The sequence below is a fragment of the Anolis carolinensis genome, chromosome 5, assembly GCF_035594765.1.
Source record: "Anolis carolinensis isolate JA03-04 chromosome 5, rAnoCar3.1.pri, whole genome shotgun sequence".
Classification (NCBI taxonomy): Eukaryota; Metazoa; Chordata; class Lepidosauria; order Squamata; family Dactyloidae; genus Anolis; species Anolis carolinensis.
The window spans coordinates 79243684-79385345 of NC_085845.1; the positions used below are offsets into that span (position 1 = coordinate 79243684).

The window sequence follows — 141662 nt, forward strand, 5'->3', positions numbered from 1 at the left end:
ACTTTGCTTATCAGTCCAGTTACAGATAGAATTTAAATTAGTTTATCTGTGTAATTAACACAGGGCATCATTTCTTATAATCGAAAGTATCTCTCTGTTCTGAGAGTCTAAAAGTCTCTGTAGTCTATTTCAACTAACTTCTAAACTATACTGTTTCTATTGAAGTCTCAAAGCATACATCTTATACTATCTTCCAAAAGCACTGTTTCTAAAATGGAGTCTGAGTCCTGAACAATCCCAGATCTGATCACATGGTCTGCAGCCCCTCCCACAACAAAGAGCTAATCAGAATGGTCCCCTATTTTTGCATAGTGCAGAAAGGAAGTAGGGGTTGAGACAGGTGGAAGGGGAACCAAGGCATACAGTTTGACATTCCTCAATTAAGTCCGTGCCATTGTAGCAGTCAGTACATTAGCAAAGTCCATAGTAATTTTTGTTGTCTTGTCACAGGCAAAAATGCAGAGGAGTCTGGAGTAGCATCCTTCATCCTCAAAAATTGAAAATAATATGGCTCGCCATGTGAAGGCTATTCTGAACACTTCCCCATCCACTGTACAGCCCTGAGTTGGCTCCAAATTATTTATTTCCCTATGCTTATAACCCTCTTCAAAGGACATTATTTTGGAGCAGTTGAAAACATCCAGGAAGCTGCAATGACAGCTTTGAATAAAATCTCAAAGATTTCCTTCACGACTATGAAGAGTGGCAGCAGTGCTGGAATCTCTGTATTCGATCATAAGGAGCCTTTTTTGAAGGAAATGTACTATAATTACATATATTGTCAAGAAAAATTAAATTGTTCTCATTACTTTTGGGAGACACCACATCGATATACATAAGCATGTATGAGGGAAAATGTTTTTAGTAGGAACGGAAAGCCATGTTATGTTTGCAATGTAATCTTCCAATTAAAGGCACATCTACTCAACGATTAAGGCAGAAGTACCATAGATCAGGTCCATGGAAGCCAAACATCACATAGAGCTAATCCAGGAAATGTAATGGGGGCAAAGACACCTTGAAGCAGCCCTAACCTGTGTTAACCAAAGTTGAAAGATCATCCAAGTTCTGGCACAGAATTCAGACTATCTGTCAACTTTGAGCACATGTAAACAGTTCTGTTATGGAATTGACCATAACTATTTTCGCTCCCATCCCATGTTTCCCAAGCTCGGGTGGACTGGGGACATGGAATGGCGCTTACCTTTCCCTCCCATTCTCTGTGTCATGATGGTTTCTGGCTCCACCTTAACTCCTACTGATCAGCCGTTGCTTGTAGCAACATTGGACAGAATAATGAAGCAAATGGGAAAGGGAGGGAGGGAGGAGGAGAGGGCAATTCCTTCTTTTTTCCCTCCCATTAAGACCACTACAACATGGAGAATGGGATGAAATGGGATGTTAAGGGTGGTTGTCCATGTTTGACACCACAAGGAAGTTCAGATTCCCTTCCATCTCTGCAGGAGGGTGGGGGGCTATCTACTCCATCTTGGGGCTGATCTGACTTACGCTATAAGGGGTCAGTGTAGAACCCCATGATGGGGTTTAAATCATGAGACTTTCTGCTTGGTACTGGACTACATTTTCCTGCATTCATAGAATCATAGACTCATAGAGTTGGAAGAGACCTCATGGGCCATCCAGTCCAACCCCCTGCCAAGAAGGAGGAAAATCACATTCAAAGCACCCCTGACAAATGGCCATTCAGCCTCTGCTTAAAAGCCTCCAAAGAAGGAGCCTCCACCACACTCTGAGGCAGAGAGTTTCACTGCCGAACAGCTCTCACAGTTAGGAAGTTCATCCTGATGTTCAGGTGGAATCTCCTTTCCTGAAGTTTGAAGTTTGACAAAATCCAGAGAGCTTGATGAATCCCATCTCTGCAGTAAAATCAGAGGCCCACTCACACAACAGATGTATCACACTGTTTTTCCATTTTTATTACAATTACAGTTCATAGAAACCTAAAATTGGCAGTTTTAATGAAAGCACCAGAAAACTCTAGTGCTTCACCACAGTAGGAACCCTAGTACCCTGTAGAATGGAACTTCGGCAGTTAAAATGGGACAATACCATTATATTTCTATAGTGTGGATGAGTCACTGGTTGGTGATGAGATTCAGAGCACATTAATAGGCAATTTACTGCAGCCAGAGGGCATTTTCTTCAAGCACCAAGAATGTGTTTTGGTTCACATCAACAGCTCAAGGTATGTGTGCCGTTCAGTACAGGGCTTTATTTTGAGAGTTTTAAACTTATTTATGCAATGCTTTTGACACGAAATGAATAGGTACAGGACTAGCAATATCATTGCTCAAAGCAAGGTGACTGTCCTCAGGTGGTGGATTCTAAAGGAGCGAAAAGGCACCTACTTGACTGCCTTGTTCATACAAACCCAAGCTACTGTCCTCAGCTGTGATGATAGATACTGCCCTATTGCTAGTACTGGTATATGAACTAGTTTTGAATCTGATTGTAGAGAGGTGAGGATGTTCTTATTCATCATTCTGGGCATGCAAAAAGTCTTGAAACTTGCCGTGTTTGTACTGGCAATTTTGCAAAGATGTTTTTGGCATCTGAAGGGGCAAATAAATGTATAATTTCAGACTGCTGTGGTTGCTCTGAACTAAATGGTCCTGTGGGTGTGCTTGAATCCACATTTTCATTCTGCTCAGCCATTTGGCAGATTGTTACAAGATGTAATATATCTCACATACACTTTTCATTGGAAAATAGCTATAAAATAGTTTTATCTTTATCTGTCTATTAGGCTATATCAATCCTTATGCTTGTCACAGAGCTACTGGGTGTAGTATACTGTCCAAGAGAACCAAAACAAATTTACAGTAAGGTCTTGGACCCAATCTATCAACTACTTTGGATACCACCTGAACAAATAATTTGCATTTCTGTCTGTTGGTTTGTTTTTGCTTTAGTATGGACATTGATGAGCAAGTTTTTACCAACTGTTACATATACACTTAAATATCTGAAATATTTTCATGCAAGTTCAAGACATGTTGGCCAACTTTAACTTGCTTTTTTAAAATAAATGGAACAATTAGGCATGGAACTTAGTTATGAAACAAATTTTAAGGATTATAGACACTAGTAGTCACATTTATCTTTCATTTCAATCATAAATGAAATCATCAACTTCATACTAGACCAGTGGTTCTCAACCTTCCTAATGCCGTGACGCCTTAATACAGTTCTTCATGTTGTGATGACCCCCAACCATAATATTATTTTTGTTGCTACATCATAACTAATTTTGCTACTGTTATGAATTGTAATGTAAATATCTGATATGCAGGATGTGTTTTCATTGTTACACATTGAACATAATTAAAGCATAGGGATTAATCACAAAAACAATATGTTTGGGGGAACATGGACAACGGATGATGGGATTTGCAGTACCTTCAACCACTTCAGCTCTGACTTCCACAGACCACTGAGACCCTCACAAATGACAGACCTGGACCAAACTTCTCACACAGAACTCCCATGACCAGCAGAAAATAGGGTTTGGGAGGACAGTGATTTAGCAGAAATGGAGTACAGTACACCTACATCCAGAGAGCATTGTGAACCAAACAATGATGGATCTGGGCCAAATTTAGCACAAATACTCGATACACCCAGATTTGAATACTTGTCACTTGGGAGTTGTAGTTACTTTAACCTATGATTAAAGAGCATTCTGAACTCCACCAACAATGGAATTTAACCAAAATCAATTCCACTGTTGGTGGAGAACACGGTAACAGAAATCCCATGACCAACAGAAAATATTGGAAGGGTTTGATAGGCATTGACCTTGAGTTTGGGAGTTGTAGTTCACTTACATCCAGAGAGCACCGTGAACCCAAACGACGACGGATCTGGACCAAACTTGGCATGAATACTCAGTATGCCCAAATGTGAACACTGGTGGAGTTTGGAGAAAATAGACATCGACATTTGGGAGTTGCAGTTGCTAGGATATATAGTTCACCTACAATCAAAGAGCTCCTCGAACCCCACAAACAATAGAATTAAGCAAATTGGGCTTTTGGTGGGAGAATTTGCCCTCTGTCTCCAAAAAGGAAGAGAAAGACAGCTGGAGAGATCTTCAGCCTTCTCTACCAAAGGAGTTCCTAAGACCACCAGGAATATGTGTTTCTGATGGTCTTTGGCGATCCCTCTGACACCCCCTCGTGAGACCCCCCCAGGGGTCCTGACACCCAATGTTGAGAATCGCTGCTCTAGACACCTCATGATACATTTTCTCACTCTATAAAGGTTGTCCTGACCTCAAATAGTACATGTACATTTGTGCATTTGCATACATATATTTTTATAACTTTCACAGTACCACTTGCATACTCATTTGAGTGCATAAAAATATGTTGTGTTTGTGAGTGATGACCAATTCCTGTTACAGTGCCAAGAGAGACAGATTTCTCAGACTCTGAGCTCTATTACTGTGGGCCTTCAATGCACTAACTCAGTTACTGAATAAAACTTGTTACAGTACAGTCATTGTATTCCCGGGACTGTCATCCAGAATTTCATTTATCCACATTCAACAAGATATGTCCTCTCTAGGCATTTTCTAGGTCCTCCATTATAGCTCTATTGTATTCTTTGGCCAGAAGTCCTTCAGTTCCAGAGTGCTCACTATTATTTGTGGTTTTGCATATCTACCTGAAGTTTAGAAACATATCGTCCTTGGATACGGGAGTCATACTGTATTTCACAAGCTACTTTGTATTATAAAGATGACATGGTTATCCAATCTCATTCCTTAACATGAACAAAAGAAGCAATTTTAGGCGACCTTCAAGAAAAAGTACAGAACCAGGTATTAATTAATGTGATAGTGAGAAACATGTTTTTCATGTTTGTGGATATGCCACTAATCTACCTTAATCTCTCAGAAAAGCTGTGAATTGAATTGTTCCATCTCCCAAAGAACTGATCTTTCTTTACTTGGTTTAAAGAAAGAATTCCATTATTAAAAGCCAAGCAGTTATCAAATCTAGGATTTGTTACTTGGATGAATAATAGCCTCAAAGACTTAGAAAGGCAAGGTGTGATGCCTGAAGCTACATGGAGAAAAAGAATAAGGACAACAATCACATGCCTTCCCATCTTGCAAATCCAGCCATTGCCACATGATAGTTGTCCATTATCCTCTAGGTGGTGCAATGGGTTAAAACCTTGTGCCAGCTGGACTTCTGACCTAAAGGTTGGGTTGCTGACCTGAAGGTTGCCTGTTTGAATCCGAGAGACTGTCAGCTCTAGCTTGTGGGGACATGAGAGAAGCCTGCCAGCAAGATGGTAACACATCCGGGCATCCCCTAGGCAACGTCTCTGTAGACAGCCAATTCTCTCACACCAGAAGTGACTTGTAGTATGTTCTCAAGTCACTTCTGACATGATTTAAAAAAATTACCCTCTAGCATTGTGGTGGTGTAGGGCTGGTCCTAGTCAATTCAACCAGGACAGAGCACAGTAGTGTCAGCTGTTGAACAACAGCAATCCTAAAGCTCAGGTGTGCTACAAGTTTCTCACATCCAAAAAAGTGGAACTAAAAGTGAAGGTAAACAGACGGGTAAAGTAGTAAGAATTTACCTTCCCCTCCAGATGCTTATTTTGCTGCTATTTTGCAGTCTCCAGGGAAACCCTACCCAGCAAGTGGAAAGGGAGACAAGAGAAGGGCCTAGTAGCCAAGGAAAGAGGTAAGGGTAGTACTTGCTTCCTGCAGTGACCCAAGGTGCATCTAAATATAGAAATAATTCAGTTTGACACCACTTTAACTGCCATGCCTTAATCCTATGGAATCATGGGAGTTGTAATTTTACAGGGTCCTTAGCTTTCTCTGACACCTCACTGAACTATAAATGTCAGACTTCCAAAGTATTGAGCCGCTGCAGTTAAAGTGGTGAAAACTGCATTAATAGCACAGTGTAGATGCACCCTCAAAGTGTTGAAAGATCTATTTCAGAGCAAAGAGTGATCACATCTATCAATGAGCCAATTTAATCTATTATTTATTTACAATTTATCAACATACTAAATATGATACTTGAGACCTATCCTACTATTAGACAAAAAAAAAGGACAGTGCCTCAAGCAGCAAAGACAGCCTCGTGCCCACTTCTCTTGAGCCCCCTGTGTTGGAAATACAACCTGACCTGATCTACAAGACTAACCTACCACAAGTACAGTGGTGAATATTCTCCCATTGTCAGTATACTGATAAGATACAATGCAAAACCCAATAGACTTCTATATGTAAAACCTGAAGAGCCACTTTTTAATTTGCACTTGGAAACAAAATGTCTTGAGCCAGCCCTGTAGCAGCAAAAGCTGGAAAACCCTCTCATTTTTCCTCTCCATTGGCAGCTGTTTCTCAAGACAGTAAGCCTAAGTGGGTCAGTCAGTATCATATGGGACCAAGACCTTTGCAGATATTGAATTGCAGCTAAACTATCAGTTGTAAAGCATCAACTTTCTCACTGCTAAGGTGTGAAATTGGCCTTTGCATTATTAAACATTAGCCGTAGGAAAAGTGGATGTTAGGTTTCCTCATATTCTCACAAATAACAAGCAGTAAATCCAGCTGGAACTGGTGGGAAAGCAACTATTATTGAAGGGTGGAGCCAGAGAGCACCACCCCAAACAGTGCTGTACAAGGCAAATTTAGACATGAACAGCTCTGTCATTTTTTGCTTTCTCACACATTTGTCTTTTTTGAAATAACCTGCCATAAACAAAATCCTTACAAAGGAAGTAAGAACCTGTACTATTACCACTGCTAATAGTGAGTCCCATCCCCAAGAAACCGTTGGAAAATTTATCCTTCCATGGAGGAATGTGGTAAATCCCCCCTCACCCCAATTTCTCATCCAAGAAACCGGGTGGAGAATTTCAAAGTTCTAACTGAAACTGTGCTTATTTATTTCTATTGTTGTAATGCTTAGCATAAAATGCAAAATTTGCAGTGCATGTATGAAAAAGAAATATATCCATATGTATACAACAGGAATGCCTTCAAACTTCCCATTGGGATCAAGCATATACAGCTTCACAGGCAAGTTGCATTTTAAACCCTAACTATAGGCAGCCCTCCACATTTGCTGGGGTTAGGGATGCAGGACTTTCACAAAAATGTAAAGAATATAAATTAAAAAAACTGCAAATATTTTAATCTGAGAAAATATCTCTAGGATCAGGGTTGTTGTATGTTTTCCAAGCTGTATGGCCATGTTCTAGAAGTATTCTCTCTCCTGACGTTTCGCCCACATCTGTGGCAGGCATCCTCACAACCTCTGAGGATGCCTGCCATAGATGTGGGCAAAACATCAGGAGAGAATACTTCTAGAACATGGCCATGCAGCCCGGAAGACATACAACAACCCTGTGACCCCGGCCATGAAAGCCTTCGACAACACATCTCTAGGATCCTCTAGCACAGTGGTTCCCAACCTTTTTTTGACCAGGGACCACTTTGACCAGGGACCACTCTCCAACATTAGTACCAAAAGAGTAACAAATCGGTTTTTGGACAACTTTAGATCTGGTTTGGTTATTTGGAGTGCTGATTCAGAAAATTGCATTGGATAGACCACATCAGAACTAGTTTCTTATACAGAACCTATGTCATCCAGTAGTCATCATCTGCTCACCCACAGAAAACCATATTTAATAATCTGAAGCTGATGTAGTCTATCCAATGCAATTTTCTGAATCAGCAGCCCAAACAACCCCAGGAACAGGCCTAAAAACTAAGACACCAAGAAAATTATTTTTGGTTGGGCTGTGTTATTATCCATAGTAGTAACAGTGAGGCTGCTGACTATATTTTAGTTCTTGTGGACCACTGGTGGTCCACAGACCACAGGTTGGGAACCACTGCTCTAGCACAACTGTATGTTCAATTCCTGCCAGACATTGATCATAGAGATTCACTGGAAGACCTAAGGAAATGTTATTGACACTGGAAGATCTGGGGATTACTAGAGATATCAAGTCAAATCTGCAAATAATCAAATCTGCAAAAATTAATGTGAAGGGTGAACTATAATTTCAGTGCTAAAGGAAGAAACAAGTAATTTCATCAGGAGCTGAACTTGAATTCTAGTACGAATATAATGGCTACATGAAAGACCTCATAAATGGTAACGTTTTCAAAGACTATCCACAATTCAGGATTTGTTCTGTGCAAAATTTGCAAATGTGTGTGCAGAAAAAAGCATTTTCTATATAAGCAAGATCATTTTATGTGCTGAAAATACTTGTTTCTTCCACAGAAAATGCTATTTTCTGCACACAAAAACTACATATAAATTTTCTGCAGATGAAATGCCCAACTACAATGCTTTTTGCAAATAAAATATCATTCTGTATATAGATATTACTTTCCATGCAGAAATATGCAGTTTCTGGGGCAGAAAATGGTATTTCTTGTATGAAACAACCATGTGTAATGTGTTGTCGAAGGCTTTCATGGCCGGGATCACAGGGTTGTGGTATGTTTTCCGGGCTGTATGGCCATGTTCCAGAAGTATTCTCTCCTGACGTTTCACCCACATCTATGGCAGGCATCCTCAGAGGTTGTGCAGTATATACCTTACAACCTCTGAGGATGCCTGCCATAGATGTGGGCAAAACGTCAGGAGAGAATACTTCTGGAACATGCCCATACAGCCCGGAAAACATACAACAACCCAAACATGTGTAAAATTTGCATAAAATAAACCGTGATCTGTGATTCTTCTTAGTCCAGAATTCTCCTCATCAGGGTGTCTTAACACTTATGACAAACTCTTTTTTTAAAAAAATCCAAATATTATTTCCAACTCTAAGAAGCTTTTTTATTTTTCAAATTCTACAAATCTTGTTGATCTGTTTCGTCTTCAGTTCTTCTCTTCACATCTTGATTAAGCAAAACTATTTAAATCCACCTCAGATTTCATTTCATGAAAGCAAAATATAGGTCAAGAAACTCCCTTGAAGAGTGGATAGCTCTCTGATCTAATCGAAATTGTTTTACCTTCCTCCAGAATTCCCACATGGTGTATCTAAGCCTAAGCCTGGACCTGCAAATGCAGTGTCAGCCTCTCCTTTGATAGCATTCCCCCTGCAATAGTGATGTTAATGGGACCAGAGTTCTGCATATTCAGTGACACTGGGGAGTCCATTTAAATCCCTGCAAATGTCCTTTGACTTCAATAGCTTCTGGATTTCAGACATTCATCCATAAATATTAATGCAAATGCATCTAGTAAGTAAGGGATTTGTATTGTCTGTGTGGATGTTTAAAATATGGTTATTAAAACTAAAAGCCCTTTCCTAATACTCCCTCATAAATTCATTCTCACTATCAGACAGAAGATACACTTCTCAAGATTATCTGAAATTGCTTGCTTTCAATAAGGCTGCAGAGAACCTTCAGGTATTTCATAAGTGCCTGAAATAGCATTTTTTTTGTGAAGAGGCTGTTGTAGGCAGAGCAGTTGATTCCTAGATGGGAAAATTGAGGGCAAACTGAAGTACATTTAATAGAGGAAATGAACTCCGAAAGCAATAACTGTTGGGTGGCCTTTTCAGTGGGAAACTTAGCACATCAGACCTCGAAAACATAGGGATGGTTCTCAGGGAGGTTTCAACTGTGAATATGGAGTCATGCATAAAGTGACCTCATGTATATACAGAGAGTAGGTTTTGGGGCCCAAACTATGCATTTTGATATGATGATAAAGTGAAATTGTTGTAGGTTGTTGTTCGATGCCTTTTTATATATTGTTATAACGTTGTTGTTTTATTCGGACTTATACTGTTGTTATGCATTTTAATGTATTACATTTTAAACTGTGTCATTTGGGCTTGGCCCCATGTAAGCCGCTCCGAGTCCCATGGGGGAGATGGAGACAAGATACAAAAATAAAGTGATGATGATGATGATGATGATTGACACAAAGACATAGTATGACACAGCAAACGAGATCTATATGCTGGATTTTGTATCACAAAACCACAAGTTGAACACTTCCCAAGTAGTGTTTTATTATTATTATTATTATTATTATTATTATTATTATTATTATTATTATTATTATTATTATATCCCTGAATAAGTCAAGGTTCATTGCACAAAGAGGGAAAGCACTAGTATAACCTCAGGGATCGGCTCCTCTTGGATGCCACTGTCATTTCCTCATCCAGACAATCAAAAAGCCAGAAGCAGTGGCATGCCGGAGATAGTAGAGGGCGTTGGTGCTTCTTTTTAAGTTCAACCAGGACTATTGCCTTTTATTTATTTATTTATTTGCGACATTTATATCCCGCCCTTCTCATCCTAAAGGGGACTCAGGGCGGTTTACAAGTATATATACATACAATATATTATATTATACGACTATATTGCAATATTATTAGTAATATTGCATGTAATATAAATATACAATTATAATAGTGTATTATAATTATTATTACAGTAGAGTCTCACTTATCCAACATAAACGGGCCGGCAGAATGTTGGATAAGCGAATATGTTGGATAATAAGGAGAGATTAAGGAGAAGCCTATTAAACATCAAATTAGGTTATGATTTTACAAATTAAGCACCAAAACATCATGTTATACAACAAATTTGACAGAAAAAGTAGTTCAATATGCAGGAATGCTATGTAGTAATTACTGTATTTATGAATTTAGCACCAAAATAGCACGATGCATTGAAAACATTGACCACAAAAATGTGTTGGATAATCCAGAGCGTTGGATATGTGAATGTTGGATAAGTGAGACTCTACTGTACATTGTATTACATCATACATCATATTTTGCCACTATACTCAGAGAAGAGGGTGGTTCCTTTTCTGATAAATTATTGGATTTATATTGACCTGTGGAAAAGTCAACCCCACTTTCGAGGGGCGATATTTTGACAAAAATTTCTAGACTTATACATGAGTATATAGGGTATGTAAACTAGGGAAACCGTCGTCTTCCAATAAGGCCTTTGCCATCTCAACTGAGCACTTTGCCTGGACCAAATATTGGCCTAAAGTTGCTGATTCCAGCAACTAGAGCATCTATCCACTTTAAATCTTGTTTCTGCCTACTGAAGAATTTTGCGGCTTGTAGTTTAGTGAGGCTCACGAAATTTCTGGCCTCTCCCTAAATTATAAACCACAGAATTCTGCAGGAGGCAGCAACTGGTGTCGCAGCGGGTTAAACCACTGAGCTATTGAACTTGCTGACCGAAAGGTTGGTGGTTCGAATCCAGGGAGTGGAGTGAGCTCTCACTATTAGCCCCAGCTTTTGCCAACCTAGCAGTTCGAAAACATGCAAATGTGAATAGTTCAATAGATACTTCTTCTGCGGAAGGTGACGGTGCTCCAGGCAGTCATGCTAGCCACATAACCTAGGAGGTTTCTACGGACAACACCGGCTCTTCAGCTTAAAAATGAAGATGGACACCAACCCCCAGAGTTGGTCGTGACTAGACTTACTGTCATGGGAAACCTTTACCTTTACCTTTAAATGCTCTAGTGCAGGCATGGGCTACTATGGCCCACGAGCCAGATGCTACCCCTTGGGCTCTCTCCTCTGGCCCACACCCTCCTCTCAGCAAGGGAACAGCCAGCAAAGGATGGATGGATGTGTTGGAGCTCACTCCTTTGCCATGTCCCTTGCCTCCTTTCCACTTTCTTTATGCACAGAGCTGTTCTGAGCTGCGTTTGTAACGATGAGGATAGAAACCAAGCTCCATGTGGTATCCTTTACAAGTGACTGAAGTGTCTTGATATCAACCAGACAGGCAGAATAATCATTAGCCCAGCCAACCGCAAAAAGGGGGAATGTAGCAACAGGGCTCCCGCACCCACCCCCACCCAGCTTGTGCCCTCCCTCCCCTCCCAGCCTGGCAAAAAAGTTTGCCCATCCCTGCTCTAGTGCGATGAAGTCCTATATGTTCAATGGTTGTTGTCCAGCCTCATTTTTATGTCTCAGTTTCCTTCTTCATATTCATGATAGGTTCTTTTGTCAAGAAGAATTTTAGAGTGCCTTTAAAAAGACTTGGACTTTACTATTATTCCAATCCCTTTCCAAAGAATTCAGGAAGGTATAAACAACACTCACCCCTGCATTCTATCCTCCCAACAAATGTGATTCTGCTATTGTAAGTTGTGCAGTAGATTTCATACCCGAGTACAATCCTCCTGGTCCAAGATTTTGCTCAAGTCATATTGCTAAATGAACTGAAGGAGAGGATTCCAAGCAACCAAAGCCAAGCATACTAGGGTGGAAGTAAAGCCCCATGATGCACTCATGCATAACCTCTAACACCTCTTTCCTTCTCTTTATTTGCTGCCAAAGGCTGCTGCCTCAGGTCAGTATCCTATGAATAGCTTGATGGAGCATAAAATGTCGGGGCTTCATTTCTGTGAATAAAAAACCATGCAACGGAACTAGGCCCCATGTATACTGACCATTGAAAGCAGTACAAAACTAGGTTCAAACTGCAGCAATCAGACAACAAACTTTCATGAAAGCATGTGACAGAAAGCCCTATAAGACTGTAGACAAGGAAGAAGCGGATACTAATTTAGAGCCTATGATGCCTTTATATGTACTATTCAAACAGAAGACTGTGGCCCCTTAAAGAAAAGATATTATCTAAGAAATGATTATGGAACACGAAGAGCTGGAATATATTACACTGTAGGCAACGAACACTTACAAATGTATGTATTTCAATAAATAAATAAATATTTAAAAAAAAGAAACTGCATTAAATGGTCAGCATTGATGGGGCCTTAGATTTGGGGCTGTAGAAAAGGCAAATCCTCCTGATGAGAGAATTTTGACATGAAAAGATTAGAATAGATTATATTAAAATGAAAATCTCTGGTCCCCAGAAGCTGAAACAAAGTTCTTAACTTTCCTCTGCTCTTATAAATCTCCTCTGAGGTTTTGAGGTATTTTTTTTTAAATTAGCCTGCTTGCATCCAAATGTCCTTTAATTTGATTCAGAAATCACACCCCTCTTTTCCCCTGACCATCTGCAGACATTTACAAAAGGTTCTCTAGCCTAAGTTTCTTCTTTTATCCAGTATATGACGTGACCATTTGGGCCACAGGCACTGTGTAAATGGAAGAATGATTTCATATGTTGGGAAAATATAATTTCTCTTTATTATTATTATTACTACTACTTCTACTACTGCTACTACTACTACCACCTTTGATTGTGTTTTTCTTGTAAGGCAGGGGATTGGACAGGATGTCCCATGTGGTCTCTTCCAACTCTTATCTATATATATAAAAGAGTGATGGCATCAGGGCAGCGGACAAAACAACAAAACTACAGGCCCCCCAACCTCGAAATTTGACAACTCAACCCATCATTCACGGCTCTAGGTTGATACAACAAAAAGAAAAGAAAAATAAAGTCCTAATTAGAGAGAGAGGAATAATTGCTTTTATCCAATTGCTGCCAGTTAGAAGGCTAAGCTCCTCCAACTTGGTCTCCTAGCAACCCAATAAAAAAATAATAAAAAACACTAAAAATTAATACAATAAAATACTATAATAACAGAAAATAACAAAAAATAATACAAGAAAATAATAAAATATAATAAATAAAAAGATAACTTACAATAAAATTAATTAAAAAATACAAATAACGTCACATAAAAATTACACAACAATTTTTAACCAATACCACCACCACTTTGCCACAGCAACGCGTGGCCGGGCACAGCTAGTGAATCTATATTTTTATATGTTATCTATTTTTGTATTCTTGTATGGCTCCTGAAAAGGGTCTTGGAGGGCATATGCAGACAAAAATGTACTGGGATTTTTATTAATAAATTGTTCACTCACAGAGTACCTTGAGACTCATTCTCTGTTTTCTGCCAGTTGTGACAATGCCATCTTATTTTTTTATTTACCTGCCCTTCTCACCCCAAAGCGGACTCAGAGTGGCTCACAACAATCTTGAGTCTTACTACCCTGGACTTCCAGATAAAGGCCTAGGTATCACTATAGCTAAGGGAACTGAGCAGTGTCCAAGCATTTATTAGTATATCCAGAATAGTAAGCTGGAGGTCTGGGAAGGTGAAAGACATTCCCTCTCCACCCTGCATACAACCCAGGCCCACCATTGACTGGCCAATGGGGGCGGGGAAAAGGATTTTAACAAAATGACATTGTCCAAGTAGATTCTACATTCATAGAATCCTAGAGTTAAGAGACCTTGTGGGCCATCCAGTCCAACCCCCCTGCCATTACATTATGACCTAAAAGGCCTAAGATACATTCAGAATTCAAGCATCAGTTCCCCATAATGGTATTGCTTGGTCTATCTACCAGAGATTCACATTTGCTATTGATAAAGGTAAAGGTTTCCCCTCACATTATGTCTAGTTGTATCCGACTCTGGAGATTGGTGCTTATTTCCATTTCTAAGCCAAAGAGCCAGCGTTGTCCATAGATACCTCCTAGGCCATGTGGCCAGCTTGACTGCATGGAGCACCGTTACATTCCTGCAGAAGCGTTACCTATTGGTCTACTCACATTTGCATGTTTTTTAACTGCTAGGTTGGCAGCAGCTAGGGCTAATAGCAAGAGCTGACTCTGGTCTCTGGATTCAAACCATCAACCTTTCGATCAGCTAGTTCAGCAGCTCAGCAATTTAACCCAGTGCGCCATTGGGGACTCCACGTTTATATAGTACATTTGCTATATAAATACAAAAATAATTATTCTCTTGTTTCATTCTCAAAGGAAGCAATTTTCTCCCTGCTGTGAGCTTTAAAAACTGCAAATCAGGGCTTATTTCATACAAAATTTACATCCCTTTCCTCTCTCCCCCCCCCCCCCCTCCATACAACACAGAATTTTCTGCAGAGGGAACAGAATTTTCTATGAAGAAAACAATATTTTTATGCAAAGCAAGCCCTGCACACCAAAAGTTTTTTGTTAGTCTAGAATTCCTCTCAGTCTAGAATATTTCTGGAACCTCAACACTTGAGAAAGAAGTTTTTCAACTATTTTTTTAATTGGATTGGCTTTTCATCCCTACGCCTCCCCAAAGTCCTGCTCTTTGGCCATGAATGCCTCCCATTCCTAGAATCTAAGGTCCATGGTTTAAAAATATTAATGTCTTTAACTCTTGTGATATAGTTAGATATTGGAGTCCTCTTATTCATTGCTGCTCAACATAAAGAAGTCATTTTTCTGGAGACTTACTGTTTGCAAAATAATATACCAGTATCTGTCTCTACGACATGCATGGTGGTACAGTAGAGTCTCACTTATCCAACGTTCTGGATTATCCAATGCATTTTTGTAGTCAATGTTTTCAACACATCGTGATATTTTGGTGCTACATTCGTAAATACAGTAATTACTACGTAGCATTACTGTATATTGAACTACCTTTTCTGTCAAATTTCTTGTATAACATGATGTTTTGGTGCTTAATTTGTAAAATCATAACTATTTTGATGTTTAATAGGGTTTTTATTAATCTCTCCTTATTATCCAACATATTCACTTATCCAACATTCTGTTGGATAAGTGAGACTCTACTGTAGCTTTTTTTTCCAGAATAGATTCATCTACCAAAGATTAGAAGCACACTCACTCCATCTGCTGGTGGCATTTGGGTAATGATTTCTCAATCTTTTCCAAACCATGTGCATAGAGATCACTAAACTAAATGAAATACAGTCCACTCTCAGTTAACTGGAACGAAAGCAACTGAACTTCTCAAACAACTAGCAAAAAAATTAAAGAAATAATAATTTTAATAATAATGAAAGCTTTTTAGTGATACAGTTAAACATTGAAACTGTGTTACACTAAGTTAAATTTTATTTGCTTTTAATAACTGTTGTTTCAATATTAATTTCAAGTCAATACAGAATATATGGCATAGTATAGTATGGCGTATAAGTTAGACCTATTTTTATAGTAACTCTCAAGCAACCCGAAGCTGCATTTATCCAGCATTCACCAATCCCTATAAGTGCCATTTATATGATAATCTGTTGTACTTTCTTAAATAAATTAATAAACATTAAATTACTACTAGGATGGTAAAAACATCAAATCATCCATGTGTCTGCTGGGCAACATCCTTGCAGATGGTCAATTCTCTCACACCAGAAGTGACTTACAGTTTTTCAAATCACTCCTGACATGAAAAAAAAAAATTAAATTGAGATTTTATTTCAAAATAAAACTGTTTTACATACCTGTAATATAAACCAACTAAAGTATGCTATGAACATATTATGAATTTATTTGTGATTTTATTTGTTATGCAACTATCTAACAATTAAATACTTGTAGACCTCCCCCCCCCAAAAAAAAAATAGTTTCATAGTATTAATTTTTGGGGGGGGGGGGGGAACCTATATCATCTGAAAAGAATATGATTGCATTCTTAATCATCATGACATTAGATGGTAAAATGAAAGCAGCATTTCTTAGAGCTGTTGGTATAGCCATTTACAAATCTTAGGTCAGTTTAAAAATGTCAATTCACCTTAGTGCTCCCAAAAACATTAACAGAGTGGAGGGAGGCTGTTTAAAAACCACATCAAGTGTTAAGGTACTGTATAACTTGGAAATGTTCGTTTTAGCACTACAAATCTCAGAATCCCTAAAACAGCAAGAACAGTAGTCATGCAGGCTGGAGGATTCTGAGATATGGAGTATCAAAATAACTTTGCTATATATTGCCTCTTGACAGAATATTCGAGTGACACTTTATTCCTCTATGGCCTTTCTTGTGAGATAAGATTTTCTCTGGAGAATCAGTTGAAGCTTCCTAGTCTACAAAAAAAATGAGGTTGCCACCTTCCCACTGGAATTCCTCTACTCAGGAGAGTCCCAAGCTCCTTAGAGATTTTCAAAACATGTTATTATCTTCATTTTAAAAAAATTCTAGTACATCTTTGAAGAAGGATCTAAAATATTTCATAACACCTCCTTTTGTTCCATGCTGAACCATTTTCAATTATTCCTGAATTGGTATGTTCTCTCATCTCATTCTGATTTAGAATCTCACTTGTCTCAGGATTTGTTCTTTCTTTGTTCTAACAAACTTTGAGTGACTTTGGGCCAAATGGTAAAGAAGAACACCAGCATTATTGTCACCATTGTTATCTTCTTCTAGAGAGAGTGATTATGAGATGATGATGATGATGATGATGATGATGATGATGATGATAATTAATCATCATCATCATCATCATCTTTACTTATAACCTGCTACCATCTCCCTGACGGGACTCAGGGTGGCTCACCAAAGCACTCCAGAGTCCCACACATAAAATAAACAATCCCTAAGCGTAAAACAATAACAACATAAAATTATAACTGCAAAGACAACAAACAGACATAACATCACATAATAATATTTTAAAATGTATAAAACACAGTACTGCCTGTGGATAAAACTGACTGTCTTCAATTAATGAGCTAAAATGTCAGCATGAACCATCAGTCGTCACATGCTACCATTGAAGTCTACTCATGGTCAAAGGCCCATTTAAAAAGCCATGTTTTTAGACTGGACTGAAAGGTTTGGAGAGTGAGAGCTAATCTAATCTCTCTAGGGAGGGCATTCCAGAGCCAGGGGAGTCACCACCAAGAAGGCACTCTCTTTCATCCCCACTAACCATACTTGGGGCAGTGGTGGGATCGAGAGAAGGGCCTCCCTAGCAGATCTCAGAACCTGTGCCGGTTCATAGAAGGAGATAGGCTGGACCCAAAGTGTATAGGGCTTTATAGGTGATGACTTGCACTTTGAGTTGGGACCGGAAACTTGTTGGCAACAAGTGGAGCTGTTTACTAAGGGTGTAGTCCAATCCCTAGAAGTAGCTCCAGTTAGCAACCTGGCTGCTGACCTTTGCACAAGTTGCAGTTTCCAGGCCGTCTGCAAAGGCAACCCCACGTAGAATGCATTGCGGTAATCCAACCTGGATGTAACCAGAGCCGGCCCTAGATAATTTTCAAGTGTAGGCGAACAGAATTTTGGTGCCCCCTCCCGAATTTTGCCATCCCCCCCCCCGAATTTTGCCACCCCCCCCCAAAAAACCAATAGCTCAAAAATAAAAGTATAGCAGAGTCTCACTTATCCAACGTTCTGGATTATCCAACACATTTTTGTAGTCAATGTTTTCAATATATTGTGATATTTTGGTGCTAAATTCGTAAATACAGTAATTACTACATAGCATTACTGCGTATTGAACTACTTTTTTCTGTCAAATTTGTTGTATAACATGATGTTTTGGTGCTTAATTTGTAAAATCATAACCTAAATTGATTTTTAATAGGCTTTTCCTTAATCCCTCCTTATTATCCAAGATATTCGCTTATCCAAGCTTCTGCCGGCCTGTTTATGTTGGATAAGTGAGACTCTACTGTATTGCTACATTCACACTTGCCTCAAACAGACAAGAGCTCTTTCTCCCACCCTGGACATTATTCCACAGATAAATAAACCCCACTTGCCTTTCTTCCTGAATCCTACAGACCAGAAGTAGGGAACTTTATTTTTTTATTTTATTTTATTTTTACATTTTCCCCCTTTTTATTTTTTCTCTTTTTCTTTTGTCTTTTGGCGTTGCCATGTTTCTTTTATCATATATATGTAAAACCTGAATAAATATTTTAAAAGAAGAAGAAGAAGAAGAAGAAGAAGAAGAAGAAGAAGTGGTTTGATAAAGCTATATGAAGTTATCTGAACCAACTCTGTACCCACATATTCAACCATCAATAGCTTGAAAATATTTTTTCAATCCAAAAGGACATCATTTCACTAACCCACTGGAGACATGATAGTTACCTTTATGCAGGATGACTTGAAAGAAAAAAAGAGGAGAGACTTGAGAGAGAAAAAAGGACCTGTCCTAACAGATGACCATCCAGCCTCTGCTTTAAAAAAGCACCAGATAAGCAGATAAGCAGACTCCCAGGCAAGGAGATACAATTAAAACCCTCCCGACAGATGGCCATCCAGCCTCTGCTTTAAAAAAACACGAGATAAGCAAACTTCCCCAGATTCCCAAGCAAGGAGATACAATTAGAACCCTCCCAATAGATGGCCATCCAGCCTCTGCTTTAAAAAAGCACCAGATAAGCAGATAAGCAGACTCCCAGGCAAGGAGATACAATTAGACCCCTCCCAATAGATGGCCATCCAGCCTCTGCTTTAAAAAAGCACCAGATAAACAGATAAGAATACTCCCAGGCAAGGAGATACAATTAGAATCCTCCCAATAGATGGCCATCCAGCCTCTGCTTTAAAAAAGCACCAGATAAGTAGATAAGCAGACTCCCAGGCAAGGAGATACAATTCCCTATAGATGGCCATCCAACTTCTTTCTCCCACTCTGGACCTTCTACAGATATATAAACCCCACTTACTTAGCTTCCAACAGACCTCAAAACCTCTGAGGATGCCTGCCACAGGCCCCTGAGGGCGAGCGAAGGGCCTGGAGGCCGGGAGAAGGCCCCGTTGGGTGGATCCAGGCCTCGGAGGCCGGGAGAAGGCCCAGGAGGGCGGATCCAGGCCTCAGAGTTTGGGGAGAGAGAGAGAGAGAGAGAGAGAGAGAGAGAGAGAGAGAAGCAGGGAGGGGGGAGAGAGGAGAGAGAAGGGAAGAAAAAGCCATGCCTGCCGCTGCCGAAAATGGAAGGCTTCAACTGAGGCCTATCGCATTAGCCGTCGACGGAGCCAGTGGTCCCCGCCGGGGGGGGGCACTCAATGGCGCCCCTGGGGACCATGCGCCCCAAGCGGGGGCTTCATTGGCCTCCATATTGAACCGGCACTGGATGTAACTAAGGCGTGGACCACCATGGCCCAGTCAGGCTTCTCGAGGTATGATTGCAGCTAGCACAGAAGTTTTAACTGTGTGAAGGCCTTCCTGGTCACCGCCAACACCTGAGCTTCAAGTATCAGTGGTAAGTCCAAGAGAACCCCCAGACTGCAGACCTGTGTCCTCAGGGGGAATGTAACCCCATCGAGCACAGCTTGCCACCCTATACCCCGATTGACCTCGTGACTGACCAGGAGGACCTCTGTCTTGTCTGGATTAAGCCTCAGATCAAGGCTTTCGAATGGAGATGATTTCAAATATTATAATATATATGATGGAAATGAATGATTGACATGACAAATGTAGTAGTAGTAGTAGTAGTAGTAGTAGTAGTAGAAATAATAACAACAACATCAACAATAAAATACATTATTTGTTATCCACCTCTCCTCACAGCTTGTTAGTCTTTTACCCTGCTTGTATGTCTCACTGGAGATTAATCCAGTGCATCTCAACCAGTTGTACATCTTCTCCAAACTTGAATTGAGGAGATTCAGGACCTGGCACAGTCCAAAACAAGCTCCCCATTTTATGCATAAGTGAGAAGGGTGGCATAGAAAGTATTTCCAGTTCAGTAATTTTGGTGAAGCTAATGGTGAAGCTCCCATGTATTTTATCTCATTGTCTCAAGTGATGCATCACTTTCACATTTTAGAATTATAAAACTTTTACACTGTGTTAACTGCTGTGGCTGCATGCTTTGAGATCCTGGGATTTGTAGTTTGGTGAGGCTCTAGATGCATCTTATTATTTCTAAAGCTCTGGATGCAACAATATCCAATATCCACTGACAATGAATGTCATGAAGCTAATGTAAATGGAGAGGCTACCAATTACAGTAAGACTCCCATAACCATAGAGGCCATTTCCACAGTTTCACCTATCCACATCCAGGGAAAATGGTCTCTAGACATTTTTGAGGGCCTCCAAATAATTCTATGGAGTGCTTAACCTCCCGTGTTCTGGACGCACCATCGTAGGATACTTTTGCCCCAGTTGGTCCATGGAACCCTGCCAGCAATCAGGGTTCATTGTGTGATGGATGGCATGGGGCTCCGTGGATCAACTGGGGTGAAAGCATCCTACAACGCTGCTGAAGACATGTGTGATGAAGTCCTTTACTTAAAGAGAGAGCTCGCTCTCTCCCACCCCACCCCCGCAGAGTTCTACAGGAGGGGAAAAACCCAAGTTAACAAGGTTGTACCTCCAAGACCAGAAGCCACTAATTCAAAATTAAGTATTTCATGCAGAACTCAGAACAATAAATTTTTCTGGACTTTTATCCAGGAAAACATGTCACTTCCTGCCCTCAAGTACATCAGCAGTTTTGTTTCCAAATATACAGAAAACTCCAGCAGGAATAACACCAGGGCAAGGAACAGTGCTGGAATATAAGCAGTTGTCCTGGAGTCCTATTTTCCTCTGAAATCTTGCAGACTCAGATTAATTTCTGCACAACCAGATGGTCTCACTGTGGCTACATATTGGCACGGGAGCAGCACAGCAAATGCCTCCTCTGCATGGACAGGGTGGAGATTAAAACTAATCTTTCCTTGCTTCCTGCTTGAAGTCTGTCTCTTAAGATTACTTGCTTGTTTAATTTTATTTGTGATACACTGATGAGATTGCACTGTCACACTGAGATCACTTGATTCCTTCCTTCCTTCTATACTGTGCTTTAATTAATGTCCGCATGTGTACATTGTGCTAACATATCATGAAAGTCAAATGTTGCCTTCTCACAAGGAATCCAGAGGAAACTATAATGCCTGTGCTCTTCTTAATTCTTGAACATATTCAGGGGTATATAGAATGGGCAATAGGGAGAGGGCTGATTAAGAGCATAGCAAAACTCAAGAGTTGGATTCGAAATTTTGGTGCCCTACTTCATAATCTGTTAACTTCAAAGCTGGTACTTTCACTCCTCACAATTCTTTACCTTTAAAATGAATGGGTGGAAGAGAGAAATTCATAGAAAGCAGCAGTAGGAAATATGTGGCTGCTGGATGCAACTCCCAACAGAACTAGCCTACAACGTCAATGGTGAGGAATACTGGGAGTTACAGTTCAATAGTATTTGGACTGTTGTACATTCTACAATTCTAGATGAAGAACACGTTCAAATAAAGAAAGGTTACTAAGTCCTAGTCTAGCTATTACAAAAGCATACAAAGAGATAACAGGAGCCATAAAGTTGCTCATCAACAGAATGCAGATGGGGAACTGAACAGGTTCACAGATCAACTAATCATTCTCTTTCACACTTTAGTGAGATTTTCTGTATTTCACCTTGATATAGTAAAGAAAGGGGTACAGGCTGAGTCTCCCTTATCTGAAAAGCTTGGAAACAAACGTGTTTGGGATCTGGGGGTTTTTCTTCAGATTTTGAAATATGTGTATTTGCATACAGGCAGTCCCTGAGTTACAAACATCTGACTTACAAAAATTACAAAGAATGGGGGCGAGACAATAGGAAGTGAGAGAAATCTGCTCCTCAGAAGGGAAATTCACTCCTGAAAGAGTTATCATGGGGAAAAGGTGTCCCCACTGAAGCTTTCTCACCAATTCTTGTTCCCCCAACAAACCAAATTTTTCAAAACCCAATTCTCACAGGGACAGAAAGTGAGGTGAAATCTTCTGAACAGGGGCACAGACAGCAAAACAAACACCACAATGGTGTTAACCCTTCCCTATGCTATCCAAAGTTCATATCCAAAGCATATATATCTGGAGTTACACTTTAAAAATGTACCTGTTCCGACTTACATACAAATTCAGCTTAAAACCAAAACTACAGAACCTATCTTGTTCGTAATTGCAGGTTGCCTATATATGTACATGAGATATCTTGGAGATGAGAAGCAAGTCTAAAAACACAAGTCTTGTATGTTGTATAACCACCTTATAGCCATATTTTGAAGGTAATTTTATACAATATTTTGTGCATGAAACAAAGTTTGTATACGTTGGCCCATCAGAAAGCTATCACAGTCACCCATGTGGATGATTTCTGATTTTGGATTTTGAAATTCTGGACAATTATCGATCTATAATTGCAGACAGGCTAGGTAAACATGGGCTAGACAGTTTTATTATTAGGTGGATTTGCAATTGATTGATTAAAGTCAAAGAGAACTCAACAATGGTTCCTCTTCACCCTGGAAACAAGTATCTAGAGGTACTGCTGCATTTTGTCTTCAGCCTAGTGTTGCTCAACCTATTTATAAATAGCTTGGATACTGGGATAGAAGGTAGGCTTATCACATTTGCAGATGATATCAAATTAGGAGGTGTTATGTCATATCCCAAGGAGAGAAATGGGATTCAAAATTATCTTAAAAGTTTAGGGAGCTGGGCTGAAACTAAGAAAATGAATTTCAACAGGGATAATTCCACATTTAGGCAGAAAAAAATGAAATGTAGAAACATAAAGGTAAAGGTTTTCCCCTGATATTAAGTCTAGTCGAGCCCGACTCTGGGGGTTAGTGCTCATCTCCATTTCTAAGCCGAAGAGCCGGCATTGTCCATAGACACCTCTAAGGTTATGTGGCAGCATTACTGCATGGAGCGCTGTTACCTTCCCACTGGAGTGGCACCTATTGATCTACTCACATTTGCATGATTTCGAACTACTAGGTTGGTAGAAGCTGGGGCTAACAGCAGGAGCTCACTCCGCTCCCAGGATTCAAACTGCTGACCTTTTGGTCAGCAAGTTCAACAGCTCAGCAGGTTAATCCTCTGCACCACCAGGGGCAGAAACACAAGTTAGGGGATATCTGGAAGTTGCTATGCATCATCTGATGGCATCCAGCAGGCTCCATCCTCCCAGTGTACTGCAAGAATCCTAGGTTACTAAAAATCAGTAATGTGATTAGGTTCTTATTCTTTTCCTCTCCACCTAGTGCAAAACCGATTAGGAAAAGACAGAGATAAAGGTAAAGGTCTACATTAGAAATTATTCCTGATAAATATGCATAGGGAGTTGTTCTGTGATGATGGTGGTGGTGGTGGTGGTGGTGGTGATGCTGTTTTTCATAGTCAATCAACAGAGCATTTATATAAATATCCAAGGTTATACATTCCTGTTCATATTGCTGTGCTCTAGAAGAAAAGGGCAATTAACGCGTGAACGATTTTCCATAATGGGAAACTTTTTAATTCAAATATTTGTTGTAACAGCCCCACTACAAAGCAAAAGCAACAAAAAGCAGAAACAAGGTAAAGCTAGTTGGCAATGTTGACTTTTTTGGACTATAACTCTCAGAATTCCTCAGTCAGCATAGCCAGTGGAGAGGACTGTAGTAATTGCAGTTCTAACAATAACTTTGCCAAGCCTTCCTGTTGATTAGACCATTCATTGTAAACCTATTTCCACTTCTGAACAACTGGGATGCAAGGGCTCATGAAATTTAGGATGCTGGCCTGGATTCCAAAACAGAGGCTACAGCGGTGGTATATTTCATTCTAATGTTCTTTTTTGTGCCAATACCTTACCCTGGTGAAGCTCCGAGAGTAAAGAACAGAACAACACCGTCATTTACATGGAAGTCATGCCCATATTTTGATGAAATACTCTGCTGACAGAGAAAAGTAAGTGAATTTTGGTCTAGCAAGCAAAAAGCCATTAAAAGTAAAATGCCTCCCCAAGACATCCCTAAAGACCAATATATTTCATACTTGATGGCTATACTTTCCTTATTATTATTTCAGTGGGGATTACAGTAGTAGAGGTTTTCATTTTTCAGTTCTTTATTCAATGCTTTAAATTGTCCTGCACATATAATGTTGGGTGAAAGGAAAGCAGAAAAATAAATGAAAATACAATGATTTCTTTGTTAAATATTTTAAATGTGTTAAATCTCCATCACATATAGAGATTGTCCAAGATACATGATTCCTAGTCTTAGTTTCACAAAGCGGATATTGAAAGCTTGGGACTGTGGCTTTCATCTATGCTAAATGGAGAGGAGTTTGTGGGACTCTTCAAATGTTGTTTGAAATCCTAGCCAGCACAGTTAGAGATATCAAACATGGCATTCCTATACCCATTGGTAATTAGTTTGAATGTTTCTCTGAGAATGTAAGCACAGATTGTATTCATGTCATTTCTTGTTGGCTGGATTTAGCCAAACCCTCTCTCTTTCTCAGTCAGTTAAACTGAGTTTTCTTAGCTGCCATGGGTGGATCTATACTGACCACTTATCACAGGGTCGATCCAGAGTGGCGATGCCAGATCAGCCCCAACACCGACAGCCGCTGCAGAGGCAGGATGGAACGCTGATCATTCAATGGCACCGAATCTGGTTCAGCTCCACTGGACAGCCACCCTTACCATTCCCTCACCCCCTGTTTTTCTTGCAAGAGTGACTCCAGCTGAGGCAACAGAGTAACATCAAAAGGAGTATATTGTCTAGATCAGGGGTCCTCAAACTTTTTAAGCAGAGGGCCGGTCCACAATCTTTCAGACTGTTGAGGGGCCGAATTATCATTTGAAAAAAAAAAAAAGAACAAATTCCTATGCACACTGCACATAAACAACAACAATAACAATAAAAGAACAATACAGTATTTAAAAATGAAAATAATTTTAACCAGCATAAACCTATCAGGATTTCAATAGGAAGTGTGGGCCTGCTTCTGGCCAATGAGACAGTCAGGTTAATTAGGATTGTTGTTGTTGTGTGTCTTCAAGTCATTTCAGACTTAGGGCGAGCCTAAGTCCAAATTTATTTATTTATTCATTTACTACATTTATTTACTACATTTATATCCCACCCTTCTCACCCCGAAGGGAACTCAGAGCAGCTGTATGTACATACAATATATTATATTATTAGCATAGCACAATATTAGCATTATATATATCTATATTGAACTATACAACTATACTGTAATATTATATGTAATATATAACATATAATTAATATTATTATATGGTATTATTATTAGTATTGTATAAAATGATAATATTATTATCAATATCATATGTATATACAATATATTATATTATTAAAACTGATATAAAAATATTATATTATAAATGAGGGCGGGGGCCAGGTAAATGACCTTGGAGGGCCGCATCCGGCCCCCGGGCCTTAGTTTGGGGACCCCTGGTCTAGGTCAAGGGAAGTAATGGTGCCCCTCTATTCTGCTTTGGTCAGATCTCACCTGGAACAATGTGTCCAATTCTAGGCACCACAATTGAGGAAATATATTGTCAATCTAGAATATGTCCAGAAGGGGACAACTAAAATTATCAAAGGTCTGGAGACCATACCCTATAAGGAGCGACTTAAAGAGCTGGGCATGTTTAGACTGCAGAATAGAAGAGTGAGAGAAGAAACTCTTCTCTAGGGGCCAGGCTGTGGCGCAGCTGGTTAGTAGCCACAGCAATTATTATTATTATTATTATTACTATTATTATTACTGCATTTCTATACCGCTTTTCTCACCCCTGGGGGGACTCAAAGCGATTTACAACATAATAAATGGCAACATTCAATGCCTTACAAATATATAAAAATATAAATATATAACATATCTAAATAAAATACATAAAACTGTAGATTAAATCCATTTAAAACTATAAAAACATCAAACAAAGACATAGACAGTAGAGTCTCACTTATCCAACATAAACGGGCCAGCAGAATGTTGGATAAGCGAAAACGTTGGATAATAAGGAGGGATTAAGGAAAAGCTTATTAAACATCAAATTACATTATGATTTTAAAATTAAGCAACAAAACATTATATTTTACAACAAATTGACAGAAAACTGTTGTGACTGCGCCTTCGGGGATTATGGTTGATGGGGATGGAATTCGAAGAGGAAGAAAAAACCCTTGTGATGAGGGTTCACTGGAGGAGTTGCGCAGGAAGCGACTTAGAGAGCTATATGGGGGATCTTCTGAGGAAGATTCAGATGGGGAGATGGATGCTGAGGAACAGGTGGTGGCTGGGGAAGCGGGCACTGAATGGGCACAGCCACCGGAGATGTCTGGGGATTTGGGGTCTATGGATACTTCTGAACCTGGGGTTTCTGCAGGAGCTGATCCCAATTGGGATGCTTGGAGAAGGGAGGATGGTTCTTTAAGTGTTCATGGGGCTAAGTGTGGGCAGGATGATTGGGACTCCGACGAATTGCTAGGTACTCCAGATCCACGAGCTCTAGCTGTGTGGAGCTCAGATTCTGAGTAGATTTGGGACACCTGGTGTTTGGGTGTGAGTGTTTGGTCACCCAGGAGGAAGGGGAATAAAATGGGAATGTTTGGCCACTGCACTTTGCGTGTGGCAAGGTGTTGCTGAGGCGCCATTGGGATCTCTGTGTTTCCATGAAGACTGGACTTGGACTATGATTTGAATCTGCAGTTATCACCTAGCTTGGCTCTCGCTGTGTCTTATCGTGGACCTGTTTTGGATGACTGCACCCTCTTCAGACCTTGGATCGGAATTTGACCTTGCTACTGCCTTCGCCCTGTGATTGATGACTACTATCGGCTTTTGACTCCTGGCTTGCTCTTTGGACACCGCTGTTATCTCCTGACCTGACCTTGGAATCCCGGACGACGTCTTTTCACCATCCTTTTGGAGCCTTCGGCTTTATCCACATTGTGGAAGCAGTCTACTGCATTCTTAGTTTGTTTGTTTGTTTCCTGACCAATTTGGTGTTTTCTTTTGGGAACTGTTCCTTTGAAAACTACAGAGCCGGCTGGCAGGGCTTGGACTCAGAAAGTGCAGTTTGCACTAAGTTTGTTTAGCTTTGTTTTTACCTGCTTGTGTTGCTGAATTATATTTTTGTTTGAACTGCTCTTGAAGCACTGATAGTGAAGTGTTTCAAGGTTTTTTCTGTGTTAACATTACTTTTTGGCTTATCTGCTGAATAAACTCTATTTTTGTTCGCTAATTGGCGTCTGACTCTTGAAAAAACAGAAGACTTGGATGTTTCAGCAGGCCTTTGGAGATACAGTCATTAATTAATCCGCCCCAGAAGGTTTTTAATAATCTATCCCATTTTTATTACGATTTTACCATGTACAGTAGAGTCTCGCTTATCCAACGTAAACGGGCCGGCAGAACGTTGGATAAGCGAATATGTTGGATAATAAGGAGAGATTAAGGAAAAGCCTATTAAACATCAAATTAGGTAATGATTATACAAATTAAGCACCAAAACATCATGTTATACAACAAATTTGACAGAAAAAGTAGTTCAATACACAGTAATGCTATGTAGTAATTACTGTATTTACAAATTTAGCACCAAAATATCACGATGTATTGAAAACATTGACTACAAAAATGCGTTGGATAATCCAGAACGTTGGATAAGCAAGTGTTGGATAAGTGAGACTCTACTGTATGTGTTTTAAATGCAATTTTTTATCCTGTATTTTTGTTTTAATCAGGCCTGTAGCGAGGGGGCGGTTTTAGGGGTTCAACCCCCCCCCCCCCCGAAATTTTTCAGGTTGTAAAAAAACCTGGTTTACTCATGAATTTTAACTGGTTAACCAAATCCTCATGCTAAGTCTATGAGACATAAAACATTAAGAGTCCCTCCAGGCACTATTTCAAGCAGATATTGACAGGTTTGTAGCGGGGAGAGGTGTGTGCTAGGGGTTCAACCCCCCCCCCCCCCGAAATTTTCAAACCCCTCCCGAATTTTTTTTCTGGCTACGGCCCTGGTTTTAATTGATATATTGTATTACTGTTTTATTTTTTTATAGTGTGATTTGTATTATGTTGCCTATGTTTTGTTCTATGTTGTTTGGGCCTCTGCCCCATGTAAGCCGCCCCGAGTCCCCACAGGGATATGGTGGCGGGGTATAAATAAAGTATTATTATTATTATTATCATTATTATTATTAAAAGCAGTTCAATACACAGTAACGTTATGTAGTAATTACTGTATCTATGAATCTAGGACCAAAACATCTCAATGTATTGAAAACATTACTCAATGTATTGAGTACAAAAACATTGACTACTAAAAAACCGATTACAAATACAGATAGAATTGCATAAAATGAACTTACAGTAACACATTGTCAGAAGTTAAATCCAGATTATGTTTTAATCCAGATTATCCATCCATTTAATCCAGATTATTTTCCGTTTTGCCTTTTAAGACCAGTTTGGTCAAAGACTTTGAATTTTGGTCAGAGACACTACATTTAAGTGTCTCTGAGCCTGTTTTTGAGTTTCAATAAAACTTTTGTTAAGACTGAGTATTGTGTGTGTGGCTCTTTAAGACGCCTGTGTTCCAACAGTTTTGATTGTGCCTTTCCTGCATGGAGTGGGTTGGACAATATGGCCCATGTGCTCAGGGCCGGCCCTAGGAAATTTTCAAGTGTAAGCAAGCAGTATTTTTGGCACCCCCCCCCCCCCCACAAACCAATCACTGAAAAATAAAAGGTAGAAGGTAGAGGTGAATAGAACACACACACGGCACATATGGTCCCTGCATATGTGTTTGTATGTGTGTGTGTGTGTGTGTGTATGTATGTATCTTATATATACATACACATACACACAATGTGGAAAATATGTGGCAAGGTAGCTAGATAGGTAGGGAGCCACGGCAGAAGAACCCTCCCTGGAGCAAGGCCTAATAATAATAATATTAATAAATCATCCCAACAAAGGATTCCCCCAGGCAGGAAGCAGCCAAGCAACTGAAACATTTATACCTGCCTCCAACAGACAAGAGTTCTTTCTTTCTCCCATCCTGGACATTCTGCAGATATATAAACCCCACTTAATTAGTTTCCAACCTCTAAGGATGCCTGCCATAGATGCAGACGAAATGTCAGGAGAGAATGCTTCTGGAACATGGCCATACAGCCCAAAAAGCTCACAGCAACCCACTTGTCATTACTGTATTACACAAATGTAATGTGCACCTCACTTTTGGAATAGTCATTTAGGCAAAAAAGGTGTGGCTGAGATTGATGTAATATGGTAATTTTGGCCTTCTTACTCTGATAGAAGCTTCAATAGGGCTACAGTAACTAGGGTTTGGCATTTTAGAGAATATACTCAGCATGATAACTATGGTGCTTATCCTCTGCTGAGCATGAGAATGATGAGCAGACATTCTTTTCAACCTCTGACAACTCTGATGGCAAAGCTGGGGTGATTTACTTGAAGTGGGGACAAACTTAGTAGATGTGGGCGAAACGTCAGTATTTTAAAAACTCTAAAATCAGGACAGTAAATAAAGAACACCACTCAGAAAACAAAGAAAACAATCAGGGCCAGCTAACACCGCCCAACAAAAGATTACCCCAGGCAGAAAGCAGCCAGGCTTTGAAGCTGCAAGACTATTTAATGCTAATCAAGGTACCTCAGACAACAGTTCTTTTTCCAACACTGAACATTCCACAGATACAGTAGAGTCTCACTTATCCAACATTCGCTTATCCAACGTTCTGGATTATCCAACACAATGTGCCTTTTAGTAGTCAATGTTTTTGTAGTCAATGTTTTCAATATACCGTGATATACTGGTGCTAAATTAGTAAATACAGTAATTACAACATAACATTACTGCGTATTGAACTACTTTTTCTGTCAAATTTGTTGTATAACATGATGTTTTGGTGCTTAATTTGTAAAATAACTTAATTTGATGTTTAATAGGGTTCTTCTTAATCTCTTCTTATTATCCAACATATTTGCTTATGCAACGTTCTGCCGGCCCGTTTATGTTGGATAAGTGAGACTCTACTGTATATAAACCCTGTTTGCCTAGTTTCCAAGAGACCTCACAACCACTGAGAGAAGGAGGGAGAGAGGGAAGGAGGAAGAAGAGGGGGATCCTCAATCAGGGAAAGCTAACACCTCCCAACAAAGGATTACCCCAGGCAAAAAGCAGCCAGGCTTTGAAGCTGCAAGGCTATTTAATGCTAATAACGGTGGCCATTTGCAACATTCACATGTGCCTCAGACAAGAGTTCTTTTCCCCACCCTGAACATTCCACAAATATATAAACCCCACTTGCTTTGTTTCCAACAGACCTCATAACCACTGAGAGTGCCTGCCACAGATGCAAGCGAAATGTCAGAAGAAAATGCTTCTGGAACATAGCTATAAACTCACCAGAGAGACTGGGAAAACTGCCAATTAATGTCCATGCAGTAGAAAGGAGATGAGGAAGGAAGGAAGGAAGGAAGGAAGGAAGGAAGGAAGGAAGGAAGGAAGGAAGGAAGGAAGGAGGAAAGAGTGAAGGATGGGAGGGAAAAGGAGAGGAGGAAGAAGAAGGAAGGAGGGAGGGATGAAGAGGGAGGGCGCCAGGGGATCCTCAATCAGGGCTAGCTAACACATCCCAACAAAGGATTACCCCAGGCAAAAAGCAGCCAGGCTTTGAATCTGCAAGGCTATTTAATGCTAATAACGGTGGCCATTTGCAACATTCACATGTGCCTCAGACAAGAGTTCTTTTCCCCACCCTGAACATTCCACAGATATATAAACCCCACTTGCTTTGTTTCCAACAGATCTCACAACCACTGAGAGTGCCTGCCATAGATGCAGGCGAAACGTCAGAAGAGAATACTTCTGGAACATAGCTATAAACTCACCAGAGAGACTGGGGAAACTGCCAATGAATGTCCATGCAGTAGAAAGGAGATGAGGAAGGAAGGAAGGGAAGAAGGAAGGAAGGAGGAAAGAAAGAAAGAAAGAAAGAAAGAAAGAAAGAAAGAAAGAAAGAAAGAAAGAAAGAAAGAAAGAAGGAAAGAGTGAAGGATGGGAGGGAAAAGGAGAGGAGGGAGAAGAAGGAGGGAGGGAGGGAGGGAGGGAGGGATGAAGAGGGAGGGCGCCAGGGGATCCTCAATCAGGGCAAGCTAACACATCCCAACAAAGGATTACCCCAGGCAAAAAGCAGCCAGGCTTTGAATCTGCAAGGCTATTTAATGCTAATAACGGTGGCCATTTGCAACATTCACACGTGCCTCAGACAAGAGTTCTTTTCCCCACCCTGAACATTCCACAGATATATAAACCCCGCTTGCTTTGTTTCCAACAGACCTCACAACCACTGAGAGTGCCTGCCATAGATGCAGGCAAAACGTCAGGAGAGAATCTTTCTGTTACATGGCCAGATAGCCCATGAGCCGCCATCTTGATTGGACCAAGCGCGGGCTAAGGAGGGGGCGGGGCCAAAGGGCACTTCCAAGGCACTCCTTCGGAAGCAGGGGGCGTGGTCTCCTGGGAGGGGCGTGTCCTCCGTGCCCTTAGGCCCCAGCCCTGCCCCCTCCGCAGCCTCAAAGCCTGACTGCAAGGCAGAAAGGGAGAGCAGGTAAAAGAGGAAGGAGGGAGGGAAAAGAGGGAGAAGAGGGAGGGCGCTTTTGGGCGATGGTGCTGTGCGTGCACGTTGGTGCGGGGTTTCTATCCCCCGCGCGGCACAGTGCACTAGAATTAGGCCTCAACAGCGCCCCCTTCCACGTGCGCCCGAAGCCGCGGCTTCATCCGCTTTAATGTTGGACCGGCCCTGCATGTGCTCTCTTCCAACTCTATTATTTTATGATTCTATTAATCTATCAGGGGAAGGAGGAAACACATTTGTGAGCCCAAGTTTCACTGTGATTTGTTCTCATCAGACAAAACTGTGGTCTGGCATGGCATACAAACCAAGTCTGGGGTATACTTGTCCATTTATACAAATACTTCCTTTGTGTGTGTGTGTGTGTGTGTGTGTGTTAGGAGCAACCGGAGTTGCTTCTGGAGTGAGAGAATTGGCCGTCTGCAAGGATGTTGCCCAGGGGACGCCCGGATGTTTTGATGTTTTTACCATCCTTGTGGGAGGCTTCTCTCGTGTCCCCGCATGGAGGTGGAGCTGATAGAGGGAGCTCATCCACACTCTCCCCAGGTGGGATTTGAACCTGGCAGCTTTCAGGTCAGCAACCCAACCTTCAAGTCACTTAGTCCACTACGCCATCTGGGAGCTAATACTTCCTATGATCCTGTAGCTATAATCTACAATGTTTGACAATGTTTAGCTAAAGTGGGAATCCCATTTTTAAGTAGCTGTCTAGTTCGTTTTGAAGAACATATCCCTGTACTCCTTTCAGAAATAATAATCTACTGTCATTGTACAAAAAAAATGATATATAAATCTTTGTAATTCCCTTCATTGAGAAAATTAGTAGCAGATTTGGTGGAGGCTCCTTCTTTGGAGGCTTTTAAGCAGAAGCTGGATGGCAATCTGTTGGGGGTGCTTTGAATGCGATTTCCTGCTTCTCAGCAGGGGGTTGGACTGGATGGCCCATGAGGTCTCTTCCAACTCTATCAGTCTATGATTCTATGATCTGTTAAGATACTGAAATCAATTGTGCTCTATCAAACAGTAACCTTGTAAATGTACTACTAATAGATACTTTCCTGTAAATAGATACTTTCCTGTAAATTAATTCTTTCTTCCAATTTTATTGAGTTTTCAAAAAGATACAACTTAACCTTTCAATTAAAATAAAATAAAACAGATACTAAAATAAAATAACTTAAACAATACTAAAACAATCCTCAAGTCTTCCATGCCCATAACCTCCACCCCTATCATTAAAAAATACCATAGGACAATTATATTGAACTGTTTCTCAATTTATTGTTATTAAGTAATATTTGTTCACATATCCTTCTACTATTTTACTTTAAACAGGGTGTACTTGTACTAAAAATAGGGACAAAACCAAGAAAGAAAATAATTGTTATGGATTTCTCCAAGCATCCTAGAAAGACCTCTTGTCCACCACATGGTAATTTTATTTTGCAAAACTCCTGGGGATGAAAAAGTTTGGAAACAGGTGTGTCAGTTAGCCATAACAGCAATCTAACTATGTGGAGCATTTTGTAACTTTAGAGGGAAGTGCTTGAATGACTACTTATTTTGTACCAAGAAGGTAGTTTGGTAGTTTCCTCAACAACCCCAAAAGACTTTCCTGCCATTTCCTCTGCCTTTCTAATTTATATCAAATTCCACCTTTGGTGCACAGCACTTTTTATGTCACCTTCCCTACATCCTTAGGAATGGCAGTTTGCCATTTGTCACAGTATCTCTTAGGGTTCTGTGACCTTTTCTGAGGACAATAAAAATAGCACAGTGACTTGACAACTTCCAGATCAAATATCTCCAGACTCATCAAACACAGTTTTCTTCCTGTAGTCAATTTTGATCTTTGGCTGTTGCGGTTCTTTGATGAAATAGGACATTGGGATTCTTCCAAAGGCTGGAAAATAGTAGGAGTCAGATTATTCCATCCTAATTTTAGGATTTGAAACAACACAAAGCAGCACTAATGCCATACATTGTATGAATCTGTTATTAATTTGTTCTTTTTTAAAATCATTTTTTATTGAGAACATTTTAATACATTATTTATTTATTTATTTATTTATTTACAGCATTTATATTCCGCCCTTCTCACCCCGAAGGGGACTCAGGGCGGATCACATTACACATATAAGGCAAACATTCAATGCCTTTAACATAGAACAAAGACAAGACAAACATAGGCTCCGGGCTGGCCTCGAACTCATGACCTCTTGGTCAGAGTGATTTGTTGCAGCTGGCTGCGCCACAGCCCGGGCCTAATACATAAGTAGTAAAAAAGAAAAAGAAAAAAGAGAGGAAAAAGAAGAGGAAAAAAGTAAGCAGGTAGGGGAGGGGAAAAGGGGGGTAGGGTTTTGGGTGAGGGGTATAGGGTTGTGAGGGAAAAACATGCAGGAGGGGGGGCAGAGGTATGGGGAGGGTTTGTGAGGTAAGTTTCTTTGTTGATAGAGGTGTCATAAAATTCCTTCTCGCAGTTCTTGATTTTTAAGGGGGGGGGGGGAATAATTGCAGTTTTTGAGGGAGAGATGATTGCAGTTTCTGATCCAGGGGTTTTCTCCTTCTTGGCTATTGTATTGGTAGTTTTAATCTTCCTTGGGTTTCCTAGATCTTGTTTTGCTACCTTTGCTTGTATCTTTGCTTGCTTTTATGTAATCCTCCAGGTTTAACCAGTCTGTTTCTTTTATTTGTTTGCCTTGATGGTTCCTCATCAAGAATGTTACCCTGCCCATCTTTTTTATCTCCCATATCTTCAATAGCCATTGGTCTGTGGTTGGTATCTGGGTTGATCTCCATATTTTGGCAAAAACAATTCTTGCTCCTATAACCAGATAGTTTAGTATCTTTTCTTCGTTTTCATTTAGCTTCATGTTTGTTAGACCTAGGAGAAATAGTTCTGGACTCATTTTAAGTTTCTTTTTCATTACTTTGTCACATTCTTTATGTATTTCAATCCAGTATATCTTTGTTTTGGTGCAAGACCACCACATATGGTAGAAATTTCCCTCGTAGTCTTGGCACTTCCAACACTTTGTGTTTATATCTTTGTTTATGAGTCCTAGTTTTTTCGGAGTAATATACCATCTTATATTGGTTTTCTTTTAGATCGATGGCATAGGTAAGTTTGATATTCTTCTTCCAGATCTTTTCCCAGTCCTCGAAATTTATGGGTCTCCCAATATCCCTGGCCCATTGGGTCATACAATTCTTGACATGTTCTGATTCGGTGCTCCATTCTAGTAATTTTTTATAGATTTTTGTAATTGACTTGTTTTCTGACTCTAGTATTTTTTCCCATTCTGAGTTTTTCGCCATAAAGCCTTCTTTTTTGTCTTTATTATATTGTGCCTTTAGTTGTTTATAGTTGAGCCATGTCAATTGCTTAAATGATTTGAGTATTTCTTCTTGTGGTTTTAGGATGTATTCACTATCATTTCTTACCAAAGTGTCTTTATAGATTGGGCCATTCGAGCTTCTTTGGTAGTTCTTCTGGATTAGTTCTAAAGGCGATAGCCACATTGGTGTTTTTGGGAACATTCTTTTCTTGTATTTCTCCCAAATCCTATTTAATGGGTCTCTTATAAAGTGATTTCTAAAGATTTTCTTTTCATTTTTGTCTGGTGAGTCCCATAGGTATAGATGCCAGCCCGAATTGAGGTTAAAACCTTCTAGATTTAATGTTTTCTTGTCCTTTAAGAATAGCCATTCTCTGACCCATGTTAAGGCACATGCTTTGTAATACAGCCGTAGGTCCAGGAGATTATTAGTGATATTTTTTTTAAAAAATCTATGTTGAGGGCGCTTCCAGACAGCACCAAAACCCATGATAAAATGGGTTTAAATAACACACTTTGGTGTGGGTTTCTGTCCCCACATACCCACCCAAATCCTGGGCTTTCCTGAGGGGTGGTGGCTACATGCCATCCTGAGACATATCAAGATGGCATAAAGTCACCCGCAAGCCCCAAATTTAGCCCCGAAAACATACTAACAAGGTCCCTTGCCTCCATAAAAGTTATTCTCGTGCCCTCCTGGTGCCAGAAAATGACATCTTAGGAAATGAGAAGGGTGAGGAGGAAAATCCCTCATGCATCATTTCCTTGCACCAGGACACAAAGAAAACCTTTATGGAGGCAAGGTACCTTGTAAGTACCTTTTCAGGGCTAAATTTGGAGTTTGTGGGGAAAAGGGATAGCAATGGAGACTCAACCCCAGGTAGTCCCCAGACTACCCGTGAGTGAGTCTCTACAGGCCCAATACCCCATTAAAGCAGGGCCTTTCAGAAAGGCCAGGATCTAATGGGGTATCTAATTAATTCGGATTTAATTCCTTTTCACCAGAGGCGTTGTTTGGAAGTCTCCAGTAAAAATTGAAACAGGTCCCAATTTTTAGGCCTGTCTGGATGAACCAAAATCCAATACATTATCTTCCTTGTTTTTGCAATTTTTTTATATGTCTCCACAGCCATCCCTCAAGGTTTTCTGTAGAGCCATTTCTTTCTTCCTTTTTTTACCCAAAACTACATTGCCACTACTTTTTCCAGCACTTTGGATGTGAGCTGATTTTATCTACCCTCTCACATTTCAGCTTTGAAAACTGGGACTTGTGTGGATAAACAACATTAAAATGTGATCACTATTTTGTTATAGTAATTGTGCATGTGCATAATTAAATTACTATAATGGTGAAAACTTATTTTAAAGCTATTGGGATGAAATTTGTGACAATGGTGGAACACATTTACCACTGTTAGCCCACCAAATTTCATAATGTTTCACTTATCCACTGATTTTTGGCAAATTTTCAAAGTTTTAGGGAGTAACAGACCTCTCTCTCTGGTATCCTGATTGGTACTTTCTGATGCTGATGTAATCTGTGAAATATAGTTTAGGGCAGGGCCTTTTGAATTCTCTGGCATAGGGCTCTTCCCTTCCTAAACTATATTACCCAGAGTTCTGTGCTGTTCCCAAAATCCACTGCTCCCTATTTGCCCACTGCTGCTGCCGAGACTGCATTAGTTTCACAGAGAATTGGTAAGGTACTAAGGCAGCCTTTGGCTTTACTTCTTTGCCTTGCATTGAATATGAAACTGACTGTGGGAGCCTTCCGAGATTTACAAAACTAGAACAAAAAGTACGGGGTAAGTTTTGGTGTGGGCCACACAAATGCTTACAAAACTTCTGATTTTTTTTAACGATTTCCAACTCTTCTGATTTTTTGCACAAGCATACTCTCTAGTCATGACAGAGAGTAAAAGTGGTTCATTCATTCCTTGCCAGAATACATTTGCTTGCGATTCATAACTATAAGTGTGGAGATTATAGTTGAATAGCACTTTATATCTGGCCATTCCAACATTGAACTCTGTGTCACCATAACTGGCCTGTAAATGGAGTATTGTTATTAGTTTTATTTTTCATTGTTGGATCATATGTTATGTATTTTTGTTTATTATTTGTATTATTTTTTAAATTGTTGTATGGTCCTGTTTTTATTGTGTGTATTGTATTGTTTTGTTTTTGCTGGTCATGGGGGCTCTGTATGCCAAGTTTGGCCCAATTCCATCTTTGATGGAGTTCAGAGTGCTCATTGATTGCAGATGAACTATAAATCCCAGTACGTTCAACTCCAAAATGTCCAGACCAATTCTCCTCAAAACCAACCAATATTCAAATTTGGGCATATCAGGTATGCATGCCAAGTTTGGTCCAGATCCATCATTGTTTGGGTTCATAGTGAGCTTTGGATGTAGGTGAACGACAACTCCTATAAATCCCTCCAAAGAGCTCCACTATTTTTTATTAGTCATGTGGGTTCTGTGTGCCAAGTTAGTTCCAGGTCCATCATGGGTGGAGTTCAGAGTGCTCTTAGATTGCAGGTGAACTATACATCCCAGGACCTACAACTCCTATAAATCATGTTGAATTATCCCCAAACTTCTCAAGTATGTTCAGTTGCTGATCAATTCCTCTGTTTGTATGCCATAAAAAAGAATAGGAAAGGGTTATGGGAGAGGCAGTGGGTGGGGTCATGCAAATTCCACACCAATTGAGAGAGAAAGGTATACCGGGATGTCTGTGGTGGAGGAAAAACTAAAAATCTAGAAGGAAATTGTCCCCATATGAAAGCCTTCACTTGGATGGTGGGCAGTATGATGTTTGTGGAGGGCATTGGCAGGGCTCTTGGACGTGTACATGGCACTCACTATAACCTGCAATGTGATTGGAGGAAGGACCATTGGTGGCTCCTGAGTAGTGGGAGCTATAGCTATTTGTGGAAGTGGGAGCTTGTATATGTAAGTGAACACCCCAGCCACACATAGATACATATTTTTATTTTTATCATGTGTATAGATTAGGGAATGCCTATTGCATGAATATTTCCATGTTATTCATGTGCACCTGAAAAAAATTGTCAATAGTGAAAGTCACTTTTCAAGGGTTATAAAATTACTCATGAAACTTGCCCTTACCCAGTTTGGCTTAGCAGAAATCATTTGATCGCTGAACTCATACCTGCATGAGTTCCAAAAATTCATGATCCAGACATGCATATAAAAGAAATCTGAAGTGGACTGGGTTATTTTAATGTTTTCCATAAGTCACCTTTCAAAAGCATAGATTTCTTTTTTTCTGACCTTTTGGACTATCTGGGATCTTGGGGTCCCATACCCTGTTTTCATCCAAATCACAGTTCCTGGAAGTCTTCTGTGGTATTTTTTCCTTGGGGAGAACAGGGGAGCATGAGAGGCTTCCAGGACAATCTGTAAGACACAAAAAAGCTGTGCCATGTGTTTTGGGCAGACTGTAGTTTGTCCACCATTGGTTTGTCCAATCCACAACATAATATTGGACTATCCAGGAAGGTTCTGTCTCTTTTTAATTTTATAATGCTCAGATGTATTCAGATTTGTGTCTTTGCTCAGAATTAATGGAAAGAGACCTTTGACTTTTGTTTATGAGTCTGTTAAGTTTAAATCATTTCCACTTAGGAAAGGAATTTGTTTCCCTTGAAACGTCTTCACCTCCAAAGATCGAAAACATTTAGCCTTCTGTCTGATTTATTGTTTTCACTTAAAGACTCTAAAATCAATTAAAGACTTGCCATCCTAAGTTGTAATTCAAAAGCCCATGGCAAAAAGCAATGTTTGCAAGGTTTAATTCTACCAAAGCTGCTAGGAGTATTTTGAGATGTAACTAATTCATCTCCAAGAAGCCTTTAGTTAGCATGAATCTGAGTAGTAGGGTCCAAGAAAATAACTTTCCAAGCTGTCCCATTGAGTGGTCTGATCTAAGAGATATCCTAGAAGTTTATCTCATGAACCTGCTATTTTACTGCAGTCATGCTATCATAGTTATCAGATATATGCCAAGGTTGAACAACTTCAATACCACATCTCTCTTTATTTATTTATTATTTATTTATTTACAGTATTTATATTCCGCCCTTCTCACCCCGAAGGGGACTCAGGGCGGATTACAATGAACACATACATGGCAAACATTCAGTGCCAACAGACAAACAACATATATAGACAGCCACAGAGGCATTTAACATTTCTTTTTCCAGCTTCACGATTCCGGCCACAGGGGGAGCTGTTGCTTCACTGTCCACTAGTGGCTGTACTTCCTCATTCCTTTCCTCGTGTTTTGCTGGCAGTTTTATGGTGTTGTAAATTAATTAAATTAGCCTCCCGTATAAAGCGTACCTAAATTTCCCTACTTGACAGATGCAACTGTCTTTCGGGGCTGCATAGGTCAACAGCAAGCCGGGCTATTTAATGGTCGGGGGCTTAACCCGACCCGGGCTTTGAACTCATGACTCAGTAGTGATTTATTGCAGCTGGTTACTAGCCAGCTGCGCCACAGCTGGCTAGTAACCAGCTGTGCATTTGAATCAATTTGGCAATTCGTGGTCCCACAATTGCACTTCTGTGTATACCTTCCCGTCTGCAGCTTATTGTTGCCCTGGAATTAAACAGAATGATTACTCTGTTTTTACATAAGTGCAGAAGAATTGGGCTGACAATCTTCTGAGTTGCTGATGTATGCCATCAAGTGGTTTCCTACTTATGGCAAGCCAAAAGTGTGATTTGCTCAAGATCACCCAGTGGGTTTTCATGGCTGAATGGGGATTCAAACTCTGGACTTCAGAATATTAGTCCAACATAAAGGACCTCATCAGATGGATTTCTGGTTCTGTTTTCATGCGCTCCCCCACAGGAGTCCCACGGAGGCCATCACATGACGTAAGGGCGCTACTGGGGACTCCATGGGGTTCCATTAGCCAACACCAAATGGCATAAAACAGAGAAAGACAGGCAGAAAATGGGGAAAGGACATGGGATGGCTGGCCATCCCAGAAGATGGGGAAAGACAGTAGGGAACGAAGTAGGAAGGTTCCTTCCACTTTTCCCCCACGAGTGGAATGAAGTCCTCAGATTATTACAGCATGCTTCTCCATATGTCAAGCCCTTTGTGACATAGTTTCTTTTGGCCTCCTGGGGTACTGAATTCATCATAATCTCATCAAAATATAAAGTTACAAAACATTTTTAATTTTTTATCTTTTAGACTAATTTTATCATTATAAATAAAAAATATATATTTAACTGATCTCTTACAGCTTATGGTGCTCTTGGTGGTGCTTGTTTTTAGTTTATTTTGTTTGTAATACGTGAAGTGCTTGAGAACTTTAATTGCTGGGTTATCTTGCCTTAGAGGAAAGCTATATTCCACTGATATTTTTTTTTAATCTAGCATAAATAACATAAATTGGAACCTACAAAAAAAAACATTCTGTATAGCTACTATAATTAAAGGGAAAATATTATTGTACTCAGATGCCAAACAATTAGTAGAACTTTAAAAAAAAAGGGGGGGGGGTTGCCAGCATTTAATATCAAACAGAGTGCATGTTTCTGCTTCAGCATACTTCTCTGGGGCTGTCACTGTTTCGGTGGTGGTGGTGCTCTGGTAATGCTGGGGTTAGATCAGGACATTGTGGACCATGTCAAAATGTGTTGGGAAAGTTAAAGGGGAGGCAGTGTTCCTGTTGGTTTTGCTGAACCACTCAAGGACTTTCAATACCCTTCACCATGATGCCCTTTTGGGCTGCCTCTCTGGCGTGAGACATGGTGGAGCTGTTTTACAATGACTTGGTTCCTTCCTAGAGGGGCATACACAGAAGGCGGTGTTAGGGAAAGCTTTTTTGACCCTTTGTCTATTAACCTATGGTGTTCCTCAGGGCTCAATTTTGTCTCCCATTCTATACATGAAACCACTATATGAAATTACTCTTAAAAGCATTGTTACATCCCCCCCCCTTGTTCTTCCTTTTTATGCTGCAAGAGACTAAGGACCCCATCCCATGAGTGAGGAGGAAGTAGGGGAAAGTTGACGGACCCATCTTATCCCATTCCCTCCCATCCAAGTCCCTCTTCTGGAATGGCCAGACATTCCACATCCTTTCCCCGTCAAGATCCGCCCTTCCCACACTTTCTCCTTATTTCTCCTGTTTCAAGTCAAGTAACACCTGACTCCTGAAGAAGGATTTAGGGCTCAGTTTCCATGTGCTGTGGAAACAGAGTCCCACATAGTCTCATCAGAAGTGCCCTTATGTCATGTGATGGCCTCTGTGGGACTCCTGTGGGACCCCGTTTCTGAAGTGCATGGAAACAGAGCCCTAAATCCATGGGAATGTGTTCCTATTACAGCTACTTCATTGAAACCTACTGTATTTCATCGCATAATAGTCGCCACTGCTTAATAGTCAGACACCCTTTTGGGAGTCTTGGTTTGGCATCTTTTACAATTCTTCTCATGTCAGTCACCCCCTAGAAGCCCTCTGGAGTTCAGAAAAGAGGGGCACATTGGGGGAGTGAAACCAAGTCTTCACTTCCTTACGCACCTCTCTTTTCTGAGCTCAGAGGGGAGAGGTGCATGGGAAAGTGAGTCTTCACCCACCCACACACCTGCCAGCAAGAGCAGAGGGGGCCTGATGGCAGCTGAAGAAAGCCTCATATCTCTCGCCGGTAGGCACACAGGTGGTTTTGCAGCTACAAGGTTTCCCACAGCCCCCTAGCTGTAAAAATATCACCACATAATAGTCACACACCTCTTTTTATCCACAAAAAGGGAGGGGGGAGTGTGACTATTATGCAGTGAAAAATCGTACTTAAATATAAAGACTCATAGAAATGCGATGTCCCTTCTAGGCCACAATAAGGCAGCACCCCTTTGAATAAACACCAGGGATTATTCCTCCCATCAACTCTTTAAAGCATAGAAATCAAAGGATGAGAGCTTGTGGGAAATCAAAAGGGCAAGTTTATTATAAAGCCAGGAGCCTTGATAGCACTGTATAAACACCCACCTGCAATTCACTCAATCATTCCTTTTCATATTTTAGTCTATAAACACTGAAACACAAACATGAATTAGTCACAGGTGTACTGAATAGTGCTGGAATGCATTTTCCATTCAAAGTCAGGTTCCAAATGTATGAAAGCCATTTTAAATCACTTTTGAAAATTAAAGAGAAACAAAGTTGTTTAGTTTGGTAAATCAGCACCTGCAATGATCTCAGAGGAAGAATGTATACTGAACTGGCAAGATCAGGCAAAATGAGCAAAAGTATAGTGCAGCTCCCCATTGAGAAAAAAAAATGAAGGAACTATTTTGAGTTTTGAAAAAGGAGAGAATATGATGGAAAAGCTACAGTGGGAACTTGGTATCCACTGAGGTTTGGTTCTAAGACCACCACCACGTGGAGAGCAGAAACCATGGATATTCAAGTCTCACTATATACAATGGCTAGTAAAATGATGTCTCTTAGGACTTCATCTCAAAGGCCAGGCAAACTTTCTCATTTCGGTTGGCTTTACCAAGAAAGGAGAAGGGCAGCAGTGTGAATCCATCACCCCGTGTGCTGTTCCCACTCGGTGACATTTTTCCCATCACATGGGGGAAGCATCACCCTCCTAGTGAGGTCCTGTGCTGGCTGTATTGGACCTCACAGGGAGGGTAATGCTTTCCCCATGTGATGGGAAAAATATCACCGAGAGGGAAGTCTCCTGTGTTATGGGAAAAACGTTCAATGATGTTTTCACCCCAGTTGGGGGCAGAGCCTCCACCGGAAGTCACACAACGTGGGGCTCCATCCATTGGTTGGGGTGCAAGCATCTTAGTATGCTAAAATGGCACAGATTTAAAAAATCAATTTTTAATTTTGTTTAAAGTTTTGGAGGGTGTAGCCAAAACTGTGGGTGTGGCCAAAAGTTTTGGAGGGTGCGGGCAAAGCAGTTCTCTCTCCTGAATTTGAATGGGGATTTTCAGGAATAAGAAATGGATGCACTTCATATCGTGCATAGGAAACTGTGGAGACAAGTTCAGGGATGATTAGGTTAACAGTAGCGACTGGCAATCAATAAACCCAACCAGCATTGTGGAGAAAATGAACCGATAAGTTGACATGACACTCATTTTCTGCATTTGGGCTTCCTTTAAACAACTAGTTGGCCACTGTGTGAACAAAATGCCGGGCTGGATACGCTGTCTGAGTTTCTGGTTTAGACAGGTCTTCTCCATAGCTTTATATTCTAAAATATCCTGGCTGGACATCTTTCTCATTTAACCTAATGAGAAGCATGGCAGGGGGTGGAGATAAATACCACAGAGTGAAGGACCTTATCACACTAGAGCATGGATCCACTTTAAATCAGGTTTCAGCCTCCTGCAGAATTCTGGGGCTTGTAGTTTAAGGGAAAGAGCTTTAAACTGCTCAGCCAGGCAGGTCCTGGACCTCTCTAAACTATAAATCCCAAAATTCTGCAGGAGGCAGAACCAGATTTAATGTGGATGCATGCTCTGGTGTGATGAGGCTAGAGAAGCTTTCATGTATTACCCTCCCCCCCCCCCCCCCCCATAAGACATCATTTTAAAAATCAAAATTTATATAGATATGTCATTTGCTCTTAATTCAAGACATAGAGTCACCAATAAAATGACACATTTGCCCAGGAAACTTAAGTCATATATACACTTTAAAAATCATACGGTAGTTACTTTTTCAATTGGCTTTACTCTACCTCAGTGCCTACACTGAGGTTTTGTCTTTTCAAGCAAAATATTGTTAGTTACCAGATCACCCAAGAAGGCTACCTACTAAAAATTTATACAATGCCTTTCTCTCCAGCCCAGCTAATAGACCAATATAGGCATTTTAAAATGTACACTTGGTAGCTGTTAATTTATTAAAATAAGTTCCTTTGCCAAGAGACATGCTGTCTCCTTCAAAAGACTATGTGTGGCGTCTGAACACTGAAATGAAAACTCTGTGTAAGTCTTACATGTAAATCATTGCAAAGTGCCATTACTTTAGCAAGAACTTGACTGGGTTTCATAAATCTTTTAACTTCATTGAAAGCCCTTTTCCCTCTACAGTAAAATGGGGGAAAGCCAAAAGCAATTTATACCAGATTTTGTGATCCTTGACTTTGAAATATCATAATTTCCCAGATGAGGAAAAGGATAGTGAGAGAAAGAATCTAGGATAAGCCAGAATTATTTCTCCTAATTTTCACTCTGCAGGCTGCCTCTGGATTACAATGCTCGTTCGTATTATCCCTGAATTATTTAATGTAAGCTGAGCAATCGAAATGCTCCCACTGCCTAAATTATTTAGGCCATAAAAGTTTCCTGTTGAATGCTTTTGTGGTCATGTTATGTGTCCAACTCCTAAGTGAATAAAGTTAGCTTTCATGCAGTTACAGGAAACAAGGGCTAGAAATAAAACACAGAGTTGCTCCCATTGTCTCTTGAACGACAATGATGATGAACTGAACATCAAGAAAATCCATTCATCATTGTGCTTCAATAAAAATCTAGAGCCTGTGAAAAATGGGCCTGTTTTTACTAGTGAGAAAACAGAAATGATTCGCTTTTTAAAAATAAATTTAGGATCATCTTGCATTGGGAGAAAATATGGATCATGCAGAATTGAAACAAAAAAATGAAATAGAAAAATGGTTTTCTCCATCAGATCTGGTCACTTTTATTACCTATAGTGAAATAAATCCAAGCAATGCACTGAGACAAATATCACACTATTTATTTATTCTTGTTTGGCACATTGCCATTCGTATCTCTCAGTGAGTGGCTCTCATCCTCAGAGGAGCCAAGAAGAATCCATTCAGAGTCCATAATAGGCCATTATGAAGAGCCATGTGATTTTATAAGCTATATATGTTCAATACCAGCTGTGGAGTCCTGTTACTCATGCAAAAATTGTTTATGAGATATTGCTTGTTATATTTTTAAAAGTGGGTTCTACCATAAATGTTAGCATTTAAAATATTCTTTTTTCAGGGTTAAATACAAGCCCTTTTCCAGGATACATAATTTCATCCCTCCTCCACACAGTTTTCAATTTCCCCTTAATCAATAAACAGTCAGTTTGTCGCTAGTCTTCCCTGGGCTACTTTTAAAGAAGGGATCTTATATCATTTTTAAAAAAAGAAATCACAATATATTTATAGTCCTGTACATCTTGGTGTTTATCCCAGTCTGCAAATTTCCAATTCTTTCTGAACCCTCCTAGGACTTCATCCCATGGGTTGCGGAAATGGGGGGCGTGATCATTTTCTTATCACAGCGTATCGTCCCATTATATTTTAAAAGACATTGTTTCATTTTATAAATCCTTCCAGATTCATTATGTGTTCAACCCTTTCTCCCTTTCTTTTCTGTGTTCTGAATCATCACATGAGCAAGTGCAGTCCCTGAATTCTTTTTAAAAAATCAAGGAAAACTTCTAAATCACAGAAGCCCAAAACACTGTGGGAGAAAATAAAGCAATAGCAAAGTGGTGATATCTTACACTTGCACAATTTCTTTGTATGACATTAAATTTGAAAAATACAATTTTGGGCTCATGCAGAAGGAAGACCACCCACAGGAACATCCATTCCTCCATGTCACTGAAATGAATCGATATGGGAGAATCTAATAGATTATTTTTTCCAAGCGCATCAGGAGTTCAGAAGATGATTCCTCCCCAGCTCTTGTTCCCACCTCCCCATTTCTCCACACTTCTAATCAGAGGCGGCCCACCGGTGAGGCAAATTAGGCGGTCGCCTATGGTGCAAACCACCCAGGGGCGCAGTCAAGGTGCCCCCGCGTGCGCACGGCAGAGAGCCGTCTCCCATGCTGAGCAATCCGCCGAGGATGACCCTCTTGAAAACTACCTTCGATCGTCCTCTGCGAGTTGCCCAGCATAGGAGACAGCTCTCCACCGGAGCCCAGCCAAGCCAGCAGCCACCTCTCTCCTGTCGTGGCTGCCTCCGTAGAAGCCAAAGCCGAGGTGCTGGGCACCAAGGATGGGCAAAACCCTGCACACACGCACTTGACCATCGCTGAAAATGGCTGATGGTCCTGTGTGCACTTCCAATCTCCCTGCGCACACGCACAGGTACATAGCCCATTTTGGGTGATGGTCCTGTGCACGTGCGCAGGGCTTACACACTCGCTCGCACAGACAGGTAGCTAGTGGGCCTTCAACCGGCTGGAGAGCACGCCCGCTGCCCGGAAGGCGGGCCCGTGCCGGCCGTGAGCCACGGCCTCGCCCGCCGCCGCCAAAGTCTGCAAGGCAAGTGGGGTTTATTTTTCTGCCATTGGTTTGTGGGGGGGGCCAAAATTCGGGGGGAGGGGGCACAAAAATTCTGATTGCCTACTACTAAAAATTACCTAGGGCTGGTTCTGCTTCTAATACAGTTCACTGACCAAATACTACAGTTGACAAAATACTACAGCCAGAAGTCAGTTTGAGTCATGTGAAGGGTTCCATGGAACTTTGTCTATGCATGTTTCAAAAGTGTTTAGAAACAAAGGGGGTGCATGTGATGAAGTCCTCAGAAAATGAGTTTCCTTTCTGTACTAAGACAGCAAACTCAAAATGAGGAGAAACCAACCAATCAAGGACTTTATTGCACAAAGGAGATTATTGTGATTAGGAGCAAGAAGTTGCCTTTGCCGCTGTCATGACGTGGGCTTCGGAGTCTGAGGCAGGCTGCCTGAGACTGAGGCATGGAGCTGGTGGCTTCATGCCTGACAGGCTGCTCTGGTGGAGCCAGCTACGCTCGCAGTTGAGACACAGGAAAGGAGGCGGAGGGCAGTTGTGTGCATGCTTCATAAGTGGGAGAGTGGGCAGCAAAGGGGGGGATTAGGATGGGACAACAAAGTGCGGCAAAGCACTCAAGTAATTTGAGTGAAGGGGAGAGATATGTTCCTCCTTCTGTTCTGAGAGTGTTATCTTGAGGCTGTGGAGACAATCCCTGGGAAACGGTCATTCAGCCCCCCCCCCCCCGGGGTCACAACCCCCAGGTTGAGAACCGTTGCTCTAGGTAAACATGAATGCCAGGTCATGACCAAATTTCAGTGGTTTAAAATACATTCAAAATTTAGCAAAGACATCGAGGCCTGCGGGAATCTCTCACAAATAGAAAAGTGTGCTGCCCTCAAAAATTCACACTGTAGCTGGAACTTTGAAATGATGCCCGTAATCCATTATATTGGGCAGCATCTCTACATTACTTAGTGTTATAGTGCCATACTGTAGGCCCTTGGGATCCACTGAGGTTTGATTCCAGAACTCCCCTCTCCCCCCCTTAGATACCAAAATATGTGTAACTCAAGTCCCATGATATACAATGGCACAGTGAAATATGTATAAAATGTCAATATCTGTTTGTTTTGGTGCTTGGGTAACATTTTAAGTTAGCAATGGATGAATCCATAGATGCAAAATCCATAGATACAGAGGGCTGGTTGGACCTTCTTCAGTACAGGTATCACATTAGCTTATTATATGCTGACGAGCAATGGTGCAAATTCTTTAAATAAAGGACTTCATGAAATATGTATTCATACATTTTTATTATAAATGAACTTTATTGATTGAATTAGAGAAACATGGTGGGGTTTTTCCCTTGATATAAAAGAATATAACAAACTGCTGTGTTGACATAATAAAATGAGGTGGTTGTGTGTATCAAGGCGCCATCCCTTAGCTCAGGCAGGTCTTGCAGCGTTGCAACCCATTCTCATTGCAAGCGATGCATTTTAGGGCTTTGAATGAGTCCGTAAAACAGTTCCGAAACACTGACATCTTGCTCCCATGGCACGCTGAGCACGGAATAAAACCAAAGCCCCCACATGAGAGGCATTCATGGGGGTGTTGAACTTTCTGCAAAAAGAAAGGGGAAAGAAGATACTAGTGTCCATTATTGATATTGTATTCTGCAGTTTGAGGATTGAACTAGGTGTGACATTAATTGTGTTACTAAGTTGCCTTGCTTGCTTGTATATTAAAACTGCAATCACAAGAGTATTATTAACACATCTGTGATCATAGAAACTGTGAGGGAAAAAGTTTATATCCTCTCCTGCCATGGTTCTGAACAAATTTTCCCTCTGAGAGAATTTGAATTTCAAAGAAAAACTCTACTGGCATGAATATGAGATTCCCTTGCAGTGCAAATCGCAGCTTTTGGGGATATGTTTTTGTTGAGACTGTAACAAAGAGAGAAAAGGTTAAATTTTCCCACCAGCTCTCCATAGCCCAAAGCTGCTCAGATGCCTCCACAGTTACTGAAACTATGTCCAATAAATTTTCTTGACATTGATTGGAAAAACATCCCTGTACATTCATGGTGTTCATACAATTAGTGCCATATCTATGCCCTGAATCTATGACCTCAAATATCAACACTGTCTCTTTTCATCTTTTTACTGTACATATGTACGTATGTATCTACTGTCTTTCTGCAGTAACTATATCTGCCATTTGGCCATTAATAGCATTATTCCATGGCTACGTAAGTACATTATGGTTGTGGTAGCCATTCTAACAAAAATATTACTCGTTTTAATAGCACAGCAACACCCAATGGAATCTGAAGTGAATTTGGAGACTCTCATTTATGGAAAAAAATGTAAAGCAGGGGTCAAACTAAGGCCTGATGACCAGATGAGGCCTTCCAAGGCCATTTCCCTTGCCCTTACCCTAAACTTTCGATTTAGAGCTGCCCTAAGTCTGAGACAACTTGAAGGCACACAACAACAATCCTAATTAATTTTGCAAGAAAAAGGAATGCCTAGGAAGAGTCAGCATCCCCTTGTTATTCATCAGTTCCCTTTGTAAAAAAAACAAAAAAAAACACCTTCACCTAATGGGGAAAATACAGAGTTGGCTTCCTCTTGTTCATATTTTTATATATAGTTGCCATATGGTGAAAACAGATGCAATCTTATTCATGGGAGAATTAATTGCATGAATATTGTTGTTGTTGTTTAAGTTGTATAGTGTGATGGGATATCCTGATTGGGGCTTTAATTCTGCACTTGTTGCTGTCTCCAATAATTTTATTCCAGCCCAGCTAATATTTACATTAGGAAGGAAATTCCCTCTGGTTTTCTCCATTCCAACTTTCTTCTGAGATTCTCTGACTCTGATTTTTACTTTAAAAATCATACCTTAATAATTGTAAGAATAGTGTAACATCTGTTCTGTCTCATAGGAAGGTAAACCCTTGAAAGCTTTGGTGTTGAAATCCTCATATGCATGTTAATTCACACAGAGACAATTATACCTGAGAATGCTAAATTATGAACACATATTTCCCTCAAAGAAAGGAGAAGAAAGACAACACTCAGCTTATAAGCTTGCATTGTTAAAAGGCATAATTGCCCAAATGACAAGAATTGCTTAGAATATTTGAGTAATCGCATGTCTAGAAAAATCAACTTGTTGGCATGCAATTGTATCTTTATAATAGCAAAATAACAGTAGTAGCAGGGCTAATAAGAGAATAGATAAAACCATTATAATATGTCAAGGCCAGGTCTCCAGAACCCAACTGCTTGGGATCTGACTGTTCTTGCCTTTCTAAGTACTATCATTATTATTTGTAATTTATTTTTTTTATCCTTACTAAAACTATTTCAAAGAAAATAATAATGATGAACATTATTACATACTACAAAATATAACAATTTTAACTGATTCACACTTGCTGTAAGACAGAGCAGTGTTGACGCCCAAGTGAAGAAAGGAGGCTGCAGATGAGCAAGGGATGCAAAAGCAGCAACATGTAGGAGGATGAGAGTAGGAGGTAAGTAAATAGGCAGGCAGCATTGGAAGACAGCACAAGTAAAAAATACATTCAGAAATTATTGGATTTAGCTTTGTTGTTGTTTGTCACCACAAAATGGCTATAGGGCTAAAGAGATCTCCTGGCCATCTTTGGGCAGTCAGCAAAGGTGCCTAGAGATGGCCAGGAGCTCTCTAGATGTCAGAAAGGTGCCCACCAACCTGGAGAAAAGAAGGAAGACAAAAAAAGGCAGCCCTTCTCCTTTTCCCGGGCTGAATGGGCATTTTGCTGACATTGGTGATGGCCAGGAGCTCTCTCATCAACAAACAACCAAAAGGTAAGTGTTACCATCCAGCAAGGCCAAACTGAGTTTGGCCCATTTGGCAAGTCAGAGCTCCACTCCCACTGCTTCAACTTCTGGTCTGTTTCAGGCTATGTGGCCCATGTAGGCATGTCCAAGATGTAGAGAAGACCAGCCCACTGTGGGTTCAGCTGCATGGAACAGCAACAGCCCCATTTCACCCATAGTCTAGGTCAGCAGATATTCCAGTTGTTTGCCATTTCCTCTGTCTCTGAGGGCCCTTCCAGACAGGCCCAAAAATGCAGGGCCTGTTGCGCTTTTACCTGAGGGGTCCAAACGACACCTCAAGTAAAAGCAAATTAATTTGGAATAAAAGTAGGGTTTCCCTACTGTGTCCCAAATTAATTAGACATTTGGTAAGACTCAGATCTTCAGTAAAATCCAGGCATTATCAGGTGTGGAAATAAACTGCCGAACAATGGTATTTTAAATATACCTGAAGAGAACTGAGGTGACAGGGATGGAATCCTTTTCTGAATCCCACCGGTGCCACCAACTGAAGAGAGCCCAATTTGTGGTACTCAACTCAGGCAGGGGAAATCTTTGTCTTTAAATCCCACTGCTGCCTCCAATTCAGGAGATGTGTGCACGTGTGAGAGGGAGGGATGGAGGATGTGTGAATGTATGACAGGGATGATTTAGTGGATAAGGAAGGATAACGGAACTGATTGGGTTTAAATGAGTAAAGATGGTAACTTATATAGGAAAGTACGGTAACTTATATAGATAGGTACGGTAACTGCCACCAACGTGAGGTAACAGGCTTACAGAGAGGCAAGGAGACTTATCTTTATGAACAATAACAAAATTCAAGTTTATTTTTGGTACATAAGCGTATGGTTTCAATCAGTAAACGTTCCGGATCTTAAGTTACAATGTAGTCTTTCTTGAATGGATATTTCTTAAATAACTTCTCTTCAAAACAGTATACTAAACTCCCCTGGTCAGCTTATATTCCCAGCCTTTCCCCTGAGTGACCATAAGCTGCCGTCCTTAGCTGATTTCCCCAGCTCCTAATCTTTCCAAAACCTAACCGCAACTCTTCTTCTCAAACCCCTAACAGCCACTCCTTTTAAAACCCTCACAGCAACTGAACTTTTTAAAAGGGAATATGCTCTAACTGTCATCTTAGCCACGCCCCCTTTTCCCTCCAGAGAGAGGTTACGTTGCCATGGCAACCCGCTGAACACAGCTGGCTTCCATGTGAGACCTGTCTTCATCAATACATAACTCCCCTTTTTCCTTTTAATAAACAAATAAATAAAATCATATCAATAATGTCTGTTTAACACAAAGCTTCTCTACACCTCCCCCCTTAGAAAGATTATTTTTGCATTTTCTATGCCTAGAATGGCAAAAATAATTAGTACATACATATATACATATATAACAGTATTCCTGAAATAAAACACAAAGTTAAATACAATACATAAATCATAAAATACAAACCTTCACTATTGCATATACACATAACATGTCCATATCTTACCATTCAACATACAAACCATAAACGTATTGGTCACCTTTCCCACTGTTAAGATTCACAATCTCAAATCAAAAGACATTTTAAAAATACATTTTCCATAAATCATATTTGTAACAGTTTAATTTTCATTCAGGGGTATTCCCCAAGTCTTTATTTATACACTGGACTAAACATCTTCCGATACTCAGTACATTTCATAGGGATCTTCTTCATGCCACCTGGCACAGTTCATCGATGTTTCCTTCTGCGGAACATTCCAGAGGTTAACATGTTGTTGGGGATAATTACACTCGTCCTTCCCAGCAACACAATGAACTCTCTCTGTCCCAAAATGTTTTTTTGCGAAACTTCCAAGAGTCATTTAAGAAGTCCTGCGAAACATTGTCCAAACATTTTTGTAGAATCTTGAAAGTAAACTGCTGATAGTTAAAACTACCAATCCCCATCACGTCAGGGTCTTTACCACTCTCTCCATCGAAAAATAACCTCCGCTTGCTTCTTGGTTTGGCTGACCTGTCATAGTAGCTCTTCTGTCTCTGCTGGGCTACAGCTAGATGTTCTTGTGCGATGTCTCTTGCCACTCTCATTGTTGACTGAAGATCGGTCAAATATTCAGCCACTGGAACTGTATCAGCTTCCCGTCCAAAGAACATATCAGATGAGATGACTTTGGCCCCTGCAAACTTCTGCTGAGCTTCATTGGACTCCACTACTGATATCTTGCTCTCTGTCTCTCTTCTGTTAATGGGTCTGTCACCAATAGGCCGGATGCTGGAGATGGCAATGTCTGCCTCCTCTTCCCCTTTGTCCATTTCCCAAGAGGAGTTGTCTGTCTCCCACTGTGAGCTGAAGGCATCGCCTAATGAAAAAGGATTATCTTTGTACTTTGGTGGTCCAGATGTGAAGCTTCCGATGTCTTCAAAGAGATCTAGCTGGGACTGTGTGGACTTTGTAGTCACTGGCGTTTCTTGTTCTATCACTTGCATCTCTGAGAGGACAGAGTGAGAAATAGAGCTCCTGGACACCAAGCCCATGCCCAACCGCTCTGCCTGTTGCTCCTTCAGTTTCTCAGCCACCTGCGCTTGCCTTTCAATTTCAGTGAAACTCTGACTATGTATTTCTGACCTTTCTTCTGATTTCAAACTTTTGCTTTCTCTGTAAAGCACACCATCTTTTGTGACAAATTTATTGGGTAGTTCTTCTGCTGAATCTGGTAAATTTTTGGCTTGCTTAAACAAAGGCTTCAGGGATTCATCTTCCTCCTGAGCTTGTTTAATTTCTTGAACTCCCCCTGTTTTACTAACAATTTCGGTAATGGTGGAACTGGATTCTGGACCCTGTTCAGATTCCGGTTGAATAGGTAAGCACACTGCTTCCTGAATAGGGCTTCTGTTGTAATCTTCCTTCTCCTCATACAACTTTTTCCAGTTCTTAACTTGTCTAGCTAGGTCATTGCCGATTAAACATTCATGAGGGATATCTGAGCTAATTGCAAAGTCCCAGATCCCTTTCCATCCATTGTATTCAATTGGGAGAGATACTACCTCAGCTGGTACAGCTGGTCCCAAACCCTTTAGATTTATCTCAGAGGTGGGCTTTTGATATTTCTGAGGTACCGATTTTGGGTGGATAACACACACCTGGGATCCTGTATCCCTCCAACCTTGTTTTTGTTGGTTCACAATAGTGATAGGCTCAAAATAATCTTCAGAAAAATCATCGGATAAAATAAATAAACATTGTTTCTCCCTAGGGACTGTTTCAGTACTGCTTAGCAACTTAATATCCCTATTAAGAGTATTTTCTTTGGGCTCTTTATTCATAAAGAAGGATGTTTTATCTCTTCTTAAAAGAGGACATTGGTATTTTAGATGATCAGACTTCCCACACTGATAGCACCTTGCTTTTACCTCAGGTTTGGTCTGATTAATTACCTCAGGCCTCCTGTAGGCGGTGTTTTCTACTGCAGGCGTCTTTTTGTATTGTGTGTGTGTTTGATAATTGTAAAATGGCGGTTTATTCTGCCTTCTCTCACTTACTCCCTCATCCTTCCTAAATCCTTCCCTCAGAGTGATTAATTGGTCTGTCATTGAAGCCGCTTCATTGGCAGTTGATGGCTTTCTGTCTTGAACTAACCACCGATAATCTGAGGGCACTAATTGAAACAGTTGTTCCAACTTAATTAATTCCCTCAGCTGTTGAAAAGTTTCCACTTCTGAGGTTCTGAGCCAACTATCAAATAATTGAGCCTGTTTTGAAGCTACTTGTGCGAAGCTTTGGTGCTTTTCTTTCCTCAGAGATCTGAATTTTAAACGATAAAACTCAGGTGTGAGTTGCAATTTCTGTTGTACCTGCTTTTTAAAGAAATTATAATCTCTGTGTGACTCTTCAGGTACATCACCATATATTTCTAACAATTTCCCACAAATTTGGGGTCTTAAATAAAGCATCCATTTTCCCTCATCAATTTCAAAATCTCTGCAGCACCTCTCAAAAGAAATCAAAAACTTTTCCACATCATCATCTTTATTAAACTTTGGGAATCTCTTCAGAAGTAGATCAGACGCTTCAGTCCTACCATTCCCTTCTTGGTTAATAATGTGTGGTTGAGACAGTGCCAATTTCTCTTTTTCCAATTCCAATTCCCTCATTCTCAACTCTCTCTCCTTTTCCTCAGTCTGACTGGCTTTTTGTAATTCCATTCGTTTCAGTTCTATTTCTGTATCCTTCTGCAGTTGCCATCGTTTTTCCTCCCATTCTCTCTCTCTTTGCTTATCCTCCCTTTCTCTTTGCTTATCCTCCCTTTCTCTTTCTCTTTGCTTATCCTCCCTTTCTCTTTCTCTTTGCTTATCCTCCAATTCTAATTTTCTCAATTCAATTTTATATTTAAGGGTTTCCCTTGTCTCAGGGGTTTGCTCAGAGTCCGAACTATCTCCTTGGTATTCACTAGCCTCTCCTGCTAATTTCTTTTGTAGTCTGGTAGCCATTTTTCTTAACTTTTACCTCACGATTTCTTCCTATGTGGTCTTAAGGCACTTAGTTTGAGATGTTAAACGTATCCCACCGCTGCCACCAATTGAAAAGAGGTGAGGCAGGGAAGGAATCTTTTTCTGAATCCCACCACTGCCCCCAATTGAAGAGAACTGAGGTGACAGGGATGGAATCCTTTTCTGAATCCCACCGGTGCCACCAACTGAAGAGAGCCCAATTTGTGGTACTCAACTCAGGCAGGGGAAATCTTTGTCTTTAAATCCCACTGCTGCCTCCAATTCAGGAGATGTGTGCACGTGTGAGAGGGAGGGATGGAGGATGTGTGAATGTATGACAGGGATGATTTAGTGGATAAGGAAGGATAACGGAACTGATTGGGTTTAAATGAGTAAAGATGGTAACTTATATAGGAAAGTACGGTAACTTATATAGATAGGTACGGTAACTGCCACCAACGTGAGGTAACAGGCTTACAGAGAGGCAAGGAGACTTATCTTTATGAACAATAACAAAATTCAAGTTTATTTTTGGTACATAAGCGTATGGTTTCAATCAGTAAACGTTCCGGATCTTAAGTTACAATGTAGTCTTTCTTGAATGGATATTTCTTAAATAACTTCTCTTCAAAACAGTATACTAAACTCCCCTGGTCAGCTTATATTCCCAGCCTTTCCCCTGAGTGACCATAAGCTGCCGTCCTTAGCTGATTTCCCCAGCTCCTAATCTTTCCAAAACCTAACCGCAACTCTTCTTCTCAAACCCCTAACAGCCACTCCTTTTAAAACCCTCACAGCAACTGAACTTTTTAAAAGGGAATATGCTCTAACTGTCATCTTAGCCACGCCCCCTTTTCCCTCCAGAGAGAGGTTACGTTGCCATGGCAACCCGCTGAACACAGCTGGCTTCCATGTGAGACCTGTCTTCATCAATACATAACTCCCCTTTTTCCTTTTAATAAACAAATAAATAAAATCATATCAATAATATCTGTTTAACACAAAGCTTCTCTACAATACCATATGAAAGAGTGAAGATAAAACTGACTATACGAGAAACTTCTGCAAGAAAAAAAACTGCATTATTGGGCATTGTACCCTGTGTATCATTGTCCAGCAATTTATTTTCAGATTAAATTGATTCATATTTTTAACTACCATATAACACAATTGTGTATAACAATTTACAACTTGCTGTTTTGCTATTTGATATAGATATCAGTGTTTCTTGGATATTGTCAGGTGTTGGCCTGTATGAATTGGGCCTGGGGACCGTGTCACACAATCCCCAGGCTCAATCCACACAACCAACGGGGCACCCACTCCCTCCCCCAAAATCCCAAAATAAGCCCTTAAATTTTAAAATTGAATTGACCACCATTAAGGTACTCCTGGAGTCCTTCTGGCATGTAGAAATGATGTGCCAGGAGACAGGGAGCGAGTAGCTATTTGGGGAGCTTCTCGGAGTCTTGGTGCCATCTTGGTAGTTACCAGAATGACATCTAGACACCCTGCCTGGAAAAGCCCAGTTTTTGTGCCCTTGTGGTTTTACCCCTGTCTGGAAGCGCCCTGAAACGAGCTGTCAAATATCTCTTGGCTGTCCTGGATAGGTTGCTGAAGGGCATATGATGCATCACTGGAGTGCAGTTCACATGTGAGTTGGACAGGTATCCAGTGGAGAGGGTACTGGCTATGGATACGAGTGAAAATGTGATCTCCCTTCCCCACAAAGGGGTCCTCAAAGAAATGAAAGAACTTCATTGAGGCTTGAATCCAGCCAAAGAAATGTAAATATATAAAATATCTACTAATATAAATTGATTAGTTACCTCAATTTTGGTTAAAAGGTCTTGAAGCTCCCCTGATTCATTCATTGACAAAATTTTCTCAGCACCCTGTAAGAAAACAGGTAAAATGTGTTAAATTGATAGCCAAAATGTATGAGAGGTTATTTGGAGGAATAGGAATGCCTGTTTCCTTCCTGCAAAAGAATTGTATCGAATCATATTTGTATTGAAGCTAGGATTATTAATCTCTCTTGTGTGTGTGTGTGCCTGTGTACATATGCATACATGCATACATACACAAACATCCTGTGGCAAATTATTACAATGATATAAAAAGAGACAAAGAAGCATCTTGTTAATATTTTAGAAAGGCAGTATCTTAAATATATAGTGCATCAGAGAATGTGTTTCAATGCATATGAGAAAAACAGTATCTCTACCATTGAAGCATTTCCAGCCTTCAAATCACACAGAGGAGTAGAATATATAACACCATGGGAAGACATGGGATGAAAAATATCATAATGATGTAAAAATCAAAATTCTTCAGTGAATAATAAAAATAAATTAGATTGCGTACATTGGACCATGGGGAATATCTGAGCTATGAAGCAAGGCAGTAATGAAGAGTCTTTTCATTTTTCTTCTTGGAAGTACAAAAGGTTACTGCAAAGGAAATGAAACTGTCAGTGAAGATATAAAACTTTCCTTTGGCTCTTTCCACTAATGAGAGAACCTGTTGAATAACTGAGGGCCCTTCTACACATGCAGTTAAACCCAGAAGTAACTGGGGTAAAATGGGAGGTGGCTAAACAATGTTTGGGGAAAGTGCTGACGGAATCATGTTAATAGCTGAAAAATATGTGTTTAAAAAGTGTGCTCAAAACCTAATTCTGTCCAAAATGTACACCTTCACATGACTGTATATCTCTTCAGTCATGTAAAACATGTGACTACCTTCCTATACCCTGGTGTGGACTTTCCTAGCACATGCGTGCATTTTAAAAAACCCGAAGCAGCAGACAGGGCTGTCAAATAATGGAGCCACTGACACACAGGTGGCTCAAGTGAAGCAGAATGGGAAAGCAATTAGAACGCTCTGCAACCATTCCCTTCTTTTGATCTTTATAATACTAAACAGAGGAGCCCCCGGTGTCACAGTGGGTTAAACTGCTGAGCTGCTGAACTTGCTGACCAAAAGTTCGGCAGTTCGAATCTGGGGAGCAGAGTGAGCTCCTGCTGTTAGCCTCAGCTTCTGGCCAACCTAGCAGTTCGTAAACATGCAAATGTCAGTGGATCAATAGATATCGCTCTGGCCACATGATCTTGGAGGTGTCTATGGACAATGCCGACTCTTCAGCTTAGAAATGGAGATGTGCACCAACCCCCAGAGTCAGACACGACTAGACTTAATGTCAGGGTAAAAACTTTATCTAATACTAAACAGAGCTTGAATTTAGAGTTGGGTGAAGAGAGAGAACTGTGTACATTTGGATCTCCGTTTGTGTGCATATGAGGTCCAGCGCACCTCGATAAAGATCTTTTTAAAAAAACTTCTGTCGAATGTCCCCTGTCGCCACTCCATCTTAATCCACTTCAAAGGAAAATGTGAGAATGGCGGGAGACCATTTCTCAGGGCTGAGAGTCCTGTGTGGATTTGCTGTCAGGTCCTCTGATTTTTTTGCCCCAGTTTTCAAACCAGCAATTTTGACGCTGTTTGGAAATGCCCTAAGCAACACTGCTGAGGATTTGTTCATAATGTGTGTGTGTGAATGATTCTGCCAGAATGCACCCCTTTTTAAATACCCTATGTGGAAAAGTTCATTTATTCATATCCACTAGTCGAGCTCACTTGTTGTCATTACGTAATCACATTAGATTAACTAATAAGTAACACTGTGGTGTCTTTTTATTAATTGCATGGACTCTAAATAGAAGAAATAGTGGAGTGGAAAGGAAAGCAGCAACTGGGTAAACACTGATGCCCAACAGGATAGATAGATAGATAGATAGATAGATAGATAGATAGATAGATAGATAGATAGATAGTCAAGTGAACTATTTTGCAGGGAATATCTATACCCTTCAGTTTTTCAGAACAAATAAATGGACCTATCATATTGTTCATGTATCTGCTTAGTTCACATATAAAAGTGGGCTTTCTCATCTGTTAGATTTAGTAACTTTGTGTATGTCTACACTTTTTACTTGCTTGTTTGCCTGTTACTTTATAGGAATTTAAGGACAGCATATATTTATGGTAATTTCCCATTTATTTGCTTTCACGCCCACTTTGTTCTTGAACCATTCTAACCTCTCTTCCATTAGAACATGTATTTTCGTATGCACAATTGATTACAAGTGAAGATATAGTTTGTACATTTTACAAAGAAGATTAAGCGTATTTTTCTTTGCTAGACCCTTAGGGTGGGAGTGGGCGTGACTGTTCCACTTCTACTTTGCAAGTTTGTTGTCTGAGAGATCCACTATTTCTCATATTTTCCATCATAATCTTCACATATAAGGAACCTGCAGGTAATTAGACCAAACACCAACCCCCTTAACTCACTACTATACCATTGCTTTAAGTAGTTTTCTTATAGATTGGATTACTTTCCGAATCAGAACAAGTATTTGCTTTGAACTCAAGCTGGCCAATTCATGTCTGGTGACCTGTGTGCTACTACTCCTTTTAGGTAAAAGTAAAGGTAAAGGTTTTCCCCTGACATTAAGTCTAGTCATGTCCAACTTTGGGGTGTAATGCTCATCTCCATTTCTAAGTGAAAGAGCCGACATTGTCTGTAGACACCTCCAAGGTCATGGGGCCGTCATGACTGCATGGAGTGCTGTTACATTCCTGTCGGAGTGGTACCTATTGATCTATTCACATTTGCATGTTTTCAAACTACTAGGTTGGCAGAAGCTGGAGCTAAAGTGGGAGCTCACCCCGCTTCCCCAGATTCAAACTGCTGACCTTTTGGTCAGCATGTTCAGTGGCTCAGCAGTTTAACCCACTGTGTCACCAGGGGCTCAGAATTACCAACTACTGTACCATTATTAACATCCATCTATGTAAGACATCAAAATTATTTTTCCTTTCTCATCCTGTAGCTTTCTTTAATTATGGTATGGTAAAAGACACTCTGCTCCAGAGACAGGAAAGCTAGTAAAAAAGTCTTAGTGTGTGTAATTAATAGTTAAAAAGCTAAAACTTCTAATTCGATTGCAATTGAATTGGAATTAAATTAATGCTAAAGTATCTATGTCAGTCATTTTGGTTAAAATGTAAGTTGAATTAAGTCACAGCTTTACATTTTTAAAATTTCCAACTTAATTAATCTTAACTAATAGGTTCCTATCTCTGCTCTCCCATGCAGTCACATAGGGTTCTAAGATGCTGGGGGATAGTCTTTCATTCAATAGCACCAGAGAGTGCTTGCCACGTTTGCTACAAATTTTGGCAGCATTTGCAATGGTAACAACATATATAGAAGCAGACACAAAATTTGAGTTGTTCGTCATTTTAGATAAGAGATGGCATTTTTCTATGCCCCTGTATATAATGAGATTTGACTATTCACGGATTTTGATATCTATAGGAGGTCTTGCAGCTAAACCCCAGCAGATACAAAGGACTTCATCACACTATAGCAGTAGTTCCCAAACTTATTTGGCCTGCCACCCCCTTTCCAGAAAAAATATGACTCAGTGCCCCCTGGAAAGGGGGGCGTGGCTTATAGGGGTGGGTGTGGCTCCTGCTCAAGAGGGCGAGGCTGAGGCTCTCCCCTAGTCCAAGATGCATTGCTGCGAGGGGAGATGGGCGGGGCCACAAATGGGCGGTCAGGACTGGGATGGGCAGAGTTGTGAGCTCTGATTCAGGGCTGAGCTTCTATCCCTGTCCTGCGGTACCTGCCAGGACAACAGGAGGCGTGGTTTGAGGAGGGGGCGGGGACTCTTCCCAAGTGCCTGATGGGGCTGAACCTACCCTGCCCCTGTGTTCTAACAAGTGCCTCAGGGGAGGTATACAGAGGCTCAGCCCTGTTTCGCGCTCTTGGGAAGAAGCACCGCCCCCACCCCTAGCCCCGTTCTTTAGTCCTAAAAGGCCTCTCAGGAGAGGTAGAGGCTCAGCCCTGTCTTGGGCTCTTGGAAGGAGGCCCTGCCCCCTTCCCTAGCTCCACCCTGTGTCCCAACAAGCGCCTCACAGGAGAGGTATAGATTCTCAGCCCTGTCTTGGGCTCTTGGGAAGAAGCCACACCCACCCCTCTAGCTCCGCCCCCTGTGTCCTAACAGGAGCCTCAGGTGCTCAGACCTGCCTCCGGCACTTGGGAAGAGGCCCCGCCCCCGTGTCCTAATAGGTGCCATCACCACCCCCCTGGATTGCTTCAGCGCCCACCGGGGAGCGGTAGCACCCACTTTGGGAATCACTGCACTATAGCATCTATCCACTTTTAGAACCTCATCACATTAAGATCCCTTGTTTTGATTTTATAACTGTGATTTGGGCATTACATTTTGCCAATCTCTGTAAACTGCCCTGAGTCCCCTCGGGTGAGAAGAGCGGGGTATAAATGTTGTTAATAAATAATAAATAAATAAATCCCTAACTCGTGGGAAGCAGGGAAATTCTCTATGCAGCATGGTGAATCCATAAGGCAGTGGGAAAAACTGTCATCCCAAGCCTTGCATCTCCCAGATTAGTGCCTTCACACAGAGGAAAGCATCACTACCTGGATTCCCCCTGTGCTGGCCCCATTCTACGTAATGAGAATACAGGAAGCCACCTGTGTTCTCGGGGATCTATCCTAGGACATTTCCAGGATGGAACCAGGATGGCACCCTGCCGGAAGTAGCTCTGCATCATGTGAAGGGCTCCAGCAGTTCTGTCCTGGAAGAATCCTAACATGGAAGGAGAAATCCATGTGGTATGGTCCTAATTCTGGTTGCTGCCTTCTGCAGATTTCCAGGGTTTTGTAATTTAGGGAGGGGCCTTTAAGCTGCTCAGCCAGAGAGGTCCTGGGCCTCACTAAACTACAAACCCCAGAATTGTGCAGGATGCAGAAACCAGATTTAAAATGAACAGATGCTATAGTGTGATGAAGTCCCAAGAGCCCACTCTACTTAGATTGAACTCTCCCTTGCATCAGCTCCATTGCTGAGCTAGGTCACTATCTATGAAATTCAAAAGACCTTCAGATATTTGAGTTTTTAGGTCCCTTTTATAATTGGTGTATGATTGAAGAAACGGAGAAACTGGACACTTGTATGCAATAGGTAGATGATTATTTTCCTCAGTGATGTCTACCCTCTCTTCCTACATCAGCATTTGGTGGAAAGTTGAGAATTGTGTTCTGCTCCATCATTTAGCATCTCTTCTTTTGCTGTTATATGCAAATGTACAGTTTGCCAGTCTGATTTATTCTGTACTATAATTGATTAGTTTAGGGATTTCAAAGGAAATAAAAACTAGCTGGCTTGTTCACAAGATCCGTTGCAAACTATTGTGTTTGGCTGGGCCTGGGACATCACAGGCATGCCTAGAGGAGCAGTTTAGTGTGTCTGGTTGGCTTTAAAATAATATACCTAAGTGTACAAGCAAATACATTTTGAGTTGTTTTGATCATTTGTTATTGTCTTTTACCTCTTTCTACAGTACATTTCAATAACTTGACTTGGTAAATCCCCAAGTTCCTTTTTTTAAATATGCTTTGAAAAGCTGAGGTCTTTTTTTATTACATTTTCTCAAATCTAGTCAGTGGGCATTTTGGCTGGGGAATTCTGGAAACTGTTATCCAAAAAAGTAAGCTTTCCAAAGTCTGCTTTTTATAACAACTATCCAAGACAGAATATTTTAATTTAATATGTTTCATCATTACCCCAGCAGAGGGCATAATTCATTTTCAGATATAAGCAGCTCCAACTACTATGAATGAACAGATAGAGGCAGGCTCATGCCATGATACTGAGTGTTTATCTCTATTTGGCTGTAGAGACTGAACAGCATTGTCAGCCCCTTAAAGAAAAGAAAAACACTAGTTGATCAATCTTTTGCCTTTCAGTTTATATATTGGTGAAATATATTGATGGCAAAACCACAGCATTGGTATCTTCTTGGTATATTTAGAAAGAATGGAAAGCTTTACAATGTAATAATAACTGCCATTTGTTCTTATACAGAAAGATCAATCAAATGGAAATGCAGCCTTAAAGTGAATACAAACAATATAGGGGACAGTAGATACTTGCAGCTAATTCCTACTGACAGCAGTAGCAACGCAAACAGTATCCACACACTCTACCAAGTTTTCATTCCTTTGGAGAAAATGCAGATGTGCATTTTTATACATCATTACAGGATTCCTGTCATTTTTTACACATCTTCCAGCATTTCAGATGAAGACTGGGACACATTTGATCATACAATATCAGAGTGTAGAAAATATGGCAAAAGCAGTTAAAGAGGAAGAACACACAACTCAGGAGAAACTGCAGCCAATACAAAATTTCATCTTTCATCTCTCTCTTGCAAAGTTAACTGAGTGAAAACCACTTTCCCGTTTGAGCTCAGCCTACACAATGGTCTAAAAAGACATATTCTGGTATTTCAAACCCACCTTAACAGAAAGCAAGAATAAACCTGGCTAGTCCCTCCTGTTATCACATAATCAATCCAAAAAATGTTTTCAAAATGCTGCTCGCTTTCTGCTTAGTGAACTAGCTTATAAATAACTCCCAACCCATTCATGGGTTCTCATTGGTCATGCCCCCTTTTTAATTACTTTTTTAACCAGAAAACGTGCGCAATTTCAAGATTTGACTCATTCTCACAATGTCATATTTTCATTACTGCATGACTTCACAGATACACAAGACCACACTTCTGGGTTTCCAAGTACATGCAAACATCTCTCTACCTCCCCGCATAATATAAATGACTTAACAAAAATAGATTTTGCAATTTCTAGCCTTTTCTGATTAGTTTATGCTGCCAGGGGTGGGCTGGTTATCTGGGCCAATGCTTGTTTTGAGGTGCAGGGCTAGCAAAACTCCAAGGGTTCCTTTAGGTGAATATGTTAGTGAATTTGATTATTTTTAAAGATATGCATCCAAATTTTTAAAAATCCATGCAAGTTAGCTCAATGTTGTTAGCATATCTGTAAATGTAGCTGGAGACACAAAGGGTATTGAGGGCAAACGACCCCAGAAAAATGGTGCTGTTGTGACCTGGTCAGATTCTGACTGTTCAGAAGATGAGGTAAGGGATGCTGGGAGAGATTCAGAGGGTCCAAGGAGAAACGTTTTGTAATCTTAAGGCAGCAATGTTTTGGAATTTCCTGGCAGTTCTTAGAAAAACAGTGAAGGCTATTCCCATGGGAATCTACCAGAAGTACAGGCTAAGGGAATTGGGGAAGATGAAAGTCAGTCGAGGTCAGAGAGTTAAGACAAAAGTGACAGCAATTAAAGACTTGGTTGTTGTATGTCTTTCGGGCTGTGTGGCCATGTTCCAGAAGTATTCTCTCCTGACGTTTCGCTCACATCTATGGCAGGCATCCTCAGAGGCTGTGATCCCGGCCATGAAAGCCTTCGACAACAAATTAAAGACTTGCTTCTCCAAAAGGCTCAGAGATCGGGGGAGCAGGTGCAAAAGAAATGATCCCATGGAAGGGATTTTTGGCTTTTAAAAGTGGTTTATGTTGATATAATTCTTTGTAAGAGCAACTCTCGGTGTCATGGCCTTCTAATTTATGTAACCAAGTCTTAAAGCTATTCCTGTGTTCTTGTTTCATGGGGTATAGTTTTGCCTGTCTTGGATCTATGTACCTGATCTTGAAATTGTCTCTGTATGGATTTTTGAATCTTGGCTTTTATGGACATAACTTTTTGATTTGTGGTGAAAAGAGGCTTCAGGGCCATAGTGCAACAGATGCCTTATGACTGATACCTTAACTCTGCTTTAGTGGAAGGGTACTGAGGGCAAATGACCCTAGAAAAGTGGTGGCTTAAGACTGATGCCTTAACTCTATGCTTCAAAGAAAACAGGGGAGTAGACAGTGGGAGGAGACCTATGGCAAATCAAAGGGATAAATCTTAAAGAAAGTGGAGAAAAGGATTAGGTGCAATGAAGGTAGGAAAATCTTCTGTTTAATTTCAAAATGTGGGATGACGAAACTTAAGAGAAAACCAATGATCTGAAACGTTTTAATTATCCCATGGGATGAAGTCTTGAGAGCAAACAAAGGAGGAGAAAGAAACTGAGACATTTTAAAAGTGACTGAAAAGGTTAGAAGACAGAGAGTTAAGTGGCATAGCCTCTGACAAACAAGGGCAGTTGAAGAGTGTGTTCTTAAACTCCATAAGTTGAAAGAATTGAAGCTAAGCTATCCTATGCAATGACCATGTAGTTTAGTAACTGCAGTCTAAAAAACTATGTTTCTTTTCAGAGCTATCAGTGATTCTTGAAAAGACCTTCATGATAGAAGTTCTTGTTCCACTCCAGGGCTTGGTTGTTGGCCTTTTGTTTGTTTTCACAAAATGATCTTCCCCACAATAAATCAATGTTGTCAGGTCAGAACCAGCTTCATTTCCTGCTGCTGAAATTATTTCCTTTCTCCACCTCCTTTGCTGGTAAAGGGCATGCACTGCGGTTCACAGAAATTATTGATCAGCTGTTAGAAAGAAATGGCACAAGGTTTTGTCTGTTTCTGTTTTGCATTTTCTCTACTGACAATAATAATTTATCTGTAAATGTGTGCATCATTTTTCAGCAAATTTTCTCAATGTACCTTAACCCCTTTAGTGAAAACTACAAAGCAAAAGTCACCTCAATAGAACAAAAACAGACGACCCACAATTTTTTTAAAAAAATCTATACAACAACATATGAATCATTCTTACATTGAGAGCACAATAAGATTGCTAAAACATTCCAGGATCCAGAGGAAAATGCTGTCTTATATAAGCCCCTTTAGAGTTGTGTGGATAGGTAAGACGTATGCCATTTATTTTATGACATTCTGATTAACCTGTTTCCCCTCATTGCTCTGTTTACCCAGCAAATGGATTCAAAGTACATTGTATTCAGCTTACATGATTTCAAGCAGAGAAGGGAAAATGATTTTGAAACTATTTCAACCTTTTAATGTTTTTTAGGAAAACAGGCTCTAAAGCAGTGTGAGTTCTCATAATATAACTCTTTGGATTTTCCTGGTTGTTGTCACTTCCATTGTCTCATCTACACTGCCACAGTGGCACAATGAGCTCATCCAATCATTTTTAATGGGCAACATAGTTTGCTAGTGTGATCCTCTGGTTTGAAGGACAACTTTTTCCCCCTTCCTTTTTTGAAAAAAGAAGTAGTGCTAGTGCAAATGTACAATTTTAATGAGATAACGGTACATTTAAGCATTAATACATTATAGCATTATAACTAATATTTTTTTAAAAAATAAAGAAAGTAGGATAAGCGAAGAAAGGCAATTTTTCTGATACATCTCAGAATGAATTAAAACTTTGCAACTGTTGACCGAGAAAATAGTCTGGGACACAGAAGCGGCCCTAGGTAATTTTGCCGTGTAGGCAAACCTAGTGGCCACACGCCCGCCCCCCCGAAGGCCCTGCACTTACCACCGTCGGCTTACCGCCCCGCTGAACACAGAAGGCCTCAACTGAGGCGAGCAAAGCTCTGCACATGCGCACGAGTCCCGTCGGCCAAAATGCCTTACATCACCGCGCAAGCGAACCCCTGCGCACGCGCAGAAGAGTCCAGCCATTTTGGCTGATGGGACTCATACTCGTGCGCAGCGGGTCTCTCGCTCGCGCGGCACGGGTAAAGCACCCAAGCCACCCGTCCGCACGTGCACAGGGCTTCCATTGCTCATGCGGATGGGCGACTTGGGTGCTTTACCCGTGCTGCGCGAGCGAGGGACCCACTGTGCATGCACGGAAGGGTCCCATCGCCCAACATAGGCGATGGGCAGGGCCGGTTGATTATACGAGGCCGCTGACGCGGCCGCCTCGGGCGCTGGCCGCTAGGAGCGCTGTCGAGGCGTCGACAGCGGCCCGTAGCGCCACCGACGCCTCCGGTGTTGGCGCGGCCGCGCGGGCCTTCAATCCCCGCGCCCGCGCCAAACCGCTGAAAACAGATCTGCCGTTTTGCCCTTAGTTGGCCGCGACCAGGAAGTAAGGGCCAAATGGGCTATCTGTGCTGTGCGCATACGCACTGCCAGATAGGCCATTTTGCCCTTAGTCGACAAACTAGAGTCAACTAAGGGCAAAATGGGCTATCTGTGCTGTGCGCATGCGCACAGCACAGATAGGCCATTTGGCCCTTACTTCCTGGTCGCGGCCGCCGGGCGATCGGCGGCCGCGACCAGGAAGTAAGGGCCAAATGGGCTATCTGTGCTGTGCCCGTGCGCACAGCACAGATAGCCCATTTGGCCCTTAGTCTACAAACTAAGGGCAAAAAGGCCTATCTGGCTGTGCGCATGCGCACAGCACAGATAGGCCATTTTGCCCTTAGTCTACAAACTAAGGGCAAAATGGGCTATCTGGCAGTGCGCATGCGCACAGCCAGATAGGCCATTTTGCCCTTAGTTTGTAGACTAAGGGCAAAATGGCCTATCTGTGCTGTGCGCATGCGCACAGCCAGATAGGCCTTTTTGCCCTTAGTTTGTAGACTAAGGGCCAAATGGCCTATCTGTGCTGTGCGCATACGCACAGCACAGATAGGCCATTTGGGCCTTACTTCCTGGTCGCGGCCGCCGATCGCCCGGGCGATCGGCGGCCGCGACCAGGAAGTAAGGGCAAAAACTAAGGGCTGGACGGGGGCGGGGCCAACTCTGGCCCCGCCCCCAGCACTATTCGCCCTGGCCCCGCCTCCCACGCAGTGTGGGAGGCGGGGCCAGGGCATGCTGGGCGGGGCCAGGGCGTGGGAGGCGGGGCCGGTGGCGGGGGCACTTTTTAGCACCCCCGCTTAACATTTAAAAATATCTCCGGCCGGCCCTGGCGATGGGACCCTTCCACGCATGCGTAGAAGGTCGCTTGCTCACATGGTGACATAAGGCATGCAGCGTGCCTTATGTCATTGTGCGAGCGAGCAAGCGACCCGCTGTGCATGCACAGAAGGGTCCCATTGGCCATTTTGGGCGATGGGACTTTTCCGCGCGTGCACAGCGGGTTCTGCTGTGGAAAATTATAATAGAGGTAGCGGTGGGCAATGGCGGGGCCACGGCAGCACCAAGTTTTAATGGGGGTGCCTCGAGTGTCCCCCCCTTGGTTTGCGTCAGCAGCGGCCGCCTACTTTCAAATACATTGTAGGATCCCATGTAATGTTTAACATTTTAAAATATTGTTTTTCAATACCAGAATTAGGCTTCTCACATTTTTCTTTTCTTTCCCTTCATCCCCTTATTCATTTTTGGTCGTCCACACAGCCTACTAAGAATCCCAAAAGAAGAAAGTTGATGCTGACATGCTGATGTTGCCCACCTGTGTGCTATCTCAACACTATGCTCCTTATTTTGCTCCTTTTATTTTTATAATCGTCTGTCTGTGTGTATATGTTTAGTGGGGTATTTTGCTTTTTTACTTTTTTCTTTCTTTTTTGGCAATATTTATTCAGAGAAGGTTTGTTGTTGCCTTTTTCTGAAGCAGAGAGTGTGTTACTTGCCCAAGATCACCCAGTGGCTGTACAGAGATTTGAACCCTGGCCTCCAGAGTTGTAGTCCAATGCTCAAATCACTATACCACACTGGCTCCCAATCACCCATACCTGTTGACTTTACACATATCAATAGGAAAGGAAAACAGTGTTAGGAAACGAAAACAGTGATCGAGCAGGCTTTTCTTGTTATGCAAGTACTAGGTCATTTCTTTCTTCTTATCTCTAAGAACATTGTTGATTCTGTTACTGGATGTGCAACTGCATTCCCAACCAGCTGCATAACTGACAGCTGCATTGGATTTCCTTATTACGACATTATCAGATGGGCTAAATTCAATGGCATATGCACGTTTCTCTCCATTTGCACCATGGAGCTCACCGGCTCCCATGGCATGACATACATCTACTTCTGGCAGGGCTCCATGGCACAAATGAAGAGGAACTGGTACGTGCTGCTGCAGGGACCAAATAGGAGGCTTCCCATGTTTCATAGGGATCATTGGGGAAAGCTGGGCAGCGGATGCTTCCCTCCCATGGGATGGCGTTTCCGGTAAGTCTGGCAATATGAGGTGTGGAGCGATGGGTTCCCCCACAAACCCCTGTTGGCACCATCGTATTTGTCACAATAAGTGGTGATTCCAACAGCTTATGTGATAAGGTCCTAGATATAGTCTGAAACTTTGTTGTTTTTATGTGTCTTCAAGTCATTTTCTACTAATGGTGACCCTAAGGCAAATGTATCATAGGACTCTTTTCCAACATTTTCTTCAGAGATAGTTCGCCATTGCTTTCCTCTTATGCTGAGGGTGAAATAAAACAGTTTTTTTGGCAAGAAGATGCCCCTTCCCGCCCCCCCGGCCAATTGGGCCCTGTGCTTAAGCATACCTAAGCACAAAGGTAAATTTGCCACTGTCCCCAGGAGCATCTAGACTGCTCATATTTGTCCTGCTGCAGCAGCAGAATAGAGTCCCAACCAGTCGGGCCAATCTGACCCTTACCTGTGACATTTTCTTTCGCTGCAGCAGCAGCTCCAAAGCTCCAGAGAGCTTTAATGATATTTAATATAATTTTCACATACATATCCTTATTTTAATACTCATCTACTGCTGCAGAGAGAAAACACACCTTTTCCTTAGGTCACAAAGCACAAAGAAAATGAGATAGTGGCACTGACCAATGTAAACAGCTGGGCTGGTTCTGTATAACAACCAAGCAGCAACAGTAATAACAGACCACAGAACAACAGGCTGGTTCAAAATTGGGAAAGGAGAACCTACTTATTCAACTTGTATGCAGAACACATCATGCAATGTGCGGGGCTTGATGAATCCAAATTGCTAGAAGAAACATTAACAACCTCAGATATGCACATGGTACCATGCGAGGAGGAGCTGAGGAGCCTTATAACCAAGGTGAAAGGAGAAAGTGCAAAAGCTGAGTTGCAGTTAAACATAAAAAACAAGATTATGGCAACCAGACTGACTGATAACTGGCAAATAGAGGGAGAAAACGTGGAGACAGACTTTGTATTTCTAGGTGCAAAGATTACTGCAGATGCAGACTGCAGCCAGGAGATCAGAAGACTTTTACTTCTTGGGCAGAGAGCAATGACCAACCTCGATAAAATAATGAAGAGTAGAGACATCACACTGGCAACGAAGATCCACATAGTTAAAGCAATTGTATTCCCTGTAGTAACCTATGGATGCGAGAGCTGGACCATAAGGAAGGCTGAGCGAAGGAAGATAGACGCTTTTGAACTGTGGTGTTGGAGGAAAATTCTGAGAGTGCCTTGGACCGCAAGGAGATCAAACCAGTCCATACTCCAGGAAATAATGCCCAACTGCTCACTAGAGGGAAGGATCTTAAAGACAAAGATGAAGTACTTTGGCCACATCATGAGAAGACAGGAAAACTTGGAGAAGATAATGATGCTGGGGAAAATAGAAGGAAAAAGGAAGAGGGGCCAACCAAGGGCGAGATGGATGGATGAATGGTATCTTTGAAGTGACTGGCTTGACCTTGAAGGAGCTGGGGATGGCCATGCCCGGCAGAGAACTCTGGCGTGGGCTGGTCCATGTCACGAAGAGATGGAAGTGACTGAACGAATAAACAACAACCAGCTGTTCACACCACCACAAAATGTGAAGCTCCTTCAGTGTTCCAGGGCAGTTCCAGGGCATTCCCCAACATTTCCTAAGCAAGGCAAAACCATGTTAACTGTTTTTACCCCACATTGGTGGCTGGACGGCACTGGACATCTAGTGGAAGCCCATTTCAGGGGTTGAAGCCTATAAACAGGTCTCAAGTCAGCCAAATGTAATCTGTTAAGTCAACTGTTATATAACTTAAATAGGTAGCTACATGGAAGGGACAAAATTAGGGCATCAAGAATTCTGCCCCCATGGAATGAAATTGCCCCTTTTCTAGCATAGCACCTTCAGAAATACAGCTTATATTTCCAAAAAAAATGCGCAGCAATGGAATGCACATAAGACAAATAGTAAGTGTGTACAATTTTCAGTGTCTTGCTTTCTGCAATGCAAGGAATTTGGGGTCCGAAGGAACATTTCAGTAGGGACTGAAATTCTTATTTGTGGGTCAATGACCATATTCTTCACAAACATACATATACACTCCTTCATCTGTTCCTGCTATTTAGAGCTAGGATTGAGGTCTAAACATTTATACCAGTGAATGAAGCAAGGATAAATGGGTGCTCCAGGAAATCTTTCATATGTATAACTTGACCCATTTTCAGTCTCACTTCTATGGCTGTCAGTACAAATTAATCTTCCCCTAACCTGAGGCTACTTTAAATATATGAATGGGAAACTCTCATAGTACCATATTCTGTATATGTCTCGGATTGCTATATAAAAGACTAGACTAGATTTTTGTTTGTCTATTTATGAAGCAAACATTATTAGAATCCCCCATGCTCCCATGCCCCATTACCACAATATTGTGGTATTGTGGATCACGTGAATTATTATGATAGTATTGTGCTAAATGCTTTTAATTGTTTTAATTGTGTTTTATAACTTCATTTTAAATGTTTTTGTACACTGTTTTTAAGGCATTGAATTGTTGCCTATGTTGTAAAGTCACCTTGAGTCCCCTTTGGGGTTGAGAAAGGCAGTGTAGAAGTGCCGCAAACAAACAAACAAGTACATTTGTTTCTTGCATGCATTTTGAATGGGCAGCTGTGAAAGAACTAAACATCCTGAAGGGTACTGGATATTAAAGTTAGGATTGTCCATATCATCATATTTCCAGCTTCAATGTTTCTGTCATATTTCCAATCTTGTGTGTGTGTTCTATGGACATGAAAGCCAAACAGTGAAAAATTATATAATTTAATTTGAAATGTAGTGCTGGAGAAGAGTTCTAAGGATACTCAGGACTGCTAAAGACAAATAAATGGATTCTAGAGCATATCAAGTCTGCATTGTTCGTAGAAGCCAAAATGACTAAGCTGGGGCTGTTGTACTTTGGAGATACCATGGGGTGATACGACTCATTGGAAAAGATTATAATGTTTTATAGAGTAGAAAGCAGAAGTAAACTGGGAAGTCTGCATTCTAGATGAATAGGCTCAATCAAGGAAGGAATAGCTCTGCGTCTACAAGAAATTATCAGGACTGTTGATAATATGGTGACTTGATAGTCTCATTCATAGGTTCATCGTAAGTTGAAATCAACTTGATGGCAGTTAGCAACAAAAGGAACAACCAGCGTTTAGGAATTGTGGGAGTTGAAGTCCAAAACACATGGAGGGCCGAAGTTTGTCCCTGGGCTAGCATCTTGGGGCCCGCTCACAGTATGCACTGTGCTCCATTTTTACTGCCATAGCAACATCCTAAAGAATCCTAGGATTTGCATTTTAGGGAGGAGCATCTGGAATTCTTTACCCAAGCACCCTAGTGTCCCACTAGATTACACATACCAGTATTCCATAGGATGGTACCATGCTGATTAAAGTGGAATATATAACTGTAATTATGTAGTTTGAATAGGCCTATGCTTAGCACTTAATGAGATCCTAACTTGCATTTACAATTTTGTAACCAAATGTGCCTCTAGAAATGTGCCTCTTTTCAGCCAGTTGGTGCACCAACTAAAGGATTGCCAAGGAACAGCAAAGAAAACGTGATTTGTAGAACTCTTATCAATCAAAAGATACATTGAGAGAAGCCATTGCAGAAGGTCAAGAGGTAGAGGCAGTCCAACAATGAGGCAAATTAGGCGGTCGCCTGTGGCACAGACCATGCGGGTGCACTGTCGAGGCGGCGGCAGCGGAAGGCCCAGCCACCCATCTGTGCGGCTGCCCTCCTGCTCTCCCTTGCTGTCCGAGGACTCCTCGCTCGCCGTCCGCCTGTCGATGGGCCTGTGCATGTGAGCAGGCCTTCCAATAGACCACATGGTCGATTGGAAGGCCTGAGCACGCGCACAGGCCCATCGCCCAAAAAGCATGGTCGATGGGCCTGTGTGCGGTCGATTGGAAGGCCGCATGGGCGGGTGGCTGGGCCTTCCGCCGCCACCGCCGCCAGTATTTATCAGCACCAATATTCGGGAGGGGCGCCAGAATTCTGGTCACCTACTCCTGAAAATTACCTCGGGACGGCTCTGTCAAGAGGTCTTTCCCGCTACCTTCCCTCACTGTGCTCCCCGATCAGCAGGGCACTACAGATGCCATTTTCCAATGCCCTGATTGCTGCACCTGAAAAACCATTTGGTTAGGTAGATTTGGGGGACATATTCAGTTGTCACAATGATTATATTTGATGATGCAGGATCTCAACCATTGTTAATCACAATAGGTTATCATCATCATCACTGTCACCATCACTACCACCATTGTGCTCATCTAGCTCCTGGTGGCACAGCTGGTTAAACGACTGAGCTGCTGAACTTGCTGACCAAAATGTCAGCAGTTCAAATCCAGGGAGCGGGGTGAGCTCCCACTGTGAGCCTTAGTTTCTGCCCAACTAGCAGTTTGAAAACATGCAAATGTGAGTAGATCAATAGGTACCGCGCCAGCAGGAAGGTAACGGCGCTCCATGCAGTTATGCCAGTCACATGATCTTGGAGGTGTCTACGGACAATGCCAGCTATTCGGCTTAGAAATAGAGATGAGCCCTACCTCCCAGAGTCTGACACGACTAGACTTAATGTCAGGGGAAATCCTTTACCTTTACCTAGACCTACAACTAGTATTTCATGACATTTTGGCTACTACTTCCCATTTCCATGTCCACACACCTTTAAAAAATGCATAATCCGCTCTTCTTTATTAATGATTGTGCTGAGTTAGATCATATAATGGCCTCATCACATGGCTGCCAAAAAAGGCTCACCTCTCTTCACTTCACTGTGAGGTGTAGGGAAGTCACCACCTCTCGCCCCGTGTTGCCTGGCTCCTGCAGCTGTTGATCCAATGGAGGGACGCATGGTGTACATGTAGAGCAAAAGCTTCCCCCCATTAAAATAAATGGCACACAGGAAGACTTCTGTGTTGCCACTGTGGCAGCAGCGCACCAGTTCCGCCTTCCTTCACCGGCACAATGTCATCTGATGGGAGCCAGCCGGCTCCATGTGTGACCGGGGCTAGATCAGCACATGTCGCCGATATTAGCCCCGTATGACTAGGTCATCTGATGGTTTTAAAGTGCTTGTTTTCCCCATTCCCTTTTCCTTTTTCCTCATCATTGCTCTCCCCTCCCTTCCTCTAAATATAATAGTTTTGCAAAATAAATGAGAGACATGGTCGGTCTCCTCCATCTTCCCTTCCCTTTCACTTGTGTGGGCATGTGCACGTGGGAGTATACAAGCAGGCACACAAAGCACTACAGTTCTAACATGAAACATGCAGAAGTGGGAACAAAAAAGGAGAAAAGTACAAAATTTGAAGGCATTTTTGAAGGAAAAAAGCACCCTGCTAGCAGAAACAAAAAGACTTAGATAATAAATGGGGAAATATGAAATAACTAGGAATTAACAAAGCATTTTCTGGGTTTCTGAAACAGAAGTGACACTCACAAGAGTACAAATTAAATCTTCTGATCTATATAACTAGCCTAAATGGGCATGTTATCTTTATTTACACTCCATCTTTATATTCCACATTTCTGTCCGAACCAAGATTCAAGGTGGTTTCCAAATTAAAAGTGATCCTCAATGAGACTATTTGTATAATAGAATGTTCTTATTTATACATGCAATTTTTGACTATGTATTGTAAGTCATTTGGCTAGATCTGAATATAGCTGCTATGTGCTGACATGTGGGTTCTGTGCTCTTTCACCATTGATGTTGTATTTAAGAGGAGTGCTATAAACACTGGAAAAATTATGTGACTTGTGAAGTTCATAAATGTGCTTTTCCATATAAATACCCTCTTTATTGCTCACACTTATAGTTTTATATTTCTATTATAAGAGTCTCACAGCTGTACTACTTACCCCAAGATACTGGCCTTCAATAAATACAACTGGTAGTGATGGGATTTCACAAACTCTTTTGCATCTCTCATCCAATTCCTTTCCATATTCACTGTTCAGTGCAATGTTTTTCTCCTCAAATTTCACTCTGTGGTTTTGGAAAATCTTTCGAACCAACTCGCATCTTTCAAAAGTTGTTCTAACCACGCGAAGACTGGTTGTGTAAATTATTATGCGGCCATATTCCAGAACTGAAGATACCTGCATAAAAAAAAAGGAAAACATTACTTTTAATATGTTTAATGTCCCTCCTTGGTTAGAAAAAAAATTAACAAAACACAGCACATCACCTTTAAAGATAGTAAATAGTAATACCGTATATACTCGAGTATAAGCTGAGTTTTTCAGCCCCTTCTAAGTGCTGAAAAAGCCCCCTACGGCTTATACTTGAGTGAGGGTCCTGGCCGGTTTATATTCAGGTTGGTTTATACTCAAGTATATAAGGTAATCAGAGTTAAACAGTCTTATCTTAAATTTCAGTTTTATGTAAACATTCAAAAACATTTAGCCACAATTAATGTAATTTTATTGGTATCTATTTTGATTTTGATTTTTGAAATTTACCAATAGCTGCTACATTTCCTACCCTCTTCTTATTCTTGAGTCAATGAATTTTTCCCATTTTGTTGTGTTAAAATTAGGCGCCTTGGTTTATATTCGGGTTGGCTTATACTCGAGTATATACGGTACATTCTTTATTTTCATAACAGCAGCTTTAAATTTGTTTGAGAAACAAGATAAGCAATAAGCATCAAATTCTAATTGCACAAGACAGGTATATCCTTCTTAGGGGTGCAAATGAAATATTGTTCAGTCTCACTTCGAGCTCAATTCAAGCTCCCTTGCAAGGCTGCTAAGGATATGGAGCACAATCCCTGCATCATGCATAACTACATGCAATGTTGAATCAAAGTATTGCTTTCCGTTTGGTAAATATACACAGAATGCATCCCTCAGTAATAATATTTTAGAAACAACTATACTCCAGTACTGCTACACAAATTACATTGCCAAAAGGTTTTCTCTTCCAAACTGATACTGTCTGAGATACATGACCCTGACATTTCAAAAAATAATGCCAAGGCAAACTTCTTGAAATCTGAGACATGTCCCCTGGCTCTCTTCTATTTCAAAAAAAAAATGCAAAAGGTAAACTTTTTGAAATTTAAAGGAATTACATAGTTCAGAGATGGGTCACACATCTTCCTGATATATTTTTAGGTGCTTCTTTAATTAAATTCTGTTTTTTCAGGCATCCCCTTAAAATATTGTTCATCTGAATAATCTCATATAGTTTCATACTCTCCATGGATCTCTAGATCCAGCCAGTTCCTATTATCAAAATATCCAACATTATGATTTGAGTTCTAATGGTCATTCAAGTCTTATCTGATAATTAGATAATACTCTGCTTAAATAGCCAGGTTTTCAACTCCTTCTGAAGGTTAGAGGTATGGGTGCTTGCCTTATTTCCTTGGGGAGAGTATTTCAGAGTTGGGGGGCCACTACTGAGAAGGCCCTCTCCCTCATCCCCACCAACCTTGCTTGTGTGGCAGGTGGGATTGAGAGTAGGGCCTCCCTGGCTGATCTTAAGGCCCAAACAGGTTTGTAAGGAGAGATGCGGGCACATAAATAAGCAGGACCCAAGATGTATAGGCCTTTGTTGATAATAACCATTTTGGAAAAATGCAGGGTTTTGCTTCGTGACCCATGATTTTAAAGCTGTTTTAACGTCATTCAAGTTATTGAATCTGAAACCGCAGAGGTTGTCTTTCAGAGGTCCAAATAGTTAAAAGTCAGAAGGGGCCAGATCAGGGCTGTAGGGTGGGTGAGGCACTACTGACCAGCCCATTTTTGCAATCGCCTGGGTTGTGAAAAATGATGTGTGTGAGCTTTCAGTTTTGGAACACACAAGGTGTTATTCTTGTTGATTTTCGGCAACATGGTGCCACAATCAACAACGTAACCTATGTAATCACACTTAAGAAACTTAAGGAGGCAACAAGGAAGAAGAGACCACTAAAAGACATTTGTTCCATCAAGCTTCATCATGATAATGCACACCCACACACACCAGGCTATTTTTTTCTAGCAGGCAGCCGAAACAATACTGTTTTCTTCTAGCATTCAGTGTCTACAATTGTTGTTTTAACTGCTTCAAAACTGGAGTCTAATAATGTTTCTAGGTTGCTTTTGGAGTTTTTAGAGAGTATCTTAATGTGTTTTTAAAATGTTTTTCTCTTTGTATTGTTTTAATTGTTTTTTATCTGTGAGCTGGGGGGGTAATGCAAAATCCTTTAAATAAATAAATAAAATAGTGCTATTGTAACTTTAAGAGTTGGTTCTTTAAGTTGTTTTTTTTCCACTTTCCCCCTTCTATCTAATTTCCCTTTTGTCTGATATATTTCAAATTGTAAGCCTGCACAGAGGCATTGTTCCTTTTTTATTCTTTGTGTGCAAGCTGTTCTGGAATTGCTTTCCAGAGGAAGAGCTATATAAAATTGCTTTAAATAAATAAATAAAAATAAGTGCACTGCTTATTATATTAAAGATAGGGTAGAAGAAACCTGAAACAGAATCACATTTACTTTATTAGTGCTTTGATTGTACATGTTTCCCTGATTGTATATGCCTGATGGTAGAAAGAGCATTATACATAACTATTGTTGTCATTGCCATCATCACCATAATCATCTAAACAAATTCTGAGAAGCCACATAAGGTCTATGATTAAGGAAATTCCTGGGTAGTTGTGGATGTCAGCAGCCTCCTGGCTGATATCCTCAAGTAATAACAACAAACATCGTGTTGGCTTAATAAAATGGCCACGACTTTATTTGGTTACAACTTATTGGGGTTGAAACCCAAATGGGTGAAGGATCCCCCACCCAACAACCTGTTTTGCTATTAGGATAATGTTCTGTTCTTGAGACAGCTGCTGGAATGCCCCAACCTCAGCCTGTCTCATAATGACGATGTTACGATACAGTGCGACTACTATGCATAGTTGTATCTGGCCACACCACATTGATACTTTTATGTAAAGCCACTTTGTGCCCCCTTTGGGGGTAGGAGATAAATTGGGGTATAAAAATTAATAATAATAATAATAATAATAATAATAATAATAATAATAATAATCTGTTGGTTAGGTCCCAATGCATCAGTATTCAAAGTACAGGGAGAGAAGGGTGAGCTGAAGTTCCCCTTGGACTGGCTGCCTTCTTTGTATGAGCCAGCTATTTAAACCCTAACCCTACCAGGTGGGCTATTGGATCAATACTACTGCCAGAAGCCTCCACATGATCCCACCTGCAAAGGACTGATGGGGGTTGCCATGCATTCCCTAACTCACCACTTCTTCCGGAAACACTGGTGCCTGTTAACACTGGCACTGTCTTTATCTTTATCCATCTCTTCTTGTTCCTCCTTCTCCTCCTCCATTGCTTCACCTTTATTACATCTTCATAATCTTTAATTCTAAAATGACTGAAATCTATATGGCTTCTCCAAAGTAAACAACTTAATACAATCAGGCAGTTGTGATTCGCGGTAAAAATAATGGTTGTCTGTAAGCTTCTTTTCTGCCTTTAAAATAATTCCATTTTAACCCATTTTCTTAAATCCCAGTTTGTGCCAGGACCTCAAATTCCACCCTTCTGCATTTCCACACATATACAATTTAATAAATGAAAAAGATTCCCTTGGCATGTGAGTTCTTGAGATGGTAATTATGCTGATGATATCATCAGCCAAACTAGCTCTGCAGGCAGCTTGTTCCACTGGCAGATTGAAATGTTTACACATAAACTACAAAGGGGTAATTTAAATCTGCAAACCTGCAGCGTATTATTACTCAGTTATTACTGGTGATTTAGCTCAGTAGTTCTCATTTGTTGATATCATACATCTCATCATTCACATAGCAAAGAATAAGAAAAAGCCAGCAACAGTTCTACTGAGAACATTTATCAGTTTAAAGGCATTTTGTTATTAAATTTGTGATTTAGACTGAAGATGTTATCACATGAGACAGACATGTGGGCCCTACTGCATGACAGCATGTGCATCACACTGTTGATCCGCCTCCTTCCCATGATTCTCCCTTCCCTAGCTATTAACAGGTAAAACCCATCAATAGTGCCCAATATCACAGTCTTCCTATAGCCTAACTTGTTGCAATGGGAAGGCAGGGTTACAAGAGTATGCAGAAGTGCAATCTCAGGACAATGAATTGGCAAATTAGTGCAACTGAAGAGATGTGCAATAGCAAAGCTTCTCAACACAGTATGTATCCACTATCAATCATAGTTTGACAGAGGGCCTTCCAGACAGACCCCAAAATGTGGGCCCTGTCAGACCTTTGCTTTCACTCCATTAGACCCAGGTCCAATGGGGTATGAGGCCTGTGGGGACTGATTACCAGGTACTCCAAGAGTCCAGAGAACCGAGAGGGCACCCCCTCCTCCAAAAAAAAGCCCTTAAAATAAAAGAAAACTTACCAGGCTGCCATTATGCCTCTCCAACATGTAGAAATGATGTGCCAGGAGGTGGGGGGTATCACTCCCCCCCCCCACCTCCTGGCACGTCATTTCTAAATGCTAGGAGGCCTGCCGGAGAGGCATAATGGCAGCCTGGTAAGTTTTCTTTTATTTTAAGGATTTTTTTGGGGGGGAGGGAGGCCACAATACTTCCAGGTAGTTACCAAGAGCTACCAGGAGAGCATAGGGATACCCCTGTCAGGAAAGCGTGAGTTTTTTGGAAGGGTGTAGGGACTTAAACCCACAATGAAGCGGGTTTCTTAAACCAATTTCATCATGGGTTTAAGGCCTGTCTGGAAGTGCCCTGAAGTGGAATAGCAGGTTTATGCAATAGGATCCATAGTTCTTGAGCAGAAGGATTACTTAGGAGGAACATTGGGTGTTCAAAATTACTACCAGTATGTCAGAAGGTCACAGATGAATAATCCATGACAGGTAGGCTAGTAGGAGGTGACATATTACACTTGCATGAAATATGGGATTAAAAGAGTGAATGATTAGTAATTTTATGAAAATTCCATGTCCAGCTATTCTACTTCTGCCTGCCACCAGTAGTACAGGTACCACTTGTTGAGGAACACCGATCTAATCCATTCCTCTAGCCATCCCTGCACTTTTCCATAAAGTAGATTTGACCACTGCTACACGTGGCAACAATCCTGCATTCATCCTGAATGTCTTGCTAAAAATGTTATATCAAAGTAGCATGGTTTGGGACCCACCTACCTTCGTGACCGTATCTCCTATCATAAGCCTACCCGATCCCTTCGTTCATCAGGGGAAGCTCTCCTGTCCCCACTCCCGATATCCCAGACCTGCCTTGTGGGAACAAGGGAGAGGGCCTTTTCTGCTGTGGCCCCCCAATTGTGAAACTCACTGCTCATTGAGATTAGGCAAGCCCCCACATTAGCAGCCTTCAAGAAAAACTTGAAAACATGGCTCTTCCGTTGTGCTTTTGGAGAGTAACTATTTTATATTTCTTTTCCGTTGCTCCCTCTAATATCTATCCTCCAGACTACCCCACTTCCTTATGACCCTGTTTTGCTGTAGTTTTTTATTCTCATGTCTCTCTCACCCCGAGTTTTAACTTAATGTTCATGTGGTCCGCCCTTGTTTTTTCATTGTTTCCTTGATTTATTTTGTAATGGATATTATTATTTATTGTATTGCTTATTGTGTTGTGATGTGTTGTTCTTTTATATGCTGTTTATATTGTATTGTTTTGGGCATGGCCCCATGTAAGCCGCCCCGAGTCCCCATTGGGGAGATGGTGGCGGGGTATAAATAGTTTTATTATTATATTTATAATTTTTATTATTATTCCAAAAGTGGAATTTCCCAACCCAACTCTTCATTACTACAATGAAGCCCCATCTTGCTGTAATATCTTTCTAGATTAAGGTGGTACCTTGGTAGCCATCAAGTTGCTGACAAAGTCAAACTGTTGCCACTTGCAACAGGCTCAGATTTACATTTCAGGGGGGAAATGGAGGGGGGAGAGCAGACGGGTAGGGTGAGATTATGGTCTGTCCAGTTTGCCTTGGTAAATCCTTACTCCCAAATAAAACTTCCTCCTGGATACCAGGTTATTTCACCCTGTCACTGTTTTTCTGTGCTTTGACAAAAACATCAAATGACCTATGTTCTACTTTTTATCATATTAATGTTTCAATTTCTTTTTATTTTATTATAAAGTTTTTGTATCTTATCGCAGTCCCACCACATGTGCATAAAAAAGCCAGATACCATAATACGGTAATCTTAAGGCCTATCCAGACAGGCCCAAAATGTGGGACCTGTCTCAGTTTTTACCAGAAGTATCCAAATGATGCCTCCAGTAAAATTGAATTATTTTGGACTAAACCAAGGTTTTCTTCTGGGTCTTCCTGAAAGGCCTGGGTCTAATAAGGTATTGGGCCTTATTAGGAGCTCCACAACCACCCCACACATTTTGGGCTCCTGGGAGGGGCACCCACCCCTCCCCCAGCCCTCCCCCAGCCCCCGATTCCCCCCTAAAATATACTTTAAAAGCTCCCTTGCCGCCATAAAGTTTCTCCTCACATGCTCCTAGAGCAAGAAAATGACACCTGAGGAGCCAAGGGGAGGCTCCTCACCCCTCCCATCTCCTCAGGTGTCATTGTCTCACACCAGGAGGACATGAGGAGAGGGTTTATGGCAACAGGGGAGCTTTTTAGTAAGTTTTATGGGGGGAATGGGAGGGTTTGGGGTGGCTTCATGCCATCCTGATCTCAATCTGGATGTCATGAAGTAACCCACATCCCCTGGGAAAGCCTGGGGTTTGGGTGAGTGGGTGTAGACTACATCCCACGCCAAATCATGTTATTTTAACCTGCTTTGCTGTGGGTTTTAGGGTTGTGTGGAAGCGTCCTAGTGCTGAGCAAAGCAAATGGGAATCTGCATCAGGAACACCTGGAGCTCCTATTTGAGGGATGTTATCTCTAATTTAATTGCCATGGCTCAGTGCTATGCAATCCTGAGATTTCTAGTTTGGCGGGGCATCATCATTCTTTGGCAGAGAAAGCTCAAGACCTTGTAAAACTACATAATTTCATAACATTGAACCAGAGCAGTTAAACTGGATTCATTCTACAGCATAGATGCACCACGAGGTTTTCTTTTCCATTGCTGAAAGCTTTGGTGTTTTAACACTTTTGTTTTTAAAGGAGTTTAAGCAGGCAGCAACAGTAATGAACACGTTTTTTGGCCAAATTACAAAAAGTGCACTTTTTGCCATTGTGCATTGCAATCGTCAGCAAATACTTGTTTTGGTTCCAGAGTTTTAAAAATTGAGGTGCACATTAGATTCGATGACACATTAGACTCAAGCAAATACAGATAAATCAATATCACAATTCTTATCTGCTAAATTATGTAGTTCAGAGGAAATCCCATTGTAGGAACAATTAATGACAGGTTAGACACAGTCCTTTTGATGCCTAGTTTTACCATGGGTTTGCTCTTGGAAGATAATATCATTTCAAAAGACTACACAGTAGGAAAAATATTGCAGGTTGGTAGTGGAAGGATGAAAGAAAGAGCAAGAAAATACAGTGTATGTCTTAAAGGCTATTTGTTGCATTGATTTTTCCTGGGCCTCAGGAAAAAATATCATTGTATTTCTGGGCAAAGGCCAAAGAGTCACATCTTATTTTGAAGCAGAAAGACTTTTGCCTATGGGCTAAACATAGCCCTTTTGTTGATCCCATAAGGCATGAACCTTTATGCTTCAGAAGAAGGAATGACTATTTGGCCTTTGTTCATAATGCTTATGAAATAGAAGAAAAATAATCTCAAACAATTGTCTTAAAGATGTACCCTAGCCTTTTTCTTTTTCAAATTGTGAGTGTTGTTTATCTATATATATAAAAGGGTAATGAAATTTCGGCCTAGGACAAAACAACAAAACTACACATCCCAGAAATACTAAACTTGGCAGCACAACCCCTCATCCATGCCTCTACGTTCATACAACAAAAAGAAAAGAAAAATAAAGTCCTAATTAGAGGGAGAGGAATAATTGTTTTTATCCAGTTGCTGCCACTTAGAAGGCTAAGCTCCGCCCACTTGGTCTCCTATCAACACACTCAGTCCAGGGGACAGGCAGAGTTAGACCTCACTCAGGCCTCTTCCACGCTGCCTATAAAATACAGATTATCTGTTTTTAACTGGATTATATGGCAGTGTAGACTCCATATATAACCCATTTATAATGGACTTAATGTCAGGGAAAAACCTTTATCATTTACCTTAACTACCACCAGTTCCTCAGTACAGTAGAGTCTCACTTATCCAAGCTAAACGGGCCGGCAGAAGCTTGGATTAGTGAATATCTTGGATAATAAGTAGGGATTAAGGAAAAGCCTATTAAACATCAAATTAAATTATGATTTTACAAATTAAGCACCAAAACATCATGTTAGGCAACAAATTGGACAGAAAAAGTAGTTCAATACGCAGTAATGCTATGTAGTAATTACTGTATTTACGAATTTAGCACCAAAATATCACAATATATTGAAAACATTGACTACAAAAACGGCTTGGAAAATCCAGAGGCTTGGATAAGTGAGACTCTACTGTACTTTATTTCCCATACCACCATACTTGGCCACAGCAACGCGTAGCCAGGCACAGCTAGCTACTGTATATACTCAAGTATAAGTCTAGAAAGTTTAGTTTAAAAATTGACTGGTTGGATTTATCCTTTGGGTCAATGTTAGTACTGTATTCGGTACTCTGAGCAGAATGGCAAAAATAGAGATTATTCCACCCTTGGAGAACCTAAAAAAAGCACTAATCCCCTATGTTATCTTCACTATGGCACTGCTTCCGGCCTTTTTGAACGCCTGATCAGAAAAATAGCAGCAGATCCCCCCCCCCCCCCGCCCCAGGTGAAATGCCACTGACGCTTCTCCGTCTCTGAGGAATAACCCTCGACTTATCCATGATTCATATCAAATTCCATTATTTTAGTCACATAGCTTGCCCTCAACTTATACACTTATATATTACCCAAGTATATAGGGTAACCACAATTGTAACTCTGCATCATGAGTTTTTGACTACTGAATAGATATCACATGTGCTTTGCTTGCCTGCCTGTTTCCTTCCCTCCCTCCATACTCAAGTGGCAAACTCAGTGGGGTGAGTCCTTTTTCTGTCTTCACATTACTTAATTTCATAGAGGGGATCCAGCTCTCTGTATTCAAAGATCTTTCACTAGATGTTCTGTTCTCATGAACTCACAAATTTTCTGTTTTCCATTATATAATGTTTTCTTTGCTTTTGTTCTGATACCATGTTGGTACATCATTGTGGCTTTCCTTATATGTAGCTTAAACACTGCTTGAACAAAAGCTGCTGATCTGATGAGAGGAAGGGAATTAATTCCAATATTGTTTAATTACCCACTTTATAACAAATTGCTTCTCAGCTAAGGAATTCAAATCCAATTAGAGAGACAAAGATGTTTTTTTTGTTGTGGATAATCACTTGGTTTACTGAAACCTAAATTCACTATACACACACAAAACTAAACGTCTTTCCTCGTCATTGCTTACAGCAGTATTTCTAGGAAACATTTCCTATGTGGCAAATAAGACATGGGGTGGGGAGTGGGGTTGGAACATGTTGATGCAAACTAATTCATATTTGTGCTTCATTTATTCCAATCTCCTGATGGAAATAGACCACAACATAGAATGATGGCTGTTCTTCATAAAATCTGCAACAATGGATATGAGATCTGCATGACCTAACAATGAGGAACATATTGAAATACGTAAGGTGGGCAGGTTGGCCAGAAGTAATATACAGCCAATTTGGAAATTGATCCTGGAAGTAGCAGAGGAAGGTACCCTGTTTCCCCGAAAATAAGACATCCCCAAAAAATAAGACCTAGTAGAGGTTTTGCTCAATTGCTAAATATAAGGCCTCCCCCGAAAGTAAGACCTAGCAAAGTTTTTGTTTGGAAGCATGCTCGGCGCCCACCAAACAAAACACCAGAGCATGCAGGATCGGTAAATGTACATATGACTTGTACATGGAAATAATGGTAATAACAAGAAATTCTTGATAGGAGTCACAGTTCATCTGGTTTGGTTATGTTGGTTTGTGATGAAAACTACTGTACAGTATATAATAAATGTTCATTTTTTTGTTCAACAATAAATGTGAATTCTTCTTCATGGAAAAATAAGACATCCCCTGAAAATAAGACCTAGCGCATCTTTGGGAGCAAAAAATAATATAAGACACTGTCTTATTTTCGGGGAAACACGATAGCAATTGTGAGAAACAGGACCACTGGAGGGAGCCATAGAAGCAGTGACCTGAAGCAAAAATAGCACTTGGTTGACAGCTTGGGAGGACTTGAAAGTGGGATGAACATGTGAGAAGACTTGATGGACCATTAGTGAGTTTGAACCAAGCTGTATCCAGTGGCAGCTGATGGCTTCCCTATTAATGGGGCAGTGAATCTGGTCCCAGTTCTTGTTCAATTCATGGTCTTAGGAACTAAAACCTACCCACAAAATACATTCAGCACTTTGGATAATTCCTTTAAATTTCGGACTAGAACTCACATTGGATTCACCAATCTCATGGATGACTGTTTGAACTAAAACTCACACTTGAGTGTTGTTTAGTAAGTATAAATGACATATTAAGCTGGGTGTATAGTTTACATTGTTGATCGTTCATGTTTTCTCTTGTTTCGATGATGGCCCATGGTGTTAAACAAAAAGTTCTGTACAGTTACACATACTGACTGGAGGCCACCAGCAGTCCCAGATGTATCTTTATATCCCAGAGTTTAGGACAGTTCCTTTTTTAACTGCAACTCCCAGAATCCTCCAATCAACAATGTATGTTACATATAACAAGTCATACTGACCGGAGGATTATGGAAACTGTAGTCGAAAAGTGAATTTTTCAAAATATAGTGCAGTCTCATTTATCCAACCTTCACTCATCCAACATTCTGTATTATCCAACACAGTCTGCCTTTACAGATTTAACTTCCAACAATATTGTTATTGTAAGTTCATTCTATGCAATTCAATCTTTATTTGTAGTCAAATTTTTAGTAGTCAATGTTTTCGTCCTCAATGTTTTCAATACATTCCGATGTTTTGGTGCTAAATTTGTAAATACAGTAATTACTACATAATGTTACCAAGTATTTAACTGCTTTTTCTGTCAATTTGTTGTAAAACATGATGTTTTGGTGCTTAATTTGTAAAATCATAATGTAATTTGATGTTTAATAGTCTTTTCCTTAATCCCTCCTTATTATCCAACATTTTCACTTATTCAACATTCTGCCAGTCTGTTTATGTTGGATAAGCGAGACTCTACTGTAGTACTAGAATTGGCCGAGCTATAAGAACCATATGTAGCTGATCTACTGCAAATGGATTGCTTTGTTTATAGTTCTACTATGTCTGGAGAGTCAAATCTAATTTTCAACATGCAATATAAAATTAAAAGTTTAGTCTTGCTGTTCAGGCATGGAACCATTTCAGACTGCTTTTCACTCCGGTGACAGTAGTAATCATTCTCTTATGTAACACCTCCATCTGTGAATCTTGCAATGCCCTTTGCAAAGTGTAATGAAGAAATTTGCAACCATGACTGCTTTATGGCTCTGTTAGGAATATAGCCCAGCTCATGTGCTTTTGTGCCCTCTGCTTTCTCATTTCATCCATGAACAAAAAATTAGCGTCAAATGCCAGGCTGAAAACATTCTGCCAGCTGCATCCTTCCCCTGAAGAAACTGTGTTATTGTATACTGGAACATTTCACACTGTAAGTGTGGCTCGCCAGAGAATTCTTTCTGATAATAAAGACTGCAGGCAGGAGGCAGCAATCTGGGTCACAAGCAGCAAACAGCAATTAGCAAAATGCTGGTGCAAGTACTGTGTGTGCTAATATAACCTAGTGGGTGAACTGGAAATGCCAGTATACATATCCACCACTGCTTCATGTAGTAAAGACTTCCCTATGAAAACTGACACTTCAGTCTCTCTCAGTCTCTCTCAGTCTTCATATCCAGCAGCTTCTGAGCATGAAAACTAAGTAACTCAAAAGGCTAGCAGGACTGTAAAAACATTCTATCTTTTTGTGCAGGGATTATTTTTCATGAGATACCATTCGATGTGCGGTATTCCATGGATGATCCTATAGAAGTATAACAGACTCCTGTCCTATCTTTCGGCACAGTTCAGACTGTCACAGGAAATAAATGTTGGGTGTTCTTGAAAGAGCAGCAAATTCTTCATTATTGGATTTATTGTTACTTGATTTTTTTTTCTTATCTAGGAGAGTGGCACTTGTCAGATTTTTTTTCACATGCCAAAATAATGTGGCCAATCACTGTAGTCCTTTTGACTCAAGCATCAAACTGTCTTGGTCCAGTCCTGTAATTCCTATATCCTCCAGATGTCACAATTTGACAGATATAGCCCCAATCAATCTTCTGCATACTCACTTTTCCAGCTGCTTTAAAAATGCTCCAGTTTTTCTATCCTCCCAATTTCCCCCTTTGTCTTTGGTTTACCTCAATTTCTGTAAACTGAGCTCAATATGCAAAAGATAGTTTACATTCAATTCAACAGGGGGAAGAGGAGAAGAGGCCACGCAAATCCATATTTTCATCTGTGAAATGTTAAAGTGTATGCACATGCAGAAATTATTACATTTCCAGACTACAGATGAGAGTTCTTACCTGCAACTTCCCCTTCCCCTGAAATCAAACAGAATGATAGATATGCTTCCTTTGTCTGGATATATATATACCTCCAAATTTTAAGCCCTTCCTAACTGAGTCCAGCATCTCCAATCTTATCCTAACCTGCTTCTAACTTTTGAATTTGTTATAACCTCCTTTTATTAAAAATGCAAACAATGTTTGCAAAGTTTATCTTTCAAACTAATTTCAAAGTTATAAACAAAAGGAAATTGAACTGAACACTTGGAACACCTGGAACTTATGAATTTGTTGTTGTTAGCTCATGGTGTATGTAATATGTGAAGCGCTTAAGTGCTCAAAATGCTTAGTTATGTATTCCACCGATTTTTTAAAATATTTAGCTTAAATGACATAAGTTGGATACTTCAAAATAAACATTTTGTGTAGAGCTACTATAATTGACGGGAAAATATTATTTTGAAACTTTTCAAAAAAAGAGTTGCCAATGTTTGATTTCAAGTAAAGTATTCTGCTGCAACATAATACTTTGCTGTCGTTGTTTGCATGGTGGTGCTATGGCAATATTGGAGTCAGGAGCAACAGCACATACTAGGGATATGTCAAAGGCATGTTGTGACAATTAGAAAGGGGAGAGTATACTTGTTGGTTTTGTTGTACCTCTCAATGGCTTTCAATACCATTCACCATGGTACCCTTCTGGGCCACCTCACTTGGAAGAGACTGAAGAAACTGTTTTACATTTGCTTGGCTCCTTCGTAGAGGAGTGAACTCAGAAGGTAGTGTTGGGAGATTTCTGTTCAACCCCTTGGGCATTGGTCTATGGCAGTGGTTCTCAACCTCAATTCTCAACATCTGGGTCCCCAGATGTTTTGGCCTTCAACTCACAGAAATCATAACAGCTGGTAAGCTGGCTGGGATTTCTGGGAGTTGTAGGCCAAAACACCTAGGGACCCATAGGCTGAGAACCACTGGTCTATGGGGTCCTTCAGGGCTCAGTTTTATCCCCCCCCCCCATGCTATTTCACACACACATGAAATTACTGGCACACATTCTGAGTTTTGACATTCAGTACCATTAAAATGGATTTGACACAAGCCAAGGAAGCTCTTTTACGACCTTATCACATGGGCTTACTTAGGCAGCATACACTGGCAGGTCTCCGCGGATAAACTATAGTGGAACCAGTGTATGTCGCCACTGCAGCATCATGGGAGGCTTCCCATGTTGCACCAAAAGCAATGGGGGGAAGCCGCGCAGTCGGCACTTCCTCCCGTTGGATCTGCTTGCTGATAAGCTGGGTGATGCGGGGCGTGGGGTGACAGGCTCCCCACATCCCCCAACAGACACCACCAGATTTGCCACGATCCTTGGCAATTCCAGCAGCCTTTATGACAAGATTATTGGTCCTAAACAATTGCCTATTATCAGTAATAGACTGTAGGAAGGTGGACACATCGAAACTTAATTCAGACAAGATAAATGTGCTCCTTGTCAGTTGGGAGGCAAATCAGGGTGTAGGATTCAGCCTATGCTGGAGGAATTACACTCAGAGGCGGTCCAACAATGAGGCGAATTAGATGGTCGCCTGTGGTGCAGACCATGTGGGGGCACTGTTTAGGTGGCGGCGGCGGAAGGCCCAGCCACCCGTCCGCGCGGCCACCCTCCTGCTCTCCCTTGCTGTCCAAGAACTCCTCGCCCGCCACCCCGCCGTCGATGGGCCTGTGCGTGTGCACAGGCCTTCCAATCAACCGCACGGTCAATTAGAAGGCCTGTGCACGCACACAAGCCCATCACCCAAAAAGCATGGTAGATGGGCCTGCGCATAGGCCCATCGACGGGTGGGCGAGGAGTTCTCGGACAGCAAGGGAAAGCAGGAGGGCGGCCGCGTGGATGGGTGGCTGGGCCTTCCGCCGCCGCCGCTGCCGGTATTTATCAGCAATTTGTTTGGGGGGCACCAAAATTCGGGAGGGGCACCAAAATTCCAGTCGCCTACTCCCGAAAATTACCTCAGGACGGCTCTGATTACACTAGCCCTGAAGACAGTTTGTGTGTACTCATGGATTCATATCTCAGCCTGAAAAGTCCGGTTTTGGCAGTGCTGAGAAGTGCATTTGCTTGGGGGCCTACTGCACTAATTCCTTGAGGAGTCAGATCTCAGTAACACCCAAACTGAATATTTGTAATGTGCTCTGTGTGGAGCTGCTTTTGATGAGCGTTCAGAAGCTTCAACTGGTCCAAAGAGCTTCTAACTAGGAATTGATAAAGAGAACACACAATTTTTTGTTGCAATGTCTCTGCTGCTTCTGGGCACAATTCAAAGCACTGGTTTTGACCTATAAAGCCTATATAGCTCAGGTTCAGGTCATTTGAAGGATCATACTCTCCCTTACAAACCTACCTATCTACAAAATGTCTCAGTTTTCATCTATGATTATTATAGAGTATGAGTTCCTCCACCTGCAGCATAAAGTGGTACAGTCTAGGAAACTTTTGTCAGGTGACTCTGGGTAAACTGACCATTAGACTTCAACTTCACTGAGCTGGGTTTCAATTTCAGCTCACCTTGAGCCTCTATGAGCATCTGTCTCTCCATTTCAGTTCCTCACCCGTAACACTAGACAAATACTATTGTACCTAATCTGGGATCACTGTGGTATGATGGGTGCTTGCCCTGCGGCTTTAGGAATGTAAATACAATTGAAAGTAATTAAGCCATGCCTGTTTCTTTCATACTACCTTGAATAACCAGTTTGTCATCTTCAGTCCACCAGCTCAGATTATTATAAGCATTTTTTCTTGGCTGTTTGAAAAATGACAGATTCCCTACTCAAATATCAGTCACTTCTGCATAGAAGAAGGCAAAGAGACTGGGTATATATAGTTTTCTATGAAGATCATCTATCATTCCAAACCCATAAGTGAAGCTTCATTGCCCTCGCCTTTCCAGACTTTGAGTGACAGGCAGGAAGAGAGACAGTGTAGTGGAGCCAGGGCTTGTCTGGTCAGAGTACTTTTTGACTTAAGCTAATACAATACAGTTTTTGACTGGCGTTAATGTTGCTACCACCCCTCAAACTTTCTACACTGATCTTAGCTGATGTCGTCACAGTAACTGGGCAGAGGATGGACAGGAAGAATGGAAGAAATTCCATAGTAGCAATATATTATTAGCTGGCATTCACACTAAGGCATTCACACAATTGTTGAATGATAAGTCAGCACATAGGTAGATCCTATTGATTCAAAGACTGTACTTAGTCAAGACTGAATCCACACATGGATTCCAATATCCTGCCCTGACTGACTCCATTAACATCACATTTACCCATGTTAATACACATACAATTTAGTTTTGAAAGCCACAAGTCGTCATCCCCACATCCCCACATTCCCACCCCGTTTCCCAGGTTTTTTCTTCCTGGCATGCATGCGGATATACATATACTGTATGTATGTAAACCAATTGCCTTTCTTATTTTCTTGTCTTCCCATTCACCAGCACTCCATTACCTGGGTTGTATATAGTTCTATTGCTGGGCTTAAACCTTTGCTTTACTTTTCCCTCTGAAAACCCATTATCTCTTGATCACATGTGTGTCTTTGCATATATAAATGTGTGCATTTATGTCTGTTGGGAGAATTAAATGCCTCCTCATTCAGTTTAGGCCATGACATGATCTTCCTTCAGATTTACATGATTCTAAAAAAAAAAAAAAACTACAGAGTGGAACAGTTAGTATGTAAACCAGCAAAAATGACAAACCTATCATCTCCATATTTCTTTGAATCTATTTCTTGCTGGGCTCAAAAAAAATCTCCAATAAGATTGTAATCCTCTGCTCTCTTACCTGGGGATAAATCCTCTGGATTCAGTTGGACTTCTGAGTAAAAATGCATAAAATCACACTGCTAAAGAACGATATGGCAGAAATATTGGACTTTCGTGATTTCAGTCGGGTTCCTAGCAGGGCATAAATGCCTGTGACAATGAATTTCACTATCTTCCAAGTAGTGTGAGCTGATCCAAGACATCTTTATTAGAACCTGGGATTGAATTCCCATTGAGTTTAATAAAATGTAACACCAATCACAACAAGCAGGGAATGGGTATATCTATAATATATATATTTTATGGTATTACATTTTATATGGGTGTGTTTTAACTATGTTTTAACTTTGTTGTACGCCATCATGAAGAGAGGTGGTAACAAATAATAAATATTATTATCATCACCATTATCCTCATTACTACACATACATACACTGAATGTTTAAAAATGCCACCAACATACCTGCAGGATGAGAATGCCAATGTAACCACCAATGTCCCACACTCCAACTGCCCCATCCCAATTCAGGGTGCAGTATATACTTTTTAAAAAGTCAATTTTTCCCCGAAACTATGGAGTAAAAGCATTTTATTTAAGTGCATTAAATCCCACAGGCACCTAAAGGAAATGCTTTCACTTCAAAACTGGAGGAACGTTGTGTTCTCAATCAGAATCATAATCAAAGCAAAGATGATTATTTTGCATGTGTTGATTCAGCCATGACTAACAACACCGATTTAATCACTCTCAGATGCCCCAACTTTAACACAAAGTCTTCTGGCTTTTGATCTTATATAGGCAATAAAAAGTACTATCTTTCAAAATACCTGTTTCTGGAAAAAGTGCAATGTGTTTGTTTTTAAGTGATTCAGTGCTGTGGTGGCAAGATGGGCAGAGGCTTAGGGAGCATGTTTACAACCCCTTCTACACTGCCGTTGCCATATAATATCCGGATTATCTGCTCTGAACTGGATTATATAGCAGTGTAGACCCCTATAATCCAGTTCAAGGCAGATAATGTGAATTATCTGCTTTGATAATCTGGATTATATGGCAGTATAGAAGGGGCCTATAAGAACTGTCATGATACCTCCAGCATCTCAAAATATACCATGCTCTAACTAAACTGGTTGAACCATTTTATGCTATCCTCCTCAGTTTTAGCTGGTTTACCAAGGATCCAGCTTCACAGGCCCCTTCTACACTGCCATATAAAATCCAGATTATCTGTTTTGATAATCTGGATTATATGGCAGTGTAGGTGAGGTCACAGACTCTACTCCTTCTCTTAAGAAATAGACATTACAAAATCCACTGGGCATGATGCTTATTTCTGCCACTTAACCCTAGTTATTCCTTCCACCACCTGGAATCTAAAATGGATGCTCCAAAGGGAGAAACAGAAAGTGGAACAAACATCAGATAGCTATGTGGTGGCATACTTCACTGGTAAGGGATTGGCACAGCAGTAATCTTTGCCAGTGGAAAGTAGGATAGTAGCCAGAGTTCTGTGTCCTTTCCTGCCTAGACATGTATTCTAAATTGAATATTCATCACATGTCATCCAAACCAATGATACGCTATGCTGGCTTGTAAAAGACCCTGAATCTGAAATGAAAGCAATAGCTTGGCACTGTGTGCATAAAAAAAGGATTACAAAATCAGTAATCTTTTTACTGATCTTAGAACACCCAACTGCATTCTTTCTAATTAAAAGGCACCATTGTGGGTGGGCTGAACACTGAGTTCACCTTTCAGCAATGCCTAGTAGCATTCCCTTAGTCTTAGGGAAGAGATCTTCTCCAGCTCTGAGGGTGAGGAATTTCAAGCCTTGATTAGTCTGTTATATTTATTTTCACATTGTTAGACTTGGCACTTTTTACTCTGTGCAATTGAAGTTAGCAGATAACACTTAATGAATCATGCTAATTATATCACTAGGGACTGCTCTGCAATCTGTCCAGGAGGTCATCCCTTGACCTCAGGTTTTTGCACTGAAATCTCTGGTCTGGAATGGCATTATCTTGGCAAGCCTAATGCCTTCTATCGTGACATGCTTTGTTGCTACCAAGAGAAAAATACACATCCATTTTCTACCTTATGTTTTACTTTTATATCCTTAAACTGATTCAGTTCATTTCTTTACACAGAAATATAGGATACTCATTTCTGTGCAGTGTTCCCAGTCTCCTTATTTGGTTTACCACCTACCTGAGAAAGCCTATATTAATTTAATTGAATAAATGTCACTACTTCTAATAGAAATCTTCTTAATGTTATAAACTGCATTCAGTGAGCTTCTGGCTGTTGCTAATAAAGCTATTATCAGATAGAGTAAGCCCTGCTGAATTTTTTCATTTCTTTTCCTGACAGTTGATCTAGCATTTCATCTCAGATTAATTGTGCTTCACATCCAGTCTGCCTGGCACCAAACAACTTTTTTCTCATCCAGTACAAAACATATTCTGGTATTACCATATTTAAAATGGGCGTTCTTTCTACTAGTCATGACAATGACTAGTTATGAAAAGAGAGACATCATTTAAAGTTTGCAAAAATAATAGTGGGATATTTATTGGTTGGTCTCGATTTTCTACTATTGATATTGACCATACTATTTGAAAAATCATTTTACTCGCTTGCTACTGGAGTGACTTGGAAACAAAAGTTGAGTAGTTGCTGAGAAGATTAACTATTGACAGGAAAATCTGTTTCATTTTCTACCAATTTTGATTTTTTAAAAAACCTTGGGTTCTTACCATTCCAAATACATCAATTTTGAAAAATGAATCAAAGGATTTCATCAAACGGGTGGAGAGTGGGCACCCGTCTTACCTCGTTTCTCCTGACAAGGTCCTTCTTTGGGGATGGCTAGCCATCCCATGTCCTTTCCCTGTCTTTTTCCCTTTTTGTCCTGCTTTCCCTGGTTTCTTGAATCAGGAGTTGGGCAATACTTGACTCCTGAAGATGGAGTCCTCTCTCTATTTTAGCATGTTGGCAAGACGGATTCCCACGGGTGGCCACCAGGAGTGGCCGTGCATCATGGAATGGCCTCTGTGTGACGCCATTTTGCCAGCATGCTAAAATGGAAGAAAACTTCCATGTGATGAAGTCCAACGTTGTGCTCCATCTACATTAACCAAATGCAACAAGTAGGCAGATTCAAGCATAAAAGGCAACACTGAACATGCCTGTCGTTTACGTTTTAAATATAAGAAGCTGACATTGGAATGGTTGATTCACACAGCATTACATACATTATATATTCTTGAATGCTCCTGCTGTAATTTTTCCTCATATTAAAATCATTTTCATTTAAACCCGTATTAAGTCATTCTCATTATTAACTCTTGTGGTTTATTACGTTTTCTTTTTAGACGCAAGTCACTTTTGTTTGCTTCCATGTTTTTCATAGTGGGATAATTAGGAGCAATATATAAGGTTTGAGGTGGTTTGATCTTGCTCTCACTGTTATTATGGTTGTGTGCCAAAATGTTTCAGATATAAGGCAAACCTTATCACCAGGTTTTCTTGGCAAGATTTATTCATAGGGTGCATGTGTGAATTTGCCTTCCTCTGATGCTGAGAGAGTATGACTTGCCCAAGGTCATTGAGTGGATTTCCCTAGCTGAATGGGAATTCAAACTCAGGTCTTTGAAGATCTCATCCAAAACTTAAATCACTACACCACACTAGAATCTTCTTTTTAATCCACACAATTTTTATCCTTACATGATCTCAAAATACCATGCAAACCTGGAGCAACGGCAGTTTGTTACCACCAGATAAAGCCCTACCTTCCTGTTTGCTCTGTAGGAATATGGCAAAATATGAGTTTTTCTCCTAGATCAGGTATTGGATGATATAGTCCACGAAAAAATACAATAACTACAGCTTCACCTCCCATCCCACTTTCCCAGGCTTTCTGCAGGATTTCTCACTTGTTACAGATAGGACATGGCATCCATTTATTTAAAGTTGTACAATGTATTAATGAGCCCTGTCACGATTCTTATAGAAAAACAAAGAAGTGTGTGTGTTTGCTTCATGAAATGATCTACTGTAGTTAGTTGCTTGGTGTGCACACTGCTCTGCCAGTTACAGGGACTGGAATGATAACCAATCATGGTTTTATAAGAGCCTTAACTTTTCTCATTTTCAGCAAGATGACCAAACGTCATCAAGCTAAATGCCAAAAGTCAACTGGGTGGCAGGGACAGAGGTGAAGGAAGAGTTTTGTAAATGTGTTAATACCCATGTTACTGTGATGGGTGTAGAAAAAATAGTGCACTTTTGCAATATAGTGGAACACATATAAACAAAAATAGTTGCCTTAAAACTTTTTTTTGTTTTTGTGACAAAAGGATGAAGGGCTGGCCATGCCAGGAATTAGACAGGAATAGATACTGCTGTGGTTGGATGGGAGAGTGTGTTGGGAGTGTGTGTTGTACTGCTACCATTGCATCTGCAAGGAACTATCCAACTAAGCTGTTTTGAGTGGTCAGAGGGCTATTACAAACTGGTCCTCAAAAAGAAAATTCTGACCATTCAACAGTCTGCTGTAAAGAATTTGCACGGCACTTTGCAGATAAAGTCACTCAGATTTGTCCTAACTTGGATGCTGTTATTGATACAGTTCCAATGGATGTAAATCTGGCTTCTGCTTGTCCAGTGTTGATGGATACCTTTCAGTTTGTGCAGCCTGAGGATGTGGACCGGATCCTTGGAGAGGTGAGAGTTACCACATGTATTCTAGATCCTTGCCCTTCCTGGTTGATCAAACAGGCCAGAGGAGGACTGGCAGCGTGGCTGAAGGTGGTGGTCAGTGCCTCCTTGGAACAAGGCAAAATTCCAACTTGCCTAAAGGAGGCAGTTGTGAAACCCATATTTAAAAAGCCATCTCTGAACTCCACCATAATGGACAACTATCAGCCAGTGCCCAACTTCCCCTTATTGAGCAACCTCCCAACCAGGGATTTTTGCATGAAATGGAATATCTAGATCTGTTTTGTTGCCCATGCTATTTAACATATTCATGAAACCACTAAGAGGTCTTCCAGAGTTTTGGAGTGCAATGCCACCTATATGCAGATGACACCCAACTCTACTACTCCTTCCTATCTAAAACCAAGGAAGCTGTCCTGACCCTAAACCAGTATCTGTCATTAGTAATGGATTGGATGAGGGCAAACAAATTGAAACTTAATCCAGACAAGAGGGAGGTGCTCCTGGTCAGTCAGAAGGCAGATCAGGGAATAGGGATCCAACCTGTGCTGGATGGGGTCATATTCCCCTTGAAGACACAGGTCTGCAGTTTGGGGGTCCTCCCGAAGGCCCTGATATCTGCGGTGGCCAGGAGATCCTTTACACAATTAAAACTTGTGCACCAACTGCGCCTATTCCTTGAGAAGCCAGATCTGGCCATGGTGCTACATCCCATCTGGATTACTGTAACACTGTCTACATGGGACTGACTTTGAAGAGTATTCGGAAACTTCAGCTGGTCCAAAGAGCTGCAGCCAGGTTGGTAACTGGGGTTTGCTACAGAGAACAGACAACCTCCCTGTTGCAGTGCTCCACTAGTTGCCAGTCTGTTTCTGGGAAAAATTCGAAGTGCTGATTATGACCTCTAAAGCCCTAGACAGCCCAGGTCCAGGCTATTTGTCTGACTGCATCCCCTTGTACGAACCTACCCAGGCCCTGAGATCTTCGGGAGAGGCCCTTCTCTTGGTCCCACCTCCATCTCAAGCACAATTGGTGAGAATAAGAGAACGGGCCTTCTCTCTCAGTGGCTGCCCCTCGACTCTGAAACTCCTTCCCCAGGGAAGCCAGAATAGCCCCCCTCCTGTTGTCCTTCTGGCAGCAGCCTAAAACCCCATTATTCAGACAGGCTTTTAAAGAATAAGGTTTTTAAGATAATGTCAGGGGGTGCTGTGGTTTTTAGCTTTGATTATGTTTTTAGGGATTTTAACTGTGAATTTTTAAATACCATTTATATTTAATTCTGTTTTAATGTTTGCATATTTGTAGATTTTAAACTGTACTGAAAGGTTTTTAATTAAAGCCACTTTGAGTCTCCTTGTTGGAAAGAAGAGCGGGGTATTAACATAACAACAACAAACAACAACAACAACATATGAAAGCAGGAACAGCCACACATAATCAGTTGCTGCTACTAGCTAATATTCACACAGCCTGAATCCACTAACTGATGGAAGTGCTCATTTAGCAACACAAATATGACTAAATATACAGGAACATGAACACAAATTAACAGAAGTTTCAGACTGAAAGTTCTTTGGCTTGGATAGATGAGTCTAACATAACTACACATATCATGCCAGCGAGGTCTCACCTAGTTTTTGGGCTTTTCCCTTTCTTCCCCATCTCCCTTTTTAACACCTTGCCTGATTATGAGTTCTGTCAAAGTCCAAAGCTCACATACTTTAGATGTGGTTTGATATTAACTAACTCTGACTTTTCCTTTTTCTCATAAGCCAACATATGCCTTGGTTCTCTTTTCCTTTCTTTTTCTTTTCTCTGATTCCTTTAATTTAGAGCAGGACTGCTTAAACATTTTCCACTGAGGCCTTTTCCCACCTGAGAATCTTTTTTGGTGACCCCTTTCCATTTGAGAATTTTTTACGCAACCCCAGGTATACAGGTATATAAAATAGGTATAAAAATTAAACATTTACGATTAATAAATCAGCATTTGCAAGGCTTGCTAAAAAGAATGATTTTCTTTTTTATGAAGTACAGCTGAAAGATTTCCTGCAGAGTACACTGTCAACATTGCATATTGTTGCTAACAGATTCATGTCAATGTCTAGGTGGTTTTCAGAAACCTTTTACTCTTGTCAAATTTTTCATGACCCTAACTTTTTCGTAGCCCATTTGAGGTTGAGACGCACAGTTTAAGAAGCAGTATTCTAGAGAATATCTAAATTTGCCCTTAAATATAAAATGCAGCTGTGCCTCAGCTAGGCTCTGCTGGAATGCTATGGCATCAAATGAAGGAAAAACAAAAGCTTTGCTCAAAAGAAGTAAAATCTAAAGTTTTCCATTGCAACCTAATTTGCATTGCAAGATTTTCTGGCACCCTAAGCAGATGTCAGATTCGTGACTTTCACGCTGTGACCTTAATAAGGCAAAAAAAAAAAAGATCTCTCTTTGCTCTATCTTTAGATGAACAAAGTGCTGATGAAGTGTTGATTCATTCCTAAGACTGTAATGCTGCTGTCGTGTCTCTGAGCAAACCCAACCAACCACAACAGAAAGGACCACTTATATTGTAGGCCAAGGGTATAGTTATGGGAAGAAGACAACATGAGAGCAATAAGAATTCACACCTGCCCCTCCAATTGAAATTTTCCATCAATGCTGAAATTTTTAGCATTGCAGTAGTTTAAAACTTCAGCTGTGGACATTCAGAAATCCAGTTTAAGCATCGAAAGTAAAGGAGCAAAGTAATCAAAGGAATGCAAGGGCAAGAAATGTAAAAGTGCCAGGTATTAATTATTTTTTCTGTTTCACTTTCTGCAATGGCAGAATTTGGGAGCTGGAAAAAAAATGAATCGGAAGGCAGAATTAATATTTGGAGGGAGAGTGCCCTCATTTTCTCCCCCTACCCTCCACCCCATAACTGTACTCTGGCCATTTAAGCTCCCATCCTGTCTTAATGCCTAGGGCTGCATCAGAATTAACTATCAGAAGGCTCTCTTGGCAATCTAATTAACATAATTGGAAGCATACTTCCCAACTGTTCCTCATTATTTAATCATGTCTAGAACACAGATAGGTCTTTTCATCCTCAAATTGCTTTACAAGCATTCATATATTGAATAACATGGGCCAACTTCATTTTTACCGCTATGTACTTGAAAGTATGTACCACGACGTACTTGAAAATGCCATTTCTTCCATTAAAGCAAACCACTGACAATGGAAAGCTTGGCCATGCAAATGTTATTTTTCCCCTGACAGGAACAATAAAGCATAGCCCATAAAATTGAACTTATAAGGATGAGTATGCATTAAGTAGAAATGGAGGGGGGGACATGAAAAGGGAAGAAAACTGAGCTAGAGCTAAGCTTTTGCCAAGAAAGCTGAAGAAAGATTTTCCAAGAAAAAAAAGTGCTTAAAAACTTGAAACGGTTCCAAGAGTCTTACATAAAAGGTTTATAGGCATATGGAAACTGAATACTATTGAATAGAAGGCACTAAGGTAGACACATTACAATTGATTCAATTGTTGAATGATGAGTCAACACATAGGAAAATATAATTTTGTTCATGTGGGCAAGCTGCTGTATACAGAGGCAGCTACCTGCTTATAATGGCACCATATAGGCTGAATAGGTGAAAACAGAAACTGATGTATCAGAGGATTCACATTGTTGGGCTATATGAAGCACCACTGGTTTCCAGGTAAAATATGTGCCTTCACATTGCCTATCAGGTTTTGGCAACCCAATAAATTTCATTTTCTGCGGCTAGGAATTCTGAGAGTTGGTTTGCCATTTACTTCCTCGGAGAGCCTTTCTACACATGTTGTAAAACCCAGAAGTGACTGGGTTAAAAAAAGAGGTGGAGTGGCTAAATGATGTTTAATCAAAGTGCAGTCAGGATTGGGTTAAGAGCTAAAAAGCATGTGTTAAAAAGGTGCACTTATAACTCGATTCATCCTGAAAAAAGTGCACCTTTGCATGACTGTATATCCTTGCAGTCGTGAAAAACACATGCTTTCCTTCCCTCCCCCCTGTATAGACTGCTCCAGCACACCTGCACTTTTTAAAAAGCCTGAAATAGCTGATCATTTGATCAGGCTGTCAAATAGACATACAGGTGGTTCAAAGGAAGTGCAAATGGAGAGCAATTAGAACTCTCTGAAACTCTTTCTTTTACACTGTATAATCTTAAAAAGAAGTTGAATTAAGAAGTGGGGAAAGGGGGAGATCCAACAGAAGTCTGTTTTTTTTAAAAAAAAATCCCTATGTTATATGCTGGATCTCATATGTGCACATGTGAATCTGCTTGTGTTTATATTAAAATATTTGCATGTGCACATATACAGTTCAGTACATAACGAAGGGAATTAAAAAAAAAAAACTTCTGCCAGATGTCCCCCGTCTGCCCTCCATGTTGATCTGCTACAGAGGAACGCTGTGAGTATGGAAAAGAACCATAACCTGGGCAGAGTCGGCCCTAGGTATTTTTCAAGTGTAGGCGAACAGAATTTTGGCGCCCCCCCCCCCCAAACAAAATCACTGAAAAATAAAAGCGTTGGATAAGCAAAAATGTTGGATAATGAGGGATTAAGGAAAAGCCTATTAAACATCAAATTACATCAAGATTTTACAAATTAAGCACCAAAACATCATGTTTTAGAACAAATCAACAGAAAAAGCAGTCTCGACTGCGCCCCCGTATGTTTGGCGCCCGAAGCGACCGCTTAATTCGCCTAATTGTTGAACCAGCTCTGATCCTGGGACTGATCGGTCTGTGCATGGACCTGCTGTCAGGTCCCAGGATTTTTTTGCCTTAGATTTAAAACACAGATTTTGGCACTGTCTAGAAGCACACTTAGGCTGGATCTATACTGATATGTAATGCAGTTTCGGAATGCACATTAACTGCATTGAACTGAATTACATGGCAGTGTAGACTCATATAGTACAGTTCAATGAGTTAATCAGTATTCTGAAACTACATTATATAACAGTGTTGATCCAGCCTAAAATGCAATCTACAGCACCTGGTATTTTCTAGCAGTCTCATTTCCAATTATTAACCAGGACTGACCATACTTAACCTCTAAAAGGATCTGGTACTTTTAAATCAATTGCTAAATGGCAAGTTCTTGAAAATCTTCTGAAAATAAATGTTCTTGACTACAGAACAATCTACTTATACCAACAGTGTTTGGAGCAAAGATGATAACAAATAATCATTGGATACTTACCTTTGCCTGCTGATGCAACGTATTATATTATGTTTTTAATGTACTGTGTTTTAACTGGTTTGACTCCTCGCACTTTTTATGTTTATTTAATTTAACCCATGGTTTCTGTTGTTTATAAGTTATACTATGTTGATTTTAATCTATATTTTGCCTTGTCTATTGTTTATCTGTTTTTGGGCATTGAATGGTTGCCATTGTTGTTGCTTTTAAACCGCCCTGAGCCCCTCCGGGGAAAGAGGGCAGATCAGTGGTTCCCAACCTTTGGGCCTCCAGGTGTTTTAGACTTCAACTCCCAGTAATCCCAGACAGTTTACCAGCTGTTAGGAACTGTAGGGGCTGAAGTCCAAAACACCTGGAGGCCCAAAAGTTGGGAACCACTGTTATAATAAAGTCTTATTACTAATTTCATAGTGAAGTTTGGGCAAGTTACCTACAACGGGCACTGTCTATCTTCTCACTTCTGCTCTCACTGCCCATTCCTTTGCCCTCCATCCTCTGGGTCCAATATATACAACAAGGAAAGAGTACAAGATGAGAATGCTGTACACTTTCCTAATTCTTGTCACAGTGTATTTGCTCAAAGAGGGCAGGTGACTCATAAGTAGCAGCAGGAAGGAAATGAAGGAGTAGAAGTAGCTCCAGGTGGTCTTTGGAGGCAGAGGGTGCCCTTTGTGCCTCTGACACAGGGCTTGTTTTTTTAAGTACTTAAAATAAAAGATCTTCCCACTTTTTAAAATAATTTGTATAGTAGTGCTAGGATTCTAAATTATTTGTTGTGTCAAATGGAAAGAAATTGTTCTGCATTTTATTCACTGATTTATTTATGTGGCTTCACATGCTAGGTGGTGTTTTACAGAATAACCTTAGTAAAAGAAATAAGTTCAGGCCCTGAGAGGCTGGCACTTGAAATACGAACCTGAAATTTAAATGGCTAGTGTTGCCTTATTCATATTCCCAAGGGCTCTGTTTGGAAACTCCTGCAAAAAACTGCAAGAGAAAGAGTTTTATTGCAAGAATTTTTTTTAACAATTTGTGGTAATGTTTTTTTGGGAGGGAAATGCCATGTTTTAAGGATTCAGTTTTCAGCCACTTTTGTTAGGCACCCAAATTAACACTCCAAATTAAATATCAAAGTGATAGCAGCCAAAAACACATATTGATTTCATTTATCATACACAACGAGAGATTAACATGGTTAAACAAAATCTGGAAAAGTTGCATTTTGGACTACGACTCCCAGAATCCCCCATCTGGGATGGCCATAGATTATGCTGGCTAACTGGGCACCTCAGGGATCTGTAATCCAGTAAAGTAAATTTGCTAAATTCTGCTGATGACTGCTACACTTCTACTCATTGTCAACACTGACTGTATATGTTCCTTGCCTTTAAGGAAAGGTATTCCATTACTGTTGGTGATGTGGACTGCCAGGTGTTGTTGAGCTCCAATTTCCAGTATTCCTTATCATTGGCAATGCTGGCTAGGGCTTATCGGAATTACAGTAAACATACACATTCCTTACCCCAATACACTGCATTCCAAAAATGTGAAAGGGGCCAATTTCTCTTTGTCCATTGCTATCCAGTCATAATGCTATGATTCAATTTCAGCGGCCATGGCAACATCCTATGAAATCCTGTGAGCTGTAGTTTAGTTTAGAAAGGAATATTAAAAACTCTTATCTATATGTCTCTTGTGAATTGCCACAATACAAATCCCAGGATCTCACATAGGCTGTTGTCATGATAACACTGACCAATGTACATTTTTGTGCCCTAGTCTCATTTCTGGGTATATTTGACCTGCAGATTCCAAAAATGGCACTAGTATTCCTCTTTCAGCTCTAGTTTCTGAGATAGAGAACATATGCCATCTACCAATCACTATCTGCTCACCCATAGAAAATCATGATAACCATATCTAAGAAACTTTAGATGGTGCAGTATATCCAGAGCAATTTTCTGAAACAGCACTCCAAATAACCCCTGAAACAGGCCTAGAAACCAAAACAACAAGAAAACAAACTTAAGGGCTGTTTAATTGAAGAGGAATGACAGTGCTATAACTGTATGGTGTGAAATGGCCATTGATGTGCTCTTTCACATTTCCCACAATTTCCATGAAAGTTCGGAGTTGTGAGCCAACTTTCCCCCCCCCCCCCCCCCCCATGTTAAAAGGCTTATAACAGTCAAAAACCGGACAAGCTTTGGTTGGGATGAAGAAGTGATGGTTGTTAAAGATTACTCTGTAGACCTTCTGCCTTTTGTATAAGGTACCAGTAAACAACACAGCTCTATTTTGTTTATGAGCAGACAAAAGTGAATTGTCTGCATGCTTATCTGTTGTTTACTTTTGTGGTTTAGTTGGCATATTTTTCTGAGAATACTGAGTGGCTATTTCTCTTTCATTTCCAGAAAAGAAAAATCATGTTAAATGCCTTTGATGGTGTAGGCTAGCTATCCAGATGGCTCTTTGTCATCTTTCCTGTCAGGTGTGAAATTAGTATCTCTCTCATTAGACTTGCTATCACTTGTTTGGTTGATTTTGGAGAGAAGAAATTGCAAAGGGTTCTGTGGCTCCTGCCCTTGACTCTCCTGGTTATGACTCACAAATAAATAGGTTTTCATTATGAGAATAATGTTCTTTCTTGCCTTTTTGTCATGTTGAGAGTCATACTGCAGGAAACATAATAATCACATCTAGCCTCAACCATGGATTCAGAAACACTATAAACAAACAAACTATGTTGAGATGGCTTTTTCACCTCAGATTAGTTTCATGACAACAAACATATTACTGGCAGATAGTACATCTTTTTTATACCTTTGCTTATTTTATATTGTTGATGTTCCACCATTTTCTAATAAGGTCTGGGCAGCTAAGAAAAAATAAATATTTAGTAATTGAAACATCTCTTAATGGTGTTCACTATTCTAGTATCCTATTTATGTCTATATACTGGAAGGAGTTGAGAGGATATGAACCTTACCTGGAGTGAGGCCACAATTTATCTGTTACCAATTGTCTAAGCAGTGATGTCACTACATTTGATGTGACCTCTTGTGATAATTCATGGTGTCACTCCCATGGACCTCCCTCCCTTCCAGACTAGATCGCATTACTGCAGCTAAAATACCAGAAACATTTATAACATAAAAAACAGCAAAAAAAACATAACAAAACATGTTTGTAGCACATGCAATCAAAACCAATAGATTCAAAGCATTATTTTAATTAGCAATAACAACATCTCTGACTGGAATGCAGGCGCATTAGAAGGTTGAAAAAGTAAATCAGCACAACAGTGTACGTTGATACAATGTGTATAAGATAGGTTTATAAAAATGTTTTTTGCATTTATATCTGACTACAAGGTTATTTCTGCAAAACTATATATTTCTGCTGAAACATGGCATAAACATTTTCTGGATAGCCATTTTGGTGTCACTCCTTCTGATGGTGTCACCTGATCCAGTTCACACCCTCACTCCCTTAGTCATATGTCTAAGCCCCCATCTACATTCCCATATAATCCGGTTTCTGAATCCAGATTATTTTATTTAAACTGGATTATATGGCAGTGTGGACTCATACAATCCAGTTCAAAGCAGATAATCAGAGTTCAGAAACTGGATTATATGGCAGTGCAGATCCAGCCTGAGTCATAGAATCAGAATCATAGAATCATAGAGTTGGAAGAGACCTCATGGGCCATCCAGTCCAAGCCCCTGTCAAGAAGCAGGAAATCGCATTCAAAGCACTCCCAACAGATAACCATCCAGCCTCTGCTTAAAAGCCTTCCAAGAAGGAGCCTCCACCACACTCCGGGGCAGAGAGTTCCACTGCCAAAAAGCTCTCATAGTGAGGAAGTTCTTCCTAATGTTCAGGTGGAATCTCCTTTCCTGTAGTTTAAAGCCATTGTTCCGCGTCCTAGTCTCCAGGGCAGCAGAAAACAAGCTTGCTCCCTTCTCCTCACATATTTATACATGGCTATCATGTCCCCTCTCATCCTTCTCTTCTGCAGGCTTAGCGTGCCCAGTTCTTTAAGCCGCTCCATTGTAAACCCCAATTTGCCCTAAATGGTAGGACATCTCACCTAAGAGGACTATGGGAACCTAGAATTCTTTCACGCAACATAATGATAATTCTGTGTTTTCACTCTAACTGCCATTCCTGCATTATATGGAATCCTGAGATTTGTAATTTGGTCAGAAGTACTGGAATTCTCTGGCATTGGCTCCTTCCATACAGCTGAATACAAACCCACATTATCTGCTTTGAACTGGAATATATGGCAGTGTGGACCCAGATAGCACAGTTCAACAAAATATTGTGAGATTTTCTGCCTTGATATTCTGGATTATATTCCACTCCAATCCAAAAATTTGTTGTATTCCTTCACATCAACTCCCATGTTCTTGTCACCATATAGCAACCTTATCATAGGGTTTTCATGGTAACATTTCTGCAAATGAGATGTGCTTCTGTCTTCCTCTTGACCTGGCCAAGGGAGCCCAGTAGGTTTCCATGGCTAAGCACTGTACTAGAGTTCTAGGAACTGGAGCAACAACAAATGCCAAAGCTATGATTTTATAGTTGGGAGTCTCTAATTTCCTGTCTCATCCTCTGTAGAAGACTATAGGTGTGTCAGCTTTATGGCCTTAGGCATTTGGACTCTCACTTGCTTCTGCTTCCACCTACCCTAGTTTCTGCATCCTTGTCACTTGCTATGGAAATCTGTTTTTTACCAGTTCAGTGTGGTGAGTGGAATAGCCTTCCTTTATGGAGAGGAATTTTCATTCTTCATAGCATCTATGATATTTTTCTTCCTCAATTATTCCATGTTTTGAAAGTTGTTCATTATTGCGCCCCCTTCCCCACCTCCAAGATCAATTTCAACATGTAATAGGTGTTGGTGACCCCATTCCCAAATGGAAGGGATTGTACAAAGATCCTGGAAGATGAGTAATACCAACAGCCTTCCACATTTGCTGGGCTAGGGACACAGGACTCCCACAAAAGTGTAGAATACAAATTTTTAAAAACACTATTTTTTACCTAAGAGAACACTTTCCTGGGAATCTTTGCATTTTCCAGCAGAACTCAATGGTTCATACCCTCCAGAAATTATTAAAAAGAAGGAAAGCATTACCCCCATTCCACCTCAAAAAGAACAGCAAATTGTCTAATAATTGCACATGTTAATTTATGTGTGTACACATGCATTTGGATCTATATAGTATAATATGAGCAAGAAGTCAATGGTTTTCCCCATTGTGAAGAAGACTGAAATCAATTTCCTTGAGCCTGCTCAATCCACTACCAAAGAAATGAATTAAATATGGTCGGGTTTCTCTACTGTGAATAATAGATTGTTGATGGGCAATTTCAAGGACCATGGTTTTGTATTCTTCAGTTGGAATAGGGCCAATCTCTCCGTTCCAGAGGAAGGCAATGATACCCCAAAATAAATTTTGCCAAGAAAAACCCTGTAAAATGCTTGCCTTAGGGTCACCATAAATCAGAATCAACTTGAAGGCACACAACAACTGCAGTGGAGAAAATATGAGTTTTGGAGTCAAATTCTTATCATCTCATGGTTAGTATAGGATTCCAGCCTCCACAATGATTAAAAACAAGCATACAATACTTCCTTAAACAATATTGGATAACTCCTAGCTATGCTAGTGCAGTGGTTCCCCATCGGTGGTTCAAAAGAGCTAAAATATGGTCCGCAACCTCACCGTTACTACTACAAATAACACAGCCAACCCCCCAAAAAAATTTCTTGGTGTCTTCATTTTAGGCCTGTTCCTGGGATTAGTTAGGGTGCTGGTTCAGAAAATTGCATTGGATCGACCACATCAGTTTGAGATTATTAAATATGGTTTTCTGTGGGTGAGCAGGTGGCAACTACTGGATGGCATATGTTCTGTATCAGAAACTAGAACTGTTGTGGTCTATCCAATGCAATTTTCTGAATCAGCACCCCAAATAACCAAACCGAATCTAAAGTTAACCAAAAAAGGATTTGTAACCCTTTTGGTACTAATATTGGAGAGTGGTCCCTGGTCCAAGTGGTCCCTGGTCAAGTGATCCCTGGTCAAAAAAGGTTGGGAACCACTGTGCTAGAGTAATCTTCCAAAAGCACCCTGTTCAATGTAGGAACTCCATGTAAAATGATGGAAATCAGTTAAGACAAAAATGTTCTAAACAAATACATGAATAAAATAACAATAAATGACCACAAAATGTAGAGCAATGACACAGTAAAATATAAAAAAAAATCTAATAGACTAGCATACAATATTAATTACCTGGAAAAATGGCTAGCAAGAGTAAGGAAAAATGAAAAAGTGTTGCCTTGACATTTCTTCTAAATGGCAGGAAAGAAGGAGAGCAACATCCTCTAGAGGACAACATATAAGCAAATATCTTGTTATTTCATCACAAAGTTACAATATTCATCAGTCTCATCATAGAATTGTCACATACAATTATATCTTTAGATTTTCATGAGCAATTATACCTGGGGTAAAATTCCTGCACCTTGGCTGATAGCTGAAGAAGTTGCACAGGCCAATTGATTCAGTTTCACTTGTTAAAAGTCATCTCACCTTAGATATGCCAAGCTAACAGAATATCTGATATCAGGAAGCCTGAGTCATGAGCTCTAAGACAGGATGCCAGCAAGGGTCCTCCAAGGGTCACCGGAAGATTCACAAAAAGCTTTTGGTATCATATCCGAGGGAGAAACAGACTTCCAGCCAAACTATATATCTGCTTACTCAATTACACCAAGTTCAATGGGTGTGAATGCCTGTGCCTAGGACTATGCCATAGTTTTCTGCATAAAATTGTTGGTAGATGCTAATCTGGTCCATAGTAATCGCTCAAATTATAAGAACCAAATGGAAGGTTTTGAGAAGGAGTTGCCTGGGCTTTCTCTCTCCCCTCTGGTTGTGTGTCAGTGAAGTGGCCAGAGAGGACAGATTCATTGTCACCTCCATCGATTTCACTGGTTCTATAGAGTAGCAATAGTATAGGAACAGATATGGGTCTATGTGCTAGCTGTATCTACCAATGCACAAATTCCTCTTTCTCTGCATTAAAATATTGCTTTCTCTTCTGATATTTGTTCCAGCTTATGTTATTATTCATGGTATAAATGCAAAAGCTGATCATAATAACTTGTACCCTCAAGCTATGCTGGTTGCCTTTCCATCATAATCTGACTTTGTGTGAATCCTTTCAGAATGACCAAGGGCCATTCACAATTGTAGCAATACTATCCCACTTTAATGGCCATGGTTCTATCCCATGAAGTCTTGGGTTTTGTTGTTTAGTCATAGACATTGGGGAGCTCTGAGTATAAATTCTGGATGACCCTCCATAAAATGCAGACCCCAGGATTAATTGGAATGCAAGCATAGCAATTCAGGTGGGATAATAGTCGTATCATTCTGTAATGTGAGTGGGCCAGCTGAGGCTTGGTTCACAACTAAATTGTGTTTTATATACCTCCAAGTTACTCCCAAGGAAACTGAAACCCATTACATCACCTGTGAAACTCATTTGCAATGGCTGCAGTCCCTTCCTCCATATTTCATCTCAGAAGGACACCACATAGACTTTATCGTTTTAGTATTTCCTCTTTTCTCTTTGGGCCTTCTAGATAGATACATAACGAAGCTCGGCAGATATGAAAAATGCTGGTTCTGAGTCACATTGAGGCCACACAAGGATGTCCTGAACTGCCTGCCAATGGGACACCAACCTGAAAGCCCAGTCGTGCTGAAGTTGGTTCAGGATGGGCTCTGTTTCCAACTCCTCACACCACCGATTTCTGCCCAGAGAAAAAGCACCTACCTCCTTTTCCTGGTTCCATGCCATGTGATCGGCAAAGAAACTTGGGAAGAGTAGCCATTCTACTGCTCTTCCCAGGTTTCATTGTCAGCCACATGGCTCGGAATCAGGAAATGAGGTTGCTACCATGCAGTGGGTACTTTTACCATCTCCTGGGGAACACTGCAAGTAGAGAAGGAAGGAAGTGACTGCCATCTCACTTCCCTGAGTTGCCTGAGTCCAGGGAATGTGGGATCTGGAATGGCTATTCCCATTGTCCCAACATGGAAGAAGATCCAAATCCTGTTCTAGAATTCAGACTCTCCCTGGTGTCTTTTTAAAACCCAGGATGCAGTTACATTAAGTGGCTTAGCCCGAGTTAAATCACATTAACCTTCACATGCATTTTGGGGATACACCAGACTAATGTGATACCCACACTAAATTATATGGCAGCTTAGATGCAGCTTTTGTAAAAAAAAACAAAAACTTATATGATGATGAGATCTGAAGCTGTCAAGCCCCTTCGACACCGTCATGTAATCCCGATTATCACAGCAGATAATCCACATTATCTGATTTGAACTGGATTATATGCATCTACACTGCCATATAGGTAAAGATAAAGGTTTTCCCCTGACATTAAGTCTAGTCGTGTCCAGCTCTGGAGGTTGGTGCTCATCTCCATTTCTAAGCCAAAGAGCCAGCATTGTCTGTAGACACCTCCAAGGTCATGTGGCCGGCATGACTGCATGAAGCACCATTACCTTCTCACCTGAGTGGTACCTATTGATCTACTCACATTTGCATGTTTTCGAACTGCTAGGTTGGCAGAAGTTGAGGCTAACAGCGGGAGCTCATTCCGCTCCTCAGATTTGAACTTCCGACCTTTCGGTCAGCAAGTTCAACAGCTCAGTGGTTTAATCTGATGCACCACTGTGAGCCACACACTGCCATATAATCCAGTTCAAATCAGATAATCTGGATTTTGTATGGCAGTGTAGAAGGGACATCACATGCCTGACAACTTGACATCCTTTTGGTTGGCCTGATAAAGGCCTAATGTGGATTTCCCAACAAAACTGGACTTTGAAACTGCATTTCTGAGCTCCAAGTATTGCATTCAGATCCACTAAAGAAGAATGGTTCTCCTGTCTTCAGAAAGGAAAAGCAATCATATTTAAGAGGAAACAAGAACCCTGTTAGTCTGGGAAAGCAGATGAGCAACAGCGACAGACCCTCATTCTGAACCCCCTCAAGTAAAAAGTGAACTACCCGGGGACTGTTACATCACCTTTTTCTTCGTAGTGCTTCAGTTCACACTGAGAGGATATGGAAAGGTGTTGTCATGGCAACTGCCTTTCCCTCCTCGTTGAAGCAAGCAAAAGGGGATGAGGGGGGGAATGGTTGCTATAGCAACCTTTCCCAGTCCAGACACCATCAGTAATCACAAGGGAAGTCTGAAGGGGGGAAATTACACTCCCATCCGTGCATCACCAGAATGACTTGCTCGAAAGATTGAACACTCCCGTTTTGGCACATACACGTTATGAAAAAGACGGTGAAAAGGAGTAGCATGCCAAATCTCTGCTCAAGTTGATTTCTGAAGGAAAACAAGTCACTTCACTGGATCTGACAAAACCTTGGGGGAAGCAGCCAAACCTAATTTCCTCTCTGTTGTGGAAGGCTTTCAAGGCCAGAATCACTGGGCTGCTGTGTGTTTTCCGGGCTGTATGGCCATATTCCAGAAGCATTCTCTCCTGACGTTTCTCCCACATCTATGGCAGGCATCCTCAGAGGTTGTGAGGTCTGTTGGAAACTAGGCAAGTGGGGTTTATATATCTGTGGAAGGTCCAGGGTGGGACAAATAACTTGTCTGTTTGAGGCATGTTACAATTGGCCACCTTGATTAGCATTGAATAGCCTCGCAGCTTCAAAACCTGCCTGCCTCCTGCAAGGCTATTCAATTGAAGAGGCTTGGCTCTCTCTGACCTCAGAGTCATGCATTCCAATTTTAGTTTCTGAGGCAAAGAAGCGATACAACAGACTTTATTTTGCAAAACAAGATCCGCAGGTAGCATGAAATAAAGAGGAGCGCTATCCCAAGACACAGCTTGGTAGGACTTTTATAGGATTTCCAAGGATGTTTGACACCTTCAAAATTCTTCCGTTCCCATGCCTTCTTTCTTTTCCATTTGGTCAGACACTTATCAAAACAGCAAACAGCAAATGTCCATCTATCAAAATCAAACTAAAACAAAATGTCATCTCTGACTCCTATATCTAGGGCCACTGTTTCCAAAGAATATACAGTAGAGTCTCACTTATCCAACATAAACGGGCCGGCAGAATGTTGGATAAGCGAATATGTTGGATAATAAGGAGGGATTAAGGAAAAGCCTATTAAACATCAAATTAGGTTATGATTTTACAAATTAAGCACCAAAACATCATCTTATACAACAAATTTAACAGAAAAAGTAGTTCAATATGCAGTAATGTTATGTAGTAATTACTGTATTTACGAATTTAGCACCAAAATATCACGATGTATTGAAAACATTGACTACAAAAATGCGTTGGATAATCCAGAACGTTGGATAAGCGAGACTCTACTGTATTGTCTGCTGGTGTGACTTTCCGGAGCCAGTGACATTTATTTTATTTTGCCAATGTTATTTTGCACTTTATTGTCCATTTCAACCGTGAAATACCTTCCCCATTCCGGCACATTCTGTACTGGGTTTTATGAATTAGTCTCCTGTTTTAATATTGTATGCTTCATGTCGATTTTATCGATTGTTTTACTGATAATTGAGGTTTTATTGGTATAATTGTTTTATTGTTGTATCATTGATATTTGATTGTTTTATCGGGCTAGGCCCCATGTAAGCCGTCCCGAGTCCCTTCGGGGAGATGGGGCGGGGTATAAAAATAAAGTTATTATTATTATTATTATTATTATTATTATTATTATTATTATTATTATTTTACATCTCTAAGGAAAGTAATGGGCTATTTATTGCTGCCGTTTGGTGGTGTTTGAGGCAAACCTTCTCATTGATCTCTTCTAACACTTAAGAAGACTATTTATTTAATCAAACTATTCTTAATACCATTGCTATTTATGAATCAGATTAAATCAAATTAAATCAGGCCTCTTGCATCCCTTCACAATGCTAATCAAGGTGGGCAACTGCAACATTCACACTTGCCTCAAACAGACAAAGAGTATATTCACAGATATATAAACCCCACTTGAATAGTTTCCAACAAATCTCACCACCTCTGTGGATGCCTGCCATAGATGTGGGCGAAACGTCAGGAGAGAATGCTTCCGGAACAAGCCATACAGCCCAGAAAACTCACAGCAACCCACTAATTTCCTCTCATTGGTCATGCTACATATCAGCTATTCTTTCTCAGTGCACTGATGTTATACCATATTTTGTTTTGTTTTTTGTTTAGAGATACGTTTAGTGCCAGATTCCAACCAATCCGCCATCATATGACTAATACAATCAGATCAAAGACCAATGTATCCAATTTGGTTGCATCAAGAAGGGCAATCAAATCTGCATTACTTGATGTCTTTCCCCCCTTTTAAAGGAAGGAGCTCAAAAAGCTTTACACTTAATATTATGAGAATCAACATTTTAAAAACTGTGCATTTCTGTACCCCGATGTTTTAAAAAAGGCCTTCATTCCCCAATATGTTCATATCTAAAATCACCAAAGAGGAGAAACTATTACATGTTTTTAAAAGTAAAACAGTGATCATTCTTTTCTTTGTTGCATTCCTTCTGTTGTCTATCCAGATAACATCAGCTAATCAGAAAAACAGCAAGCTCCAGCCACTGCAGACCGTATTTGCAGCATTTTTTCCTACCTCCAATAATTTCCTGAGAAATTGTTGTTCTTGGAAACAGTAATATGTACTCAAAGTAATTTAGAGGGAATTAAAAGGCAGCATTAGGCATATGGGTCTTTGCAGAAACTCATTTACAGTAAAATCTAGGGTATTGGCATTAGCAGCCCTTGTGAAAGAACAGCTGAAATCAATATACCTCTAGTTGGTTCAGATATTCAGTAGACTTGTTATTGGTAGGGTTGTGAAATCAGATGCCTGCTTCCTTCTATAAATATTCTCCAAGGGAGAAATGTAGATGGGCTTGGTTGGCATTTAATAAGATTTGTGGAGCTTGTTAAAAAGCAAAAAAATCTTCAAACAGGAAGCTTTCATTGGGGCAGATGCCAGTAGGGTTTAGAAGGAATTACACATCATAATCAGGTTGATTTGTACATGTATATTCCTCATTTGCACATGCCATAGCTCTCAGCATGATGTGTTAACTTTCTCCACCGAAAAGTATTGCCTTTGATGTGACAAGAAAGGTCAGGCTCGGGGTTTTTTTGGGGTTTTTTACATCACTGCAGTCCACTGTGCCCAGTAAATTGGGAATTCATTGCAGTTTAAACAGAAACAATGCTGTTCTGTCCCAATCCAGGTGATAATTTACTCAGCAAGGTTCAGATGAGTATATTATCACCAGCTCCTGCTGCTGTGAAGAATCCTTTTGCATATATTTAAGCCCTGAATGAATTGGTACAAGCTGTACTTGTTGCTATTTAGTTCCAGTTTTCGTTTCTCCCTCCTGATGCAGCGGCGAATAAAGCCAATGGGATTCTGGCCTGCATAAATAGGGGTATAGCGTCTAGATCCAGGAACGTCATGCTACCCCTCTATTCTGCCTGGGTCAGACCACACCTGGAATACTGTGTCTAATTCTGGGCTCCGCAGTTGAAGGGAGATGTTGACAAGCTGGAAAGCATCCAGAGGAGGGCAACTAAAATGATTAAGGGTCTGGAGAAAAAGCCTTATGAGGAGCGGCTTAAAGAGCTGGGCATGTTTAGCCTGCAGAAGAGAAGGATGAGAGGAGGCATGATAGCCATGTACAAATATGAGAGGGAAGTCATAGGGAGGAGGGAGCAGGCTTGTTTGCTGCTGCCCTGGAGACTAGGATGTGGAACAATGGCTTCAAACTACAGGAAAGGAGATTCCACCTGAACATCAGGAAGAACTTCCTCACTGTGAGGGCTGTTCGGCAGTGGAACTCTCTCTCCCGGACTGTGGTGGAGGCTCCTTCTTGGGAGGCTTTTAAGCAGAGGCTGGATGGCCATCTATCGGGGGTACTTTGAATGAGATTTTCCTCCTTCTTGGCAGGGGGTTGGACTGGATGGCCCGTGAGGTCTCTTCCAACTCTACAATTCTATGATTCTATTATTCCTCCTCTATTTGCTGGTCTTTGAAAGTGCCACAAGTGTCCCTATGGTTTAGGCAGCAATAGAATAACACAGCAGGTCTCTAGAGATAGTTGCTTTGTCATCCTGCAGCATAACAGACCTTTCTGGATACAATGTGACAGCAGGATCCCCTTGCTTTTCTCAATGGCCCCAAACTACCGGATAGAGGATACTTAAAATCCTCAGAAGTGGCTGGACTCTGCAGAACATTGTGCAAACAAAGATCATCTAGATCAGTGGTTCCCAATCCGTGAGCTGTGGCCCACTGGTGGACCATGAGACCTAAAATAATTTCCCTGAGACATGCAGGGAAAACATTTTTCTTGGTGTCTTCTTTTTTAGGCCTGTTCCTGGGGTTATTTGGGGTCCTGATTCAGAAAATTGCATTGGATAGAACACATCAGCTCTAGATTATGAAATATGGTTTTCTGTGGGCGAGTAGATGGCAAATACTGGGTGGCATATGTTCTGTATTAGAAACTAGAGATGATGTGGTCTTTCCAGTGCAATTTTCTGAATCAGCACCCCAAATAACCAAATCAAAAACTGATTTGTAACCCTTTTGGTACTAATGTTGGAGAGTGGTTCCTGGTCAAAGTGGTCCCTGAACAAAGTGATTCCTGGTCAAGTTGTCCCTGGTCAAGTGGTCCCTGGTCAAAAAAAAGTTTGGGAACCACTGCTCTAGATAAATAGTCTTTACAAATAATGGTAGTTGGACAACAATTACACTCAGATCTGAAAAAGCTCTTCTAACGAATTGACTACGCTCATAGAAACTCTGTGCTCGTTCGTCCACAGTCCATTCTATACAACCCTCAGAGACAGGTGAGGATTTGGTTTACATTTATTTTAATATGGCTTTATCCACATCTACACATTTAATCACAGAATCATAGAGATGGAAGGGTTCCCATGTACCAGCCCCTGGACAATGCAGGCTCTCCAGCTTCAGCAAGTCTAGAAGGTAACTGCCCAGGCTCTATTTAAGATCTCCAAAGACATAGACCCCACCACCTTTCTAGGCAATTTATTCCTCTTAATGTCAAGAAAGTTCTTCTGATGTTCAATCAAAATCTACCCTCCTATAACTTAAAACCATTAGACAAGAGTCTTCCCTCTATAGCAGTGGTTCTCAACCTGTGGGTCGCCAGGTGTTTTGGCCTACAACTCCCAGAAATTTCAGCCAGTTTATCAGCTGTTAGGATTTCTGGGAATTGAAGGCCAAAACATCTGGGGACCCACAGTTGAGAACCACTGATCTAGAGCAGCAGAGAACAATTTTTCACTCTTCTTTCTGTGAAGTTACCCCTCAGTCTTCTGCCTACCATGCTGAAAATGCCCAAGTTCTTAAGCCTTTCCTCATATGTGTTATCAAAGGCTTTCATGGCCTGGGTTGCTGTGAGTTTTCTGGGCTGTATGGCCATGATGAAACATCAGGAGAGAATGCTTCTGGAACATGGCCATATAGCCCGGAAAACTCACAGCAACCTAACTTTCCTCACATGTTTTGTTCTCTACACCTTATCTAATCCATGTTGCTCATCTCTGAATCTGCTCTACTTCTTTGAATCTGGTCTGGGCTTCTATCACTGCAGATTAAAGTAGTATTTGCCTTCTTTGATGCGGCATCACACTATTGGCTCATAATCAATTTATGATCAACTATAATCCCAAAGTCGTTCTCACATGTAGTACTGCCAAACCAAGTACTCCCCACCCTTTTTGGTTTGGTAGACTAAATGTAGAACTTTGCATTTTTCTTTCGTTTTTAAATTAATTTCCACATAATTTTCTAGTTCATCAAGCTCTTCTTCAATTCTATTCCTATCTCTCAATGCCCTCACTACCTTTTCCCATTTTTATTGTCCACCAACTGGATAAAAAGTTCCTCCACCCCATTGTCTAAATAACTCAACAATATAAATGTTGAAAATTAAGGACAAAACCATGTGTCTGCCTTTAGCCTTCTTGAGACCTCCTTTCAGTTTGATGAAAGTATATGGTGTGTCAAGAATCCAAGATTTTCAAAAAGTGAATGTAAAAGAAAACAAAATAGGCAGAGATACAAGTGTATAAAAGTTAAAAGTCTGTGTTTTAAGCTAGGCATTTATCCATTTAGAACTGGATAGGGCTTGCAACTTCTTTTCATTTTTTGAAAAGTTCATCCTCTTTCACTTCAGTATGACCAAGTGCACAATTATGCTCTGTGATGGGAATGGCTGTACCTTCTGAATCTGAACAGTGTGAATGGGGAGAAATTAATTTCATTTTTGAAGAATATATCAAAATTTACAAACCTAGGATGGAAATAACTTGATTTTTAATAAACCTGAATGCAAAAAAAAAAAAAAAAGGAACAGTGGTAGATTTCCCCTTCTCTGTATATGTCTAGACTCTGAAAATAAGTATTAAGTAGGTAGGATTTCAAGCCAAAGATTCAGGGTAAAAGAAACTAGCAAATGGAGGTGACAGAAGAAGAAAAATATATAGGTGATTTCTAGAATCCTACAAACGTAGAATTAAAAGGTTATAAGGGACCGTGGTGCTCAATTGTATGCTTATCTTCAAAATGTTGAAATATTTTGATTTGTTTTTAGATGCAGCATTTCAAATTTTAAATAGATATTAGAGGGGGAGATTTGAAGGGGATGTGACATTATATAGGGGCACGAGTTATATTTAAGAGTTCAGATAGTGATTTAAGATTTCTATTTTTAATTTACTATCAGATTGCAATCTAATCATACAGAATAGAGGGATATTCAATTGAAGCAATTATGCTTTTCTATAGCAGGTTAGAACCTTTATTATAATGCTTTTCTATCAAAACAGCCACTGGAATTATTCTGAACCAGATTTTGGCAGAGGGAGGCAGGCACTCATGGCAAATGTATTTGGATTCCATTTCCCATCAGTTATTGGCAGACCTTTAAGGGGTGAAGGATCATCGGAATAATAGCTCAATTAATTTTGAGGGGACCATGGATTTCCCACTGCTAATATACACACTTGCCTAGGAGTAAAACAATTCAATAAAGTAAAAAAAGGGAGATATGGAATTGTGCTGTTAACATTTTATCTCAGCAAGTATATGCATATATTTTAAATTAAATAATCTGATGAAAATGTGTAATAAAATAACTGGAAATGTGATATGCACATTTCCATTCTTAATCCATTTTCAGAAACTGAAACCAGGATTTCACATATCCCGTGATATTAGGGCTTGGCATGATGTGGACATAGCATTCATTATTTTCAGCCTGAAACTTACTGGAAGGAAAGCATGATAAGGAAGAAAGTACATTTTAAATTCAGATTGATTTAATATGTAAGTTTGTTATGTCCTACAAGACATTACTGTCTTCTACATTAAAAAAAAGATGGACACAATCCAGCTAGCATGGTTATGCCCCATGGATTTTAGTTGCAGAGAATTATCCTTCATATCAGTTCAGATGCCCCACTCACTACAATATATATTGTAGAATTAATACAGTTTGGCACCACTTTAACTGTCATGACTCGATGCTATAGAATCATAGGAGCTGTAATTTTACAAGTTCTTTAGCCTTTCTGCCAAACAGTGCTAGTGCTTCACAAAACCCTAGTTCAGTGGAACATGTCCAATGTAAGTATGCCTAATGCTGCTTCCAGTTTTTAGGGGTACAGTACTTGATTCACTGACTGAAGTCCAAAATGCATTTATAATCTTGCAACAAATGTAATTTAGGGACCTTATGAACCCTCGGCTCCAGCTGAGAATAAGAACAATGTCTATTTTTTACTTGGAAAATTACAGGGATTTGTAAGATAATATACCAGTATACAAACTTTTCAGATAATTATTTCTATTTGTACTAACTACAAGGACATTATTTATCTTGAGCTCTTATGAAGACGGACTAGATATGAACTGAATAAATAACAGCAACAACAATATTCTTCTGGGGAGACACAACCTATGAACTTGCTTTCTTATTTTTCAGAAATTGATCTTGTTTGAGGAAGTCCTGAGTAATCACAAGACACTTGGGAAATAACCACAGTATATTTGAGCAGAGCGTAAAAATGTTAGTTTTTAGACTACAGGTCTTAGCATGGCTATTATCTAGGGGTTGCTGGATGTTGTGGTCCCCAAAAGTAAATTCTCTGAGCACTGCATCTAAGATTAAAAGGAAACATTTTCAATATGACCCTGTGTAACATAGAATGACTTGAAACAGTCCGCCTCAAATGACAGATGTGCCATTTGTAATCCTCCAGTTTGCATATCTTTGGTCTCAACCCCATTGACAAATTATGTGCATGGTGGAGAGTGACTGGGTGTTCTGCCCACTATTCATAAAATGGCCAGGATCCATGAAACATCATACCAATTTATTATACCAAAGGAGTCACTGGGTCTGTTCTTGGAGACCAGCTCCAATGCCACCTGGCATATCACTTTTGAAAGAAGGGGGGTTGAAAGATGTATTGTAATACAGCATGGGCTACCGCTGAAAAACAAAAATCCCTACTGTTGTGACTAGGCTGTTGTCAGACCCTAAAGTGGACTTTTTTGATCCTGATCATCGGATTTACAGGGATATGCCATTTTCCTGTGATTTCCCCATCATTTCTACCCATTCCTAATGATCTCAAATGTTAAGCATATTTATTATCTACTAAAAGTATAAACAATTATAAACCAAGAAGACTGTTCCTGCTGCTTTTACCATACACAGGACCACTTGGATTTGTATAGCTTAAACTTACCTTCCAGCTTGCCTCAACCTTTTTTACTCCACCTTAGACTGTGATGTTGTTGCCCTATGTTGGCAAATGAGATAAAATTTTCTGGGGATAATAGTTGAAGCACAGGCTTCATTGGCCACCCTAAAGCATTTGTTACGGTCAAATAAGACCCACATCTGACAAAGATTTTTTAAAGGCTCAATTGCTTGAAAAGCATTTTGTATTGAGGATCTTTTTAGGCGCCTTTGGATAAGATGAAACCTGTTTAGCTGGGCATTACTCATGTAAATAACCAGTCTTAAATATACGTTAAGAGGGGGGTCTCAATTTACTTTGTTCTGTTTGCTTTAAATACAAAATACAAAACATCAATGTTTGGCAAGGAGTTCTGGATCAAAAATTGTGAAAACAAAACACTTCATTCTCAAAATTCATGTCTGGGGCATTATTAATGAGTAAGCTCAGAAAGATATTATTTTGAGCATGCAAACAAAAAGCAAAACAAAACATGTATTTTAAGATATCCAAAACAGGAGATGGAATATTGCTGTAGCCTAGGAGCAAAGCTACTGCACTTACCTCAAACACTTTTGTCAAATTGTCAAAGAGAACTTGACCAGCACTGACTTTGTGCTTGACTCCTCTAACTGTACCATTTTTGCTTAGGATGTTGACTCTTTTCATGCCAAATCCCTTCTCTTTGGCAGCTCTCATGAAAATGAACATGTTATTCTCATTCTCATTTTCATCACATTCAGAACCTAGGTTTCCATTGTGCTGTCCCTCAGTTTCACTCAGTCGGCTGTTTGGGTCCGTTTCTGAGCTGCTGGTGCACTCAGAATCCAGAGAATCATATATTTCTCCATCCGCATACACTTCCTTTAGCACTCTCCCACTGTGAGAAGATGCAATTCGAAATCGGACTTTCCTTGGCTGCCTCTCACCCACACCCTTGGTGTCACTCTTAAACATGGTCCCATCCATCATTAGGAGCCGCTTACATCGTCCTGGTCTAGGTTGTCATCACATTAGCCAGTTTCTCACACTTAAAACAATATCAAAGTTGTTTTCCACTGACAGCAGCACTGCTCATATGAGGCTAACATCTAAAGGAAAGAAGAGAGTCCCAAGAAGCTACTGTGCTGTTCAGTCATTAATAATGAATGCCCATGTGTGCTATGGTTACCTTTAAACTAAAACCTGAAAAATGAGATCGCCAATGAAATATTAATGATCCATTGTGCACTTTTTCAGAACGGGTGGGGGAAAAGAAAGTTTCTACAATTAAAAAAACCAAATAAACAAACCTGATACTATGTCTAAGATATGTGTCAGTTTGCAAGGGCTAACAAGGACACAGAAGTAAAGACCACACACAAAATCCTCCTGAGCTCCAGTTTCCAGAGAACTAGTGGTAGATCCCCGAGGAGCTGATTAGATCTATCTGAAAGTTCGATGTCCTCGGATGACATACGGTGGAGCAATCTTAGACCAGGCCACCTGTTACACCTTCCAAGCAGAGTCCTTTGAAATTTCTCAAATAACAACTTGGACTTGCAGTTGAGACAATTTCATTGTTTGAACCTATATGCAAGTTGCTATTGCTTCCTCAGACGAGGCCTTCCAGGATAATCTGAGACACATCTATACATCTCCCACCTGCTCAGTTGGAGTTATAATTACATATCTGATTCACTATGAAGTTTGGATGGTCCTAAAATCCCACTTTGTATACATGTCTACTGTTACCTTTCTTTCAGATCTCTCCCCCTTATGTTGTTGGCTTACTCTTATGCATACTTACTCAGATGTAAGTTCAGTATATTCAATAAAGCTTATTCCCTAAGTTTGCTTAAGGCTGCAGCTAAACAAAGCCCTTTTTGGATGCCCAAAATGTATTTCTAAAATGTTCAGCTGAAATTCGAAATTACTGCAGTGCTAACATTTATTATATTTGTATTCGTTACATTTCATGTAAGCTACCCTGAGTCCCCTTCTGGGTGAGAAGGGTGGGATATAAATGTCACAAATAAATAAATATTGTTAATGAACAATGCCTGCATTTCTTCCTCCCCCATAGCGATACCCTTATGTGATCATCAGATGGAAAGAAGTGGAGAAAATGCCATTTCCTATACCCCAATGGCTTGCATCAACCAGGGCAAAAGGCAGCACCGGTGAAAAATATCATGGTTTTAGCTAGAATCTCTTTTCCTACAATTTGAATCCATTATCCACGTCCTAGGGCCCTTCCACACAGCCATATAACGGAGAATATCAAGGCAGATAATCCACAATATCTGCTTTGAACTGAGTTATTGGAATCCACACTGCCAGTTCAATGTGGATTAATCCAGTTCAATGTGGATTTTTTACAGCTGTGTGGAAGGGCCCTTAATCTCCAGTGCAGCAGAAAACAAGCTTGCCGCATCTCAATGTGACATCCTTTCAAATATTTAAACATGGGTATAATGTCCACTCTCAGTCTATTTTTCCCCAATCTATACATACCCAGCTCTCTAAACTGCTCTTTAAAAGGTTACTGTGGTGATCAATATACCCAAAGTTGGATATGACAAACTGCAGTGGCACAGGGTGGTTAGCAGCCAGCTGTAAAAAATCACTCTGACCAAGAGGTCATGAGTTTGAGGCCAGCCCATGCCTGCGTCTGTCTCTGTTCTATGTTATGGCATTGAATGTTTGCCTTATATGTGTGTGATGTGATCCGCCCTGAGTCCCCTTCAGGGTGAGAAGGGCGTAATATAAATACTGTAAATAAATAAATAAATAAGTCGGGGGGGGGGGGGGGAATGTCCAAAAATGTTGACTCCAAAAACTTGGGTCAATCCTGAATTCAGAGTGAAGGCAATGACAAGAGGCAGGATGTTCTTGCCTTGTCAAACCAGAGAAAGAAACGTAGCCTTTGCTGACTTTCTTTCTTCCCAAATAGCATGTAGAAGCAACACTGGAGAACCCGAGGAATGCAGGGCACGTGCCATTTGGGACATTGAAGTCAGAACTGCAGTTTTCCTGCAGAGAGACTATAGTGGCCATTACAGTACAAGCTTGTTTGTCCCTGTTAAAAAAGCTCTCATAATCTCTTTGCAAATATGCAGTGGCTGCCATTCAACTCCACCTCAAGCAGTGCACCAAAATGGCAAGGGCACCACATTCTTCAGGCATCTCCACATTATCGCTGAATGCCACTCAGCAGGGGGGGAAATATAAGGATAATTTGCCTTTATTTCTCTGGTTTGGACAAGAGGGGACAATGGGGTGGGAGCATTTCACCTCTGCCTATGTGCTGAGTCTCTAATAGAGGCCCATTGTTTTCCTTGCTCTTCTCTTCCCCACTCCCATTTTCAGACTCATTTTTCCCATGTATATTCCTTTTCCTATCTGTATGTATATAAACATGGATATTTAAAAATCAGCAATGCAATTTTTACACAGACACAATGTTCTCTTCAGCTCTTCCCAAGGAGGTTCCTTCTGTTTAGAAAGAGAGGGAAAGATTTGTTTGTTACATGCCTCTAGGCATTATCCTTGACTTATCTATGTGTCATAACAGAATTCATAATTTTGGTTCCAGAACCGGTCTTCGCCTTACATGAGGCCATTTTATAAAGTATATATAGTACAGTAGAGTTTCACTTATTCAACATAAATGGGCCGGCAGAACGTTGGATAAGCAAAAATGTTGTATAATAAGGAGGGATTGATGAAAAGCCTATTAAACATCAAATTACATTATGATTTTACAAATTAAGCGCCAAAACATCATGTTTTACAACAAGTTGACCGAAAAAGCAGTTCAATACTTGGTAAAATAATGTAGTAATTACTGTATTTACAAATTTAGCACCTAAACAATATATTGAAAATATTGATTACAAAAACATTACTAAAAGGCAAACTGCATTGGATAATACAGAACGTTGGATAAGAGATGGTTGGATAAGCGAGACTCTACTGTAGTTTATTTCAGCAGGTTTGATATGACTATGCCTGGATTCAGGATAAACATGGAAGAATTCATTTTCTGGATTACATTTTCCAGAATTTAGATGACCTCCGGTGGTGCAGTGGATTAAACCGCTGAGCTGCTGAACTTGCTGACCAAAAGGTTGGTGGTTTGAATCCGGGGAGTGAGGTGAGCTCCCACTGTTAGCCCCAGCTTCTGCCAGCCTGGCTGGGATTTCTGGTAGTTGTAGGCCTAAACAGCTGGGGACCCACAGATTGAGAACCACTGTCTTAGGGGGGGAAATGCTCAGATGGGGTTTTGATAGTTCTTTCCTAAAGGGGCCCCTGGTGGCACAGTGTGTTAAAGCACTGAGCTGCTGAACTTACAGACCAAAAGGTCCCAGGTTCAAATCCCGGGAACAGAATGAGCGCCCGCTATTAGCCCCAGCTCCTGCCAACCTAGCAGTTCGAAAACATGCCAATGTGAGTAGATCAATAGGTACCGCTCTGGCAGGCAGGTAACGGCGCCACATGACCTTGGAAGTGTCTACGGACAACGCCGGCTCTTAGTCTTAGAAATTGAGATGAGCATCAACCCCCAGAGTCAGACACGACTAGACTTAACGTCAGGGGAAAAAATTACTTTTACCTACCTATGCTGCCCACAGGATTTTAAGAACTGTAGACCATAAAGATAACTTTCCAAGATCAAGTAAATCTCCTTCCATCTGCATTGCTGAATCACTATTGATGAGTAACACATTTGCCTAAATTCCACCCCAGGCTTTACTTCACATTTCACAAAACTGCTGTAAATTAGAAAAAAAAACTTTATAAGTTTCATCTAAGAGAGGAAAAGTCTCAAGACTCAGGGGCTGCTCCTTTGCTTCATTGTAGTGATGCAAAACAGACATGATTAATGATAACTTTTGTATCTTGTTGCAAGACTTGTTTTCCTGCTGAAAAAAGATGATTTGTTTCTTTATCAGCTGCTGTTTACACAGAAGAAATGAGCTAAAAATAATAAATGACAGCAATGGGAATGCATGATGTTTCATCATTTGAAAGGGGAGTTCTTTTAACTGCGTATAAGCTTCCTGCTCTTTCAGATTAATGGCTGGATTTGAACAAAAGTTATAATAGCTAGGCCAATTCATCAGTGTATGTTAGAAATTAAAAGACACAGAGTTTAGCCTATTAAATACGTTGCTTGAGAAATCAGCAATTATATTTATTTGACTGATAGATTAGTCCTTTCTCATGGAAGTCCAAGAAAGCTATATATATGCTATAAAACTTTTTACAACATTTATGGCTGAGAGCAAGAAATACCAACATTTTGTTCAGGAAGCAAATGTCTGGGACTTCTCTTGCACAGCCTGAAGCCAAGAAACTGTTTTTTGTTTGTTTTTTCCCCATGAACCCCTATGGATTTATAATGTGCAGGCTCAGATGCACTGATGGAGTACAACTTTCAGACTTCAGGTATAAATTCACTTACATAGCTGTGGATGGAATCAGTGAAATAGTATACAGAAAAGTACAATTATCATGTTGGTTATAAATCTCTAAAGAACCTACCCTAAACCTTCAGGCTAATGCAGAGATTTGCTAGCTGAAAGACCAGCAATTGTCTGAAGTATGAAAACAATGCATTATACTATCAGGGAACTTTGTTCTTTGAAGTCAATTCTATACTGTAGATTATTTTGATATATGTGCCACTGTAACAAAAACCAATATATTAATAAACGTAGTTTGCTGAGCAGCCATTACCCCTATTCAGACCTCTGCAAATAGACTGGAAATTGTTGATTTATCCCAATTCAGCTATCCCCAATCTTCACTTTAAATTCCTTTGTTCTACGTCTACTTTGAAATCAATCACTGACTGCCTTGGAAGACTGTAACGTTCTGATATTGGTTTTAGGGTATTGCCATTTGTAATACAAGATTGTGCCCATTTATTCTCTTACTTAAGGTCTGTTCCATTTGAACTATGCAGAATGCAATGAGCATTGAGGGCAGAGGCTGCATTTATCACATTGGATGATAATCAAGTAAAGGTGTCCTAATGCTATGAATAACATTATTATGCTGTGCATTGGTGTGCCAGAGTAGATATGTAGAAGGTGTGTCTACACTGACTGCTACAGTAGATATGAAGATAGAGGGTGTGTTTACACTGACTGCTACACTGACTGCTATGTCCAGTCTGGACTATTTATGGTCCAGACTGGACATAGCATGACCGAAGCAGCCAGGTGCTAACAGGGAGCTCCATGGTCATCAGAAAGAGGAGAGGTGAGATAGGAATGAGTCATCCCTTACCCTGCACCAATCAGCATGCAGAAAGAATGACAGCATAGGTCCATGGAGCCAAATTGGCCTTGATCCAGCTGTCAAAACTGCTTTGAAGTCCCATGATGCTTCAGAATTTCCAGGAAACCCCAAAGTATTCCTCAACTTTGCCTAAAGTGTGGCAAAGTCAGGTTAAAGCAAGAAAACCTGTGATAGTCACCAGAAATTGTAGCTCTAGAAAGCCGCAATTAGTTGGAAAAATGTTGTGAAAGAAATACCACAATGCCAAAGTCTCCATCTGATTCACTCCAAAGCTGTCAGATGATGATGATCATGATGACGATGACGACCAAGGAAGGTTCTAGGCATGAATCTCCATGTCATGTCCAATTTCATTTAATTTGGAATATACAGTAGAGTCTCACTTATCCAACATAAATAGGCCAGCAGAATGTTGGATAGCAAGGAGGGATTAAGGAAAAGCTTATTAAACATCAAATTACGTTATGATTTTACAAATGGAGCACCAAAACATCATGTTTTACAACAAATTGACAGAAAAAGCAGTTCAATACACGGTAACGTTATGTAGTAATTACTGCATTTATGAATTTAGCACCAAACCATCGTAATGTATTGAAAACATTGACTACAAAAACATTGGCTACTAACAAATTGACTACAAATAAAGTTAGAATTGCATAAAATGAACTTACAGTAACAAAATTGTCGGAAATTAAATGCATAAAAAGTTCAGTTCTTGCAGCCTAGAGAAACAGCTGTGGATCCGGGTGGGAGGCAGACTGCGTTGGATAATCCAGAATGTTGGATAAGCGAATGTTGGATAAGTGAGACTCTACTGTACTAGTAATGAAGAGAGAAAACTGCTCTCAGATGATGAAAACAGAACGCCCATTTTTTAGCTGTGAAATACTGGAGAAATATGTATTCACACAATGTTGTATTTAACTTTTAGTAAAACATACGTATAGTAAATATTCCAGTTTTAAAGCAACATTTTCATCAGAAAACTAAAGGAGAAAATATAATGGCAGAGTTGGGTTCCACTTGAGTTGTTTGCCAACTCTCACATGACAAAAACTGAATACCTATATGTAATTCAGTAATAAAGGGACAAAACTAGAGATATGAGGGCGCTTCGACACAGGACTAAAATCTGCACCAAAGTAGGTTTAAATAACCCACTTCGGCACAAGTTTCAGTTTCCACTTCCCAACAAAAACCCGGGCTTTCATGAGGAAGGGTGGCTTCATGCCATCGGGATTAAAATTGGGATGGCATGAAGCCATTCCAAAGCCCCCCAGTTTCCCTCTAAAGGTTATTTAAAAAGTACCTGGCTGCCATAACTTTCCTTCTCGCATACTCCTCCCCCTCCCTGATCTCCTCACATGTCATTTTCTTGTGCCGGGAGGGCATGAAGAGAACCTTTATGGCAGCCAGGTACCTTTTATTTAACTTTTAGGGGCAAAATTAGAGGCTTGGGGAGAGGAGTTGGGTGCTATCCTGCACCATTGGGCTCCAGGAGCACAAAAGGTTTGGGATGGCATGGAGACTCTCCTTGGGACTGTCCGGTAGTGATTCCACAGGCCGAATACCCTATTAGACCCAGGCCTTTCAGTAAGGCCCAGATCTAATGGAGTATCAAATGAACCCTGGTTTGTTCCAAATTAATTCGTTTTTACTGGAGGTGTTGATTTGAGTTCCGGTTTTTGGACCTGTCTGGATGGGCCCTGAATGGTTGCCCCACAGTTGAAAAGGCAAGATCAGAAGAATTTAGTGGGATTTCACCTCTATTTGGAGAAATATTGGGATATATCACTCTCCTCCAATATCTTCAGTTGTAGAATGACTCTGTAAAATCCTCTTTTAAATTCTGTAGTTGAAGGACTCAAAGGCAGTAGACTGAGATCAATTGAAAGACATGAAAATTTAACTTGAACACAGTTTCCCCAAGAACTGATAGAAGCATAGAAGATGCATCTGTCTCTGAAATTCAACATTTAGCAATTTAGGCCAAACTACACATTATGTGGCAATTCTACTATTATTTGTGTATATACACATTAATTACATTTTTAAAATTGCCAAATTTTGGCTCCTAGGGATGTTGGTTTACCAGGAACAGATCTTAGACCATGTGAGCATATGCTTTCTGGTGTGAGAGACATGAGTTTCAGAAGAATTGAAGATACGTGAGCTTATAAAACTCCCACAAAAAAAAAAGCTCAGACCAGTGCTACACATGGGGGTGAGAATGTTGTTTAATGTTTACTGTCTCTACTGAAGAAATCCAACCCACTATTTTGAAAGTGTTGTTAAAATGCACTTTACAAGATCCTAATTGCTAAGATGATATAAAATGTAAGGTGGCAGAAACTTGCCCAAACAGCTTCTTTTAGAGAAAGGAGATTTAGACTGTGGAATAGATGCAGTGCTAAAAGGAAAGAGAGGGCAAGATGAAAGAGAAGTCTTCACAAGTTCATATATTTTTATATCATTGTGTTCTTGCATTTGGCAAGCATTATGAACTGCACCAAGCAATGAAAAAATTCCAAACCATCTTTATTGAATATTATAGAACAACCATTCCCCTTCACATTCCAGTTAACACAAAACACTGTCTTCAACTCTTTTCAGGCTTAGAGCCAACTTATACAAAGCTCTCCAAGGTGGCAGAAGGCTTTGGCAGCAACATGTGGTTGGTATGTGCGTGAGTGCACCTATGTTCACATATTGCTAGAAGAAGAATAGCCAAAGTGATTCCAACCATTCTTCATCTTTGACTATAATCTCTGGAGCTGCTAGGAGTTGAAATATCTAGAGGGCCATACATTGCTCACCATTTCTCTCAAAGATTAATATCTCTATAGCGGGAATCTGGATTCTGGTAGGCAATGGTATTAATAACTGGCACTCCCTCCCTAAATGTACTTCTCTGCATTAAAGTGATTTTTTCTCCTTCATGTAGTTGACAACCCAATTTTCATGATATGATGCTCCCATATACAGTAGAGTTCCTGTTATCCAAGATAAACGGGCGGGCCGAATGTCGGATAACCAGAACTGTTGGATAATAGGGAGGCAAGCCGGGTGCTTGCAGAAGGGAAGAGCCTCCTGCCTTCAGCAAGCACCCAGTTTAGAGAAGCCCGGGCCGTGCTGCTGCCTAGCAACACAGCCCGGTCTTCTTCAAAGTGCCGGGCGTTTGTGGAAGGGAAGAGCCTCCTCCCTTTGGCAAGCACCCGGTTTAGGGAAGTCCAGGCATTGCTGCTGCCTAGCAACACGGCCCGGTCTTCTTCAAAGTGCCGGGCGTTTGTGGAAGGGAAGAGCCTCCTGCCTTCGGCAAGCACCCGGTTTAGGGAAGTCCAGGCTATGTGCTTGCCAGAGGGATGAGTCTCTTCCCTTTGGCAAGCACCTGGTTTAGGGAAGCCTGGTGCGTGTTGCTGCCTAGCAGCACGCACCGGGCTTCTCCAAAGTGCGGGTGCTTGCCAAAAGAAAAATGCTCTTTCCTCAGCAAGCACCCAGTTTGGGGAAGCCCGGTGCATGTTGCTAGGCAGCAACACGCACCAGGCTTCCCTAAACCAGGTGCTTGCCGAATGGAAGAGTTTCGTCCCTCTGGCAAGCACGTCAGATAATAGGTAGGTCGGATAACCAAAAGTCTTTTAATCGGAACTCTACTGTACTCACATTTCACATTGTTGATTTTTGTTGACTACTATCAAGTTGATTTCTACTGATGGCATCTCTATGAATGAAAATCTTCCAAGTCATGCCATCATCTAGTGCCTTAGTAGAGTACAAAGTATGCTATGTACAAAGTATGACAGTCTCAGTTTAGTTATCTTCTAGGAATAGCTCAAGCTCGATTTACTTTAAGACCCATTGATTTGTCTTTTAAGTAGTCGTCCACAGGTATATGTATACTGTAGGATTCATACAATTTGACACTACTTTTGTTGGCATAGTTTAATGTTATGAAATCCTGGGAGTTGTAGTTTGGCAAGGCACCAGCACTCATCAGGAGAGAAGGCTAAAAATCTTGGAAAACTGCAACTCCCATGATTCCATAGCATGAGTCATGGCAGCTAAAGTGATGTCAAACTGCATCAATTCTGCAATGTACATGCACACCATGGTGTCTGTAGAACACATTGTCAACTACATGATTTGTTTGAGCCATAAGAGATTATGGCAATACATGGTCTAGAATGTTGTTCAAGGTACATTTAGCCATTCAGTAGGAATTTAATTAAGTGTTTTAAGTTTTCTTTACCAGCTGGCAACCGTTAGAAAGAAAGCACAGCTTCAGTGTTTTCATTTCGGCCTATATGCTTTGTTGGGTTTGAAATGTCTATTTACTGTACAATGCTCCCATAGGTATTATTGCATGGACAGAGGATTTTTCTCGGGTATTATAATGATGCTGTGGAAATTAGAAACAATCGCACTTCCTCGTCTGGCCTCCAAACATGCATTTGTATCTGTCCTATTATTATCACTGGGATGCTATAGTGTTCGGTTTTAGTTAAGCCATTCCGAAATGCAAAAATGAAAGTTCTACGTAAGGCAGAACAAAAGCTTATAAAATTCCAACAACGCATGCTTGACATGAATATTAGTTAAAACAAAGTGACATTGAATGGTTTCTATAGAATAATTGTGTAATATTTCTCCTTATCTGTTAATTATGTAGCAAATAGGCCAAATTAGCAACACTATTATTCATGTTCAGCAGTAAAGACTTCTTTGCAGAACCCTATGGTTCTTTTTTCTTCTTCTTCTTCTTACAGGCCAGATTCCAATTTGGATGGATCTGGGTTTGGTTCATAACAGAATGCTCCTTTCTGAAGTGATGAGTTTGCATTTCAGTCTCAGGTTGGTCACCTCCCTCTATGTTGGAAATAACAACCTTCTACAAGCCTTATACTAGTTATTTGTTACGTATATAATTCAGATTGCTTTAGACTTTGGACTGTTGATTCTAAGAAAGATGCCCTGTGTTATCTGCTCGGAGAAACTACTTCAAATCTACTTGTAACTGGATTGATACCTGTATGCTGAATGTACCTGTATGCTGAATACATGAAGTTTGTAAGTAAACCAACTATGTTATTATTAACGAAGACTACTTTATTTTTGTCTCTTCAGAGCATGATTTAAACCAAGATGTTTTAAAGGAGAGTAGATGTTTTTGGGCAGCTGAAATAACACTTCTGAAACTCTGCTATATTTTTATGCATTGACATAACAGATCAGAGACAATAGGTTTAGTCTAGTAACTGAAGAATTTGCCTTGCATGAATACTAATGGATATTTACTACTAAAGAGAAGATTCACTCAAACAAGTTTTTAGTTTTTCTCTGGAAGCCATTCCTTTTCAAAAGGTTGTGTGTACAAAAGGTTATTAATGCCTTTTCCTAAAACCTAATATGTTGATATTCATTTTTATTGCATCAATGAATTCAGATTAAAGTTAAAGTAACTATGTCTAATAGTATGCCCATGCCCCCACATAAACGTTTGGTGTTGAAATCAGTGTGTATATGCACACGTTCCTTCTCAGTTTTTCTCTTACTGTCCAATCAGGAGAAAAGACAGAAGGGATACTGTTGAAGTAAAATAAGACGTACATAGGTTCTTTTGAACTTTGGTGCTGGAGGAAAATCCTGAGAGTGCCTTGGACTGCAAGAAGATCCAACCAGTCCATCCTCCATGAAATAATGCCCGGCTGCTCACTGGAGGGGAGGATACTAGAGGCAAAGCTGAAGTATTTTGGCCACATCATGAGAAGACAGGAAAGCTTGGAGAAGATCATGATGCTGGGGAAAATGGAAGGAAAAAGGAAGAGAGGCCAACCAAGGGCGAGATGGATGGACGGTATCCTTGAACAGGGAGCTCTGGTGTGGACTGGTCCATGAGGTCACAAAGAGTCGAAAATGACTGAACGAGTAAAGAAGTAGACGTTCCTTTGTAGGCAATGGGACTAACGTCTGAGTGGGCATATATTGGATTATGCCTCTAAAAACATTCAGAAATGAAATGGTGGAAAGAAAAGACTTTCTTTTCTGTCCCAAAGCAAGAATTCTTTTGGCTGTCCAAGACAACTGAACTTTCTTTTCCTGCCCACCACTCTCCTGCCCATCCAGGGGTGTGGGGAAACCGTCACCCCACATCCCACATTGACCAACTCATCCAAGTTCCCTTCCCACAGGGAGAAGTGTCCACTGCCCGGCTTCTCCCAGTTTTTTATCGTGTCAGAAGCAACTTGAGAACATACTGCAAGTCGCTTCTGGTGTGAGAGAATTGGCCATCTACAGAGATGTTGCCCAGGGGATGCCTGGATGTGTTATCATCCTGCTGGGAGGCTTCCCTCATGTCCCTGCAAGCTAGAGCTGACGGATGGGACCTTACCCCCTCCCGCGGATTTAAACTGGCAACCTTCAGTTCAGCCACCCAACCTTTAGGTCAGCAGTCCAGCAGTCCAGCAGGCACAAGGGTTTAACCCAGAGGTTCTCAACTTGGGGCCCCAGATGTTTTTGTCCTACAACTCCCAGAAATCCCATCCAGTTTACCAGCTTAAAGGATATCTGGTAAGTTGTAAGCCAAAAACATCTGGAGATTCCAGGTTGAAAACCACTGGTTTAAACCACTCTGGCTCCCCATTGATCCAAGGCAACACGAGAAACCAATTTCAACCCCATCTGATGAGGTCAAATGTGTCCTTCCAAGAACAACTTTTGGTCCATTTGAGGGGCTCAGATGGTGTAGGCCACTGCTTCTTAAACTGTGGATACCAACCCCAAATGGGGTCCCCTTAGCTCAATGTTGGGGTCCCAAAAATTTGGCAACAGTAAAAAAGGTTTCTGAATACCACCCATTTACACAAATCTGTTAACAACAATGTGCAGTGCTTACAGTGAACTTACAGCAGAAAATGCTTCAGCTGTACTCCACAAAAAGAAAATCAGCCTGTTTAGCAAGCCTTGCAAATGGTGATTTATGATCAGTAAATGTTTGGTTTTTTATACTTACGTTATACCACCTATACACCCAGGGTCAAATAAAAATTCTTCAGGCAAAAAGGGTCATGAGTGGGAAATATTTGAGAAGCCCTGTTTAGACAAAATTTTGAATTTATTGAGTTAAAAACCACTTAAAAGTGAAACAGAGCAAAGTTCCATCAAGCTAGTAGGGCATCATACAAGTTGAACATCGTGACCAATAAGATGGGAAGGGTGAGTAGCACCAGCAATGGCACACCCTCAAAATCAGTACACAAGATAATTCTTACCACTAACAACTCCCACTTTGAGTGAAACAAAATAATCAAAATTCTTGAAGGAATGAGGGATTTTTTTCAAGTAAAAATATGAATTGCTTCATTAATTTAAAATAAAATGGCACATTACAGATACCAAAAATGGAATATTCACAATCAAGAGAACCATGTCAAGGTTTACAATATAGCATTTTTCTTTTCTTCTATATTTTTACTTCAGTATTAACCAAAGAATCGGTGTAGCATAATGGACACAGTGTCAGACTGAGACTGAGAGGAGCCCAATTTAAATTCCCACTTGGCAATGAAACTGTCTAGATGAATGTGGGTTATGCTCTTATTCTATCCTGACTCATACGGTTGTTGTGAAAATTGAATGTACATCTTGACTCTTTGGAAGAAAGTTGGTACACATATATAATAAACAAATAAAACGAAGCTTAAACCACATTTCAGTCATTATCTCCACCTTTTCATTTTGTTCCCCTGTTGTTTTTTCTTGTCATTTTCCCCTCACATCTACCTTGGGTTGTGAACATTCAGATCCAGCTAATTCAATTTAGAGGGCCATTAAACAGATCACTGAGCTCAATAAATCTATGTGCCTTCACAGAAATCATCAGTGTCAGCTCTGCAATCTCTGCCTTATAATCTCATGCTGTCACTGCCGCATCATAATGGCACCTGAAATTGAAAAAGACAGGATGAAATATAAATGTGTAATCCACACAAAAAGGAGGGGAAGTGTTGTAGGGCTAACTATGTCTCTGCACCCATCACGTGCCATGACTATGACATCTGCTGACAACAGCCAAAGCGATGACCCTTCTTTGATATCTGTATGTTTGGAAAGCAGTCTCCATAAACACTGATGTACATATGTAATAATAATAATAATAATAGTAATTTTATTTTTATACCCCGCCCCATCTCCCTGAAGGAACTCGGGGCGGCTTACATGGGGCCAAGCCCAGGCTAAACAGGCAATTTGAAATAAGAGGGAATGGTTTGTTTCCTTGTTAACAAACCATGATAGTACAGCAAGTTAAACCGCTAGCTGTAGGAAAGACCAGAGGGTTGGTAGTAAGAAGCCGTGAGTCAGAGTGAGCTCCCAACTGTCAGTCCTAGTGTCTGCCAACCTAGAAGTTTGAAAGCATGGAAAGCAAGTAGATCAATAGGTACTGCCTCAGCGGGAAGGTAAAGGAGTGCCCCGTGTAGATATGCAGACGTGCTGGCAACACAATCGGAGATGCCTATTGACAACAGGCTCTTTGGCACGGAAAATGAAACAAGAGCACCTCCCCATGGCCAGAGTTGAACATTGCCTCCAGACGCCGGAGATGAAAAGGGAGAAGACCTTTACCTTTGTCCATGTATTGTATGTTGTTGTTCACTGTGTAAACAGCATTGAATATTTGCCTTATATGTGTATTCTGTAATCTGCTCTGAGTCCCTCCGGGGAGATAAAGTAGAATATAAATAAAGTGTTATTATTATTATTATTATTTTATTATGACACAGCAAACAAGATAGATATGCTGGATTTCATATCACAAAATCACAAGTCGAACACTTCCCAAGTGTCTAGGACTGTGTGATGTATTTTCGGATAATGCGCGCAGATCCCAGCAGGGTGGCCCTTTGCAGCGGGCAGATTGTAATTTTGTCAATGTCTATTGTTTCCAAATGCCGGCTGAGATCTTTTGGCATGGCACCCAATGTGCCCATCACCACCGGGACCACCTGCACTGGTTTCTGCCAGAGTCTTTGAAGTTCAATCTTGAGGTCCTGATAGCGGCTGAGTTTTTCCTGTTGTTTTTCGTCAATGCGACTGTCACCTGGGATGGCGACATCAATGATCCAAACCTTTTTCTTTTCCACAGTTGTGGAAAATGTCTGCTGTGTTGTGTTCCAGAACTTTGTCAGTCTGGATTCGGAAGTCCCACAGTATCTTTGCGTGCTCATTTTCCAATACTTTTGCAGGTTTGTGATCCCACCAGTTCTTTGCTGCTGGGAGGTGGTACTTGAGGCATAAGTTCCAATGAATCATTTGGGCCACATAGTTGTGCCTCTGTTTGTAGTCTGTCTGTGCAATTTTCTTACAGCAGCTGAGGATATGATCAATGGTTTCGTCGGTTTCCTTGCACAGTCTGCATTTTTATTATTATTATTATTATTATTATTATTATTATTATTATTATTATTATTAGATATGCAGATAAAATTCATGAGCCTGGAAGATTTCTATGCCCCAAATAAAAACCTAAGAAAAGGTCTAACAACATGAATGTTCTGTATTCACCCAGTTCAATCTGCTGGGTGCAGATGGCTGCAGTGAAGGAAATGATCTGAATGAGAACTCGAAAGAATAGGATACCTTGTTGAAACAAAGCAGGTCCAGATTAGGAATTCTGTTGTTGTTGCTGCTTTAATTGTAAAGTCAGAACCGTCCTTTGTGCATCAAAACTGACACTGAGTTTGGCTTATTGAATCATAAATTGAGTAAGATGGATAATGTGAGTGTCTAAAAAATGAGATCTTGGTTACAACATACTGACAGCAGCTGAAAAAGGTAGAAGCTGGAACATCTAGTTTTAATACTTAAATGTTTCTATTTTGTTAACCATGTGCATAAAAGTAATGAGAAATTTTCCATCTCTCTTGACAGTGAATGTTCTCCCTCTGAACATGTGCATACCAGAATATTCCAGGTTAGAGAGTAGCCACCATGCTCCTTCGAATATGTTCTTGAAGGCATTCATGGCCGGAATCACAGGATTGTTGTGTGTTTTCTGGGCTGTAGTATTGCCATGTTCCAGAAGCATTCTCTCCTGACATTTTGCCCACATCTATGGCAGACATCCTCAAAATGGTTCACTGGGCTGGCCTTTCCATTACCAGACAGCGAGAGAAGAAATCTGCTGGGGTTTGCTTCCAGGACCCTCCATGAAATTCTCAAGTCCAATTATATAGTATGGCATATACAGTACAATCTCACTTATCCAAGCTAAACGGGCCGGCAGAAGCTTGGATAAGCGAATATCTTGGATAATAAGGAGGGATTAAGGAAAAGCCTATTAAACATCAAATTAGGTTATGATTTTACAAATTAAGCACCAAAACATCATGTTCTACAACAAATTTGACAGGAAAAGTAGTTCAATACACAATAATGTTATGTTGTAATTACTGTATTTACGAATTTAGCACCAAAATATCACGATATATTGAAAACATTGACTACAAAAATGGCTTGGATTATCCAGAGGCTTGGATAAGCGAGGCTTGGATAAGTGAGACTCTACTGTATAATAGAATATTGAGGCAGGGGGGAATCTTTTATAATAATAACATCCCACCGCTGCCACCAATATAAAGGAAATGAGCGAGCGGGGAGAGGCTAATTATAACAGATTTTCTTTTAAAATGGTAGCTGCCACCAACCTAAAATGTCTTTAGGATTTTTGTTGTTAAATGTGTCTGAGATAAGTTTCTCCCATTCACTGCCCACACTGTTTCTACCCCTGGCTCCCAAACTGATGTTCACTATGAGGCTTTTCTGTGGTATTTTATTGTTGTAATTGCTGGAACTTTTATTAAGTCTTCTTGATGGAAAATATACACTGTGGAGACTCTTGAAAGTTGAAAATAGCATAACAATTTATTTTCTTAAAAACAGGTAAATGATTATGAGGTAAATGAGGTTCATAAGCGTAATCGGTTACAGAAGTTCTTCAGCTTAACTTAGTTGTATGTTTCAGATTTACTTCACTTAGTTTCAAACAGTTCCAACCAACCAATCTATCTATTGGTCACAAAAACCCTCGCTCTATTTGCTGAGAATAGTCACGAGTTCCCCTGGGTTGTTAATTAACTCTAACCTAGAGTCCTTCTATTAACCAACCCAGTAGTGAGAGACAATCCCTTGAGTTATCTTTCCCCCCAAGAGATCCAAACTGCCTGACTTAGCCTGTCAGTTTCCACAGCTTTCAGTTCTCTCTCACACACACACTCTCCCAACTCCAAAACCAAACTGCTTTCTTCAAACTCTCAAACAGAACTCCCTGGAGCTCTTTTTTTCTGCACTCTAAGACTTGGCTCCTCCCATCTGCTCTGGTTGGCCAATCCTAAGAATCTCTCTCTAAGCTCCTCCCCCTTTCTAACCACACTCAAGATGGCTGCCTGGCATTCCTCAACAAAATGGAGGCTGCCTCACTGTTACCAAGGCTTCATCCCAGGCCTAATAGGTAAGGTTCACTACAGCATAGTAAAAGCATGTCCTGTATATAAAATGGCAAAATCTAGTTTTATTTTTTTTATTTTAAATGGGTTAATCTCTGGAAGCAGGATCCATGAATACACCTCTGTACAACTGGGTAACATGAACACACATATATTTGTGGGACTTGATGTTTATCTCTTCACTTCCTGTAATCATCTAAAGTTTAACCCCCAACAACCTGCATGAAGCACTACTCTTCCTATTTTCTTGACAGCAACATTTTGACTTTCATTAGCATTTTATACCATTTTCCTAATGTCCTAATTTTATTTTAGTGCACAAATGAAAAATATTTAAAATTCTATGATCAACTGAACTATTTACATTTATAACTGTTCATGTAGCACTAGTAACTTCTCAAACAAAAATCCTATGCATGCGTCACTGAAGCTCCTAGGACTAGTTTCAGTGTAGGATAGGAGCAGGATTTTTATGAATAACTGTATACATTTAGGGAGCAGTGAATCAATATACTCAAGAAACAAAAATTCCTTATTTCTATTGACTGTTAATTAAGACTCTTGAATACTTCAACATCAATGTAAACCTAAAAGCTTTTATATAAACACTAGCTGTGCCCGGCCACGCGTTGCTGTGGCGAAGAATGGTGGTATGGGAAATAAAGTATTGAGGAATTGGTGGTAGTTAAGGTAAAGGGTAAACGTTTTCCCCTGACGTTAAGTCCAGTCATGTCTGATTCTGGGGGTTGGTGCTCATCTCCATTTCTAAGCCGAAGAGCCGTCGTTGTCTGTAGACTCCTCCAAGGTCATGTGGGATGACTGCATGGAGCAGCGTTACCTTCCCGCCGGAGCAGTACCTATTGATGCACTCACATTTACATGTTTTTGAACTTCTGGGTTGGCAGAAGCTGGGGCTAACAGTGGGGGCTCTGTCAGTTCCCCCAATTCAAACCTGCGGCCTTTCAGTCCAGAAGTTCAGCAGCTCAGCGCTTTAACATGCTGTGCCATCAGGGGACATTATTTCCTAAAGGTTGTGAATATACAATATTTCTGATTGTTTTTTTTTTGTCTGTTGGAGGCAAGTATGAATGCTGCAATTAGGAAAAATGATTAGGATGTAATGGCCTTGCAGATTTAAAGCCTAGCTGTTTCCTCCCTGAGTGATTTTTTTGTTGGGAGGTGTTAGCTAGCCCTGATTGTTTCCTGTCTGGAATTACCTTGTTTTCAGAGTGGTGTTGTTTGTGATATTTTATATGCTTCTACTGTCTGTGGCCCTGAGAAAACAGAGGATTGGCCAGACTTTGATGATGGGAATCCTTTGTTGGGAGATGTTAGCTGGCCCTGATTGTTTTCTGTGTGGAATTCCCCTATTTTCAGAGTGTTGTTCTTTATTTAGTGTTCTGATTTTAGAGATTGTATTGTTCTGTTTTATTATACCACATTAATTTTTATATATTCTGATTTTAGTGTTTTTGAATACTTGGAGCCAGATTGTATTCATTTTCACGGTTGACCGCAACACAATAATAATAATAATAATAATAATAATAATAATAGTAAGGATAGTAATGATAGTAATAATAATGACTTTGGTAATACATAGTGCTTCACTGCCTTCTCAGCTTCCTTTCTGGAAGAATCCTTTCTTGGGAGGTGTTAGCTGGCCCTGATTGTTTCCTTTGTGGAATTTCCAATTTCCTTGCTTTATTTACTTTCTTTATTTCTTTATTTCTTTATTACTATCCTGGTTTTAGAGATTATATTGTTCTGCATTATTCTATCCTAGAAATTATTTCATATCAAAGTAGAATCTCACTTATCCAACATTCGATTATACAATGTTCTGGATTATCCAACACAGTCTGCCTTTTCATAATCAATGTTTTTGTAGTCAGTGTTTCAAATTCATTGTGATATTTTACTGGTAAATTTGTAAATACAGTACAGTAGAGTCTCACTTATCCAACATAAGTGGGCTGGCAAAATGTTGGATAACCGAATATGTTGGATAATAAGGAGGCATTAAGGAAAAGCCTATTAAATATCAAATTAGGTTATGATTTTACAAATGAAACACCAAAACATCATGTTAGACAACAAATTTGGCAGAAAAAGTAGTTCAATACGCAGTAATGCTATGTAGTAATTACTGTATTTATGAATTTAGCAATATATCATGATATATTGAAAACATTGACTACAAAAATGCGTTGGATAATCCAGAACGTTGGATAAGCGAGTGTTGGATAAGTGAGACTCTACTGTAATTACTACATAGCATTACTGCGCATGGAACTACCTTTTCTGTCAAATTTGTTGTATAATATGATGTTTTGATGCTTAATTTGTATAACGATTACCTAATTTGATGTTTAATCAGCTTTTCCTGAATCCCTTCTTATTATCCAATATATTTACTTATCCTGCTGGCCTGTTTATGTTGGATAAGTGAGAGTCGACTGTATATTGATCATCTTATATTATCTGCTTAGAACTGGATTATATGAGGCCCCTTCTTCACAGTTGTATAAAATGCACACTGAAGTGGATTATATGGAAGTGTGGAGTCAAGATAATCCAGTGCAAAGCAGATAATATAAGATTATAAATGGGTTATATAGCTGTGTGGAAGGGCCTTGGGTCTACGCTGCCATATAATCCAGTGCAAATTAGATAATCTGTGGAAGAAGACTCAGTGAGGCCTAAATTTGCCTGTCCCCTAACTGAAACCTAGCTGTCCCTTGGTTGCTAGGCAACGAAGTGGGCAGAGATTAGCCCTCTAAACTGGCAGCAATTGGATAAAAACAATTATTGCTCTCCCTCTAATTAGGACTTTATTTTTCTTTTCTTTTTGTTGTATCAACCTAGAGGCGTGGATGATGGGTTGTGTTGTCAAATTTCGAGGTTGGGGGGCCTGTAGTTTTATTGTTTTGTCCACTGCCCTGATGCCATCACTCTTTTATATATATAGATAGATGTGTACTCCATTATGAATGAGTAACTGCATGCAGTATGAAGAACCTGTTGCAGACAGGTTGCATCTGTCTTGAACAAAACATGTAAAGAACACAGAAATATGATTCTGAAGAGGAAAGGGGGGGCTGAGTTCTTTGAGGAAATAAGATTGTGTTATATTTTCAGAGCATTGTTTGTTACACCGTGTTAAGATAAAAATGGAACAGGCCTTTGCTGCAGAACAAAGAATAAAAAGGTACATCTTAAGTTGTATTTAACAAAATTATATTGATGCCTCATATAATCACAAGCCACTTTACTTTCTGGTCACTATTCCAATATTTAGAGAAGTAAAAGCAAAACCACCTTTGAGTATTTCTCACATTGGAAGACCCTAAGAAGTTAATGGGGATGTCATAAGTCCAAGGGGTTTTTTTTTAATCAGGAGCGACTTGAGAAACTGCTTCTGGTGTGAGAGAATTGGCCGTCTGCAAGGACATCACCCAGGATACGCCTGGATGTTTTGATGTTTTTACCATCCTTGTGCAAGGCTTCTCTCATATGCTCGCATGGAGCTGGAGCTGATAGCGGGAGCTCATCTGCTCTCTCCCCGGGTTGGATTCAAGCTGGCAACCTTCAGGTAAGCAACCCAAACTTCAAGTCATCAGTCCTGCCAGCACAAGGGTTAAACCCATTGCACCACAGGGAGCTCCTAGTCCACAGGTGACTTGAAGGCACATATACACATATAACTGAAGAGCCGAAACCTATTTTTCATATAGCCTTTATGCACATAGGACTTTATTGCATGAGGTTGGCAAATTAACATTACGCCTGGACTGTCACTTCTGCCAATCTGTCTCCTTCTCATGATTATCCCCTCCCTTGCTATGAATAGGTAAAACCCTAAACCCACAATGTTCTCATTGCCTATTTTGTGTGATGGGCCTGTCCGCTCTTGCATCTCCCCCTTGCTATTTCGAAGCTCTCTATTTTACATTTATTTTATACTAGCTTGGGGACCCGGCAGTGCCCAGGTTATTGTACGAAGGCATTGTTTGTTTTGGTATGTTAGGTAATATCAATGAAGTTTGGTCCAGATCCGTTGTTGGCTGGGTTCAGTGTGGTCTGGATAAGGATGAACTACAACTCCCAGATTTCTAAGGCAATCACCCCCAAACCCTGCCAGTATTTGCAGTTGGCCTTGATGGGTGTGTGTGCCAAGTTTGGTTCAGATCCATCATTGGCTAGGTTCAGGGCTGTCTGGATAAGGGTGCACTACAACTCCCAGAT

The 141662-nt window shown here is 40.5% G+C and overlaps 1 protein-coding gene across 1 annotated transcript; it reads right to left on the bottom strand.

The window, feature by feature from the left end:
• Positions 1–48137: 48137 nt before the first annotated feature.
• Positions 48138–120882, bottom strand: grxcr1 (glutaredoxin and cysteine rich domain containing 1). Its single transcript, XM_062981638.1, has 4 exons — positions 120190–120882; positions 75117–75356; positions 57036–57101; positions 48138–48466 (listed from the first exon to the last, which is right to left on the bottom strand). The coding sequence occupies exons 1-4, from the start codon at positions 120595–120597 to the stop codon at positions 48287–48289; spliced, it is 894 nt and encodes a 297-aa protein (XP_062837708.1). The 5' UTR covers positions 120598–120882; the 3' UTR covers positions 48138–48286.
• Positions 120883–141662: the final 20780 nt, after the last annotated feature.

Coding starts and splice junctions, on each gene's coding strand:
- grxcr1 (XM_062981638.1), bottom strand. CDS start 120,597: ATGATGGATGGGACCATGTTTAAGAGTGACACCAAGGGTGTGGGTGAG. Junction 75,357..120,189: donor ATTTGACAAAAGTGTTTGAG/GTAAGTGCAGTA, acceptor TTTTTTATGCAG/GTATCTTCAGTTCTGGAATA. Junction 48,467..57,035: donor ACCTTTTAACCAAAATTGAG/GTAACTAATCAA, acceptor TTCTTTTTGCAG/AAAGTTCAACACCCCCATGA.